This window comes from Streptopelia decaocto (assembly GCF_964273445.1).
Source record: "Streptopelia decaocto genome assembly, chromosome: 6".
Classification (NCBI taxonomy): Eukaryota; Metazoa; Chordata; class Aves; order Columbiformes; family Columbidae; genus Streptopelia; species Streptopelia decaocto.
Genome location: NC_138660.1, coordinates 53,323,367 through 53,467,545, shown reverse-complemented (window position 1 = coordinate 53,467,545; position 144,179 = coordinate 53,323,367). Strand labels below are relative to the sequence as shown.

The following is a 144,179-nucleotide window of genomic DNA, read 5'->3' as shown; positions in this document are numbered from 1 at the left end:
CAGAAGTCCCTGTCTTGTAGAGGAAGATGCAGCTGGAAGCTGGGGCTTGCACATAGCAGAGCATGGCTTCTTCCGACAGTGAGAGTCCCTCGAGGAAAGCCTGAGCTCAGCAGCCAAATTCCAGAGCAGGAAATTGCACCCTAGTACAATACAAGAAATATAAAGTCAAAAAATGCTTTATGATACAAAAAAGAGTACTAAGAATAGAGAATCATTAAAATCATTATTATTTTAACTTAAGGGCAAGACATCTAATAGCCAGAAGTACTACTTTCCTCTTGAAATTACTGAGCTCCAGGAACATGGGGAAATCCACATGCTCTCTCTCTTCCATGAAGTTCCACAGGTCCATCATATCCAACATATCCTTTTGGTTTCTTTGTGAAGATCCCTGAGCTCTCTTCCAAAGATAATGAAGAACCCTTTGATGGTTTTGGAGCTGCTGAAGACCATTCACAACCCCAAAGCAAAGGTGATGTAAGAGTTAATGTGTCTTGAGTGCTGGAAAAGGCGCCGCTTAAAACATTCAGCAGATGATGAAGCTGGGTGAGTCTGTGCATGCCTGTTCAGAGACATCAGGAATTAAGCCTGCAGTGCTCATTAATAATAATGGGAGCTAAATGTTGTATTGCATGTGTCACGATGGGAAGAGACTCCTTCTGCTTCAGCATGGGGCTGTCCTAAACAGATGATTTAATTAGTATATTACAAGTATTGATTCTGGGAATAAATATGAATTCAGCAAATACTGCTAATGAGCTTCTTAACCCAGCGGTATGTCCTCCACACAAACCAGAAGCACTTGTTAATTTAATACATGCCATATTCCAATACTGACAGGAAACCTTAAAAACACTGTTAATGGCAAGAGCAAAAATAATGGTTGCCTCCTTCAAATCTCTGTTTAAAGTTAACACTTATAACTGGCATTTCCATATTCTCATTTTAATGGATACGTTTCTCTTTTAAAAGATGTTGTTTTCATAGCAAGCAGGAGGTAGCTGTGAGGACTGGGAACAGGCTTGCTGAGAGGGGTCCAGGAGGTAGGTCTCTGATAGTCCCTGAACTAAACCCAAAGATCTACACAAAACTCAGTTTTCTCCGGGTACAAGGCTTTTCCCTGGGTAGAGATGACTCTTAGCCAGCATAGGCATCTGTCCAAAATATCACGACCAGCTTATGCCCTGCATTAAAATAATGTGTTCAGAGTAGTCCTTCTGTACCTCCTCCTGTTCATGCTTGCAACTCCCTCTCTTTCTGTGCTGCATCTAGTTCTGCACCACATTTAAATTTGGGGGTCTAAACTCTACTGGCTGCTCACTCCTACTAGGTGCAGCAATAAGGAGATCAGCATGATTTTAACCATCTTTCACCAACCTGGCAATGCACCAGAGTGCTCAATAGGATTCCCAGTTGGTCCACAGAATATGTGCAGTACCAAGTCCAACAGTTTGCTCTCCTCTGCTATCTATCAGCAAACCAGACCTTTCTCAGATAATCCTACATCTCTTGATTCAAATTTCTTCCTCTTGATGACCCATTGCACTACCAGATGTTGCATCTATCTTGCCCTATATGTTGAAGTAGTTCCAAATTGGGAAGGAGGGAGAGTTTCTTCCTACAGCAGTGAAGTAACCCTATGCAGTAAATAGAAGAGGCTTTGCAAGGATTCTGTCCAGTGAATTTGACTTTCACTTAATAGTTACACAAAAACACGAATAAAAACTTTTATCTGGAGTATCTGCCTTTCTGCAAAGGAGAGATTCCCAAGCTTAGACATATGGTCATTAGCCAGTGTTTTCCCATCTGCTCTTTGTATGGATATGCAGGCTTGTTGATAGTATTAGATGTGGTAGTCAAGGGAAAAATCTCTGATCATTGTGCATTAGCTCAGCTTTCCTCTGCACTGGCAGGTTTGACTTATCATTAAACATCCCAGAAATGCCAGCTCTAAAAATCATTTCAACTTTGATGTTATTTTCCACCTCTGAGAAATTGCTGTTCTCTTTCTGGGATTTGATTTTTATTAGAAACTTTTTTTAAAGGCCAGAAAGCTAGAAATGCATCAACGAAATCAAACCGCTCCATCCCTAATTCAAGAACAGGGCCAAAACCCTTCCACATTTCAGCTATTTTTTGTGCACATTTTCCAATCCATCTCATTCACCTCCTTCTTTACTACACAAATGTATGAAAGGAAAAAAGATTTTCTAGTCAAAGTTATTAGCTATTATGTTATATGAGAACCCAAGAACAGTCAGTCTGGGTCTAAACAACTGTCTATCCCAGTATCCTTCTACAGCACATAAGCAATGCCCATTGGAGGTCAAGTGAGCATATACAATACTTCTCCCCAAGCACTCCTCTCATCCGTGCGCTCATTGCCATTTTCTTCGTGTTCAGTAGCACTTAAGCATAACAACTAATTACATGTATTTCATGCAGCTCAAACTCAGTGTTAATTTATGATTACTATCTGGTGCTAATCTATACTGGTGCTATGTGAGCCAAGTGCTCATTTCCTTTTTCCTGTTTGTCTAAATGCCAGTTCACATGCACCTATACAGAGATGGTGAGCAGAAGACATTTCTCACTATTTCAAATTTCCCCTGAGAAGAGTTTTCACTGCGAATGTTCCCAACATTGTTTACTGATTAGTAGTTCTTGTTCAGTCATGTCTCCAGAGTGATCTGCTTGCTATCAACTGTATGGATCTGTAGGCCAGAATCCCTCCTATGAATAAATACAAAGGCACGGTCTGTTATCAGGAGCATCAACCTGCTGGAGAAGAAAGCTCACTAGGGGAAAAAAAAATCTTGTTATTACTTTTAGGTGCCCTTTTGGTCTTATCAGAAAGGAAACTATAGGACTAGAAAGTGAAGGGAGATAAGGCAGGGCTGGCACAGGTTGATTTGATTTTTTTTTTTTTTTAAACCAGGCAATACATTCTCAAGTTCCTGTTCCCACCTGGGAAATCCCGTGTGGCCTTTAAGCCCTGCTAACACAGAGTGTAGTGTCAATGCAGCAGCACCAGTTCCAGGAGGGGCACAGGAAGGCCCTCCCAGTCTGGGTTTGTTAAGGACCAGGAACACCACCAAGCCTGTATTTCGGTCCCAGAGGTGCATCCAGTTCACCTCCTTACAGACAGTTCATTATGGGACTGCTTCCTCTTCTCCTTCCTAAGCACCAGCTTATTTCATTGCACTCAGCTGGACTCTGGTCAGAGCAACCTACTAACTGAGAAGAAGCGAGGCATGCAGAATCTGGCCTTGCGTGTGTTTGTTATTCCTACCCACAAGCTGGAACAAGCCTTTATTTTTTCCTATTGATTCAGGTATTCTAATGCAAGAACTTCAGAGCTTGATTGTTCTCTGCAGACCTTTCCTATACACTTAAATAAAGAACTATAAAAAAATCGTAGCATGGAGGCTCTGCAGAGACCAATCTTGGATCATTGCTAGGAACACTTAATGACCCTTGAATTCATGAGGAGGAGAGAGGGCTGTACTTCTCCCATGAGTCCATTTTCATTATGTAGAATCAGGCCCAAAGAAAAAAGATGTCAACTTTCTTTGAGGGAAATTTCTGCAGGTTTGATTCTGCAAAGAAAACACTGAGATGAAAGGTAATCAAAATGAGCTGTTTGGTTGGCTGTGTCTTTGGCTGGATTTTCTGATGTCTCACAGTCTGAGCTCTGAAGCTTTTTCCCAAGCTTGGACTATAATAACAGTGCACTCTTGTGCAGACTCTCTACTGTGCAGCAAAGCCTATGATCATACACTGACAATAGAGATAAATTCTCCTTAGCCTCTTTTTACAAAATGTATAAGAGATGTATTTGAGATGTCTGCTTACCCTGACAAATTTGGTGATAATTCAACCCACTAAAAAAAATCCATGCAGGCAGAGGATGGACACACAAGCCTAAGCGCACAGAATCAAGAATGTTAGGGACTGGAAGGGACCTTGAAAGATCATCTAGTTCAATCCCCCTGCCGGAGCAGGAACACCTAGATGAGGTTACACAGGAAGGCATCCAGGCAGGTTTTGAATGTCTCCAGAGTAGGAGACTCCATAACCTCCCTGGGCAGCCTGTTCCAGTGTCTGTCACCCTCACTGAGAAGAAGTTTCTTCTCAAATTTAAGTGGAACCTCTTGTGTTCCAGCTTGATCCCATTACCCCTTGTCCTATCACTGGTTATCTCCAAGAAGAGCCTGGCTCCATCCTCGTGACACTCACCCTTTATATATTTGTAAACATTAATAAGGTCACCCCTCAGTCTTCTCCACACTCAAGAGATCCAGCTCCCTCAGCCTTTCCTCATAAGGGAGATGCTCCACTCCCTTAATCATCTTTGTTGCCCTGCACTGGACTCTCTCCAGCAGTTCCCTGTCCTTCTTGAACTGAGGGGCCCAGAACTAGACACAATATTCCAGATGTGGTCTCACCAGGACAGAGGAGAAGGGGAGGAGAACCTCTCTCGACCTACTAACCACCCCCCTTCTAATACACCCGAGGATGCCATTGGCCTTCCTGGCCACAAGGGCACAGTGCTGGCTCATGGTCATCCTGCTCTCCACCAGGACCCCCAGCTACCTTTCCCCTGCACAGCTCTCTAGTAGGTCATTCCCCAACTTATACTGGAACCTGGAGTTGTTCCTACCCAGATGTAAGACTCTACACTTTCCCATGTTATATTTCATTAAATTTTTCCCCGCCCAACTCTCCAGCCTGTCCAGGTCTCGCTGGATGGTGGCACTGCCTTCTGCCCCATCCCCTTCAGATGATCTTTTCACACACAGGAAGCGTGGTCATGTAAGCCAAAGAGAGCAGGACAGAGGATTAGCTGATTCAGGATCTTTCTTCCAGTGCTGCTCAACACCAGCTATTTTAGGAAACTTACTATAACAGGACAAGGATCCAGTGATGCTTCCCCAAGTATTTTTCCGGCCTCCAGGCAATCCTGTTAAAGGTTTCCCCGAGCCAAAGAGGACACCCATCAAGGGGGGCTTTTTTCCTATGAATTTATCCACTTATGTTTTACATCCGTGTAAATTTCCAGCAACTACAGCATCTGCAGCAAGGAACTCCACAGCCTAAGGGTATGTATTGTAAAGATGACTTCCTTTTGTTTCCTCTAAGAATGCATCATGACAGTTTCATGCCCCCATGCTGAAAAAAAAGATATGGGGCTATATTTCATTAGACAAAAAAACCCACCACACCACACCACACATCTGAGTCAGTACAAGAGTACAAGAAAGTATCTGGCCTGCAGGATGCTCCAGAGACCAACATCAGAGCCTCACTAGGCATGTTAGATGTTCAAATACACATAAATCTGAAGGTTGATGCTACTTGGTTTACCCATGCCCCATGTCAAGAGCTCCGAAAAAGTTCTGAGATCCAAACAAGGAAAAGTAAGGGAATGGAAGTCTTCAATCTGAACTCCTTTTCTTTCTGCAAGTTATCCATCATATTTTGAAACATCAGATAGTTGATTCTGGCTTTGGAGGCTTTCATAAGCTCTTTTACTACATAAATAGCTGGACCATCTTTTCTATGTGTGATATATTAATTATCATCCAGTGACTACTGGAATCAATGAAAACCCTCCAGGTCAGCTAAAAATACTTAATCAGTCTCCAAAAACTGATCTTTACTAATCTGCTTCAAAAATCTAAAAATCAAGAGGGTTTTTTCTTTCTGTTGAGGCTTCTCTACATCTTGAAGAACTACTCAATCAGACCCTCACAGTAGATTATTTATTAAACTGCTCTGAAAACCTAAAATAGAGAAAAAAATAAGATTATCAATGTCTTGAAGATTGATGAAGGTGATTTTCACTGACTCTATGGAGGAAAACTCAGGGTTGCTAATACTGAATATGAGTCAATAAATCATTCTAGTAAGAGTGACCTAATTAACACTCGAGCCCTGATTTGAATGCATGAAGCTCATTATCTTGACACTCTTACAGAAAAAAAAAAAATCCTGGAAAACTTCGAGGGAGGAAAGTTTCTGGACAAGATGGAAAGCAACTGTCTCCTGTGCAAATGTTGCTGCTGGTTTCCCAGTCCTAGATTCTTCCTGAACAAGGGGACATAGTAAGAAGCACTTTCAAATAGTCTGATACAGCAGAGAGGTGGAAAGAGTCATCATTAAATGCACAGGTGGTTGTTATACTCCAGCACCAGAGACATGTTGGTATTATCCAGGAGGAACTACAACCTTCTTTGGTTTGCCACTCGGTGATGACTGCCTTTGTAAAAGCACCCACTGCCTGGTGGAAAGGATCCCCAGAGTGCACAGAACACGAGTGCACACAGAGGTTGTTGCAGTACCAGATAGCATCTCTGCAGTGACCTATGGACATGGAATGCAGAAGCACACGCCTGACAAGCAGTCCTACAGACCTCAGGGACTTTGTCTGGAGGAATCAAATCTGTTGTTTTGCTCCCTCTGAGAGGCTGAGGGTGAAAGTCATGATCACCCAGGTACCTAAGCACAAAAATTGTTCCCTAAATCACCATAATGGCACAAGGCTAAATTTACATAGTTTCCTTTTACAAACCCTTCCTTCCCAACACCAATCAGTTGAAATAAATATTTTCTCCTTGATTTTGTACTAGAAGATGAAGAGTGAACAAGGGAATATACTATGGCAGATAAACAGAGTTGTATTTTTTCTTGAATATCACAAGTAAATTCAGAGTTATACCAGATCGTGACCAGAGCCTGCTCTTTGAGAGACAAGGTGGATTGTCTCAGTGATACAAATGCCCACCATTGTATCCCCAAGTAAGCATCAGATATAAGGGAAGATACCTCAACTACAGACACTCAGCATTTGAAAGAATGAAATACAAGGTAGTTTAGCCATAGTTAATCTACAAATGAGGAAATTATTTCTAGAACAAGAAAAGTAGAGATTAGTGGTTTTAAAGCTGAAGCTTGATTATATGACGGAGATTACATAGTGTAAGGCATACGTTTCTGCAGTGGAGTAGAGCTCTTCTGTGTGCTGTAGCTCTGCCTTTACAAAATACAGCTGCGAGGCCATACACAAATACAAACTCATGTACATGGTTCTTTTACAGTCTTTGGGGAAGGTGTATGAAATGGGAAATTGAATCCATTTATCTCATTAACTGAAAAAACCCAAAGTGGAATCTTGTTCCATACAGCTCACTTGACTTAATTAAATAACAGCTGAATCAGTGTTCATTTGCAAAGTCTGCCATTCTAAACCAGAAGCCATAACCAGCAATTGTTCTTTTTCTGTTACAGTAATTGAGGAGGGTGCCATTTGATTAGCCCATGGCTTTATTGATTAATTTATCATTTCTTTGTATGCATTTGATTTTGATTGATTTTCTCTGCTCTTTGCAAATGAGCAGGTTGTCATGAATGCAAAAGCACTTCACACACCCAACCACTACCACAGTTCATTTGTCTGTTGTTTACCTGATGTCGTCTTCACTGAAACTGCCTCCTTTTGCTGTCCACCAGCTTCCACTCACAGCAGTTGTGGGCTGAACTAATAAGTGCACCTGGGCTGCAGCTTGCAAAAAAAAGCACAGTGTCCTTACTAGTAACACAACAGGACAGAACAGCATGGAGTCACAGTGCTCCTTTGGTGTGAAATTAGAGTCTATTTAGTCACAAGTCTCAGTGCAGCATGACACCAGATTTCTACAGATCTATCACATTTGTAGAAATCTCTGCTGATACACAGTAGTAAATATTTTAGAAAGGAAACAGAGATATGGTGGTATTTTAAGGCAATACCATACATATGTGGTGGCATCAGCTTGTCCTGTTAGGTTTTGCAATGAGCAGAAACACACACTATTGCTAAAGAAATCTTATTCCATTTTAACATATCTAGATGATACCATGATCTCCTTGGGAAGGTTGCAACACAGTATTTCAAAGTGGACTTCTCATGGCTGGATTAGCAAGGTGTATCAGCAAACTCTGAGATGATCTTAGAGGATTGGGAAGTCTACTGTTCAAGCTCTGAGGGAGTCTTGGACAGCATTTCTTGATCAACTTTCTTAAGCCTTTCTGTTACTCATGATATGACTGGTTCCTGGGAATATGGCGAAGTGAACTAGAACTTAGGACTTAGCCCTGATTTTTATAAGGGCTTATCCAAACATCTCATTTAAGCCTTTCCCATAAGGCACAGAGTGCACAAAGTGAGCATGCTGTGCCCCAAAAGCAGTGGCAGGCAGATGTACTCCACCTAGTGATTAGCTAGTTTTGCAGAGGAGCCTTCCCTGGTGAGGAGGTTGCCTGAGACTGTGTTACAGCCCCTCCATGCATTCCTACCTCTCCTCCTGGTCACCATCCCTGACCCTGGACCCATTCATAAGCTTCTTGTGCTGACATAGCTAAATGTGTTAATAACCAACCCAACCAGTAGGATGGCTTGCAGTTGTACTGAGCTTGGGGCTCACAGACCTTTACTGCAGATCAGCCGTTCCATTAAAACTCATTGAGCTGTGGTGGGTCCAGCACTGCTGTCACCTGGGCCTGATCTTCTTCGATCAAGACAGACCAAACACACCTTGCTTGTGCACTGCCACTTTCTTATAAAGCCAGAGGAAGAAAGTATACATGTTCTTCCAGAAAACTGTCAGAAAGCTCAGCATTGGCTGTGAAGGGTAGTAATTTGTAATACAAAATAGAAATCAAGCAAAAAGGGAAGGAAGTGCTCCAGATTGTCAGTTCACCACAGAGTTTGGGTTTGTTTGTTTTCCAGTAAGACAGTGATGCATTACAGCTTAGACTAATGAAGGAAAAGGGGTCTTTGGGACCTGAAACCAGCAGCCCTGAAATTTTTTGGTGTTCAATGAACAGAATAGGTCGAAATTTAACGCAGCATAGAAACAATATCAAAATATCGGTGTTTTGTATCCTGCTTGAGAACTGAGATTTGTAGGCAGAGCTGTTCGCTTTTCCACTTGGCTTTTTAAATCTCTAGGAAACCATTTAGTTTCTTTGTGCTGAAATTTCTCCTGTAAAATAGGTTATCTCATTGCCTGATTTTAGCTGGGCTTGTGAGGAAGAAGCATCCAATACGCTCAATGACCGAGCTTGGATGAGTGGACGGATAAGGAGAGAGTAGAACAGAGTAGTAACAATCACATTACATTAGGTAGAACTTAATTTATATTTGTTACTTTGGTTAGGTTTGATCCTGCCAGCTCATTGTAGAAAGTCACAGCCACAAGCTGATCAGAGCTATATGAATGGTTTTATTAAAAAAAAAAAAAAAAAAGTCTAATAAAGCAGAAAGCCTGTGTGCAGTTTGTTAGTCTCTTCATATTCACAGCCTTCTTAGGCTAGCAGGCTAGCTGTTGTTATTTTTAAAATCTCATACGAAAGAAAAAAACCACACATCACATGTGCCCTTTTAGAACATACACTAATTTCCATATAGCACAAGTTCATTATATATGTATATGAAGGTTCTTCATGCAGTCATTAAAAATTAATCTACATTAACAGCACTTCTATAATTTTTAGTATCATTAAGGTCACAATACTTTGAAAAATGTTTTCCCAAACCTTTTATAGCTATTTGGTCTATTCACATCTTATCAAAACCTCGAATGTTTGAATACCTAGACTCCTGATCATCTTATCAAGATTTTCTGATTACTTGATATGAAGGCAGCCTTTCCATCCTCTAAACCCATTCCATTTGAACAAATTAACAGAAATTAACAGCATACATGAATCTAAAGCCTTGGATATGGAAGAAAACATGTGTTGAGAAAAGTAATTGGCTAAAAGTTGCTGATTCCTATTTCTGTAAAGCCAAACACCAAAGTTCCTAACCAGATAGAACCTTGAATTTCCTCCTGATTACTGTTACCAAAAGATATTACCCCAGAATTATAGGCAACAGTACCAGCTGGGCATACAAACAGAAAGACGGAGGATCTGTTAAAATCAAATATACAATAGATGAGTTACTTAAAGGAATTTGGTCTCATGGTTAGAAGTTCAGCAGTCAAGAGACCTAGGTTTGACTTGTGACTCTTTCTTATCTGTCATTAGGAAGTCAATTAATAGTTCTGTGCATTCATTTGTCATGAGCAAAACCAGATATACTCTCACCTCTTGGGAGAAGTTGTCTCGAAGATAAATATCTTAATGCTATGAAGTGTTCAGACACTGCATGGACCTATTGTCTGGCAGTTTATGCAGATATCAGTACTTTGTGCTCAGTTTCCTAACAAGCAAGTGTTCTTTAATTACCATTCCTTCCACAACATTGCAAGAAATTAAATCCCGAGTGAGAATAGCTATTCTTTTGTTATCTCATGCTGCACTATTGGAAAAATCAGAGAGGCTGTGCTAAAAGAAAATGAAGTGACTGTTAACAAGAAACAAACTTGAACTGTGAAGACCAATTAGGAAAAAAGATTTAAAAAATCAGGAAAAGGGGGGAAAACTGCAGAAAGAACCACTCAACCACTGTGTGTTCAACCCTGTGGCAGAAGCAGTGTCCTTTAGAGCAGTGCCATTAGGAACAGAAGATGGGAATCATGATTTTGTGTATATGTGCCTTTGTCTATGTACTTACATATATATGGTTATGTGTTTATTCACATTTGTACATTAGTATCTTTTCAACTGGCAGGTGTGGGTTCTTTATCTATCTCTCGAACATAGTTCACTGAAACTGGATGTATCATAATACGGTTTCTTAGTAGTAATGGGTTTAAAACACAGAACAACTGCCAGCTTGAGGCAGTCCCTCAATACACCTGCGATGGAAAGCAGAACAAAGACAATAGGGTTCAGGCTAGAGAGAGGAAAGGCATAAATGTGGAGCAGATCAAGAGTCTGAGCCTTTTTCCATTTACCTCAATAGAAGTTCCATATTAAACCAAAAGGATTACACTGAATTTTTAACAGCATGACATAGCGCTATTCTAATGTCGCTTCACTCAAACCTAAGAGTAAACAAGCCAGGGAGATACAGGGAGGCTGAACCCAGGTCTTCAGGGAATTAGAATGTCATCCATTAAGTTAATGAGGTAATTATCAAAAGCCTTTGGAGTGTCATAAAAAGCACAAAAGCTACTGAGAAGTTAGGTATACAGATACCATCTTGTAAAGTTTGTTGCTTGATAAGTTGCTGATGTACCCAGGATGATTCTTAAAATCCAGATAAGTAACCCTACTAGCTTTTTCAATAGAAGTCTATACAGCAATTAATGAAGCTAAACTAATTTTCATTAAATTGAAGGTTGGTGGAAAAATCGAGAAAGTGTGATACTCTCCTTTTCATCTTATGAAAGAAACTATAACAATCCTGCAATATCTATCTGTGCTGCCTGGCATTAGGGAAACCTCACCAAAAAGTAATTAAAGAGCCAAATACCATGCTTCCCTTTTTGCCTGTTGCTTCCAGCTTTAGATCAGATGCACAACAGAAAATGTCAGAATGTTGGCAAATCTAATTAGATCCAAACCACAGGCAAGCAGATCTTCACTTCAGCCCACATCTCCAAACAGCAGCCAGATGTGAGACCAGATGATCTTTGTTGTCCCTTCTAACCTGGTGTTCGCTGATTCGATGATTGCTCCCCACCTCCACCCGAACTGCAACCTCACATCCCAGCCATTAACACCCTCCAGGCTGGAGAGAGGGCAGCAGCTGCCTCTGCCCTGTTGCTTGACTGTTAATAGCAAAAGGCGTTGGATTGGAAGTCTGCAGATGTCCTGGTGCTAAAAGGAAAAATAGCTGGAGAACCCCGGACTTGTGATCTTAACCAGTTATATTTCCTGCAGGAGATGCTGAGGGAACAAGGCTGGTTTAACCCCTCCCAGCAGGTAGCACTCCCTGAAGCATGAATGACCCCTTGGAAGCACCTCTCTCCCCACCCACCACTAAGGGAGTCCATGTGGACAGTTCGGTGTAGGTGTCTGCACTGCAGGTGGCTAAATTAGCCAGATGAGTGCAAGAACTGCAACATGAAGAAAGAATTAAAAAATAATTTTTAAAAAGCAGCCACAGCAACAAAACCAAACAAAAGCCTCAAACAAACAAAAAAAACACACAAACTGTTTGGGATTAATCTCTGGAGACCATTATAGTGCTGATTCCACTGTTCTTTACTGCAAGGCTTTATCATAAGACATTTTAAAAAGAGGAGGAGGGAGTAAAAGGAGTATTTTTGCTTTAATTAACTTACCCAGGTGATCAGCTATTTGAGATTAAATGGAGCAAATGTCAAGGGGAGGGAGTGTCTAGATGCAGAAGGGAATCTTCTGCCTTGAGAATTAATCAAACCTACATAGAAGTTCAGAAACTTTCCAAAAGCTTTTTCCAGTTTTTTGACACTGCAGAGATCCTGTTTACAGAAATACACTAGAAGTCTGATCTTTAGGGTGGATTGGTATGCAGCCTTTTCAGTCCCTCAAAACAAAAATACAAACCTATAACAGTCTGCAATGTACTCAATGCAAAATAGCTGAGTGTTAGCAGAAGAACTTGCTCTGCAAATGCAGATCCTTTCGGGAACTCATGGAACCACCTGAACCATTAGTAAACTGGAGCAGTCTGACAAAACACAAATTCACATATATTACTAAGACGTTTTATCACAGTTTTCTTTTGAATGTTTTATAAGCTCAACACACCCGTTAGCATGGAAATTGAAGTCATTCACATCTGCCCAAAAGTAAGCTGGGGCCAAATTCAAAAGTCATCCTGTGCATAACATCTCCGCTTGGAAACCATGGCTTATTGGTAGTGGAAAAGTCCATTTTGCAGAAGGCAAAAACTGTGAAAAGAAAAATTCTCTGCAGCATTTACTAACCTCAGAGTCCCTGCAGAGCCTCTGCCAGTTGCACACACAGGAACCCCTTCAAAGGTCAAAGAAGAAGTTCATACCTTCTCCCACAAATCATCTGCAATGCCCAAGAAAGGTAGAGGTTAGTTCATGTTCGCTTCTCTCTCCTACAACTTTTTTACAATTACTATAATAAAATCAGAATTGGAAATTTAACAAGTATTTCTTCTCAACCAGAGCAGAGATTTGAGAATGCTGTCAAAGTCTGCTCATACATTCAATAAATCCCTTAACTTTTAGTAGGATTATTGATGTGCTGCAGGTACATATGCATCAGCACACTTGAGACATGGGGCCTCACACTTGAATATAACAGCTTTAAAGTGATTTGCCATATGACCTGGCAGCAAAAAGCTTTATTGCTATGGCAATTTAGACACTCGGTCCTTATTCTTACAAGGTCTTAATTCCTTACTTGCTCCTAAGAAGACAACAGAGCACACAAATGTTAGTCTGATGCCCAGGACATGGGAGTTTCCAATGCCTCTGAAATGCCCATGGCCCCAGCAAGGTGGGGAAAGGACTTGAGGGAAAGAGAACAGAGACTCATTCTGCTATCTTTAAATTGCAGCCTTGCACACAGCATGCTCAGATCCTCTGAGATGGGATGTAGTGCTACCTGGGCATTAGAGGAAGGCTGTATGTTTGTGGGGAGGGCTTTCAAATATGGGATAGAAGCCCCACTGCATTACCAGTGTCAAGTCAAGCACTCTTTTCAGCATGCAGGTAATGAGATCACACCACATTGAAAGTCAATTAAGACTTGAAGCTCTGAATTCACAAGGACCATACTAAGTCTTACATTTTTTGCCTTCTCTGAGCTAGCATTTCTGGCAGGCACCTGAAAAGAAATGCTAACTAGACGTAGAGTAAATACAAACAATTACTGTGTTTTACCCATGTGTTATCCCAGCGGTACTTGGCATTTTAAGAGTTTAAAGTTTAATTACATTTTTGCTTTTGGTACATTGGATAGCCATTCACCTATGAAGAAAAGCGTCTGAGAGGGTTTCAAGCTCATTTAAAACACTCAGAAGCAAAAATTGCTGAAGCGTGGGAGGCTGGCTCTGAATTTTGTTGTGCTATAGAATAATGTATGGAATTATTTATACATTCGCTAAGTGGTGCATTTTCATTGTGCTTTCACCTAACTTGCAAACTCCACTGGCCCCATTTCAGGAAACCTTTCTCCCCACACTTGCTAACGTTTCCAGTAGTTCACTGAATTTTTCCTTGCCCTATTGCACTGTTGTGTGCAAGGAGATATTTGAAAGTCTGCCCAGGCTGCAGATGTAACCAAGAAAGGGGCAAAGAGATGATCGAGAACATTTCAGTCACTCCACTGCTCACAGAATTGCTTATTCCAATTTTCAACTCCCAGCTTTCTCTGATCACTTCTGTTTCTGATGCCTTTCCTGCCGCTCCCCCAAGAGACAGGAGCTGGAGACCCTTCATATCAAATGTCTCTGAATGTGTTCATTAGCAAAGAACCCTCATTACATTAGGCACCAAAGGTCATGTCCACAAGGTTATAGTATGCTCCCTACAAGCAGTCTGTCATGGCAGGCTGTGTTGAGGGGACATCCTGAGCCCTCTGCCCACATTTCACTTGCCTCCTCCATCTCTCTCTCCATCCTGAGCATTCACCAGCTGCCACGGGCACGAAGCCCCCGCTGTGCTCAGCCTCCACCAGCCTGCACTCCAGAGTGGGTGAATTGATTTCACTAACGTGTATCTACAAACACAGTTTTTTCTGCTGTGGTAAATCAACACAGCTCCACAGGATCAGACCAATAAAACACGAAGCAAGCAGGGGGTCTATTTCCTCTGCCTGAAGGGTGCTCCATCACGCCAACCTATGATTACTACAGCCCAACGCCAGCAATCTCTTCTATTTCTCAGGTCCGGTCTCAGTAGTGGGGTGTAGGAGCACATGGATGTTTGTTTTAATCTGATCACCATTTATTTTCAGTTATCCAGGGAAAAGAGAAAATCATTCACACACAAAAAGCCTTCATTTCTTTTCTTCTGGCTGTGAGTGGGTTGGTTACAGAAAGACAGGGTCTGGCCACAACAGCTTCTGATTTGGGGAAAAGACGGGCATGAAAAGTATAAAGAAGAAGGGGAAAGGATATGATCAGAGGGAAATGGTTAAAAAAAAAAAAAAGTCTAAGATTTCTTACACACGCATAGCTGTATGACTACATTTCTATATGTAAAGTCGCTATGGACCTATGTATAAAGGTATGCATGTATGTATAGAAAATGCCTCACTCACCACATGCAGGGCTCATTAGGAAAGCCGTTATTTTCTTTCTTATCTGTGAGGGAAATACACAACCTGGTGTGATTTTTCAAAAAGAAAGCAGGGCAAGTATTTGAAGATGCTGTCTCCTGCATTGCCTTCTCCCACTTTGAGCGAGGCTTTTTTCCTCACTCAGAGCTGTCCAAAGGATTCACATCTGCACACACACAGATGCTTATTGCTTTGCTCAGATGCTTGAAAGGCTGTCCTGGCCAGCAGCTCTATCTTCTAAGTCACCTGGAAGGCTTGTCTTATAGCAGCAGACTTTGTGAGAGACCTCTGGACTTCCTCACTGTTGTTTCAGGTTTTGTTACTTGTTCTTATTTACCTGCAGAAAATGCTTAAAGATAAGAACTGCACCTCCTCAAGGTGCCTTTCAGAAGCATTTCAAATGTACCCCACTGGGATGGGAAAGCTGCTTTTCACTTCTTAAGGGGCGGGGGGCTGGGCGGGGAGAACAATCCTTTTTTCCCACCCCTATAGACTCTCCTTTAAAAAGCCACATTTCCACTTCTGACCAAAGCTTCATGGCAGAAAGGCAGCATCTCCCCCATCACCGGCTGTTTGAAAGTCCCACTGTTACACAGAGAAAGGCTGCGGAGCTCAAGGTGTTACTTTTGTTTCTCTCTGTAATACCTGGGGCAAATCCCAATGTAGCATCACACCACGTTACTTCTTGGCACTGGAAAAAGAGATTATGAGTTCTCTTTCATTTCAAGGTCACAAGGTCAAAAGTATCATGCATTATGACCAGGTACAATTGATTATTTGACAACCTATCTGAAAAAAGCATGGTGGGCTCCTAATCCAGACATCCTAATCTATACCATGACTACATGTGCTTTTGCAAAAATGCTCCAGAGAAACACCCAGGTGTGAGTAAGCACAGTGACTGTTTGCAGTCCTGAGATGGACAGTCCTACCAGTCCTGCCTGAGGGACCCACCAAGTATTAACATGAAGTTTGTCACAGATTTGCAGAAGAAATGAGGTTGTTTGCAAGACCAAGTCATGTGCAGGCCACTGGATCCTGGGCAGGACTGGATTTGACTGTGGAAACTTCTCAGGCTGCAGAATCCAAAACCATATACAGAACCAGAAATCCATCAGTTTACACAGGGCTGTCAGGCTGCTGAGCAGCCTGTCTTGCTGTTATCCAGCTTTATTCTTTGCGAACTCACTTCTCATCACTGGCATGGGATGTCCCCAGTTCACACCAGAGAAACTCTCACTAATTATGTCCTAATGGGGCTGCTCTTGACATCAAGAAAAGGGATAAGGGGTGTTGTGGAATCAGCTCTTTCTAAACCAAGGGCCATATGAGTGAAATTTTAAGGCATTGAAAAGTTATATCAAAAATGATTTATAATCATAGCTGTTACAAAGCAGCTCCAATTAAAATAAATAAATAAATAAATAAATAAATAAACAAACAAACAAACAACCACAGGGAAAAAAAAAAAAAAACAAACTTATTTGACAGAAGTAAAGGCAACTACAAAATAACCTTTCTGAGGCACTAGCATTCCCATGTAAGAGCCTAAAACCAAATCTAGACTGCAAAGAAATAGTTTTCTGAAAAACCATGCCACAGTCCATTGGCTGGGTCATGCATGTGAACTGAACTGTGACTCTTGGCTCTAAAGGCATCAGTCACTCCTGTCAGAGCAGCTTTAGTCATTGTGAAGCAGGAACCAGGATCTGATCCCTGCAAGGGGACATAAGCAAGTTTGGTCAATACATTATTTGCTGTGTCTACACTGACAGGTGGATTGGATCCAAGGCCCCTGGCCACCCTCTGACTTACCAAAGCCTTTTAACAATCACATCTCTGCTTTAGCACGGTGGTGCACCAGAATCACCAAGCCCTGCTGAGATCCCCAAAGAAGGGTTGGAGCAGGTCAGGGCAGCAGTAGCCATGGGGAGAAAATGGCAGATTTCTGTCAGCGTCTAGTTAGAGGGATTATGGCAGCTCTGTGGGAACCTTTTCCTAAGACAAGCCAGGTAAAGATGTCATGCCTCTAAGGCTGATTGAGCGCCTGTCTGAGAATGCTGTCACTTGCAATTGGATGTAAATAGTTACAAAGACAAGTTTTGTAGCTGAATTAAGATCCTTTCCTCTTGCCAGCAGTGGCTGCTGGCTTTCTCATCTTCTCAGAGTAACTCCTGGATTTCCAAAGGACCAACATTGTGTTCAGCTACAGTGTCAGTGCAGAGACCTATCATGATTCATTATGTCAAAGTCACCCTGGCCCTGCTGCAGGCTCTCACATCCCACAATCTGAAAAAGGACAGCACAGAGTCATGGCAGCAAGAAGAAAGATGCTTCATGGAAAGCCCCCACAAGCTTAACTAAAATATTGCAAGCTGTGAGCCCACCCAAAGCACACTCAAACTGAATCACATTCAAAGCTCAGGCTCAAAATCAGGTTGGAGTGGATCAAGTTGCTGATCAGTACATTATTACACAGCAGCTGAGCTACAGTAATTGCCCTCCTCCTTAGCCCATGGTAGCATCCCAGGTAATACAACATGGCGTATCCCCAGGGAGAAAAAAGTTACATCATGGTGCACCAGTTGCAGAGTAAAAGCATTTGAACAGAGGGTTAGTCACCAGTACCCTACTGCTTCCCAATAACACATTGAGCTGCTTTAATTTGGAAAACTGTCTAAGCCTTGTATTTCGTAGTGTCTCTTTTAATATGCATGCCGGAGGCTGTTTCTGATGTTAGGCTGTGTAGCTTAGGGCTCTTCTGTGGTATCCTATGGACCACAGTTTATTAAGTTTCCTGACAGCACACTGTGCAGGTGCTGGGGAGGATCACAGGCATTACCTCCACGCCAGCAAGACATGCACCACTCCTCTCAGGCCATCTTGCCAGCCTCTCCAATTGTACAGGAGTGATCCCTGTGCTGTTTTATCCATTTTAAAGTCCCATTAAGGCTGACACTTATGCAAATCTAAGTGTCTCATCCTTATTAAAAAGGATGTTTAACTCTAAGCTCCTAAAAGAAGAAGACGTGTGCTGTAGCCACCAGGGAGCTTCTCACTTACCTTCTGCCTGCTGAGACAAATGGGTCATTTCCACCAGCCACCCATCTTCTTCCCTGTGAGACCACAGGCTGCCTGTGCAAGGGGCTGAGGGAAGCCAGAGACATATTGACACCGACTGACTTGTTCTGTGCCTGCATCGAGGAAGGATGGACAGACATTTTAATCTTCATTAGCATCTGAAAGGGAAAAATTGAACACTAGGAAAGGGTAGGAGAAGCCTGAAAAATGAACACAGGGCAACCTTCCCACCCCTTTCTTGTTGTATGAGGAAAGGATACTCTAATCAGGACTGTAAAGGGAGCGTCGCTTTTTTGAGAGTCATTGAGATGAGCATTTTTTCCCTGTGCTTTGTCTCTCACAGATGCCACTAAGTGACAGTAATGGAGAGCTAAGCTACCATCCCTTTCGTGAAGTGATTTCCAGTTACATGCTTTGTTAAGTGAGCTCAAAAACCTTTCTGAAAGGTGACTCCTAGCACTGATACAGAGAGGGGGAACTGAGGCATGCCATGGTGAGGGACCTTCCCTGTGGTCTCAGGGATTAGGAATAACTGGAACTGGTTTTGCAGCCACAGAGTAATTCAGGCTACATAGTCCAGGCTAGTGCTGGGTAGCTGCTGACACTGTCAGCTTTTGTTCCTGCAAAGAAACAATTCTTTGATCAAGATATTTCTCATACACATAGATCTGGCATGTACACATGGAATTAATTACAATTGCCTCCAATCTAAGCCACATGAAGTCATTAAAATTCATTCCAATTAATGGCAATGAGCCGTAAACAAATGCAACACCTGCAAACCAGAAAGAAATCAGCAGTTATGATACTTTACATATACCACCCCACCTTGGAAATTTTGCTGGAGCTTTAGTGTGTAGGATGTGAACTGAAAATGAGGATTTCTCGGTTCAGACAGATATTTACAGCTAAGCAGTCAAGGAGCTCAGAGGAACCAGCACCCAGTTGACCTCATTGTGGTACACTGCATGAGCTGGTCCAGAAGAACCTGCCTGGGGGAGTTTGGAAACATTTCCCTCATCTTACAGCTGAGGAGAGCGAAGTGCAGAAGGAAAGGCACAATGGCACTAGAAGTGGTCTCTTCTGAGTCCCACCTCAAGGAAGGTCATGCACACTGTTGTTTACCTGATAAGGCTGGACAAGCAGACAGAGTCTGCAGTCCAACTAGATCACGCTGCTTCGTCAGGGAGCTGGGAGAGAGGAATAACCAAGAAACCTGGCTGCCACAAGCAGACACATGCTGGTAGTGAGAACAGCCCAACAAGCTGCTGAGGTCCAGCTGCAGCTGCAAACCTCTGCTCAAGACATCTATCCATCAACTACGACCCTCTGGGTAGGGAAGAGACCCTGAAAGCAGGAGCGCAAACAGGTTATTTGCAACAGCCTGCAAAGCAGTAGCCTCTCCCAGCTCTGCACCAGCCCCTGATCTAGAGGGGGTAGAGCTGAGTCCCTTTCACACAACCATCACCCTACCCAGGGTGCTCCCCAGCTCTGGAGAGGTTAACTCCCGAGGACTCCACCTTGTTCTCACCCACTGAAATATGTAAACTGCAATAAAAATACCATTGCTTTGTGTCGCTCCATCATTCATAATCTGGGCTGATGGGGCTTTTGAGGAGGGAGGCAGGAAAAAAAAGATAGAAACTTCTGAAATTCATGTGAACTATTTCCCGTGCTTTTGTAACACACTAGTGCTTCAGAGTGTACATTGTGTTCATTCCCTCTCCTATCTGCAGCACCGATATTTGCTTTAATGATCTCTTTTCATTTCTTTCCTGGGCATTCAGTAGGAATCATCACATCTCTGTTTCCCTACCAGGAGTGAATGAACCACAAGTGCGTTTTGTATTCAACTTAACAGACTGATTGACTTTAGACTAAGTTTCACTATTTTCCATCTGACTTTCATTACCTAGAATAAGATGGTAAGTCAACCTGAACTGAAAGTAATTAAGGCAGCTTTGGAAGCGGGGAGGGGCGTGGGGGGGTGAGAAGAAAAGAAGAAAAAAGCATTCTCTCTTCAAACACATAATGGTACGAAAATAACACAAAATGCAAATGGCTTATAGATGCACTGATCTGGCTCTCTTATTGTCAATTTGACAGCAGTAACTACAAAGGGCTAATATTTGTATTCTGCTAACACAGTAGTACTGCTAAAGTATGTTATTTAGCATCTTCCAGAAAGACCTCCTGGGTTTGTCTAAAAGTATCTGAAGGAAGCTTAGAAACCCTTTCCGATTCAGATGTTCCCCCAAAACAAAGAATCAGGCAGGGTGCAGAACAAAGCCCTCCGCACCCCATCTTGGATTTCACACAAAGCCAAGTACGACCCCTTTGTCAGAGTGACTGGCTGCAAGATCAAAGGGATGTGGATTTAAGGGCTGTGTTGAAGGTTAAAATATCTTAAATGTACCATCTCCAAACTTAGGGAGGTTTATGGGTTGGTAGGCATCACCTAGATGTTAAAGACTGCTTAAGTAATGGGTAGATGGATGGACAGACAGATGTCTCTTCCTGTTTTACTTTTTTACTACTAGTGATGGGGAATACTATAGAATAGACACCTTCTAATCTTAAAGACAAGATGTCACAGACATTTGGTACCATCACAGCAAGATCTACTTCTAGACCTACACTTGGCAGCCAGGGTTTGTTATGTAGCTACGATCAGCAGCAGAAGCTGCCAGCACTATGAGACGACAAAGATGAAAGCCCAGAGAGATGTAAGGGACATCACAGAATCATGTTGGGAATTATTTAAGCATATTCCAGTTTGGTTTGGAAAAAAAGTCAGACTTGTGGGGTAACGTGCTGAGGAGTCTGGTGATGTCACCCTGCAGCACTACCTGCTTCATCCCACACTTGTAAAAGCTGTTTATAAGCAGGTTCCATTAAAACTCTGGTATTCAAGGATAAATCAGGAATCATTTTGCTTCAGGAGCAGTTCTACCCAGCAGGGAGAGGCAGAAGGCAAGGAACAGTACACTCTGCCTCCACTCCAATATAAATTGCGCTCCTTCAAAAAATCGCCTAATGACAATTTCAACCTAGACATCATGTTGCTTGAACCACAAGATCTTCAGGAAGAGATAGTGTGCTCTGTACATGGCCCATCATTCACATTAACAATGAGAGATTAAGCAGAAAAGACAAGGAATAGTGAGAGCAAATCTCCAGGAACGGGTCAAGGACCAGCATTGCAGGAGGAAGAATACATGACACCAGCTTCTTTGAATCCTTACCTCAAACAGCTGATAGACTCTTGCCATTGAATCAGCTTTTGTCACTCATCTAAACATCACTTCCACTAAAGCAAAAGGCTTCAGCAAGACAGGAAGAGCTAAGCTCTGAAGTCAAAGCCTTCCCCCATCTCAGCAGTGTGGCAAAATGGACTAAAGCTAAAATTTGGTCAGGGCTTTACTTCAGGTCAAGACAAAAACACAAAGCACACAGGTTGTCCTTCCTCCAAAACGCATGGAGTAAACAGCTGCGTGGCTTCTGTAGCTGCTGTGAGATGTCCATGAAAGCAATTGATTTCTGGCCACTATGTTTTGCTCACAATGCATGAACTGGAACCACACACTGGATGTGCATCCATAGCCTTTGGGGGCCTGCTTTTGGATAACATGAAAAAATATTTTCTCTCTTGTTTCCAGACAAGTGTGCACTGCTAGAGATTTATCCTTTAAACAATCTGCTCTGTCACATTAAAAACAGTCAAACCTCTTATATCTTATTACAAAGAAGAATGCATCTTCAGACAGCGTCTTTAAGCATCTAGCATAATGAGAGAGGATAATTTATACATCAGATAAGAAGCTGCCACTTCACTCTGTGATGGTGAACAGTGTGAAATTAATCTCTTGTGATACCTCCCAGCAGGAACTGTAGGGTACATGGATGGGAGCAGAGTGCCCTGGGTAGCAGGAGCCTGCAAACCAGCATCCCCACCAGGCTGAGACTTCAGCATGTACTTTGGAGATTTACAGGCAAAAATTTACATATATGAGAAACAGGCAGGGGATACAAGTATAGGATTGTCTGCTCACCTGGTTTGTTTGTAGGCTCTTAGTCTATGTTTGTTGCTGATACCTACATGGCTTCCTGTCAGGTGATAAACTGCATGAACCTCTCTCATGTTGCACCTTTCATCTGTGCTTAAGAAGGAAATATATTCAACATCTTGCTTGGTCAGGAACGTGTTTTCTTCTGAGTTTTATCAGGAGAGCAAGATCGAGTTTATCAAAGGTGCTGCAAGGCACCATGGTGGTAAGAACACATCATCCTCATAGTGCATCTGGCTTACAGTGGTAAAAAGCCATTTCTGGAAATTGAGTCTCTCACAATTACATGGAGAGCCATTATTCTTCAAATCTAACAAAGCAAATAGTAACAGTCCATTCTAAACCATATCCGTAGATACCAAATATACTTGTTTCTCTACCACCCACCATGAAATGTCCTCCAGTCTTCAGGGTCTCTCCCTCTTCATGTCATATCTTGGGCTCTATCTTCTATGACAGTCTTTGGACAGTATGCCCTCGGTACAACACTGTTTGTCCTGTGTGGCATAGCAGTTGCCAGCCAGTCCTTTCCCACTTTCTGCTAGATTCTAGTGATGCCAGATGCAGAATGGACATCAGCTATTCAGAGCATCAGTTCTGGAAGCAGTGGAGCCATGGGTTTAATTTTTTAGCAGTGACTGCCCTTTCCTCTTACCCGTACAGTAACCCTGTGACCTAATACAAAAAGCGTAAAGGAGAATTTTTTTTCATGACTTTTTTCTGAATTCACTCAGTTGCCTGACCCTGCTCATAGCACCTTTGCACAAGCAGTGGTTGGCTGTGCAGCGAAGATGAGACCAGGAACAAACAGCAATGGGAGGGGAGGGACTGAATATCTGACTCAGTATCATCATGAAAGTTTGTCTTGGGAAATCAAACCTGAATGTTCCCACCTGCTTCTGAGATTTTAACAACCCTTTCCTCTCTAATTGTTTAGCTGATTCATGTAATTAAATCAAAGTAGAACAATTGTCCCTAATGTTTATTTACCTGGAAGTTTAGTGCTTCTGTTTCAGACCCAAAGAAAGGCTATTGTGCCCACAAGATCCTTCAATTTTTCTTTTTCTAACTATGTCTCTTGATCTAAGAATAAAAGATATTATCCCTGTCTGTCAATCTTGTCTTGAGTATTTACAGCAATTATGCTACTACGGGCTGTGGAGTTACTTTTTTGTCAATATCTGCTCACTAATTTATTTGTTCATGATTTTGTTCTTAATTTACCTGCATGGCTGTTTTTTTCCTCCTTCTTTATTTCTATTAAGCAATAGATCTTCCTTTATGACAATGATCAAAACCCCTAGAAGCAGGAAAGATGGCTCACATCATGAAAGCCCCTGGTTTTGGCTGCCTTCATGATGCAGGGCCAGAAGATGAACGAGATGCCCCTTTTGGCTGTTCTAGTATGGTAGTTCTTTTGGTTTTGTGCTCTGCTTTCCATTGCATCCCTGTGCCTATGGTGTTCACTGACTGCTGCACCTACCCATAGCTTTCACTGGGCACTCCCCTATCAGGAAATTTGACTTCTTTGGGATTTCAACTTCAAACACTGAGCAAAGGCTGGTTAAACTTGAACTAGATCTAGAGAAGCCAGGTTTGGTGCAGAAACACAGATACCTCCTCCCTCACACACACACACACACACACACACACACACACACACACACACACGCCCCGAATTGTGTGTAATTACAAGCACACAACAGCTACAGAACTACATTTATACAGCTGGTCTCACATCCCATTTGATGCCTTTAGATGTCTAAATACCTTCAGAAAGCTGTTCCCAAGTCCAGCAGCTGGGAAAAACCCACTGCAGATCATCCGGCGGAAAGACAGACACAGCCGGCAACAACAGTGGTTTCCTCATAGAGAAGTTATCTTCATAAAGAACAACTTCAAAGCAATTTCAGGCTAAATAATAGGAAAAAATCATGCCGAAAGCACAGCTGAGTTTGAAGGCAAAGGTAAGATGAGAATCCTACAGGAATCTGGTGGAGATAAACACAAAGCTTTTGGGATGACTTTGGAGGCTTTGTTAGATCTTTTCCCAGATTTGCCAGGAACCTCCCATTTGACAATAGGTATATCTTGAACAGTAAAATCCTAAAAAAATCAGGTCTATGAAGGTTTAGTCAAAAGGCCTTTCTTCTCTTTCATACCTTAGTGCTGTGTCATACAAGGAGCTGATAGGACATTCATAGGCCCTATTCAGGCTTGAGCAGACCCTCTGGGTGAAGTCTCATTGACAAGAAAATGTGGGAGGGAGGAGGGTATCATCCTTTCGGTTTGCCTCAGTTGTATTCAGTGCAGGCAAACTCCTCTCAGCTCCAGGGAGTTTCATCTTCCATTCAGCTCCTTCACATTCCTACCGAGGTCATCACTGTTCCTCCACTCATCCTGTTTTCAGCCTGATGATCACTTTGGTCATTTGGGGGATTTTTCAGCACCTTTCCAGGTCCTTCCAGCTGAGGCAAGAGAGAGAGAGAGACTTCTAGACAAAACCGGCTCAGTGGAAACACTAACCTCTTTATCTTTTCAAGCACAAAAGCCCTCAAAACCTTTAATTTGTATTCACTTTCAGAGGACATTTGCTTGTTTGCAAATCGCTGCGTGAATGCCAGGGCTGAGAATGAATCAGTTGGGCAATTACCCAACTGCTAATTTTGAAAAACAGAGCAGCGTCTGGTCTGAAACACGCTAGAAGAACAGAAGCCACCAACCACTTCTGGCAAGCGTCGGAGCTGTTGTTCCTTTAACGCGAGAGGAGCCGTTTTATCTCCGCACCCCAGCGGCAAGCGAAGCGGAGGAGCCATGTCAAATGCAAAATAAAAATGAGCAATGCCTATAAAAGAGAGATATCAAGAGAATCTGCCACTTGGGAATAATGAAAGGCTCAAGCAGGTTGCGCTGATTGTGCAACCTACCAGCAGCCTGTCAGCTTTGATAACAATGGCAGCCATCAATTCCTGTAAAAATGGCAACAGCGTGAATTAGAAATTGTGAAGCACCATTTGGGGTTGAAATGAGATTTTCTTCAGAATGCATTTGTCAGTGTGTTCCCACTCACTTGAAAAGCTCTGGACAGATCAGAAGGAACATGAAGTAGCCAGGGTTGGGAGCTGCTTTTTTTTTTTTCATTCCTCCTCCTTTTCCTTCTTACAAAGCAGTTTTAAATGCCAAGAGCTTTTACGAAACAACAGTGGTTTCAAATCTGCCAAAGGGCAATTTGAAAGTGAAAGGTATTCTTTTCAAATTACCTTGGAAAATGATACATATTATGAAAAGGGTTTACTTTTTGGAGTGTTAAAGAGATACCAAAAATCGAATTTTATTGTCAGATTACAGAGGCAGGCAGTAGGGGGGGGAAAGAGCTGTGTAAAATTGCCTGAGCTCCTCCTTAGTCTCCACAGATGTCTACTTGCCTTTCACAGACACTTAAAACAAGGTATCAGACGGGACTGAAAGAGACAAAAACGTTGTGACTGTTTGGAAAATCTTTTTTGTTAGAATATTTAAAAAAAAAAAAAAAAAAAAGTCAAAACTTCCACACATAGTACATGTTAATAGTAGGGAAAGCACACAGCTGGAGACAATGCTGGTCAAACTTCCTGGAGAGACAGCAATTACAAGGCATTTTTGTATTGGCTAAAGGCAGGGTGAGCCACAAGAAAAAAAAACAAGTCTATGACCACTTTTGTCAGCTCTAGATTACAGTGTTTAGGATGTGGATTTTTAAAGTGGTTTTCTCCCCACACTCTTTGGTGCATGGAAAGGTTTGGGGTTTGTCTGATTTTTCTAAACACCATGACATCTGTTATTCCAAGGGAAAGAGCAAATCAAGTCAGCCTCTCAAATGTACATTTTCTAACTGTAAGAGTGACCGGATAGAAAATAACAGCACAGGCCTTAGAAAAAGGATCAAAAATTGAGTCTGGAATCTGAATAGGATGAACATAATTGCTGTGTTCAGTGCAGAGAAGGCAGCAAACCTCAGGACTGAATTTTCTCCGAAGATGGACAGTGAAATGTAAACCAGGGGATGGGTTCAGACTTGATACACAATAGAGTTTTTTTGCTTATAAGTTCCAGTTCTATTTTCCCTCTTTTCTGTGTTCTTGAATTGCTTTTGATCTTTCAGAAAAACTGGCAAAAAAGAGGCTACTTTTTGAACAGCCCAGCATGCTAAGTGACCAGCTAGTAGATGTTTCTCTCTCTGAAAATGCAGATTTCTCCTGTCTCTTCCAGGCCAGACTGGCCAGTGACAGCATTGTGCCTGTGGCCAGATATGACACCCACCCATCCAAATATGACAGTAATGGGTGATGCCCTTAAACAGTTTCAAGCTGAAGCCTGTGACTGCATAAAATGTGTTTCAAGAAGCACTAGTACTTGCTTTGTGTAACAAGCAGGGAGCCACAACCTTAGGTAGTGTTCACAATGAGCCCTGTGCAAGGAGAGACTGAAAGCGTACTTACTTCTAACATTTCCCTCCACCTGTGACCCCTGAAAGCACATCTGCCAGAAGGGAGAAAAGTTGGCTTTGTGATTTCTTTGAGCTCCAAGACCTGCCTTTGAGGGAGAGAGCCTGCAGTGTGACCCTGTGTGAAACACCCTGTATTCGTACAATCCAGTATATTGCAAATAATCATTTTGAATGAAACAAGCTTCAGACACCAGCTCACTGCATTGCTTCTAACTTGTCCTTTCCTTGCCAGCCTAGGTTTATACAAATGCACTTGGATTGACTGGAGAATTTCTTTATGAATTGGAAAGGCTAAAAGAAAAAAAAAAAAAAGGAAAAAAAATACACTTCCCGTTGTTGCTTGCTTTGTTCTTTGAGCTGCAAACTTCTTTCATCAAGCAGGCTGCAGATCTGTGTTTTCTGAAGATGAAGTGTACATAGGCACATATACACACACACTCACAAAGCAGCAATCCATTGCATCTTGTCAGCTGCAGTGGGCTCGTTCCTCCTGTAGGTTTTGGAGGAGGTTTGGGACTGTGCTCTCCAGCCCACACTAAAGTAAACAGTGATGTCTCTGAGATGACAGATGCAGACTGAGAGGGACTGAAAACTTCTTTGTTAATTTGTCACATTAGAAAGATACATTAAGAGAAAGTTTACAAAGTCTATCGTCCAAATCAGGCCTTTTGGAAAACAAAACGTAATTTGTTTGAAAGTAACATCTGTGCATATATGTATGCACAGGAATATCCTCCCACCACCAGAAGCTCTGATCCTACCTGCTCATCGAAAGCCAGAGTTCGTTGCTTCACAACTGCAAGGGAAGTTTCCAAGGAGAAATGCAGCTCACTGCAGGAAAATGGCATTTATGATTCACATTACTGGCAAAATTGTTTCAGCTTGAGGAGGTGAGGGCATGGAGTGCTCATTTCATCAGGATATTAAAAAGCAAGATATTCGACTATTTGTGGCAAGCATAGTTTGCCAGGGACATCACCCAGCGAGGCACTGGGAGCTGTTGTTCCTCAGGCCAGCTCTCAGCCTCCCTCATTACAGACACTCCCTGCCAGCACCTGCCACTGAAGCAAATTTTTTCCCTTCATAGTTTATCCTCAGACGCTGGCTTTTCAGTCCTACCATGTGTAGGCAACAGATGCTTCTCTTTGCAGTGAAGAACATGTTTGGCAGGTAGAGAGGGCAGCCTGAGGGAACAAGCAGCTCCTTTTCCAACCAGAGCCCTTGGGGAGCATTTGAGGCAGGCTGGAGCCTTGGGTACCCACCTTATGGGAAAGCCCGAAGAGACCCAAATGCAGAGCTGGATCTTGGTGATATACACAAGTAAATAGCACTGAGCTGTCAGTGTAGCAGATGTGGTGAGACATTTGCAAGAGCCAGGGGTGCGTGCTCATGGCTCTCTGGTAGCAGCTGCACACCACAGTCCTCTCCCAACACATCTCTATATATCCAGGGTAACCTGTACTGCGCTTTGGTTGTCTCTTTCACATCATGGAGTGATGCAGATTCAACTCCTTTTCTCTGCCAGGGGATTTCTCTTCATTTTCATCAACTCCACAAACCACATTTTGGTGATTCATTCCCACTGGAACCAGAGGGTTTAAGCCTCCCTCCTGCCTTTGCTTCCTCATCCATCACCCTGTGGTGGCACGGTGATCATGAATGCATTAGAGACTGGGAGATGTTCATACACCAGTAGGATGCAGGAGAAGGCTGGCACAGGCTTATTTTGGCCAGCTGGGAAAGAAAAACCTTGCAAACAGCTTGAGGCTCAGTCTGCGCTTCCAGAACAGCAAGGACATGTGGTACAATATTCACCCATCTTTGATTTTCCACTTTCATCATTGTCACAAAGAAGTAATCAATTAAATTTAATACCCCAGCTCTGAGGTAGCAGTATTATCTCCTAATAAGTTTCTTGCCAGCCACTACAGGGCAGTAAATCTGACCTGATATAGTCATAAGAGGAAAAATATCGAATTTCTCCCTTTTTTTTTTTTTTTAATGTCTATTCAAAATTCACTTCCATGCTTGCAGAAGTTTCCAGGTGTAGGGAACCTTGCTCTTTTAATCAATGTAAGGAGCAGTAGCAAATAACAGCTAATTGTAATATTTGACTTGTTGAAGCCTTTTGCAATGTTTGGCAACACCCTCATCACTAGAGACCCGTCTTTTGCTTAGGGTGCCTAAGCCTATTCACCACATCACCATCTACCCACTGCCTGGCAATTACTTTTGCATTAACTCCTGGCAGCCTTAAAAGTTAAAAAAGGTCTCATATCTTGAGTTACCAGTAGGACCTCCAAACATCCATTCTTTTTTAAAATTTCTTGCCCAGAACATTGGTAGCACATAACACAGAATTACATTCCCTGATTTCTCCTCCCTAAGGTCTCATCCTTTCCACAGCAAAAGGGATGCTGGGAACGGATATGTTCTTGCCCCAAAAACCTGGTGTTAACAACTAGAGGAGGATGTTTCTCTCTTACTAAGCCCGTACATCCCCAAATCTAGCTGCCATAGCACTCAGACTGAATTACTTACCTGTTGTGGCCCCAGTGCCTCAGTGCTGAGCATCCTTAGGCCATTTGCTAGGCACAAGCAGAGTCTGTTCGAAGTAGGGCATTTCTAGGCAGAGAGGGGATTTAACAATCAAAGGAAAAAGGAGCAGCAGTCAAAAGAAAAAAATATTAAACTTGTTCTTTGTGAGCTGAAAACTCTAATAATAGCCAATAAAGTCCTTCTACTCCCCAGCCTAAAAATCTCTGCTTTTCAGATTAACTCATAGCTACACAGGTTCCTTGCCTTATCCCTTTACTCTTTAACACAAAATATTAAAGCAGAAAACAATGCCCTCGGCTCTTTTTCAGGAAGCAGTATGAAGTAAAGTATATAATAATCTGCCTCTTTATCTTTTCTCCAAGGGAAGCTTTGCTCTCCTTCCTTCATAAACCTTCCTGGTAAAGTGGTACTGTTTATTATCTCCTGCTCTCTGTTGCACCAGCTGTGCCATTTGCTTCCATTTAATTATCTTCTCAACACGGACTTTTTGCTCTGAGGGTCAGTCCCCAAATTCACAGCAACTCAGCTGCAGAGCACTTTGGTTTTGGACTGGGCACATTGTGTGCAACCTCTTTCTGAAGACAAGTGCTGGAGACCTTCACTCAGCTCCAGCCTCTGGACAGAGATGGGAGAGGGGGAACCACAAGAGGGGAGAGATCTGACCCTTGCACAAGTGTGTACACACACATGTGGTGAACTCCTTCATCTAACAGCCTGAGCTCTTCCTGGTGTTGCTGGCCTCTGACTGTGCCTGACAACCCCAGAAGAAACCAGTTCTCTTTTTACACTGGAAAGTGGCAAAGGCAGCCAAGGACAGAGCGAGCATCCAGCCTGGCAGGCGACAGCCGGGCTGCGGCACGGCAGCACGCAGAGCCCGGAGCCCCTGTCTCTCAGCCCTCTGCCTAAACCACAGGGCTATTAAGCTAATAGGCATTAGTGTATGATTTTTCCCACAGGAGCATTTATTTCCTTGTGTGGTTAACAGCTATGTCTTGTATTTCTCACTGCCATTGCTGTGTTGGCGTTCTGCAAACCCCCTGATTTGCTCTTCTTTGCCCTTCTCTCTTGGGTTTCTGTCTGCAGTGGGATTGAGGCATATTTCATCTTGCCTGCTCTAGTAATGATGTTTGCTATGAGAGAAAAGGTTTGATTAGGGAAAAGGAGGGAGGGAATTTAGAAGGAGAAAAGCAGTGAAAAAAACATGAAGGGAAAGCAACTCAGGCAGAGAGAAGAGATTGAAAATGTTGATTTGACATCTGATGCTTCTGAGAAATTCTTGGCCATGTCTACTAAACAGGAGTCTTTGTGCTCCCTTTCTAGCAGGAGCAGCACAGCAGCAGAGACTAATGCTGCAGAGAGTCAACAGAATCTCTCATCCTCCAAAAAAGCAAATGCTAGAAAACTGTGTTTGGCTCCATTTTGCACATTGCTACTTCTCTTGATTCTTTGTGTTTCACCTGACTTTTTATTCCAAGCCAAAGAAACTACAAAGCCTTGGCAAAATAACCCTGCTCTTTTATGCTTAGGGGAAGAGGGTGCAGGAACAGAAAGTGAATCTTCTCTCTGATAGAACCATTTCCCCTTGGGCAACACCAGGTTTGACTCCACATAGCCATAGGGTTGTACAAATCTGGAAATAAGTGTAGATGGTCATCCACCACCACAACCAGATCTGCCTAAGCACTGCTGACTTTCTGCTTTATAAGCACAATAATTAACCCCCTTATGGCTCAGAGTTATTACTTCACTGCACAAAGAACAGATCCAAAGCACAGCCCGGGGAAAGGAGCTGGCGACAGAAGCCTCTGGCTGGGTGAGGAGCAGAAGCCATGATTGAAAAGGCAGGTAAACGCCCTGGGCATTACCAAAGCTCAGGGGAAACCCATCACAATGCTGCCTAGAAGAAGTGGAGATGCTTTTCTACACAAATCAACAAAGCTACAAGGCTGTGTCAGTCCTTAAATCTGCCACTGTGCCAGAATGAGATGTTACCTCTGAGGCTGAAATAATCCTGAGTGATACAGAGAGGACACAGTTGTATATACGTACTTGCTTATACACCATGTCCCAGAGCAGGGTGCCTGCAACAGAACACCTTCCTACCAGGGCTCCTGAAATTCCCCACCACAAAATTGACAGTCACTGTAAATGGGGGGTGTTTAAATTTATGATTCATATATAGATACAAAATATATTTCTATATCTCTTTATACATCTTAGGGGGGCTTTATTTCCGTCTAGGAGCCCCTGGACAAATATACATGCTTTTGAGCACATGGGCCACAGTTTCCACATTAACAGCACAGAGCATCCACAAAACAGGTCTGTTCTGTTGTTCGGGGTAAAGTAACTGTGCAGCATAGGTACCTTAAGTCAGACTACACCAGAAATCCAGGAGAAGAGAGGGGGAAAAAACAAAAACAAACAAACAAACCAACCAAAAAAAAAAAATCTTAGAATCAACTTGAAAACCTGAATTCTTAGAATCAATGTTTTGAGTGGATAAAGTAGACATGCCTAGGAAAAAAAGTTATACCCTATTGCCTTCATCTCTATTTATACAACTGTATCTAATGAGGTAGAGAGATAATATTAGATAAATAGATTTTGTGGATAATATATTGCACAGGAAAATAAATGAAACATATTTAGTAGGCAGATTTTACAATGGTATATCAGCTGCTTGAAATTTTTGAAACACACGAAACACGAAACGGTTGTCCCCAGGAGACAGATCAATACCAAGAGCATAAGCAGAAGAGCAACCAGTGCAGCACAAGGCTGTGTCCATAGCAGACACCTGTGCCACTGCTACCTCCCAGCCAAGCGATGTTCAGACAAAGTGCTCTCCTTCAAAGGCTGCACTTTCCTTTAGGACCAGACAGCGCTAATGATCAGTGGTGTGGCATTTTACATTGCTCCTTTCTGACACTTCCTACAGCAGTTACACGTTTTTTTTCTTTCTACTAGTTGTAGCAGAAATGTGTGTTTGGCACATGTAGTCACTTGAAACGCAGAAAATAGGAATAACCTTCTCTTCCTACAGGGCAGTGATTCAATATTGCCAGATGTGAGCCCAAACTCACAGTTTTCCCATAAAGCCACTTGAATTCCAAGACAGCATGGTTGCAGAGAGGTGTTACCGAACAGAAACCTTTCCAGCGTGCCCTTAATTAAACCCAGCATGGTGGGACACAGATTTCTGCAGTTTGCATCTGTGTTTTTTTCATATGAAACCCCTGATGCTCACTCTGGGGATAGGACTCCCTCTGTGTGTCAGCAAGATACAGAAATCAACCCAGGGAACGGTTCAAACCACAAGGCAGCACTGCCACCCTGAGCTGTTCCTGTGGATATGCAGACCAGCAAGGCAGAGCAAGTTTAGCTGCATAAGGCAACAGGATTTTTGTGTTGCCTGGTTCAGGCAGCAGTTTCAGCAGCTGTAAAGGAAGCTGTCAAACTTCTGGCTTCAGGAAGTCCCTTTCCTCTCTGCATCACCTTTGGGTTACACCACACAAGTCACAGATGGTGTGGGACCCTGGGAATGACACTCCAGTCCCCCCGTACTTGCAGTGGTATAGGTATATTCAATGGTCCCAGCCTGGCTACTTAAAATTTGCAGATTCTCAGACACCTGTGTCTGCAGACTGGATTGGTTCAGAGGCCTGATCAGGGATCATGCCCCTCTACATATACCCCACTTGTTCAAAGTCATCGCAATGCCACACATTCAGCCTCCACGTGGCTGATCTGCCCTCGGAGGGTACTTGTGTGTGACTGACTACTCACACATGGGGACTTAGATTAGATTTCGGCTCAGTATCAACAAGTGTTGGTCTTACATCAGGTGGCTGAGCTGGAGTGTGAACAGGATTATTACAAGTCACCTTTCTCCAATGATAACCACAGGGCTGAAGGGAAAACAGATCTAAATTGGTTTAGATCTGAATAAACTTGACATGCCTGACTTCTGCTTTGGTCATATGTCCACAAAGGTAGTATGACTGCTTTCCTGCTCTGTGGGAGTACCTGTTCTTAAGGAAGATGTGGAGATGGTGGCTGAACATGGGAAACTTCAGTCCTCCTTTATGCTCATGGAACAACTCAAACTATTTCTGTCCACACGTGGTGCAATTCAACTCCCCACCCCTAACCCAGGCCACCTTGCTGGTGTGATCTGTATCTGAGCTAGCTGGTGCAACTCCTGTTTAGCCAACTGGGACAACTTTTCTCTGTGTTAGGCTCTGTAACCTTTCCTTTCCCCTCCTGGACACTGGACTGCTAGCTTAGCTCTAGACATCTTCTGTAATAAGTTTCCAATGTGGATTAGATGTACCTCATTCCTAAAGTCCAAGTAATATGTCAACAAGACATTGCACTCGTATTTGTGCTGTCTAGGTAAAAGCCTGTCAGGTGTCAGCTGTAACATTAGTCCATCAATTGAGAATCCCTGGTTGTTCTGCATAGAGAGAAAGATGAAATTTAATAGAGATATTGTTGAACCTCCTGGTCTTCCTCAAGGGGAGAAATTCTGTAGCTCCAAAACAGATGAAACATGAAGTGTTTAAGGGAAAGAGGCTTTGTTTGAGACCACGACTTAAAAGTCCTTGCCCACACCTTGGCATTTAACTATAAGCTGTGGCTGTGTCTCAGCCTTGACTCGGAGACCTCCTCTCCCTCCCCACAGCATTTGGTTCCCATTCTGCCAGGGCCACCCTTCGTGCATCCTTCTACCACTCGCAACCTGCCTCCCACAGCTTTCCCATGCTGCTCGCAGGGGACCTGGCCACTGCCCATCGACTGTTCTGACTCCTTTTTAAGGAAGAAATATGCCCTTGCATGAGTGTGTCAGTAGCAGACACAGGTTCCCTGAAGGGTGGTTCATGTAGATACCCTGTTTGCAATGTCCTGTGCGACACTCAGCACACTGCTCTTTAACATTAAGCTGAATTCAGGAGCAAAAGGAATTCTGTTCTTTAAATCGTACAGGTCAGTGCTATAAATCTGTCCTTCTCTAAGTGCCTGGTGTGATCAGATCTTTTGCTACCTTTCAGCATGACCATAACCAGACCTGTGGCTTTCACTCACCACAGGTTGTTGCAAATGGTCTACTTTAGTCCAGCAGCCCAGGCACTTTTACACCACCGAAATTTGTTTTGTCACAGAGTCCATTAACGGTAAACAGCACAACACTGAAAAGTAACTCTTTTGTACCCCTGTAAAATCATATAAATCTACCAGTCTCCCTGCTGGGAGCAACCGCAAACGGGCTGAGGAACTTCTGCGGGAAGCCAGAGCTATTAAGTGCTACCAACTGGACTTCAAAACACAGGGCGCTTGCAGTTCTTTTAAACTCAGTGCTAATGACTGTAACACATGCTCCCCAGTTCCTCATCTCCCTGCTTTTCACTGGAAAATGGGACCTCATCTTTTGGGTTTTTTTGGGGGTTTTTTTGTTTTCTTCTGAAAAACCCACCCAGCTGTCATTATCCTCTGCACTTCTCCATTTGATAGCCAAACCACACTCCTGGGTGTGAGCTGGCCTCAGAAAACAAAACTTCTACCCTCTCAGGAGTGGGCAACACGACTCCCCTCCCCATAGTACGAAAGCAGAAAAGAAATTACAAAACTGGCAGCTGTAAGGCTTTATCCTAATTACCGAGTTCTTTTCCCCAGCTGAGATAAGGCCTGTTAGCTTTCCTCCATCCCATGCCCTGGGCCAGTGACACCTGCAAGACAATTTCCAGCCACAGCATGAGGCTGGATGTGGGGAGCGTGCCTCTTGCTGGGGCTCTACAGCCTCCCTCCTGCTCCGATTTTCCCCCTCCAAACACAGAGCCAAGCTGAGACACTGCAGAGCTGACATCTAAATGAAAAGTTTCTGCTGAATGAAGGCAACTGCAACATGGTGGCAGCAGCAGGATCATAGCAAAAGCCCCAAATGCCATAGCAGCAAGTCCTGCAAGAGCTGTCAAAGCCCAGCTCCTGAGCCAGCCACAACCCTGCTTGTAGCAAGAGGAGAGCAAGATCTTAATGTCCTAAGGAAGAATCAAGTGTGAAAGAAGCCAGGAGGGCACCACTTGTTCTCTGTGTCTGACAGCTGAAGATGACCTGCTCCCTGTAACCTCATGTCTGAAGAAGCAAAGTCATACAGTGCTGTCTCTGGTAACGCTGAAAGACATTTTATCCCTTCTGCAATGGCATTTACAAGATAAATATGTTTCTTCCAGCCTGTCCCAAAAGGAAGATGAACCCCTAGGAGACACACATCTCCTAGGATGATACTGGGCTTTTTATGACAGGTTTCCTGATGAGAAAACACGAACAGTATCGCTTCTGGAGATGTGAAGAAGCCCAGCTCATCCCACAATGCCAGCAAGCACAGAGTAATCATCATCCTCAGCCCACACCCACAGCAGAAGGTGCCAGCATAGGGAACACCAAGAAACAGAAAACTCCATTTTACCCAAATATCTGAAGACCAATGTGTTAGTAACTCTTGATGGAAATTGGATAGACTTGCCATCAAAAACCTGTTCAGGGACTAAACAGGACTTGAGGTGGGAAACCTCTAAACCAGCCTCAGCTGCTATGTTCTCAAGAGTCTGGGCCTCCAGGACCTCCTGTGATGACACAGCAGGTCTGGGGCTGGGCAAAGACCAGAGCCAGCTCTCCTGAAGTTCAGCTCCAGCTGAACTTTTTCCTGACCCATCTGCTCTTCCTTGTAGATGATCTCTAATATTTCAGATCCTTTCAAATTCCTGATCCAAATCCATTTTCAAAGACAAGGGCATATGATTATGCATTTATCTTGTTTATTCTGTCTTGGCATTGGGTGTTTTTGTAGCTGCCACGTCTCTATAACACAAAGTATGTTACCAACATTTCCACAGGACTTTCCAAAAGCATCTCAGCAGCTCTGATACCAAAACACACGTGATTTCAGTAAGATTTAAGCAAAGAGGTTTCTCAGGCATTGTTGATCCCCACAGGCACTTATCTGAGTCTTCCAGCACCTAAACACCTTCGAAAATTCAGCCCAAACATCACGCTGTAGCCTCCCACTAGGATGTCTGAATCATTGCATAATTGGCACAAAAACCCAGCACCCTCCATGCAATTATCCAGCTGACAGCTGCTTCCACTACAGCAGTGCTAACATTTGTATGAATGAGTGTCAAAGTGGGACAGCTTTTGTACATCAGCATAGGAGTATTTGGCCAGAAGACAATTAAGCAGCCTATCAAAGCTGATGTGTGTAACAACACAGGTAACAGAAGATGGTTTCCAAGTACAACACAAGGTATTAATTCACCCTTTTTTCCTGCAATGGCCTAGTGACTGTCTCACACCTGCAGGCAAGCAAAGCAGAGGTGCTCTAGGACTGTCATTGCTGTGAGACATCCCATGGCTGTTTGCAGCAGTGGTGTGTTGCAAAGGCTTGCCCTGACTGTCTGTCCTGCTGAAAAATCGCTCTCTTTGCTACTATTGTGCCAATGTGTCCTTTCACCTGTAGCCATGGAGAACACAATTTCATTTTCTGCAGCTCAAGATCTTTCTGCACAGCAAGTGGGATGGTTGGTACCAGCCCTGACCATAAAGCCAACCTCTCAGTTTTAAAAACTAGGCTGAGGTTAGTCCTTTCTCTAAGGCCGTCACTGGTTTGTTGAAACATCCATGTTCCTGGACATACAGGACAGATGTGAAAAGTGCTGGGTTGTAAAATAAACAGTAATATGCACAGGCCTAGGGAGGGAAGAGGCAGGAATTACTTTAGTGCTGTAAGTGTATAATGTATTACACATACACACACACACACACACACACACAGAAAGCATTTCAGTTGCTACAGGCTCCATACAGAATGATGCAGCCATGAAAACTAACACCTTAAGAGGTTGTGTCTTCTTCAGGTTACGCTCAATCCTTTCAGTGGCAGCATCATTTGTACACCCATGCATTAATAAAAAGGGAGTACTGGAAGAACCATTCCTCTCCTTGTGTAAGTGCTTTGATGGAACCTAAATGAGGCCTTGCAGGAGTTAAAGAGCACCAGGACAGTAGAAAGTTCAAGTGGAAATGAAGAAAAGTCATTACAGATTTAACCAGCTGTGTAAAACCCCCAAAGCTTAGAATTAAAAGCTTTTAAAAAGCTTTGGCTAGACTCACTGAGTCATCAAAATTTAAAGGCAGAATTATTCCAAAGGAGATGTTAACCAGACCTTTAACTCAATGATGGAGAAGGAAGTGGGGCAGGAGAGGATTTTAAAAAATAAAGAAGAAAAAAATCCTTTCAAAGCCACTGATAGACTCGGGGCAGTCAAGCTACTGATAGCAGTACTTCTGAGTGGCTGTAAATCCCATGCTTAATCTGTAGTGTGGAGTATGAGATAAATAGCACAACTGTACAGGAAGTTGTTGCAAAAGGCTTGAGTGTGCTGGGTCACTCACACAGTCCAAGCAAATCACCTCCCGAGGGCCTGCAGCCAGCACGCCTGAGGTGGCAGCGGTCCTGTGGGGTCTTTAATTCAAAGACCAACGGCAGCAGTGGACATTCAAGGATGAGAAGGTCTGCCTGGGATTCATGCTTCCTATGCTGTATCCACAGCGACCAACAGGATTGGTGCTGCTTGTGACTCTGAACATTGGCTTTCATCGGTTTTCCCCTGCTCTTTCATGCTCTTTAGACTAATAAAGACTGTTGCGTTTCAGAGCTGGGTACATGCTTCTTGAGATGCAGAAACAGGTCTCAGAGAGAAACAGAGGTACAGACAGCACCAATTTTAATACCTGGAAGGTCTCCATAGGAAACTATCTTTTGGGCATCCCAATTCATATTGAAAAGCTTGGGGTTTAGCCCTTTCTTTTTCTGGCTATTTTAATATGATCACATATTATGGAGCAGACAATCACACTTTCTTTCCCCTTGAGTTTCTTAAAACACACTAAGCCCTGTGGGATTCCCTCCTGCTGATGGAGGTGAAAATGGTACAAGCCTGGGGCTGTTCTCCTGAGAAGTGCTCCTTCTAGAAGCCAAAAAAAAAAAAAAAGCTGGTCAGCATTCCTCCAGCTGCATCACCTTATGTCAAAAAATGTTGATTTAACAGAATCATAATGTTAGGCAGAACTTCACTACCTTGCTGAGAATATTCATAGTAAAAATGGTCTAATGTTTGGGGGTTGATAGTATAGTTTTCACTTCCACAACAGCATCATGTAATTAAAATCAGGAAACAGATGTTTCTAATAAAATGGAAAACTTGAAACAGGAAAATACAGAAAATAGGAGTTCTTTGTTTGACAGAATTACATTTTGCATCAGCTCATTGAAACTGAATTTTAACTTTTCCTCTCAATTTGCTTTTTAAGGCAAATTTGGAAGTCTCAGGCTTGCCCACAAGTAGCAGATCAAACTTTTGTGTCAACTCCAATCTACATTCACCCCTGCACCACCTTAATCATCCAGAATTTGTTTGATCAGGAAAATAATGGCAGAGGAAGACCCCATTTCTGGCTTTGCCCAAATTTCCAGCATTCCCTGCGGACTGAGAAAGCTGCAATTCCTGCAAAGGGACTTGGAAAATGCACAAAGAGCTCTTGGAGTCTGCTGCTATGGCCTCTTCATGCAGTTCAAGTTCTTTGGATTGCAGCTAACCCTGTTGCAGATCCCATTAAAAGCCCATGTAAGATAACACTACCTATAAAAAAAGCTTGAGCATCAAAATGAATTCCGATCAAGTAAGAGGCCACAGGAATGGCACCCGAAGGGAGGAACCCAACAATGCAGTCTAGTTTCAGGCAGAGAAGACCTTCCTGGCTGTCTCACACACATGAGGAAACCATTTGTTTATACATTATGATTATTTATGATAAATGGAGTGTGCCATAAAGCCAAGGCCAGAAGAAGCTGTGCAGCTGGAATAAGATGCTCCTCAGATGGCTGCGCTGGGGAGACTGAAATGTTTTTGCAGAGCTAATTGCCTCATAAATTGGTTTTATTCTCCTAGCTGAGGCTAATGTCTTCTTTTAAAGTTAATAAAAAGAACTCAATTTGCTGATTGTTCTGGACTGGTAGTAGCACAAAGAGCTGCTCAGGGACTCTGGAGGGGCCCAGACAATTCCTCAAAGCCATTGCAGCTTGGATACTAAGTGGTGACAAGCAAGGTGTTCCCAGCCTGTTATTTAATCTGGTTTCCAGTGATGCTGTCATGCTGGGTGCCTCGGGTACCCCATAAATGTCTGAGGGAGAGAGATTGCAATTGACAGCCTCCTGTAGCAGACCCAAGGGCTTGGGGATTGAGAGAACAGAGCGCACATTTATGCCAAAAAAAAAAAGCACATTATCAGCAGGCATGTACAGCATGACAACAGCACTCAAAACCCAGCCTAGCCTCATGCAGTTTGGTGCATGGTATCATGGGCTTCTCGTACCTGCCCATGTCATGGATCAGTGCTATCAGCTAATTAGCACAACACTTCAGTCAAAAGTGCATCCCTCTGGTGACCCAAACCTGAGCAACTCTGCAAAGGTTTGTCAAGTGGGGTCCATAAAATTACATATAAAACTGATGCTCATTGACTAAACCCCATGCCTGGGCAGGTATTATGGTCTGTCCCACCAGTCCCAGTTCTCACCCATGGCCAGAGCCTGGGCACAGATGGAAGAGCGCTAGCATGCACTTCTTTGCCCTGGTCAGGTAAGATACAAACTATTCCCAGCTGCTAATCCTTACATCGCCATCCAGAATGAAGTGTGAGCCCCACACAACAGGAATTCCCTGCCTTTCTAGTCAGGAAGAAAATAAACTCCTTACCCAACACATACCTGAAACTCCCAGTGAGATGACATGATACAGGTTTAAAGATCTGTGAACCTCTTTTTCACTTATTTTCAGTATTCTTCTTTTCTGGTGAAAAAATAACTTGTCTTCACTGGGGGAAACACAGTGCTAAAACCCTCTGCATACTGGTGCTCTGAGCATGATCATGAACTGGTTCAGAGTGAGCTTGACTTCTGAGGGGACACCAGGTCAATCACCAGTACTACCATGGCTTTCACTCCTGCTTTAGGTGCAAACAATTTACCCAAATGCTAGTGTGGATAGTAGGGAACGGTGGTTAACTGTTAAGGTAAAGTGGTTAAGATAAGACATTAACAGCAGGTTAGATCAGTTCAGCAATAGGATATGAGAGCTTTCAACAGGTATCTGTGTGACTCCTACCACTGGAAACCCTCAGTGTCTTTACCCAAGGATGCCATGCAGAGAGTCATCTGTATGACACTAAATTTGCCAGTGACCTTGTAGCAGAATATCTGTGGAGCCAGAAAGACTTGGAGGCAAAGGCGAGAGCAGCAGACCCACCATGTCTTCTTGCCGGAGTGGTGGCTGCATGGTCCACACAATCACTGCAGCACTCTTACACCAGCTGCAGCCACCATGCATAGGGGAGCTCTTTGATAATCTGAGACAATATCAGGAAGATGTCAAAACTACAGCTTCCTACATGGACACAAATTTCTCTGGAGTTAAGCAGGAACTGACTCACAGAAGGAAACCTTAACAGAAATCCAAGGAGACTGCATAATATTTGAGCCTCTTTCTCTTCCCTCTGAGCACCGAAAGGATAAAGTCCTCTTCTAGCGCTGAGTACAGGGAATTCAGCTCTGATGCTGAGCTTAATTAAATAGAAATATGAAGTAAGAAAGAAAGGCTAATTAGATAGAAATGCAGAGTTACAGGATGTGAATGCTGATTAACCTAATAATAGACAATAATGCTGTTGAGGGAAGTTAAATGGTTTGTTTAATGGATGGAATGATCTATAGTATATAATATATAAAGTACTTAACAGTAAACATTTAATTACCAGCTTGAGTTGCATTTTTCTTCGCTGTGCAGAGGAATAGTGTTTCATAAAAGACTTACTGGTTGGGAGTAATTTACACTCTTGCAAAAACATCTGTATCATATGGGAAAGAGCAACAATGCTTCGCAGAACAGCAGAAAGCCTGAACCACAGTGAGCAATGCTGGAAGCTTCCAGATAGGGGAAAGAAAAGCAAAGTAAAATACCTGTCCTCCTGCTCTGGCATGTCACTACTGCTGTGGCGCACAACATTCAGCCTGCCCTGACGTGCCTGCCCATGGGAAGGAAAGCTGGGAAGGCAGAAAATGAGCAGGACGCTTCACAAGACAGCGCCAGGAGCAACTTGCTGAAGATTTATCAAGGTGGTTGCTTGTCACAGAGGGGCAAAGCCAGCCTCTGGAGCAGCTTACAGGGAAGGCTCTTAGAGGGCTGAACGCATCTGTGGCTAATGTGACCCTTCACATGAGCAGCTCACCGTGGCCCAGCCACTAAAAACCCCACCTGCTCCAGCATGACACTCTCAGCATGAGCTTTCCTCAGATTTCCTCAGAGAGGCCAGAAGTCCGGCACATGCAGGGAGTTCATCAGATGTTTGAGATGTTTTGCACTGAGGTAAGGCACTCACAGATTTCACGAGTGCTGCCGTATGGCTGGATCGCTGCACACCTAACCACAGCATCGCCTCCAATAGCAAATACAGCCCATTCTGCAAAAATCAATAGCCAGGTCTCTCCTGGCAGCCTCAGAGATGCACAGTGGAAATCCTGGACAATGGAGATGAGAAGTCACTCCAGGAGGCTCTCACAGGTCTCTGGACTGGAGAGACAAGAAATTACAGTCTGCAGCACAGGGCTGTCCAAACATGCTTGACTTCTGCCATAATAGCCAATATTGTGGTAGTCACTGAAGGTGCCCTAAGGGGGAACACGATCCCCCTTAGGACACAGGACAACAGGCCTGCACAGGCCTCTTACTTCCACAGCAGCCACCCGAGTCCCATCACATTCGTTTCACACATTGGGCTGCGTCACGCTGACCAAATGAGTAAATGTGGGCAACTTAATTTTAATACCTTGCACTCCTGCTAGTTTTCTTCTCTCTCTTACCTTATTGCAAAGCAGCTGGGATAGAGGCTGTGGAGCAGCTCATTTCATCCCACTTAGATTTCAAAAAACAGCCTTGCTGCGTGTCCTCCGTACTGCACTGCTCTGCCAACCCTCCATGCCTGATGCAGCATTGTGGTACCTGAAATTCATATTTTAATTCACAAGAAAGTGCTGAGGCAAGCAGAGTAAATGTGAAGAACACGTTCAGCCTCAGTAAGGAGCACTCCCAAATGCAGGCAAGACATGAGATAACACCACTGCTAGGAAAAGCAAAGCTGACTGATATTAGATTGGGCCCCTGCCAGAGACTTTGGTACCTGGCTCTGATAACTAGCAAATCCCCTTACAGATCTATCCCCCCAGCATCTCAGGAAACAGTTTCACCAAATACCTATCAGCTGTGTGTCAAAACAGCTTCAAATTCTGTCCATCGCTCCTGGCAGAGGGCTGCACCTTGCCCAGTGAGAAGTGATGCGTACTTCATTACCTGCGCCACGGGGCCAAGGAGAGCAGGCTGGCCATTAACTGCCCTTGATGGGCTAATTAATCATGGGCACTTGCTGGATTCCTGTTCCGGCACTGTTATTAATGGCTTTGTGGATTGGGCCATGCAGCAGACGCTCCTCCACCTGCTGAAGCAGCAATCCCACTCTGCAAAGGGCACTGGATTCACCCAGCCAGCAAACAGGAGAAATTGCTGAGAGCTGCCCCAAACTCCCATCTTCTCCTTGGGCTTGCAGAGTGACTCCCAGCTCTGCTTTGGCGTTCAAACTCCCTGCCACAGGGCCTTCTCAGGCAGTGAGCACTCCCATTGAAGGACAGCCCTGGTACCAACTTCTCTCTTCATGTGGGGATGCCATGGAGCGACTGGCACCAACCAACACCAGTCCTCTGCAGTATGTAATGCCCTGGCCTCCGCCCTGCCCACTCCCAGGCACCCTGATGCTCTCCTGGAGCCATGTGTGCCTCCTCCATCTGTAGGGGCTTCCTTCTGCATCTGTGCTCCCGAAGCTGTGAAGCTCAGCTCTCCCTGCATCATGGTGAGGGCTCTCAGGGCTGGACCCAGGGGACTGCCAGCCTGTTCCTGCTCCAAATGCACTGCCAGGGCTCACATAGCCACAGCCCACGTGTGGCCAATGAGCCCAAGCACCACTTGTCTGGAGCAAGAAGACATCACTGGAAATGAATAATGCAGCTGAGCAGAGGTGGCTGACAATGAATTATGCACACTTCTTCCCCTCGGCTGTCTTCTCCCCTCCCCCGTTTTCTTTATATTTCTGGGGCATGGAAATGAAAAAGCATGAGGAGGGGCAAACAGAAGCCTTGCACAGAGCCCCCATGCCTTACGGTTTCGCTCCTGCCCTGCAAGCTCCCAGCCCCAACAGAGCTGACCTGGCTCAGCCTGGCAGGAGACACAACACCAAGCTGAGCCCCAGTCATCAAGTGCAGCCATAGTTTCAGGGATACAGCCTTCCTGTTCCTCTCTCTCCACCACAGGATTTGATTCAGGTCCATCCAAGCACCACGGAGGCACTAAACTCTCTAAGCCGTCTGAAAATCAAGGAACTGTGCAAGCACAGCCTGGCCGGCTCCCCGCACTGGCTCTGAGGCTTGCACACCCGCATGCTGAAGCGGAGGACTCTGGCAGTCCATTCATCAAAGTGCTAATTGGCACTGATTTGCATCAGATCATACTCCAACCTTTGGCCAGCACTTGCTATTCACACACTGTGTCCCATGTGCAGCGGCGCCGAGCCTGTCTGGAATGAGACATCTGAAGGAGTGGCCCCAAAAGTCAGCTGTGAACTGTGAATCCCTCTAACCCCTTCCCTCCAGGATCCCAAAGCATGCTGGCAGAGGGTGGAAACACCCCTTTTCTACAGGTGAAGGAAACACGCCATTAAAGAGACCTCAAAGCCAGCCTGGAAACTAAGACCTCACCCAGGTGTGCCAATAGGCTGAAGGGAGATGTTTGCCCAGATGGGGTAGGGTGCCCATGCAGTGTCATGCTTCCATCAACAAGCTTGCCTTAGGGGATGAAGATCACATCACCCTGGGGTTAGTAGCTGTTAAAAGGCAAAGGTCTCAAATCCCTACATACATTGCATTTGTTTGGTGTCAGGTTCTCACAACAGACCAGAACTGAGATGGCTGCTGGAAGAGTTTATTTGGCTGTTGTACTCGTTTAGGGAAGGACCAGCACCGCCCTCTCCAGCTCATGTGTTTGCAAGAACCCCCAGTGTTAATGGTGCCTGGGCACACCAAGCTGCTTTGAAGCTACTCACCTGTTTGAAGAGAAAGAAGTCCAGAATTGTTTCAGCTTCTTAACATAAAGGGAGGAAAAAATAAGAGAGACACAGAAAAACTGACGCGGGACTTATGATGACACAAATTATATTTCTGAACATTGCCAAGAAACAAAATGGGACAAATCCATCTAGTACTTGTCACTGGAACTGGGCATCACAGCTCTGAATACAATGGGAATTGTTCAGCTTTGTTAAAACAAAAATTAAAATAATTAAAAAAAAACACTCAAACCCCAAACATTTCTCAGGTCATTGTGGTTAAACTCAGAGACTGAATTAACAGAAGGAATAGAGATTGCCAATATATTGCCGAAGTCATTGCCACTTGATTCAGTTAAAGAGAAGCAATAAGCCCAGGACTGCATCTGGCAAGTTTCAACAGGGACCATCTACGTGAAATGCAGACTAGGGGCAGGATTAGCAGAATACACTGTAAAAGCAGGTGAAGGAATTATAGCCACAAGACACATCAAAATACAAGGGAATTTCTGAAATGGCTTTCTAACTCTCAGCTCCTGTGCACCAGCGACAGACCCCATGCTTTGCAAGGGCTGGTGCACAGTCCAGCTCTAGCCACCACACAGGTCCTCTTTCCGTCTGGAGTTTGCTACTCAGAAATGCCTAAACCAAAGAGGTGTCTGCACCAGTGCCGGGTGTGATGGTACCTGTGCGGCAAGGAATATCTCCCCTTTGGCAGCGCAGAGAAGAAAAGCTGCTGCTTGTTTTCCTGATATCAGTATTAGCAAGCTGCACCGTGGGGGATTTCCTGATGGATACAAGTTAGCGCATCTTATAGCTTGGCACTTCAGGCTGGTAGGAAGTGTCCTGTGCTACCATCATCCTCAAAGAGCATGAGAGAGCTTGGGAAGCAGGAGGAGCTGTAGAGCTGGGCCAGATGCTGAAAGACACAGAGGCGACTGAAATCAGAGGCTACTGTGTTAGAAGCACACAGGTCTTGTCTGTGGAAGATCAGTAGCTCTTCCCAGAAGGGGCTGAGACACCTCTGCATCCTCCAGCAAAGGACTGCACAGCATCCAAAACATCTACAGTAGTGGCAGAGAGCATTCAATCCATCTGGCATAGATGAAACATGAAGTGTTTAAGGGAAAGAGACACTTATGATCATATTGATCATGCTCATCCTGACCACTCACATTTTGTTGTCAGCCTTAAATAAAGAGGTTCTGGATTTTCTGGAACCCAGAAGTGAGGCAGTTAGTGCATCATCCCAAAAAGAAAAAGATAATGTATCATCCCTCCATCCTCCCCCAGCATCTCCTTAGCCTTGGGCCTTTTCCCTTCAAGACTGTTGCAAAACTTAACTGATCTGACACCCCAATTCCAGGCAGAATAAGGAGCCCTTACACCTGTTTCAGGTCACAAAAGAGAGACCCACTTCGACCTGGTGGTGTTTGCCTTGGCCATGGTCTTTGGATAGTGGGACAAAAAAGGGTTCTGCAACTGTGAAAAAGGCTTCAAGGATTGTGGCAAACAGATTGCAAAGTAAAACTAGCTCTGAGCAGCTGGAATGAAGCCCGCATAACCCCTTCTACTGCACCTCCTTCACAGCCAAGAAACACAAAGGTAGGAAAAGCAGACAGCTGAGGAATGCCCATGGAAAGCGGCACAGAGCATGCAGGATTCTGCCTGGAACAACACATTCATGTTTGCCAGGGGACCTTTCCCTAATTCTACTTAATAAAGATATATTACTGACATTGCTAAGATAGAAAAAGGGAGAAAAAGCAATGTCTTATTTCTTACTTATCAGTTGGGCAAATGATAATTCCCACTGCACGATGGGATTAGGCTCAAAGTGGAGTAGCATCATAAATCTGTAGTCATAAATCTGAGACCAAGCTGAGACCAACAGAGTGAGAATGTCTAAGCCAGGCTACAAAACCAGTCCATGGCATGGGATGAGAGATGCTTTTATTATTCACCCAGTAAAATAATCAAGTGGAAGATTATTAAATGGGAAACAGCAGCTTTGCTGGGCCAGATACCAGGTAATCCCTGAAATGTGACCAGTGCACCTGTCAGTGGAGCAGAACTGGGCAACAGGCTTCTCCGGGTTCTCTTCAGTGGATAATATATTCACAAAAAAATGCAGTTTAGGGTTAACTGAAACCAGTCATCAGATTAAGAAAAAAAGGCAAAGGCAAAAAAGACCATGAACATTAAAACATCTTCTTTCAGCATTTTCAAAACAGAAGGTTTCACATTTTTGCTTCAAAACAACTTGTTATAGCGCAAGTCATAATGTTTTTAAAAAAGTGAAAAAGCAACCCTACAAATTAAATGCTTTGTTTTGGTTTGAAATACTTTCTTTTTTTTCATGTTTTGATTTTTCCCTTTTCCATTTCACTGAGAAAATGAAAAAAAAACATTGTCTCAGGTCACCCTTACAACTTCAGGTCACCCTTACAACTTTTTTCCCCAGATTTTTCAGTTCAGCCTGCAAACTGAAAAACCACCGTGGGCACAGCCTACTTGGGAGTTTACTGTCCTTTCTAGTTCAATCAGTCCTAAGCCAAAGAAAATGGGAAATTCATTTCACCAGGTAATACCAACCAGAATCAAGGTTATTTAGCAGATGCAAAAATACTGAAAATGCACAGAGTTGTGGCTGTTTACAACGGGCTGAACGCGACCCAGGAGAGAAGATCTCCTAGCTCCAAACAACATCGCCATCCACAGGTTTCCTGCTGTGCCACCCTCCTGTCACATAAGGCAATTTATAAAGTGTGGGCCCGCTCCCGCGTTTGAGATGTGCTGACACCACTTATTTGTGATCAACGCAGGATCTGGGTAACCCACCCTACCTGCTCTAAGCAAGGGGGTCTGGGGACTGGGATATTTGGGCTGGAGGGAAGCAAATGCAGAGAGACGCGACATCCTCCCCACTAGCAATATTAGAGCATCACTCATGTGACCTGAAAACAACATCCCTATTTTGCAGAGTGCTACCACTTCTGCAGGGACAATACAGTACTGGATAGTTGCTTTGCAAGCTCAATAAAATGAAAAGGCCTTACCAGGATTTTTGTTGGGACAGTCATCTGGTTCAAACACAGCAGAAGACAACAGGAAAAACAGCAAAAACCCCACAATAAATTAGATATCAGCACAGTTTTCTAAATGGTCTAGAACAATTACTTGCAAGACAAAAAAATCACAGGTCTGGTACTTAGAATCTTGTCTTTTAAAAAAAAACCCAACAATAATCCACAGGTTTTGCATAAAAATAAACATTTTAAGCTGAGAGCATTATGTTAATTGGATCAACCCGCTTTTTAATATATATATATATATATTTCTATGTATATTTAAAGGTATATTTTTTCTATGAATATTCTTTAAAGGAGTAATGGGATTCACGAATGCATAAAAATAGATATTTTGGAAAAAATGAGTAATAGTAAAGACAACCCTGGTGAAAAAAGAAAAAAATATATCAAACCAGGCAGTATTCTAAAGCAATGGCTCACCATACTATAACTTGTGGAGTCCAGTCCTTCTGTATTGTGAGCAGTTACTCCTAAATACTATTGGATTTTGTAACAGTGATGAAAAATCTAAATTCCTGCATGTTTATTTAAAAAAAAAAAAAAAAGGAGAGAGAAGGGATTTATAGAACAGAGTTTGATGTCTGTTACATTGCTGTAAATAACTAGCACGGATCATCTCCCAAGCTGTAAGCAGGAGGAACTCCAGCAATTCTTGCATTTTTGAGAATACATTTCCTAATCTTTTCTGTCCCTCTGAACTAAAATTTAAGAAAAAAAAAAAAAAATCCACTTTTGCCCTACAATGTTTTTTTTCTGTTGTCCTACAAATAATCAGAACAGATTGGAAAAGGTGGGATTTTCAGTAGTGTGTGTCAGCATTCGGTGCATCTTTGACAAAAGCCAGCTCCTAACAGTTCGGAAGATTATTTCAGAGAGTGATCTTGTCCCTTTACAGCAGGAAATAACCTCACTGTTAAAAATCCCTTCAAGGCAGCAACATCAGGGGTATGTGAAGCCATACAAAAATGATAATAGCCTGACCTGCTTGCCAGCTGCATCAGTATTCAAGTAAAGCTTAAAGTACCTTTGTGGGACTTTAGAGTCTTGGAGGGTCAGACCGGCTTATTTTAACAAGTGTAAAATGCACTTTGAAACAGCCTTGTCATCTGCTTATTTAAACTAAAGAAACAAAGTTCAAAAACAAACAGGAGCAAAGGAAAGGTCTCAGCATCAGTATTAGACTGCAGAATGTCTTCTTGACACTGACACTTTGATATTCTTGCCTTCCTTTCTAATGCATTAAAATACCATGAAGTCATGCAGCCATTTTAAATGAGTATTTCAAGAGTCCAGTTTTCGTAGAGGTTAACTTGATCACCAGCACAGCACTGGAGAAGGCTGATCTAACAATATTTCACTTACAGAATTCTCCAAAGGAAAATAAGAAATACGATTCCACAAATAACAATGCCAATTAAAGACACAGAAAGCAATATTTTTTTTTCTTAGACATTCTTTCAGAAGAAAATTTTTCTTCTCTTATCTCTTTCTTTAAAAGCAAATCTTCTAACCAGCCAGATCTGAGAGCTATCTTCTACCCACATGAATCTAAGCTTTCCTGAAACCACCTAGGGGGTCTTGGGGGATCTCTCCTAAATTTCAGAGCTATCTAAATGGCATCTGCTTGTTTTATCTGGCTTCCCCTCTTCCATTTGTCCATTCCTCTTAGCATTTCACAGGCCAATACTACTGCAAGAATTTAGGTATCTGCATTTGAAAGAACTTCGGACTGAGCACAGCTTCACACGTTTCATCTTCTCCATGCCCCTTCCATGTAGTTTCTTCTGTCTTTACATGTACAAAGTCACAGTTTGTGTAACATTGTTTTAAAGGAAGAAAATAAAATACATACACACACACATACATTGTATTGGTGAACACTATACACTAAGTATTTTTTTTCAACAGCATAACAGAAAGTTTGGCCTACTGAAGGCTGAACATGTAGGGAAGGCTGAATTTTTACGGTTGCCATGCAAGCCACCTTCAAGACAAAACAGATGAGCCCACCCAAGAGCAAACACAGCTGCTGCTCTCAAGCCACTAGACAAATACTGCCTCTCCGGGGGTCAGACCGACATCTCGCCAATTCAGTCAATGCAGTATTTAAAGAACCACACTGATTTGCTTCTGCATCAGTCCTCTGAATCCAAATGCTGTTAAAATCAAAGGGGGAAAGGGTATTTGACTTGCCTTATTATAATTAATATGTATATATTTTGATAACACTTTGAATTTCAATTTACTTCTGAAACCTTGCCCTTTGAGAAGAACACACCCTTAAAGTTGACATTTTTTTCAGGCTTCTGTTCCTTTAAAATTCTCTTCTTTTCTTTCCACCGTTCTTTATCAATTTTGAGAACACTTGCTTTCTTCCAGCAGAAATGCAGCTGGTGGGCTGGGCTTTCACTGCACCCGTTCGGTGAAATTCTCTGGGAAAACTCCTCGGCATTGGTCAAGTTCCTTATGCTGGATCCAGTCAGACTCCTTCACACCCATCAGCCATCCTTCATCCTGGAGGAGAAGACAGAGATCAGGTGCTGGGGGACAGATGTGAGTGGGGATTTTTCTTACCAAGTGCAGGCCAAGGAAGGAGGTGTCAAGGCATATCAAAGCCATGCTTGTAGTTGGCTTGGAGACAATCCAGGAGGAAGACAAGGGAGAAGGTAAAAAAATGCTTTCACTCCCTTTTAAACGCTGAAAAGGCTCCATCCCAAAAGGGTCAGTACGAAAACTCCGATCTGACCCAGAGTGTTCTGAGACAGTGAAATTGTAAGCCATTAGCAAGTGTAAAAATCGTAATTTACACCCACTGAAGCAGGAGATATTATACCAAAGAAGGTCTCTAGAACTACAAGATGGAAACCACCAACCCCACCTTTCATTATCTAAATATGAGGGGTCTAGTGTTCTCCATAGTCAGAGAAGAAACAGACATCTCCACAGTGTAATTCACTCATTCATCCGGGGTGCTGGCCTTTGGAAAGGATGAATCATTCCTTGGGGGTTCTTATCCCCTGGGTTGGTCACAGCACCTGAGTGATTAGTATTTTAGAGAGCTTACAGAGGCAAAATGAGGCTTGCTTGCTATGCTGAAAATCCAGACCATGAGAACTGAGAGCTGAGGAGTTCAAGCCATCTTCCCAAAATGCAACAGGCTGTTGTGCTTGATGCAAGATGTGATTGACAAAACTCCCCAACCTGTGTTACACAAGATTTAAGACTCAAGGTCTCTCACAAGGGTCCTCCCTAGCCACCAAACCTATAGATATACAAACAGTGATGCAAATAGAATCCTGCCTGGTAGAACCTGTTCAGGAGGAGAACCAGACTCCCTACCCTCTCCCTGCTCTATGCAGGCTGTCCAGCACCAAGATTTCTGTTCCATCTGAAGCACATGAAGGAGACAAGATATTCAAGGTAGGAAAGCTGCACTTCTTGCCGCTCAGATGTGCAGCTACTCTAATCACTGCATGCCTTGGAGTTGCCACCATAGCAGCACGCCTCAACATGCAAATGTGCCCACTCATTTACAGTGGGGAAGCCTATGCGTTAAGATTGCAGCATGAGGCAATGGAACTGCACAGGGTACCACCACCTCCAAACTTGACAGCTTGCTCTGCATCCACCCTCTGGATGAGCATGTGTCAGGCTCGTCTAGAGATACATCATCACATCCAGCTATGTAACTTGCCAGGCAAAAATGCTCAGGCAATCAGATGCTCTAAGCCGTGGGAAACTGAGGTATGTGTATGTGTAGTTCACATAGTTGTTTTGACACTTCTCCCTTCCTGGAACTTGCAGGAGTTACCTGGGTTTTTACCCAAGGTCCAGCAATCCCTCACTTGAAACTCATTCTTTAAAAACAAATGGGTAATGTGGCCCTTGCCCAGGGTGATACATGGGGCACATATTGCTTTCGACTGACATTTTGCAGCTTCTGCCCTCTTGTCCTGTTTTCTGCACATTTCATATGGCAGCAACTCAGATGAGGCACTGTACCTGAGTCCCCTGCTCCTTGCAGGCTGTACTGGGTGCCTGCAGGCCATCAGCCCTTGCTGCTGCCTTAGATTCTTAGATTTGAGCATTCAGGAGATGTCATGGGAATAGCATGAGACGGGAGCCCATCTGCAGCAGCCATCTGCAGGAGCTGAGGAAGGACTGACATGCCATAAATCAGGAAGACAAACGACTAAGTGGAAGACACCGGGCCCAAGTGTCTGGAAAGCAGCTTCCAGCTCACAGCACGGCAAGCACAAAAGCTCATCAATTTGCACACAGCGTCTGTGCAACACAGCATGCATCACTCCCATGGCATCCTGCTCTGAAGGGTCTCCTCAGCTGTAGGAATTAGACACCAGGACCCACTGGACTGACTCTTCCCAGTTTTGAACCACATCACCTGAAGTGCCAGCTTAGAAGTGCTGCTGCCCTCAACCCCTTCTTCTGTCTAAGAGAGATGAATCCAAGCCTGGCTGATGTACCCACAAACTGACACCTAAGCTGCAAGATGGGGACATGGATCACAGGCTGTGATCCTCCACTCACGTGCACAGTTCATGCCCATGTTAACAGCCAGCGTTTTCTGGCTGGGTGTGGTCAGGGTTAGGGAAATGAGCTGTAACACACCATACACTGCAGGAGGGTTAGAGGGCTTCAGTGCAGCTACAGCATCATGTTAGCAACACTCAGAGCTCACCCTCTGCAGCTTGGAGAGTCTTGAGTTCATGGCTGTTGCACCCATATCCAGCTAGAGTGCAAACATACGGCATTGAAAAACTCTGCTCCACAAATGCCATCTCCTACCACAGAAACTAGGGGAACTGCCAAACTGCCACTCATTTCTCATGCAGAAAGCTTTCTGAGAAAGAAACGGTCACAAGTGCTTGTGCAGGGCAGTTCCACCCAGAGTCCTGTCTCCAGAAGGAATCGCTGCCCTCTTCCCCATACAACCCTTCCCTCCAGAGCACCTAGCTCTGTGCGAACTGCCAGCACATTATAGCTGCCATTTCACAACCAGCAGCAAGATCTGCCTCGCCAACAACTGAGACGTAAAGGAGATCCACATCTTCTGTAGCCAGTGAACTACAGCACCTTCCCTTTACCCCTTGTGGAATCCAGATCTTGTCTGGGCTTGGCCAACCCCAAATTCAGTGACTACTGAATCAAGCTAGAGAATTCCCTTTTCCAAACTAAAACCTGGAGACGTGAGCATGAGTTTTATAAAATCATCACCTCCCTCAGCAAAAGTAGTAAAACTGCTGCAGACTTTATCAGCTGGAAGCCCTCAAAAACAGCAAGCAAGTAAGATTTACTCAAAGCTTCTAGAAATAGCTCAGATTAAAGAAAAACACTGCCAGTTAAATTCAGGTTGGAGAGGGGCAGTAAGACTGTTCTCTGGGGCTGAGCATCCTGCTCCAGCCTTTGGTTCTGCTGCCATCTCCTGACCAAACACTGTCTTTTGGAAATAGGCATTGCTATGTTGAAGTGCAAGACATCATCCATGGCAAGCTGCTTTCCCAGAGCTCCAGTGTTTCTCAAAAGGGGAGAAAACATTGTAAGCTGTGAGTCACTCCCGCCAGTGCCACAGTCTGCATTGCAGTGGTCACAGGGAATGTGCATCAAGTTTAGGAGCAGTGAGGAGGCAAAGTATAGGCTCTGTTGGGCTCCCTGATCAAGGAAGCCACTGCATTGGCTCAGATGCCCTGATAGGGACAGAAGCCACAGCTAGTTCACATGCTTTATGAGGGGTAATTTCTCTACCTTCCAAACACAAGCAGAGTCCTTCTCTGTTGCAGGAAGCCAACCTCAAGCTCAAGGACAACTGGCTCTCCCACCAGTTCCCAGCCACAAACTGATGGCTCTGCACCCAGCCAGCCAACTGTTAGTGGAAGAAGCAGCAGCTCTGGAAGTCCTCTTGGCTCCTCCCAGCCCAGGTTCACACCCTGTCTTCCCCACTCACCTGCTCCTCAGGGTTCTCAAATGGAATCACAAGCACCACATCCCCAGCCTTCAGTTGCAGCTCATCACTGTCAGTGGCTGTGTAATCATGCATGGCCTGGACCTGTGGAGACAGGAGAGGAGAGCTTGGATGAGTCCAGCCTTCTCTCACACAGCTTTGTAGCAGGTAACAAGTCTTTCCACTGCATTGATTCACTGGATGATTCAGGCTGGGAGGCACCTTTGGAGGCCATCTGATCCAACCTGCTGCTCAAAGCAGCACAAGCTTGGGTCAAAAATGCCACATGCACAGGAATAACCACTTCCCTTCATCTAATGGCTACATGCTTGTTCACACAGCCTGGCACGCAGCTCACCTTTGCCACAAGGGCATCCTGGTGAGTCTCACTCAACTTGTTATGCACCAACACCTCCCCAACCCTTCCTTAGGAGGGCTGAATTCCCACAGTATGGGCCTAAAAACTTCCCAAGGTAGAAAGCCTGTATTCACTCAGATGGTGTCCTGTATTATTTTTGCAGCTGAACTGCAAGATCATTAGAGATTATAGCCTCCAGTCTCTGTCACAGCAAGAAGAGAGGAGAAACATAGAGAAGAGTATCAGTTTGGATCTTCAAATGATTGTATCCTGCCATGTTTTCTCTTTGGTATTCATCCTGATTCCTATCAACATCTGCATTACAACTCTTTTATTTCATACCACAGCTCTCCACTTCAAGCACCACAGTCTATAATGCTGCTTGTAACAAGTCAAAACATGATGAGTCTCCTATTGTTCTTCAGAGTTTTGTCATTCTTCAGCTTTCGGTAGGTCTCCCAGGGGAAAACAACAACAACAACAAAAAAGGATGCATGGACATGACTGAAGCAGAAGAAAAGCATTCCTATAGCAGGTTAAACAAATAAAAAAGGAGACTGTCATTTCTCACTTTCAGGGCATGATGCATCTGTGCTGTCTTGCTACCATATTGCATTATGTGTGTTAAATTTGTGGCCTCTCCTCACCCAGAATCACTCCTTCCTCCACACCTTCAAAACAAGTTGCAAATTATCTTTGGCATATTCAGGATACCCACCATTACTTCCCTGTCTAATCCTGTATTTTTCCGTTCATCCTGGCTTTCTAATTTCCCCAAACACAAAGTCATCTGACCGTAGTGGTGTTTCCAACTCTTCTTCATTTGCCACTTGCATCAAACCTTTCCAGTTTGGAGCACAACTTCTTACCTACTACCCAGAGTCTGTGGCTGAGCAGCAGAGAGAAGGAGGGGTTTTGCTATACAGCACAGCCAGACATTTAGACACCAATGTTCCTACATGGTCCTTTGAAGCATCTGGAACTGCATGAAGCTGGGCTGCTGGAGAGGAAGGTGTCTCTCTCCTTCAATTGCCTTTCTACCTTTCTCTGAGGCATAGCCCACGGCCAGTTAATTCATTACAGGAAAAAAATCACCAGGACCTCAGTGCCCCACCAGCAAGCACTCACCTTGAACAGAAATCCTGGGGGCATGTCAGGTCTTTCGGATGAAGCGCCTCCTTCCACAGTGCCATTGACAGTAGCAGGGAAAGTTTCCACAACAACAGCAGGCAGAGAGCTCTGGGAGGCAGCAGCCAGGGAAGGAAAAAAGCCACTGAGATAAGAGAATCCAAAACTACAGCTCCAAGTCCACCCTGGAGGATCCACATCCCAACCCTACCCATGGCTGCAGTGGGTTTTCCCAGCACACAAGTCAGTGACAAAAACACCACAAAGGACAGCAGAGGCAGCAGTGATAAGGCAGGAGAGGTGACCACTGTCTTCCTTCACTTAAGGCTGCAGAAGGGTAGAGAGGATTTAATGTTTTTCTGGGACCATAACGCCCAGAATTTCCCATTCATTGCAGTAATGACAGTCCTCATAGAGCCCTCATGGAACAGACAGCTCACATGTGACAGCCAAGTGGCCATGAGATAGGATCTACTCCAGCCCCCTAAAAATGTGGCAGTGTCAGGAATATTAGAGGAACCCTGAATATTCAGAGGACATGGGCAGAGCCCAGAGGACAGGGTAGGTAAAAGTAAATGATGAGCAAGGAAGAGGCCAGCAGACAACACAAGCTTAGTACAGCATGGGCTGTGCGCTGGCTTGACAACGTGGGTGTGTTAGTAACCGAACCAGTGCTAACAGGTGAAGGGACTGTCCTTTGTGCAGATCTTCCAGCTGAGCTTCTCCCTAAGCATTATACAGATAAAAGGCAACAGCCAAGTCCGGCCTCTGAATTAGAGCACTGTAACTGCTGGGGTGGTAGGGCTGTGTTTTTCCAAGCAGTCACACATCTCTCTTCCCAGCCCAGCCTCCCACATCTGCTGTATGACAAAGGGATCTGCTGGAAAGGAGGGACTGCTGTCCCTCGAGGGGCTTACCGATCCTGAATCAGCTTCAGTTTTAGATGCATCAGCTCCAGCTGCTGCTTCTGATCCAGCTGCTTCAGCTCCTGCATGGGCTGCTTCTGCAGGCTGCAATACAAAACCCACCCAGGTGGAAAGTTATGCTCATTACAGATACATGTGTGTGCAGAAAGTGCAGTTCAGTCTGTCCAAGTGCTCTGTGCTGTTGACTGCTGCCATCTGCTGACAAATAGGTGGGGTACCTCAGGGTCTTGCTACGTTTGTGTCTCACTCCCTCCCTGCAAGCCAGTGAAATCACAGTAAAGTCTCCATTCCCTCACTCCGGCCACACAGCAGGCAATTCTCCAGAGGAAATCAATGCAACATAAAAAAAAATCCTGTGCACCTCTTTCTTTTCATTATCTAAATCACAGACCTACTTTAGACATGCACAGTATCTGTGATTATGCATGGATTGCCTACCTGTGTGTGAATACAAGTCTGCTTGCATGCCAAGGGACAAGGGTCTCCCAATAGGTTGCTCCCAAGGATCAACAATTACGGAATATTTAAGCCTTTGCATACTCCCAGAAACAGAAGAGCGTGGTCATGTGTCCAGATATGGAACTGGGCTCAGCATCTACATGACACTAGCAATGAATGAAGCTGAACTGAAAACTGCAAACATTCACACAAATTCTATTTTGGACAGTCCCTTGGGAGACTGGCCAGGCAGCATTTGGGAAGACTCCTGACAAGAATCTCAGGGGTTTGATTTGCAGCCCTAATGTCTTCATGGCCAGTCTATACCCATTTGTTCTCTATACTAGATTGCACATGCACCTCTTTGCAGAATCTAACCAGGTACCCACTCTACACTTGCACAATAGAGACTGCTATACAGATATTTCCCATTTTTAATACAGGTGAATAAGCCAGCTTTAACAGGCCTCCATGCCTCATACATTCAGTAAACACAAGTGCCCCTGAATACAACCACATTCAAAACAAGGCATTGTCCAGACCTCTTGACATTGCAATTCTCATAGTCCCAACCCTACAAAAGCCCTGTGTAAATCAACCAGCCATGGTAACCCTCAACTCTGCACCCATCTGGCTACTAGCCATGCACTGGCACAATACTCCAAGCAGTTTTCTAATAACAGCAGCAATAACAAAGAAATAAATCCTTGATTTAACAAAGAGCCATTACTTTACCTTCAGCTGCTCCAATGCTGCCATTTAACACATGCTTTCCTCTCCTATGGCATCCTTTCTCCCATCACCATGTCCACAGGCCTACGTTGCCAAAGGATATCATAAAACAGCAGAGCTGTTCCCAACCTGCAGAGGATTCCCACAGCAGCTTTGGCAGTGCTAAGGTAAATGTATGCATATGAAATGCTACAAAGGCTTCTCCCATTTAATTAGATTCACTCCCAGGTTGCTTTTTATTTGAATTCAGTGAAACTGGAACTGGGACATATGCCAACCCAGCTCTATCGGGCCAAGCAAGGGTTTTATGTGGATAAGTTAAAAGGAGCTCAACGTGAGCTCCTTTTTTAAAAGCAGCTAATTTGCAAGAACAGTATTTAATAACCAGAGAAACTGAATCTAAATTAATCCTCTGGATTTCAACAAAGGGCATTCTCACGTCAGCTACCTATTTTTCTATTTTATGTACCTATGGAAAACCCAAGGCAAAGAAAAGCATTTACAGTCATGGAAAGATACTACAGGGAGTAGAGGAAGAATTCCTCACTGCTGTTGCCCGGTTTGAAAGCTTTGCTTATTCCAACAGCAGCATCATACACACCAAATGCAAGTTTCCTGGTCTGCAGAACTAAGAAAGTTCTGCTGCATCAAATTTCCTATACAGTTGTTAAACCCATGGCACATGGGACTATGTAACCACTCAACAAGTCTCCTCTGATCAACACCTAAGAATAATGTTAGAGCAAAAACACTTCAAAAGACTTGAAGAGCAAGGGGAGGATTCCCCAGCTACTGTGAGTTCTGCTCTTTAGCCGTGTATGGTATACCAAGACAAGAAATGGCATGGTGAGAACATCTTGTCTAATAGCACTCCGTGGTTGATTAAATTGTCCTTTGGGTGAAATCAGTTTCCAGGAGGGGAGAAATGGCCCAAAGTATTTTTTACACCCCAGACTGTATGTACAGCTCATATACAGTCATACCTCACCCCTGCTCATCCGCTTGAAAGGCACAAGATCTTTTCTTGTGAAAACACAAACTTCTTTTCTTTCTTGCCAAGACAGACTGACAATGCACATACAAGGGGATGACAGATGTTTAGCACTGATGGCTGATAAAACACACAGGGGAAATTAATTTCTCGACATGATCCAAGCCCATGTGAAGGAGAACACTGGCCACAATGAGTCCTTGGGCCAGGCTCTCATCAAGGGTTAAGCTGTGTCCTCCCAAGTACTGATTCTAGGTGGTGATGTGGCCCTTGAGAATGGAAAGGTTGACAGGACTCCCCAGCATAAGCCAAGGACATGTCCTTACATCTACACCATGGGATACAGCCAGCTCAAGCAGCAGGCTGGAGTACTCAGACCAAGCATCTTCTGTCTACACTGCTGGCTGTTGTCCAGGGGGGCTCAAAAGTAGTTGTGCTTGAAATATCCCCTAGTGGGCTAATCTGCAGCAGCCTAAGGTTGAGGCAGATGATGGGTAAGCCTTGGGCTGAGCTATGTCACATCAGCCTTTCTGGCAACAATGGTCAATGAACAGCAAACACCACAGATAATTCCAAATATGTATGTATACCCAGTGGTACAGGCACTAAGGACGAGGGGCAGCTGCAACATTTGGCATCACAGAAAAGACCAACAGGATGTATACAGAGTTTAGAAAACAGCAGGGAGTAGAGGGTGAGGATGATGCCAGAGTGGAATTAAGTTTGAGGAGAATGTCACAGCATCATGCCGAAGGAAAAATGAGTTAGCAGGGAAAGGCAATGGGGTTGTGCTCTGGTGGAGATATAAGTTTTGGAGTGCCAGATGTGACTTGCAAACATGTGTCTGCCCCTGGGGCTTCACAGAAAGCGCAGAAGTGGGTTCAGCAGCACATGGAACAACCTTGGTTTGGGGAGTGCAGAAATGAAAAGCAGATGGGGAAAAGAGACAGGTATGCACATAGAGATGGAACTGGTACATGCACAGTACATGATGAGAGATGAAAGCCATATGAAGTTCTTACCTCCCATAAATCCCAAGGTAAAGACTAAGCATGTCGAAGAGCAACAAAAATAAGAGACGTTTATACATGATAATTTCAGTGAGTACAAACATTACAGATGCTGATCAGACTGAAGCAGACATACACATTCAACAGCACTTCTCTCTGCTTATTTTTTTAGTACCTGAATTCATACACCCCTCCCTACTGCATATTCAAATTTAAGTACCAAGGCATTTGAGTGATGGTTTTTTGTACCTCTGGTATGGAGACAGCCAAGCCACTTTCAGTTAGCAGTGGCAGACCACAAAGCCAGAAAACAACTCAGGAGTTTGTGGTCCATCAGGGTTAAATACGCTCCCCAGGTATCCACACCCAAGAGAGTTATTATGATTTCAGAACAAAACTTCAGCTGGTGTCTTTGGATCAGTAGTGAAATATCTTAACCTCTTTGCCATAGTGCCTACCCTTATAGGAAATAAATTCAACTGCTTTGAAAACTAGGTGGTTTTTGCTAGGTTTTACACTGTGGATACCATTAGAAAGTATTGATTTCAGACTCTTTCTTCTAATTCCTTCTGAAGCTAATAATAAATACATTAGAACACCAAATATGCTATTGCTGAGCAGTTTTGAAAAACCCACTCAGTGCAACATTTGTTGCTTGCTGGAAGGGTAACAAATCATTCCATTTTAAGTCAAACTTGTAGCCTACACCAGTACACCAAATTATCCAAGTTATAACTGGTGATTGAGAAAAAAAAATGCCAGTAAGTAAATAAATAACTTATCCTGGCATGCAGCTTATTCTGTCAGGCAAGCAGACACAAAATGCCAATCTGCCCACTTAAAGATCCACAAAGTGGTACCTCGCCATATTGGTGTGCATCAAATTATGACAATAACTAGTATTTTGCAGATACAGTATTTTGTTTTAGAAGACTCAAACATATAATGTTTGATCTCTCTAATAAGAGAGGTCTTATCACAGCCCTACTTGACATGATGAAGCTGGAGAAATACTATAAATATCCCAATGATGTTTATTACAAATTTTAATGGCAACCACAGACAGAAAACCATTTCGTACAGATGAAATGGGAAGTCTCTGTGAGGCCAACAGCCAAACACAGGATGCACTTCAAAGCCTCCAGCCATTTAGACATAAATTGATACGTAGTCCACCTGCCTCTGACAGTGGACACAACCAGGTCCAGGCCAGACCAGATTTAGACATGTTCCTTTTCGATCCTGCACTGTGCAACACTGCACTCAGGGATGAAGCTAGTCCTTAACTACGAAGAGAGGCTACATTATACCCAGAAAAAGAAGGGCTTCATATCACCTGAATATATGTCTACAGATTTATTCACCTTAAGTGACTGCAGATTATCAGAGTGTCCTGTTTGTTATTAAAAATCCCTTTGAGAGAGATGTGTAACAGGAGCACAGAACTGAGGCCGAATTCCCATCCACAGAGTAATAGTTTAAATCCACATAGCATACTGAGGATGCTCACCTAAGGAGGGACATACATTAAGCTGAACAAGTTGTGAATCAGTAGATCATCAGAGCAAAACACAAGCATCCCACAAACACCTCGTGCCATACTGTGGCCAGGCTAATAGTCACCTGATTCCCACTGGACTTACACATCCAGCAGAGAAGACCAAGGTGCTCATCTGCAAGGCACAGGTCTGGCACCCAGCTCAGGTCCACATCATCATTCACATGGGTGCAGGTGGTGCCACACTTGGCAACAAGTCAGTTATGAAGGAAGAAGGAATGGTGATAAGAACCAACCTGGGAGGCGGGTGTGGGGGTCTTCCCTACAGTGGCATCTGGTTTAATGGGATCAAAATCCAGATCCAACAGGCTTGCTCCCTCCTGGAAGGGCCCAGGGGCATCAAACTTGGCAGCAGTGAGGAAGAAAAGCAGTATGAGCATTAGACACACACACGCACGGTAGAGGGAGGGTATGTGACAGCCAGGAGCTAAGGCTGCAAGCACAGAAGACATGGTGGCAATGCAAATACCTGATGTGACTCCTGACTGCGTGGTGCCTCTAATCACAGGCAGTTTGCATGGGTGGCACTGTAAACCAAACCTGAGGCTGTTCCACGGGACTTATTCATCTTCCCACCTGGCCAAATGAGCTGATGTGGTGTAAGAACCCAACCTGCTGTGGTCAAAAGGATTACTGCCACTGATGCCTCAGAAGGGCTTATCTTCTATCTATGTCTATTCCTCATAGTTCCTGCCTTTGTACGGAAGGCCCAGGACATTCTCCCTCAGCCACATACAGAAGAATGGCCATCCAAACAACTTATCTCGGGAACATGGATCCAGGCAGAAAAGCACTCAAGCTGCTGGAAGGCATGTCTGAGAGACCTCAGATTTAACTCACAAAGGTCTTCATTCCCTCCTGCGTTCTGAGGCAGAAACACAGAATATGGCTGCTCACCTTAGCTAATGGATTTGAATCATTCCCCAGTCCAAAAATGTTTTCCAATTCTGGACATCCCAGAAACATGCACACACAAGCCTTCTAACAAAGCATACATTTGAGAAGCTTTGCTACTCTCTTCAAAGTCAGCAGAATTTGACTCCCTTTGACTGACTAACACTCTAGCTAAAGACAATGATGGCATATTCACTGATTAACGTGAATAAAACAGCCACTACAAAGGATATGAGTGATTAGTATGCAAAATTGAACTATCACTTTTGGGTTTTAGATTTAACCTAACCACTACAAGACACTCATTTCTGCTCAGCTTCAGAGGAAGCTGCTCTCTCCAGGACATGCAGGAAGATTTGCCCCTGTTTCCACTGACCTCCCAGCTCACTGGCCCTACTGCTTCAGCAGTCTTTCCAACAACACACAAAGCTTGGCAGGTTAATATCCACTGTTACATCATAGTCCCACAATTGAAAAACTCCTGCAAAGTAGCAAGAGACACCATTTCAGATGTAGTCCTCTGAATAAAACCCACACCACCATCATTTTGACCTCCTCTCGTTTCATGTTACTCCAATTCTGTTCCAGATTTTTCTCTCACTTATTAACATCTTTTTTTGAGATTCACAGAGAACAAGGAACCAACCTCTCACACTTTGCAATAATAAACCCCAACCAGCATGCAAAAAACAACTGGTATTCTACTATGCTCCTCCAGCACATCCAGGCCACCCATCAGAGAGGCTCCAACCCCAATCTTTAGTATTATTTGGTAGTGAAACCCAAAGGTTCCAGTCATGGAATAATCTTACCTGCCACTCAAGACTTTCATGCGAGGGCTAGCACCCCTTGCCTCTACCCAGATCTCCCACAAACCAGCTCACTGGAGCTAAGACATCTTACAGGAATGGCAACACACTGAACACCAGGAGCTGTTGGGTGCTTCAGTGAAGATTGTTCTGGCAACCAGAGTCCTTCCTCAGAACTCACATCTGATTGAAAGTCACAGCAGATCCCATCCTGGGTCAGAGAACTGATCAGGTGCAGAGCACAATGTCTGCCTAAAGCCTGGCATTCACATGGAAATACATGATACAAACCATGGGGCAGACAGAGCCACCCATTATGATACAGGAGAAGCAAGCAGAGAAAATGACAGAGTTGCTCAGCTGCCTGTGGTCTCTGCCTTCCAAGACTCCTGTCAAATCATCTCTCTGCTCTGCAAGATTTATCTATTGCAATGCAAAATCTGACATGGACATCCTTCCTTCCCTCCCCACTCCACCTCTGCTCCTCAGCAGCTGAGTGGAAGGTGGCAAACCAGAGGCAATGGAGCAGCATGATGCAAGGAAAAGATACGGAATGAGTCACAGATGAGCACTGATAGAGACATTACTTGTGCTTTAACAAGCATTTAGGGGAAAAAAGTATATATACATATATATGTGTGTGTGTGTATATATATACACACATATATATATATCGAAAAAAAAGTATATGCAGGTATCTCATGGTACAACCAGAAATCTGGTCAGGCTTCTATGTACATAAGGACTGCCATTCTCCTAGATCTAACACAAAATTCCCCACCTGGGCATCCTCTCTTGCAATGATGTAAATCAAAAGAAAAGTGAAGAGAAAAATACATAATTTGAAGCAGACACAGTCCTGCCCATGTAAACTGGAGGCACCTATCCTCTGCAAAAGAGAACTTCATGCAATTCCTGTTGGCCTTTCTTGTGCAGGTGTGGGCTTTAAACCACAAAGCCTGTGTGTGAACACACAGAGTGCACAAAATTGCCTTCTCCCAGAACGGGCACAGGTCAGCACTTGGGGATGTACAAGAGCAGAAAATACATGCTTCATCCACACCCAGAACCAGCAGGCCTGGAGAGAGCACACCATGGGCTATGAGGGGAGCCGTAACCCATGTGCATTGCTGCTGAGCAAATGCAGCCATTACTTTGTGGCATCTTCACCAGTTGCATTTCTTCTGTTTCTGCCACGACTGACAGCCCTCAAAGGGTTAGTCAAAGCTGCCTTCTAGCCACCCTTCTAAGTTAGCCTCCTATCTAACCCTTTGCCTTCTGAGGTCCAATGCTGAGCTTGCTTTTCTCCTTCACCTGACCAGATTTCATGGCTTGACACCTCTAGAGAGAAGAAAAGTCAGAAGGAAAAGTTCAGAGGCAGACAAATATAAGGCAGGGCATAGCAGCTAACCTGCGAAGGGGTTGTCACACTTATCTCAGGGACAAAATTGTCATCAAACAGACTGATGATGTTTTCCTGCTTGATCTCCTTGGAGGGGGTGACTTTTGGAGGCGGAGGCACCGGAGGCCCTTTCCTCAACTGCATGCAAGTGAGCACACGGCCACAGCACAGACGGCGACACCCAAAAAAACCAGAGACAGGAACCAGGTTAGCCACAAAAACTGAAGGCAGGGGAAATCACAATCACAGGAACAGAGCAGGGTCCAGTCAACTCCATCTGAAGAGAGAGCAAGGGAAGGTGAAGGGCTGAATTGAAACAAACCAAAAAAAAAAAAAAAAAAAAAATTAAAAACCACACACGCCTCCAGAGAAGGTTTGGCATCATTAGTTACACTTCAGCCGTGGGCAAGGTTCCCTCTGCAGAGGAGAAGCGTAACACAATTAATATGCATTGACAGGACATGCATACATAATTAAAGCATGTGCAACCTTCAAAAGAACCACCGGGAAGGAAGCATATCAATTACTGAGAATACAATTCAATAGACCAAGGCAGCACTGCCTCCCTTTGCCATACTTACCACACCTAAGGGAATGTGAGATAAGACTCAATTTGTCCTATTATGGGCAGGTGACCATGAGGACAAACTCTGATCTGCTCCATACTGGTTCCCTGGTGCACTCACTGGTTATCAGTGTACAATGAGAAAGGTCTGAAGGAGCTCTTGATGGTGTCCTACCACTTCTCAGCTTCAGGCAAGAACAATTCAAACTCCTGAGAAGCCACGACTGCTGTGGGCCCACCTCTGCTCTCAGTTTCACCAATGAGCATTGACACTAATGAAGTCTTGTTTCCCAAACGGATATGCCAGAGAACACATAACAAAGTCTGACCCTGTAACTCTAACCCATTTTAATATCCACAATCATGTTAAAAGATTCAGCCTGACACTGCATCCACAACCCCATGGGAAGCTGTGGTAGACCCCCCGATAGATCAACCCATGCACATCCTTTTCACGTTTTCCTGTACCCAAGGCTCAGGGATCATTTCTAGATGAAATCAAACTTTGAGGAGCTGCAGCTGTGCTGGAACAAAGCGGCCATACACATTCCCAGCACCACAGTAATGCTGAGCAATGACAGTGCTTTCCATTTACTGTGATATTTTACAGTTACTTGATCTTGTCATCACACCTAGGATCCCAAGGCAGCAAGACTCAGAGACCTGACAACGAGCACCCAGTATATCAGTGTCAGGTCCAGATCTGAGACACAGCAGTTCCCGACTCCTCGTCCTGTGTTCACACTCCTCCAGTGTGCAGCTGAGCTCTACAAGGCATTTATTCAGATTGCTAAAGATATGCCCAGTTTTCTACTGGGTTAACCTACTTTAGAGAGTGTGAGTATGCAAACACACATTTTCCACTGAGTAGCTGGCTAGAGGAAATGAAAATAGAGTGTTCACTTCTATTTTTTACTGTTTGCAGAAGGTGGTGTGCCCATATTCCCTGAGAACAATGCCTTCCTGAAAATTCCCTGCTTGCCAGTTGCACAAATTTCAGGGAAAAGCTATTCTCAGAACAGAGCCATCACCTGCAGAAATGGGAGGCTCCAATTACAAACTCTGAAGCCAAAAATATCTAAACTCTTCAGCTATTTATTTCTCTAAAATAGTCAGTCTCCTTCCTTCTAGTGCATTAGTGTCTCAGAGACCATCACTTCCACAGTGTCCAGCATTACCTCCAACAGCAGTCTAAAATCAAATTTCAAAGACAACAGGGTTGCATATTCATGTTGAGTTATACCTGGAAATTGATCAAGCGTGAACAACTTTGCTGCTTAGAATAAAACAAACCCTCTAAAATTTTTCTGCTGACTTGGATCCCAAAGAGCTTTACCTGTCTAAGTTCAACCTAGTTGCACTGATTTCAAAAGTGTCATTACAGTGTTTCAGCGGTGTAACTGAGAGCAGAAGTCTGACCTTTGAAATTTCACAGACAACTGAAGTCCTATGTCACCATCTAATTACTTAGTGCAGAGAGCTGATCGCAGTCGTTTCTTTCAAAAGAAAGAAATAAGCTGGTTTTGAGAATTAAAATATGTAAAAGAGCTTTATTTTTTAGCATGGCAAACAGTTCAAAATTTAGTTAGTATTTATTTGGTCTCTCGTGTTTCACTGTCTTTCTCTCCACAGCCTTTGCTTATAGTTTCCATTAGTATTTCAGAGAGGAAGAGGCCAGAGAACTGGACTTGCTTGTTGCTTTTTGCTCCATCCTTCCCCAGAAGACAAGGCCCCCAGCATCCCTAGGAGGAACCTAGAACAAATCACCTACCCACATATCAAAGTAATTACACCTGTGAAGCTTTCACTATTAAAGTTGAGCACTGTTGAGAGAGCAGACACTTTTGTTTTCCAGCAGGCTGTCAAGCTGACACACAGTTTCTAGACTTTATCCCTACAGGTGTCAGGCTTGGCTCCAAGTATGAAACCCCCGTCCTTGTCTTCCCTCCCTCTGGAGCCAGCTCCATCTCTTAGCACCTAGTACAAATACAGAGCGGAGCTCTTGCTCTTCACTGTAGTGAGGCCCAGAATGCATCAAATATAGATTGGAACAAGCTGCCAGGTGGCGGCAGCATTGGCTGCAAGCACAGTTTCAGTCTCGCCTGCAGCCCAATCTGAGGTTCCAGCCAGGGAATATTCCAGCTGGAATATTCTGCTGGATCAACAAGGGGTGCCTCCAGCCCCATTCCTGTGGGCAGGAAGGCAGCAAGTGAATGAGCAAGCACTTGGAGCCTGGCGAAAACAAGGCTGATGTGTGCTGTTTAAAGGAAAGGGAAGAAGCCAAACTCAGCAAGACAAGTCCATAGGCAGGGTGAGTGAAATCTAACAGCTCAATAAATCTGTACAATTACTTGTTCCAAGTTTAAACCAAGTTATGGCAATCTCTGAAAAAACAGGATAGCAATTCTAGAGAGATACGAACTATCCTCTCTGCCCCATACACATACCCTACTCCAAGGTCCTAGCCTAGGTGCTGGCAAAGCTGCTCTAAGCTGTGCAACACTGAGTGGTGCAGAGACCCTGGAGAAGTCTTGAAAAGACGCTGGCAGGTATCCACATATCTCACAGGGCTGGAAGAGACCCTCTCGCTGATGTGCAATTGTCCCTTTCTGTCCCTAGACAATCCTGGAAATCAAAAATGCAATGGAGGGAAAAATATTCTGAAAGGCTATCCAAAAACAGGAGACAGCCTACACCACAGGCCTGGATTTGAAATGACACTGCTACATGTGACAAGGAAGTTCTGGGTTGCATCCATCTCTTTTTAGAAGTGATAGGTGTTCTCTTACCAGTTTGGCCCTCTCAGCTTTAATTCTTCCTGGAAGACTCCTCCCTGGTGTCCCACTTACTGAAATACAAGGATTGGTACCAGCCATAAATTTGGCCTAATTACTAGTTTTCCCTATTAAGCTTTTCTGCCACTCAGCAATGGAGGGATGAGAAGAGGAAGCACATGTTTTGTTGTCCTTAAATCCCAAAGTAAAACATATGATTTGATCTGCTGAGAAGCAGGAGTTACATCTGCTATTTTAAACGTGCTGCTGACTGTCTCATGTAAAGAAAGGAGTAACAAAGGCCACATGGAAGGTATCAGACTCCATATAATGGACAGTCTTCTTCCTGGTACTCATCTAGTTTCTTCATAGCATAAGAATATAATGCCTTTATTTAAAGCATCATATTTTATCTTGCAATTAAAGTAAAACGTTATGTAAATGTACAGACGTTCTCCTTATCAATATTAAACTTTTTCATTAAACCTTCCTCAGTGACGGAAGTTCTTGGGAAGAAACCAGACCATTGAATTCCACAGGTTAATTCAAATGTAAAGAACAGAGTTCCCCGCTTAGCTACAACTCCATCATCCCTGGATCTCCTTGGCCATCCTACTGGACGGTAAAACATATTACTGGCCTTCCCCTGTAGAGGCATTCAGAGACAGCTTAGTTCTTCCCTATATGATATAGAGACGACCAATGAGCAACTTGCATTCTCAGGAACCAGTGGAGAAAAACAACTGTCATGTCATATTCTCTGTGCTCAGTAGCAGGAAGAGGTCCAAAAAAAGAAACTCATGGATTTCTTTGATTCATGGACATGGTGCCATCAACGGTCATACTGCAAAGACATGGTCAATGTCACGGGGACGCTACCTGAGATGGTGACTTTGGGATGCTTGCCCCAGGTGCTTCCAAAGTGGATGGTTCCAGCTCATGGTTGACAGTCTTGGTCTCAGGGCTGGTGATGGGAGATCCATCTGGTGGAGGCGAGGGGCTTTTATTTGCTTTCGCTGGGGTGCTGTCACTAAAGGAAGGGGAGAAAGAAAGAGAGAGAGGGGGAAGAGAGAAAGAAAAAGAAGTCTGAGCTAGGCCTAGGAGGAGTTATGCTAAGCAGCACAGATCAGTGGCCTCCATTATCTCTTTGCTTCACTGCCCAGACATGTGATAAAGACATCTGAAGCCTCTACAAGCTTCTAAGAAGCATCTTTGCTGAGTCACTTGCAGTGAGCATTACGGTGTAGCAGGCTATTAAACTCCTACTGCATTGATAAACTTCACCTTAGATCCAGAAAAACAAAAACAACAACAAAAATACCAACCAGGCATCCTTAATTCTGCTAGATTATAATTTAAGTGCCCAACATTAAGTCATAGTCTTTTAATACTGGGGTTTGTGGGGAGGAGTTTTGTCCAGCTCATTTAGTTTTCAGTTCTACAAATACGAATTTTTCTGTGTGGTAATGTACTGATACCTGCATGTGTTATGACTAATAAATTCACAACACCTGAACTAAGGCTGTAATCGTAGAATATCATATTCCTCTGTGTGGTACAACCAGTTAAGCTGGGAGAAGGGCAAAGTAGCCAGAGGTTTCACAGATCATTCCAGACATCATTCCAGACCACAAAGAAACAGTGAGATTCCAGCTACTAATAAAGATTTCTCTATTATGGAAACACTCCCCAGCCTTGTTTTCAATGATAAACTCCTTCTGCCCTTGCCTTTCAAGTTGGTCCTCATTCCAGGACTGCTTCTGACACACAGTCAAGAGGGATTCTTCTGGCAATTAAGATGCAAGGAGCATATGCCAATGGCATTTACTGGTTCATAACTTGGCCAGATTTGGACAGATTTTTCAAAGGAATGGCAAGAGGCACACGCCTTTCCCCAAAGGCATGCCCTGGCCAAGTGTTAAGTCTGTGCTTCAAAGTACAGAACCATGAAAGAAATAGGAAAAAATTTGGTTACCAGAGAATTTCAAGTGGGATAAAGGTAAAACCATTCTCCCAGCCTAAATCTCCGGAAAAGCTGAATCATCTTGGCTGAAACTCAGGTCCCCAAAAAGTAACTGATCAATTATCTCAAGTCACGCACAAGCACAGACACTGGTAGGGGATATTTTAGCACAAGTTGTTACAGATTGGCAAAACTATACACAGTTGAAAACAAAATATTGCAAAAGGGCTGTGCAACCTCATCTACAGGGAGTGATGTTTGTCTCCACTTATAAAGTTACAGTTCTTGCGAAGTTAGAGGCCTTGGGAGAAGGCTAAAAGGAATAGATCCTTTCCTACAACTTGGGACAATAAATCCTGGTGCAGAGCGAGGACCAGCGCACTGTGGACCTCATTCAGCTGGGACATCAAGTAGTTTATTTCTTTGCTCTGTCTCAAGAGAGCCTGGAGCTCTGGACACATACATCCACTCACACTGGGGTACCCGAGGTGTGGTGGTCACTGATAACATGCATGATGGCTTCATTCCTAAGTACTCACAAGTAGGGGGACAGAAAGAGGAGGAAGGTACAGCAAGGCATTTCAACAAACCTCCCCTTCCAAGCAAGCACCTCCCCCCTGCTCAGCATTCCAGCTTTCAAGCTCCCCACCCCATTCCCTCTTCATTCATTTCACTCTCACCCATTCCCCCCCAGCCATTTCCAAACCCCACACACACATTTCCCCACAAAGCGCTTGCTCTCAGGTCCACATGCAGGTCAGATGTTTCTGATGACACTGATGCCAGCAGCACACCAACACGATGCAACAAACCCAGTGAAGTTCTCTGCCAACAGCCCTCACCCAGGGGCACACACGCCAAGGGGAAAAAGGAAGAAAGGAAGAGGAAAAAGGCAAGAGGAGGAACTAAAGAACATGTATGCCAACCCTGCAGCTCTTCAGTCTGACTGGATATGCCTACATTGTCCTTCTTCAGAGGTCCCCAAATATCACTTCAGTGCCTTGGGTTGTAGGAAGGATTCTGCAACATTGCCATGGGTGTGCTACAGATTAAAAGAAGTAGTGGTCGGAGGGTGAAAGTAAGGAAGTCCTGCTCTAAATGGGAGTCACCAGGGAACAGCAGGCTACACACAACTCATTCACAGCGTGGAAACCCAGAAATTATTTCAGGAGAAGCACATCTTACTACCATTCCCATGGCAAGACTCTTCTGGCATCATCTGAGGCTCCACCTACGACCTTGTTGAGCCCAGCCCCACTGAAGACCCAGGCCTGAACCTCAGTAACCACCTCTGGGATCTAGAGCAGGTCCTACAACACCACCTTATCCCAATGAGGGCTGCTGCAGAACGATGAGAATGGTAGAGATGGATCATCCAAGACTCCCTGTGATCAGTGCCGGGAGGTGTCTCAAGAAAGCTGGGAGTGCATGTACAAGGACTGAAATATGGGGGAGAAAAATCAAGGCCTTAAAGCTAGGAAAACACAGGGAGGAACGAGGCAAGATTTTGCTTACAAAGATGTAAAGAAAATGCCTCCAGGTGCCAGTGTCAGGGAGAAAATACATTACTTTCCCTAGAGCTGAAAGTACTATGGGGAAGATGGGGGACACAGTGACCCACAGCTGGACTGGCAGGACTTCTCAAATGCCCAGACTACAATTGGGGTATTGGGAGTACTGGCTAACAGCTGTCCCAACAAAACAGTTGACTTCTTCTAGGGACCTGAAGAGGCCATTTCTCCTGGTAAGAAAGGAGGTCAGGCTTATTTTCTAAAGGCCATGAAACAGCTTTTCAGTGCCTTGTTTCTGGTGCCTGCCAGAGACTTGATTTGGAGATATGTTGGTAAAAGGCTCCCATATGAGATGCAGCCCCACTTCTTCTCATCCTACAAGGGCTGAGAGGGCCCCACACTAAAGCCCTCATAAAGTCACTGCTATTTACAGCTTGTTTGATGTGTTGGCTGATCCCCCTAGGAAAATGCCAGGGCTAATTTTGGCTGAGCCTTTTCCAGCCCCCCAAAGCAGCACCTTCATTCCTGCGCTTGCTGTTTTGCACGCATTTAGCCAGGGCAACCAGCATCAAGTGAGCCAGTCACCAGCATCCTCTGGCTTTTACGGGTCCCCAGAGAGCACACAAGGAGCAAAGTCCTGTCTCCAAAGCGACTGCTTGCTCCGGGAAGCACAGGGAAAAGCAAGAACGTGGGGACTGTGCCCACTGACCAAACATGAGTACCACAGTAAAAGCAAGTCAAAACAACAAGGTCATTGCTCTCTTTTTTTTCCTTCCCATAAGCAGTTGGGAAGCGACATTAAATCCAGGAATATCAGGCAGGGAAGGGGGTGTCACCTTTCTTCTGCAAATAGAGAGCTGGGAGCAGGGTCTGATGCAGTTACTGCAGCTGAAGGAAAAGCCAAAATCCCCCAGCTTGTTTTAGTACTGCTGAGCTCCCAGACTCCTCTCCTCATGGGGTTGCCTCATCTGTTCTGGAAAAACTAAGTAACACCTGCAGATGGGGATCCTGTGTGCTTGTAACAATCCTGCGTGAGGGGATGAAACCTACTTTCCAACACAGTAAAAACAGACCAGTCACCTCCTGCCAGGTTCTCAAAAAGAAAAAAAGGTTGGCATCTGAGCTAAGGCTCTAAGAGGACCTTTTAACCAAAAGCAATTTTTTTTTAGGACCCTATGTGTTCAACACAAAGACAAAAATTAGAAGAAGTTTCCATGCCATTATGCAGCAATTTCCACTTTGCTCCAGAGCATGTTCTTATAAAAGTCTTCGACCTTGGCTATGGTAACTTGAGGCATTGTAGCAATCCAGTTATTCGATGCCATCACTGTCTTGAAAGGCAAGCTGCTGACATTAGTCTTTATACAAGATAACAGGCTTCCATTTTCTTCAGCCCTGCACAACATTTTAACTAGATGAAGCCAGACAGGGAGGACCCTCAAGAACAGAGCAAGTAAGGAGCAAAGCTGCAAGTGTCCTTCTCCCACCTCATCATCCTCCCACTGCAACAGGTAGACAGGACAGGACTTTTGAGTGTGATAGACCTGCCTCATGGTCCTCCCTGGCCAGGCAGGGAATGAAAATGCAGCATTTTAGACATGTTGAAAAGGGCAAGCCCCACTAGGTAAAACTAGAACTTGTTAATGACCAAAATTGCTCATATTTCCCATGGAAAACCCAGCACCGCACTTTAGTCACACAAAAACAAGTCAACAGACAATGCCTGAGCTTTCAGTGATGCCTTCTTAGATAGGAAAAGCAGCAAAGATTCAAATCAGGCACACAAGCAGTTAATGGGATTATCCAGACACAGATAGATCACAGCAGGACCCAGCAGGCCATGAACACGTCGTATCATGCAAAGGACCCCTCTCCCATCACAGGATTAACACGTGCCAGGCTGTTAGAGTCCAGCAACAGCCCCTCCAGTTTTAGGAACTAAATCAAACACGTATTGAAATGCTGCTCTCCGTACCGGTACCTGCTCATCTTTTTCCTCAGCCTGGCGAACAGTTTATTTTTCTTTCTGTTGAAGATGGCATGTAAATCATTTCCGTTACAGGATGGCACAAACCAGGGAATAAAAGTTATGCTCCCAAATACCCATTCACTTGATGCCACAAAACTCACCGTAATCAAGATGACAAGCTCTTCTCTCTCTCTCATACACATACAAACACACAGATGTACAGAAACACATACACGCTTCCCTTGGTTCCTAGAAAGCTATGGCCTGGTTTGGAAAGGATGGGAGAGGACTTTTTGTGCCTGTCAAAATTTGCATACATGTGAGCAAACTAATGTTTTCCCTGCTTTTTGGTATATAGTGCCAGGGTGCACATGGATAAGAAAAAAAAGAAAGGAAAATGTGTATACCAGTAGAGAACTGTAAATGTCCTTTTCAGGTAATCACAGTTCCTCACTCTCCCCTGTAAATATCAATTCACAGGAAACAAGCTCCCCATTCTCCTTTATTTACATGATCTATGTGCAGTCTTATATGTGGAATCTAATCAGCAGCTTTCCTACTATGTCTGTTTCCAGTCTGTCTGATTATGCTAGGAAAATGCTACAGATTTCCTAGGTCTAAATGTTCAAACTCTTTCAGAAACAAATCCCAAACATACGTCAGAGGTTCCCAGAAATACATCAGCTTCTCTGTGCCACTGTGCTACATAGCCAGCACAGATTTGTCAGCCACAGTAATATTTTTGTAGGGCCTTGCATGAATGCCATAATGATGTACACGGATAATTGCCTGTCTTCTCACACCTCCTCTTTCATTTCCTGCAATTGTATCCACCTCCAATCCCCTTCCCAGTAGAGAAGGGCTAGGGAAGCATCTGCTCCTACTGCAGACCACAATGGGCAATCAGATCAGTGAGGGCTGTTTCCTCCTGCACACTCTCACTCTCGTCCTGTGCCACAATGATAGGCCAGATGTGGAGGACAGACAGAAGTGCCTCACAGCATTTCCTCGCCACTGCAAAACATATTCATGAACCTGGCAAACCTGTGCTCCATCCTCCCACAACACCCTGCTCCGCTGTGTTCAGAGAGTCGTACTGTGGCAGGTCTGGCACCTCAGCTGGGACACAGGGAGCAAGTGATGAAGCAGCAGCACCCAGACTGCTGCCTGCACAGAGACCTCTGTGTGTATGCTCCTTTTTGGTTTTTAAGGCCATGCGGTCTCCTAGCCAAAGAGCACAGAACTGCAGCTGAGATACTCATTATAACCCCAGATGAAGCTAGCGCTTTATGAGAGTGGGGATTATAAGGACAGGTAATTTATTCATTGCAAGCTCTTTCAGGCCAGAAACTTCATGACACAGCACAGCAAACATGTCTGGGCCTGGCTGTCACTACAGTCTGCAATCACTTCCTTGAAGAAGAAAGGAAGGAGGAGGAAGGAGCTCGACAAAGAAATGGCTACAGCCTTCATCTGTCCTGTTACCTCATCCGCTTCCGAGGGCTCAAGCTGCTTCTATCAGAGACAACACAGCACACGGCGGCAAGAGGATTTGCACCACAACCCCCTCACAAGGCTTCAGTCTTGTTGGGTTCTGATGATCAACAGACCCCACATCCTAACTTGGGAAGAAGGTATTTTCACAAGAAGCATTTCTATAAGCATCTTGGAAATTTGGTGTTAACAATCCAAAATTCAGGGACCAAATTTGGCTCAAATGTCCTCTTTCCTTAAAGTTGGCAAACACCACGTACATCGCTGCAACAAGACACACAAGTCATCTGTGCATGACTGCAACAGGAGGTTAAACTGGGAGGAGCAACAAGGGAGCACAGAGGTCTCAACAGCTGATGTAGCCTTTCCGATTTGATGCGCTCAGACCGCAGCTTGCCCTTACTTCATGCTGACTTCACCTCCTCCCTCCATCAATACACCAACTGAGGATGTGGGCTGTGCTCCTGCTCGCCCGGCACGTGGGAGTAGTGGCAGCTGGAAGCCAGAGCCTGACACAGTTTCATCACTCACACATTTGGACGGGAGCCAGACACAGCCTCATCCAGAGGCCGACCTCTCCCTCCCCACTCAGTGCTAGAGAATGTGCAGACTTGCACTTAACCAAACAGGACTGGACCCAGCTGAGGAAAGAAAACTAAAGACCTGGGGGACACTCACTCCTTGCATACGTGCAGATTGGAAATGGTCTGAGATCAGGAGGCCTCATATTAATGAGGTTGCAGCTACTTCCACAACACACATGCAGGAAACACATCCCAGCTGGGTACACAGGAGGGACACAAAGCTCTGGCAAACAGGTGGTTCCAAGTTTGGAGGGCCAAAGAGGAGGCTGAGGGAAAAATGGGATCTTGGCGCTCAAGCTCACAAGCTGCAGGTACGTGGTGGAAGCTTTTGAGGGAAAGAACAGGATGGGTGCTGGGCAACTGGACCCAGAAGGAAGGGCAGCTTGGTATTACACATTGGTACATGGAATCTGATTCTAAAAAGGCAGAGCTGAGAGTCAGTTGCCTAAATATCAGCACCCAGTGAAAGTTTGTGCCTCCAGATGCTATGCTAGAAAGGTAAGAACTATTCCATTGTATCTCCTAGGCCCAAGTGCAATCATGGACATGCTCTAGAGAGTCTCAGGAGGGCACTGGCTGGCTATGTGCAGGTAGTCAAATCGTTCCCTAACAGACAATGTGGAGGTTTCAATACCCCTGGTAGAGACATCCCTATCCCTCCTCCCCTGCTGAGGCACAGACACTACCCAACAGTTACTGACCTGGGCTGTGCTTTCACGGGCAAGGCATTGCCGGAGTACTGCTTGTCTAGACCCAGCAGGACATCATGGAGGTTTTGATTCAACTGCAAAATACAAAAACAAAAGACAGAAAAAGAATGAGAAAAGAGCCGCCAGTGCCAGAAGAGAGTCTGGGCTGGCCTGCAGCAGCTGACCAAACACAGGCTTGTGCTGGGACATGTACACATAGTCAGCTATCCCGAGAGAGGACAGCCCTACATCTGTTTCCACTCCTCCGTGGGTATGAAATGCTAGAGCACTCAAACTGTTGAAAAGCTGACGGTGTCCCATGAGAATGCTCTGTCTCCCCTACACATCAACCTCTTTGCTTCCCTATCACCTGTCCCCACTGCTATGCTGCCAGGTACCATTGCAGAAGCAGGCAGTGTTTACCTGAGGGTTTATGTGCTGGAACTGAAGCCTCTCTCTGGATTTGTAGCCAAAGCTGTTCCTCAGATCTGCTCATAAAATTTGGGATACATCCATGTGAACTGCAGAGCTAAAGGAAGCTGGACTTCCAGTCAACAGCAAGCATTGCCTTCACAGGCTGCCTGGGCCATCTAGGTTTGGGCAGGACCTGGATATCTTTGCGGAAATGCAATATTAGGGGTTAAACTCTCCCTGGCACCAAAGGCTGCAACAGTCACTCCTATTCTGAAACAGCTGTTTCACAAACAAGATGAGATGCCAGATTTATCACTGGGAGGAGAAAGGATCCAGCATAATCAGTGCTGGAGGCATTGTGCCGGCAACACCAGCAGTTAATTGGATGCTATAGCAGTAATAAGAAACAGATGGTTCTTATGGAATAAAGCAAAAACCATGTTCTCATACACAAGTCCTCCAGAAAGAAAAATCCTAGACATGATACAAAAGGAGAATTCCTGTCTAACAAGCATCTTTCCCATGTTTCGCTGACTGTAAGTTAAGAGCAACAAACTGATAATTATAACAATCCTCTCTACTACTAACAATCAGTTCATCCCTCAGTGGAGAAGTACAGGCTATTAACTGGAAAGGTCCCCATGAAATGTCAGCAGGGCTCAAAATTGATGCATTACACTGAGGCAGAGGGCCCCTGACTGCTGGGAATTGAAGGCCTATAATGTTCCTTGTTGCTTAGCGGCTGTCTTGTTGTCAAGATGACATTGGAAAGGGGAGGGAATGCAAGAGCTTTCCAGCTGCGCTCTCAGTTGCTTGTCAAAATTAGTGCAACATTTACAGAGAACGTGCAACTCTTAGCAGCAGCATACAGACCTAAGGAATTACAAGACTTTGCAAGCTTTTACGTGAATGAACAACAAAAACATACTCGTAAATGGAAGTGGCAATGGGGGGGCTTTCCCACAGACTGTTCCTGAGGTCTCTGCTGGCTGCAGGCACAGAGCACCAGGATCCAGGCTGCCACCACCAGGCTACAACATTGTTTGCTGCTGTGGCACCCAACTTGTGGCCAACTGGTAGTCCATGCAAGGCCCATGCGAAGCACTCAAATGCCTCAAATGTCACAGGGCAGGAAAGAAGCCAAAGCAGGAAGGTACTGCTGAGAAGTACCGTGAGGTATCAGTGAGGCCAGTCTCAGTCAGCTGACTTGCAGACTGGCAGATTCACTGCTGGTTTCATCCCCTCAGCCAGGTAGATGAGAGTTCACAACAGTTTGCTGCCAGGTAGCAGAGGGCGCAAACAGATAACAGGCTGAGAGTGCCCACCTTATAGGTTACAGATCCACAGTGTAGATGAACTAAAACAAGACAGCAAGAGGTTGGCCTGGAAGTGGCTTCCCTTCCCTCTGCAGCTCTGCAAATGAGCCCTGCCAAGTGCCACAAACTCCCCACTGCTGCATGGCCTTGAGGTCTCTTCCCTGTGCTCCATCCCTTTACATTACTGTCTCAGACAGACTTTCCCCTAAGCAGCCCAGAAAAAACTAAGAGTTAACATTTTCATCTGACATAGGGCAAATGCTCTGTTTTCTCCAGCCATTTTTTTCAGGGTTTTTTGTTTGTTTTGGGGTTTTTTTAGCAACAATGAGGAGAAGTTGTATTCATAGGATAAGCTGTTAGTTGCCTTACCTTGCTCATTTCTTTATGGAAGTTCTCTTCTAGGCCTGCTATACTCTGGAATGTGTTGACGTAGAAACCAACACGACTGCCAAATGAAAAATGAGACAGAATAACTTAATGGATACAATGCTCTCCCAAAAACTTTCAGTTCTGTCCCTTCTACTACCTCTCACTCACCATTCCCATTCAAACTCAACTCTGTCAGGTCTGGTACATGCTGGAAGACAAGAGCAGCAGAGAAGCACAAAGCGGGTGATGGAGCAAAGGTCAGGCATGGGGCAAACATGAGGAGGAGGAGAAGGAGGCCGGGTGGGTTAGAATCTGAATTTGTGCTGGCTAAGGGGAGAAGGAGGTTGCAGGGCAAGGTGGGGAAGAAAGAAAAAAAAAATAAAATTAAATAAAAAAAAAAGGAGAGACAGTGGTAGGGTGACAGAAAGGAAGAAGATGGAGACAGTGATGCAGATGGAGTGGGGGGAAAGCTCAGAGAATTGGAAGAAGGACAGACATTAATTCACTCTGAAGTCCCTCAGCACCAGGGGAAGTGAAAAGGCATGAACCATTTGCTTCAGGGGCAGAAGAGTAAGAAAGCACAGGATAGGCACAGAGAAAAACATGAAAACAGAAGGATCAGCTGGATAGCAGGAGCTTGTCAACAACCTGTGACACCTTAAAATCCCAGCAGCTGCCAGCCACCTTCCTTCCTCTAGCCAGCCTGCCAGCTGCCAAAGGTGAGTGCTGCACCAGCACCCAGCTGAAGGAGCACAGGAGGGAGATGCTCTTTAAGGCCAGTGGCATCACCATTCTGCACATGGAACCATTCAGATGCCTGTATCCCTCCCAGCTCCTTCCTCCACCAGGCCTGCATGCTGCTGTGAGCAAAGAGCCCTGATCCAGCCTGGAAAGGGGAATGGGGGCAGACATCTGCACTTTGCTCTCCCACCCTGCTGCCGCCCACCCTCCATCCCCCACAGACCAGCATTGCCAACCCAGATGTCATCACTGCATTTAAAAATAAGAAACTGGGACACTCCTAGGAGGATTTTGCCTGCTTTCCACTGTGCTGTCCCCATGCATCAGCTTCTGCTGCCCTCCAGTTCATCCACCAAACTAGATGTTGTTCTGTTTCTTTCTCCTCCCTTTTCATCACCATAATCACGGGTATGACAAATCCATGGCTTCTCAAGTCTTCCTATTCTCCTATTTTCCTCTGCCCAGGCTATGTTTTGTTAAATAGAGCACAACAGACAGTTATAATCACTAGTTTCTCAGTGGGTCCTGTGTCACATATCCAGGAGCACATAGAGGGGCAAGAGAAGGCAGCCACACCTTGTCTTTGTTCACCCAACTGCCCAAACCTGAAAGTGGCATTCAAAGCAAAGCAACCTGTCCTCTCAGTCTCTCTTTTTTGTTAAACCTGCTGCTTTAGTGGGTGCTCATTAGCTTGCATGCCGAGACACAGTGATCAAGGCATCCCCTCTTGGCTCTCTCCAATCCCAGTGACTGTAACATCTCATCTTCCCTTGGTCAGGTAGCTGACATACCCATTCAGCTGCAGATGCTCCTTCCAACCAGCTGACTCCACACCCAGAATCTTAGTGACCCTGTCTGCTCTGTCTGCTGTCCATGGCAGAAGCTGGACCATTGCCCAGGAAAGCTGGGCAGAGTTGGTGGGGCAAAGGGATTAATCAGATAAAGCATAGAAACAGTTTCTCATTGTGGTAAATTTGAGATTTTCATTAGGATCATGAAGCAAAGCACAGAAAGCCCAGGAGGAACCTGGCTGGGGAGAATCCTCAGATAGACTCTGAGATGACCCAGAAAACAAGAGCAGACACCCAACCCAAGCTAAAGAGAACAGTGATACAAGAGCTTGGGTCTTCGCTTCATTCCAACCAGCCCTTGGGAAAACTTCCAGCACTCACCTATTCCATAGTGAAGGCAGCTCCTCCTGAAGATCAACATTCATCTCTTCAAACACCTTCTGAGCCTTTACTAACTCTTCTTCAGCCTTAACAGTAGAGAAGAAAGATTGTCAACTCCAGTGCAGACAAGTACCCTTCAGGGTTGTGACAACTGTGACTCTTTCAACTTCCTTGGGAGACCAGGCAAAATTCTGGCATGGGGTAATCCTCATCCCAAATGAGTCCCCAGGAAGACCTGATGCCCCTTCAGGCTTTCTCTCAATTGATTTCCCTGTTTGGATATTCAGAAAGCAATTCAAACATCCACTAACGTGTTTTATGTTCTATACGTTTCTCCGCCTTCAAAAACTGAACGGAGCTGGTCAGGCAGTTCAGCCTCCAGCTTGGTACAGATGAAGATAATAGTGGCCCCCACCCCTTGCCAGGTCTCTGAAAAAGTTGAAATCCATTGTAAATGGCATTGAAGAAGAGTCCTCCCTCGTGGGGACTCTCTGTTCAAGTAACATCATGCCAAAGCCCCAGCTCTTCTGAGGAAGGGAGGAGGTCTGCATGGCTGGCTGATCCAGCTCTCACAAAGCTGGCTGGAGAAGCAAGGAAGGGTATGCAAAGCATGAGCTGTGCCAGCAGGAGGCCAGGCTGGAGCGCTTGAGCAACAGATCTTGGTTTCAGTGGTCTCACATACGCTCATCGGTGAGGATCCAATACAAGAGCAATCCCTGGCTGGCTGTTGGCCCCCAAAACCAAAGGAAATCTGCTTTGTACAGGACCTCTTTCTCCTGGTTGAGAGTTTAAATTTGATCTGTTCATTTGACCTAGACACTGACAGACCCCAGCATTGATACATTAATTTTGCTGGATTTCAGTAAGAAAAAGGATGATCCTGGTTTCTGCTGCTGACAGCAAACACCAGGAACCAGCACATTCCCCTTCCTATATTTGTCAGGACATCTTCCTCTTTCCAGTGCCCTGACTTAAAACTCAAAGCTTGCCAATTAAAACATTTCTATTCTGTAATTTGCAACAGCACAGCATTCTCCCATAACCCTGTGCAGTGGGATTCAGGATGGCCAATTCCTGCATGAGCAACTTGTCAACACATCTTCACATGAAGGTCAGTACCTACTTATATGTGTGACAACAGCAGGAATGTCATGACACCACAGGGCTCTGCAAAGAGCCTGCAAGCCACTGGGGAACTGGATCTCTCTACAAGCCCACAGTCAGATTCCTACCCCTTCTATGAAATGGAAGTTTTATCCTCTTTGTGCCAGCTCAATTAAAGAAATTCAGCTTACTGCTCCTTAGTGATGGGTATATGGCAAAGACAGGATTCATGGGAGAAAGGACTTTAAAATATTTTGAAGTTCAGAGTCCTGTTCTTCACAGTGTTGGGTACGATCCTCACACTTTCCATTTCTCTCCTGACTGATGCCGCAGAAGCTCCTACTTTCCAGCTAGCTCTGCCTTACAGAGGGTTGCTCATTGCTGCGAAAGGCAAGGATAAGACTTTGTACTCAAGATCAGCAGAGAACATTTCCCCCAGAAAAAGACACAACTGAGAGGTATTCAAAAGTTAAGCAGACCTTGTGAGGAACAGGCAGGGGGAGAAGTGTATATGATGCTTCTACCCAGAAACCCCTATATTTCACTGATACACTCACTGAAAAACCTAGCATTTCAAGACAGTTTGTACAAAACAAAGAGCCCATTTTAACAGAGACATAGGTTATGCTGGATCAGAAATTATCATCACAAAGATTCATTCTGCCTTAAAAATTCCTTTACAAATGAATGTTTCTAATGTAAGCCTTTTAAAGGAAGAAAAAAAAATTACATTCCATCCCTTGGCTTTATCTTAATCTAATTTCCAAACTAGACTGGAACCAAAATCAAGCCAGGTGATGAGGAATCATCGAATGCTGTTAGTTTTTTAGATACACTGAATATTAATAAGTCTTTCCCTCTCTCATTTACCTGTTCAGAAGGTCAGAGAACCTAGAAAGCAATGTGTGAATATTGTGACATCCTGAGGCAAAGGCAAAATCAGCAACAGGCAACGTTCACTCTAGAGTAGCTGTAGGAATCAGGGATCCAACCAGTGCTCTCATTCCCAGGTACAGCACTGGATTAATTCTTCACTCCTTTTTCAGCCCAGGGATCTTCTCACCAGTGGGATTTATTTTGCTTGGAAGCAGGGGTCCTGACACTGGATAGCCCTGACTGCTTCCATCCAGAGCCAAAGACAGACAAGAACTTGGTCATGAGCCCTGCTAGAGGGAAATCTAGCTCATGCAATAAGGTGGGGAAAGGAAGAAAGACACAGCTTTCAGGGGCAGAGGTTCATAAAATGTGATCTCAGAAATTTCTTCTTCTCCCTGCCTGAAAGATGGAAGGTTTGAGCAGGAGGTGAACAACACAAATGCTTTCCTGACCTCCTGTAGAGTCAAGGCGCAGAGTGACAAGCACAACCAGTTCAGGTGTGACAGAGGAGCAATTATTCCACATTATGTTTCCTACCATCCTGCATCCCAGCATTCATGAGTGTCTGGCAACATTCAGCATGGTGCTTTCAGGTAATCTGGTGAAAATTTATCTTCAAACATTGTGCTGTGAAGTGTGGTAATTATGCACAGCTCAGAAAACAGTTTCGAAATCCATAAGGCAGGGGCAAAGAGGAGAGCTGGGCAGCCCAGCCCAGGCCAGAGCTCTCAGCAGTGCCAGCCAGACCTGCCTCTCAGAGGGCAGCACTGCCCACGGCTCCACTTGCTGGTTTTCTCTTAGAGACAGAGACACTGTTCTGCCATTATTCCAGCACCAAGGATGTGGCTTTTTCACTCTGTATTCAGCATTTCAGTGGAGCTTAGCAAAAATGCAAGAATTTGCTGTTCTAAGGCATTTTCCCCTTTGTTTCAAAAAGCACAGTCACTAAGATTTGTAACTGAGAATGTGCAATAGCAACCCCCCCAGGAGACTTTACAGAAAACACCCACTGTATTGGTTTTGTTAGTATCTGCTAAAGGCCTAAAAAGCCAGTTGTTTGTACACTGGAGGGAGGGCCTAAAAAGCCAGTTTTTTGTACACCGCTGTCTGTACACAGCAGAAATAATAGGTATCACTGACCCCATTTTTGCTTGGAGGTTGTAAAATTATCAGGCAAGAAGAGACAGCAACACAGCTGCTGGTAAGAGGAAAGATTTTTTTTTTAGGCTTATCATTCTGAAGCTCTTCAATAAATGCAATATCATCATCAGCTTTCTGACTTTTATCAAAAGCTTAATGAGATTTAGGTTTGTCATTAACACCTTCAGTCTGAGAGCCACACAAACATAAAAATTGAAGCCATTTTATTTCCTGCCTGCTCATGTTTGTGGAGAAAAGCTGGTAAACCCACAGGTTCAGAATACAAACTAATCTTTATTGAGATTATTTTTGCTTGTCGTCATTCAAAATAAAAATTAACCAAACAACCATTCAAAACTTGCACAATTGGAAACAAAATATTTAGGTTGGCAATAGTATTATTTAGTTCAAGAATTAAAGGAAAAGCTTAAAGGAGGACTTGATTTGAATATATCTGGGGAGACTGCAAATGTTAGTGCCACTTAGCAGGTAAACACCCCTGCAACAGAGCGAGTGGGAAGTTACATAACCCTTGTGACATGCTTTAGGACAAAGTCACTCTGTGAGTGAAATGATGGAAAGACTCTGGGATGCCTCTCCGAGTACTCCCAGTGCAATGGAAGAGGGAGCACGCCCAGGCACCATTTCCACAGGCAATCTGTGTGGACTGGGAGTCTCCTCAGCCAGTCTGAGAAGATGAAAAGTGCCCAAGAGCTGATTTATTTATTTGTGGCTTCAGAAACTTCCCAGACCTGCTTTCTAGTCCTCTAGAAATACCACCAACCAAACAGACTAGTCAAGAAGCACAGCCCTGCAGATCATTCCCAGCAGGGCTGAGGCGTGGGGGCTCGGGTAGCCTACCAAATATGCTTCTCCCCACAATCAGGAATGAATACATATTTCCTCCCTTTGCTATGCATCTTAAGGAGGACTGCTAACAGCTGTTCTTTCCCCAGGCTTTACTGATGTGGTAATCTAGTATCTTCCTGGATCTGTAGCCATAAACTGACTGTGAAAAATCCAGGTGCTTTATAAAGGTGAGTGCCTTAGTGTTTCTAAACTCCAGTTCATTCACTGACAAAGAATGTGACAGTAGGAACATTTGAATGAGAACAGATGAGCTCACCAGGAACTTGTGAGCAGGTAGCTGGTGCTGACAGTCTGGGTAATGATTTACTATCCCTTGCCTATTGAAAGCATTTTCTTCTCACTGGCTGTTTTCCGCCAGCTCCCTCTCATCCCTCCAGGAGCTCCAAGGTAAATACTAAGGGAGATTTCAGCAGGAAGCCACGCTTCTCCTATGCAAGTAGGACAGAAATACTTAGTCCCTGCAGTTTCTCTGAGTTGCTCTTATGTCCCTCAGGACACTGTAACCTTAATGTTTGGCCAAGTTCTGCCAAATGACGCAACCATGACTTCAACCTGGAGCCGTTCAAATATATTTGGGGTGGAAATTCCCTAGTCTGGGCATACTGCTTCTCCTACACAGACTGAACCTCTGTATACCTGGAAACAGCTCATTTAGACCACAAGAGCCAGGACAGTGCCTGTTTTGAAAATTTGGATTTTACCACGGGAGAATGTTGAGACTTAAATCAGCAGCCACAGAAATTGCTTTTGAAGCAATGTTCTGGTTTTACTCACCAACAGAAACACAGAAGCAATTTTTTCCAATGTTTTCCTTTTTTTTTTATTTTTAACAGCAATAATATAAATTGTCTGCTTCTCTCAGAAGAAAAAGGAATAATTGGAGGTGCTACACTACATTACCCCTTGCCTCAGTGCTATTCGATGGGCTTCTTTCCTCCTCATTTCATCTTAGGGGAAGAAAACAATAGTCCAGTATTAGCACACCTGATTAGAAATCAATAGGACACGCGGACATTCATTCATTGGTCAGTAACTTCCACGTATCCGCTCTGGCTCAGGGCACTGTGTCCCAAGGACACGCTTAACAGAGGGGACTAGAGTGAACGTTACCTAGAGATTAGTTGCATGGTACAATCTAGAGCCCAAAATAGCGCATGCAGGGTTAGAGCCAGGTAAATCAGCAGTCACCTGATTTCGGAGCAGATTAGTTTGCGCAACGAGGTGAGCTTGTAGCTTCCCTTGACACCATTGAGGCGCGGCTTTCTCAAGCAGCGAAACAGGCTGGGGGGAGGGAGCATGTTTGAGTAAAAAGAGAAAAAAATAAACAGAGAACAAGAGAGACAGAAACATCTATCTTTTAGGATTAAAAAAAAATAAATAAATAAAAAATAAAATCACAACAGAGTGTATTTAGAGGCTGGGCCAAACCAGTATCACCAAGGTGAAAGAAAAAACAAACATCCCAGGACCGATTGGTTGCGAATCCTTTGAAGCATGCCAAGTTTAGCAGTAATTAATGCTCCAGTGTGGGCTGGGACACTGCAGACCAGCCAGGCAGCTGCAAAGAGCAACAGATACAGTTGTTAGTGACCCAGCACACAGACAACCCTACTCCGCGTCATGGCTGTGAAGTGGGAGCTCCTTAAAGAGAGGTCAGGATTAATTAACCACGGTAATTATTCACATGCAACAGCTGAAAGTTCACAGTGCTTTATTTTAATGGCAGGCTGTGAGTTTAGCAATAAGTGGCAGGAGTCCTGAGCGGGAAAAGAACACTGATATATTAGAGAAGAAAAAAAGAGACCATATAGCTCCAAAAAGTATTCTCATTGCTGTTTCTGTTATTATACCATGAAACATCAATCAAGTCAGTTCCCATTTTGTATGCTGTATCACAAACATGATTTCTCTTTCCTAGGAGCCTGTTATATTCCAAAGTACCTCACACCAGAAAAACCCTACTTCAGAGGTCGCATGAGCAAAATTGCAGTCACAGGAACAGAGAGGTGAACATCCTACCCCAGCCTAGTGCACACTGAGCCCTGGCTGCTGCCCACAGCCCTGCAGAGCTGCGTGACTGCAAGTGTGGGATCACTGGCTGGGCTGTGAAACCTGCCCCTTTGGGAAGAGCATATGGACAGAACTTTCGGGGACTCACTGCTCCCATCTTCACAGGATCAGGACGGTGCGATGTGTCACGTATTATCCTGTGCATGAACTTATGGCCTAAAGCACAGAGGGTGGAAAGACCTGATTCAGTGCACATTTTGGCTAATGAGAAGAGTCTGATTGAGTACTAAGAGACACACACACACAGGCTGAATCAGAAACAGAGCACCAACTCCTAAATCTCAACATTTCACTCTTCAAACTACACTGTTCTTCATACTTTAACAAAAGAGCAAACAATGATCCCTTGCTATTAACATCTTAGGTGAGCATTTGGGGCAACATGAGCGAGTGCAGAAATGACGAAGGTGGCCAGCCTCTGGGGCAGATCACCAGGTACCAACCTGAGTAGATGAATTCCTATAAAAAACATTTCCACTGCAGCAAAGATCCTGCAGGCACGTACCATGAGTAATACCATGCCCCAGGAAACTCTGCTCCCCAAACAAAATGAAGTACTGCTTTGAACAGAAGGCACAACCAGCTGGACCTCATGCCTTGCATACAGAACCAAGACCTGCTTTGCCACACAAATGATGCAAAGACACCTGAGCCATCAATCTCTCTTCCCTTTGTCTGTCAAGGTTAATCACAGTGCATGCACTGAGTGAGCAGATGACTTGCAGATTAAAAATAAAAGTGCTGTCAGTTGGCCATTAAATGCAGATCTTTCACTTGGGGGATAGATGTATCTTTATTTCTTCCATGTAGGAGAAACACTAGTCTCTCTCACATAGCCCATATTTCCCCCTACCAAAAATAACTCCAAGCAAAGGACAACTCCTCTCAGCCTGGTTAAAAGATACAGATCCAGGCTCTTTCTTTCCTGCACTGCTTCTAGCCTGAAGAGTCCTGACATGCCATGGCCCCCATTCAAGAAAATTAGAGATGTTTCCCCAGCCCTGGACTATTCTGTTCTGTCAAGACTTATCCTGTGGAGTGGGGCACGCAGGTTCCAGTCCACTCAGGGTACAGGAGTAATCCACAGCTCATTTTCTGGGCAGGTATTTGAACCACGTGCCTCCTCTAGAACAAGGTTAGCACTATCACCTTTCGTCAGCTACTTTTAACAGAAAATCTAAATTTTATTTTTAATGACATTTATTTTAATTAAAAATTAAATCCTTCACTTGCATGTTGGGCATGCTCTGCAGTTAATCCTGGATCAAGCTGTTCACAGGCATGAAAAAAGCCATACCCTGACAAGAGAAAACTCTTCTTTTAATGCCTTGAGCCATATTTATGATCCAGTTATTGTTACCAATAGACAACAGAACACAGCCATCAAGTGTGTATTGGGTGCCTTTCCACCAATGAACTTTTAACTCACGCTCCTAAGCGTCTCTGCCCTAGAATATCAGAGGACTTCACAAACATAATCAGCTTCAAGCAACACTCAAACACTCTTACTGCTGTTCTAGGATGGGGAGACAGAGGCCCAAGAAGCAGACAAACTGGAAATTTTTTCTGGGGCACTGCAAGGTTTTGCTTCTCTCAGAGGCACACAGGCTTTTCTGACAGACATTACTGGTACTGCAGCATCTGAGGAAATGCATGCCTAGGCTATGGCCACTGAGAGATGCAGACTGATGATTGTGCATCTGAACCAACACAGAGACCATCCTGCCTTCTAGGAGAACTAAACAGGTGAGAAGGAAATGTCTGGCAAAACCTTACCAGTTCACAACACCTCGATGATCTTAAAGGTCCTTTCCAACCTAAATGATTCTATGAAAACAGACCCAGTAAAGAGGTAAAAGTGCAGGTAAAACCTGCTCAGTAGACAAAGGCAGACCTCCCAAAACAAAAGGATGGCTGCACATCCTTCTGCTTGCTTTACCTTTGCAATTTTGGTTTCGTCCTTCTTCTTTGCAGTTTGCAGGGCTTCAAAGTGGTGCCTGGCACTGTCGTAATCCACAAGCTTCCTTCCTCGCTTTGCTATACGAGACTAAGAAAGATGGAGAAAAGAGTTGTGACAATCTTCCCCAGCAGCAAAAAGCACAAAGCCTCTCAGAAAATGCTCCTCACCCAACTTCCAGAGCACCCCATGCTCTGCCCACTCAAGGACACTCACCGGATACTCCACACAGGCTACCCAGAGAGGTGGCCCTGGGAGCCACCTGAGAAAACCACCATTCCAGAGGGAGCAACTCGGGAGAGCAGACTGAGCCAGGGAAAGCAAATGGATCCAACCAACAACAGGGCCCACCTCTGAATGACATTAATGTTTTCAGAATTGTAGCTCTGGTGATTCCTAAGCCTCCCCATGCGCCTGCATCCTTCAGGCACCTGATTTATAATTTCCGGGGCCTCCCAAGGGCTGCAGCCAGACTCTAACTAACCAGCTCACAGCTCTAGTTCCTGTGAAAGGTCATAGATTAAGTTCAACAAAAGAAAGCATTTCTGTTGCCAGCACAGCAAAAGCACTCATCCACATGCTCAGGATACGCCTAGGACAGCATTTTGGACCCCACAATAGGAGCTCCAGACAGAAGCAACCACAGCCACAGGCAGTGGTCCATTGTAACCAGCTATTAAGCAAGAGAAGCAAGAGGGAAAAACTGTAGCCCTGTGTCATTGACAGGCAAGACACACTGAGGCTGCAGCCAACGCAAGGGGGGAGCCAACTGCGTACCAGACTCGTGTTCAGGAACGGAGTCCTGACAAGTCCATGAGTGAGAATCCAGAATAGACAACTCAGGCCCATGGCCTGACCCTCCGTTACTCTTCTTTATTTGAGGTGCCTCAGGCTCTGTCCCCCAGCAGAGTTTCACCTTGGTGAGGCCCAGGCCCACTGGGCTGCCCTGTTTTAAGAACCAACCAGCCATCCCCCTTGGACTCTACAAACTTCCCAGACTATTTGGGCTGGAACACAGATATTCCCAGCCTGATGCCAGCACCCGCAGCTCAGAGAGCCTGGTCCAGCATCAGTGATCAGCAGTCTAGAGACAGGCTGCAGAACTGGAGTGAAAAGGCATGGCAAGGAGTCAGAAGCATTTATAATTAACAACAGCACCCAGGGAAATTGAAAGTGCAAGATGAAGAATCGGCATTGGGATTTACTTGCAACAGCAAAATCCCCCCCCTGCACTGCACTTGGCAGCGAGATGTGGTCTCCTCTCCCCAGGCTCCTGCAGATAAGCTGCAAAACCGCACGCAGGGCTGATCTTTCTGCCAGACCAGCTGGGACCAGTTCGCACGTCTCCCACACATTCTCCTCTGCGCTTTCAGCAAACGCTGGTGCAGCTCTGAGTGAGTCACGGCTGATCTGCAGGATCTCAGCCACACACACGTGCAAAGTGATTTCAAAGCACTCAGCTCACTCCTAGAGAGGAATCACAACTAAGCTTAGCCACCTCAGTCACATCTCCCTGACATCACACCGCCAGTCACAGATGGAGAAAGGATGTCAGGGGGGGCTTCCAGCAGTGTGACAATCTCTGAGATGCTAGCTAATGCATCTTACACACACACCAGATAAAACATGCGGTCAGATTATGGATTTATGAGATAAAATTTCTCCCCCATGTCAGACTGGTAGAGATAGCTGGAGTTTTGCCCACATCTGTGATGTGGCAAACATCTAGGTTTCTCCACCACCCCCACCAAGGAGTTTGATTCAATGTCACTCATTTAGTTTGATTCAAAGTCACCCATGTCCCATCAAGGTCACTTCTGCCATTTTTTGCAGCCCCCAATCTTCTGCCACCCTCATGTTTCTAATAGAGTACAGGGAAATACCACAGGGTGCAGACACACAGCGAGTACTCCTGGAGTAGCCACTGAGCACAACCACGATAACAGTAACGGGACTCAGCCCAGGCTCAGAAGGCTGCAGGGCAGCTTCCCTGTATGACTCCAGGATAGCTGCAGCTGCCCACCACTATCTCCAATAGAGCCTACTGCTCTGCAATAAATCCATCTTAATTTAAGTCTCCCTTAAAAACAAACAAACAAAAAAAAACTTTCTCCCCTTTACCCTCACTGATACCAGTTTCAGGGAAAGACAGAAAATCACCAATTCCACAGCTATGCAGAACATGGGTTATGGCTTATCTTCTCTGCAGAGACCTGTACTCTTGTGTATTCTGCAACCTCAATCAAAAACTCACTCAGAAGTAATATAGGTTATGCAAGAATCCTACTCCAAGAAGCTATAAATACTGACCTGCAAAGAAAGGATAAAGTATTTTTTGCATTCCCATTTTTCAAGTTAGAGAACACAGAGAGGTTTTGCCCATCCCTCCCCATACAACATTTAAAAACTATTCCCTTTAATTTAGAAAAAATCCTTACTAAAGGAAACTGTTTTCACATTCCTGCTGTGGATCCCATTGGAAGCCCAAAAAAATTCAAGGGAATTTTTCCAGCCCCTCAAGTGAAGGAAATTTCAGAATATGTTAGAATTTAACAAAAAATAATGCATGTATGGTCTAACTCATCACACATTACTGGGCCATTAATGAAAAACAGGCCTTCGTATAACTCAATTAAAATCATCTTCTCTTCATAAATCATCATTCATTATCACAGTAATGCCAGAATCCCAGGAAAGGCAGAAAATTTGCTTTTGTGGAAAACACAAAACAGAAAACTATTACCACAACAACCAAAACCTACTGAAATATTCTGTAAATTATGTAAGGCTGGGAGGGGTTTGCCTGCCGCCCTCATGAACTCTAATTCCTCATGTGAAGCCAAACTACACTTTTGTACAACTGTCGCAACCTTCAACAATGGTAGTTATAAGAGTTTCTATCAGGCAAACAAACCAGCCTTGATTTTAGCACTTCTCACTGCTCTGGGGTAAGGACAATGATGCATTCAGCTGAACTACCAATAAAAACTTATCATTCTTTTTAAATTCACACCACTGAAAGTCCATTTTAAACAAATAGCCAACTCTGTGAAATATATCCATATCTTATTGTAGGAATCAACAGAAATCCAAATTCTCACTCATTTTAGGAAGCAAACTACAAACAAGTAGTGCTCTCTTTAATGCTTTACTTAAATCATGCATAAAATTGCTTTAATGTCCTATTTTCTAGAGCATCATCTGAAGACTGAGAAAGGGACATTAGTAATAAACACCTTTGTGGCCCATTTGAAAGACAGAAAAGATGTGTGGGAACTCAGTAACTAACACCTTGAGTTTTGGTGGAATTTGGTCAGTCCCAACCTTGTGCTCCTCTTAAAATCTCACCGTAAAACCTCAGCAGGACCTCAGCAGAATTAGGATACTAAGCACGGAAGAAACATGATATGCCGAGGTGACTCAGCACACGGCCCACAAGGCTGGTAAAATGTGATCTGGACTGAAGCAGTGCAGAAGTGCAAGTCTACAGGAGCCTAAAATAGCAGGGACAGAAGAGGCTAGAAAAATTAAGCAAAACCAAGAAGCCCCAGGAAGCAAGGATACCGCTGTTGTTCATACCACGAGCCTGTGACCAGCCCCTCTCTGATAAAGCATGATCCTCTTGAAGCAACAAATATTGACAAACTTTTTAGAAGGCATGTGGTGGGGAAAGGGTTGTTTTCATTGGGAGGAAGCCAAGCTGATATTTCCCATATGGCAATATCATTACTAGCACTTCCATATGGTGAAGACATTTCCTGCATAACCTTCTGAAAACGAGCAGAGAGAAGATAACTGTGGGGGAAGCGACAGGACATCATTCAAACCTAGGTCCCAGGATATAATCTCCCCAAAAAGACACTTACCCAGCATTCCCTCTTCTCTGCAAAAAGCTGGCTATATGCACAGCACAATTTTAGTGAACACACAGATCTGTCTTTCATACCAGCCTCTACCTATAAAGCACATTTGCCACTTATTACTTCCCAAATGCTTTGTACTTACAAGGAAGTTAAAAAAAAAAAAAAAAAAAAAAAAAAAAAAAAAATCGAAGAACTTAAGACTGAGAGCTTGTGAGCTACTGCCGACCCTGCCCTCCTGCGCTGTGATACAATAGATAGTTTTATGGATCCTTCCGTTTCACACTTATGTTTTCTCTTCAGCATCTTTCCCCTGGATTTTTCACCCTCATTTCAAGCCCCAAAAGAGAACATCACATTTTCACATGACCCAGAGCTGCAAAGATCTTGGCTGCTCTAAAAGGAGAGCTTGCAGAGCACCACACACACATCCTCCTAAAGAAGACAGGGATGCAAGAAATGGATTCTTATGGGGTTTCATCTGCTGTGATTCTCTCAAAAGGTTTAAAGAGAATCTTACTTTAATGTCTGGAAATTGGCCAAGGTATGTATCCATGGTCAGCAGTGCCTGATCCACCAGCTTCTGATGGAAATCCGTCCAGAGGAGATCATTGTTCTGAAAAACAAAAGCGGTGAGCTAACTACTAAGAACACAGAGTTCTGCATTTCTCCGTGATCCTACAGTCAACAATTTCCATCCCCCAGAGCACTTAAGAAACAGTAATTTCTTTGAAAAAACTAAGGAGCAGAGAAATTAGTTGAAAACAGGTGGTTATGCCAGAAATGTAGAGACAGAGGAGAAAGCTTGATGCTGCTAATTCAGGTGACCTCTCTAAGGACCTTCCTCTGAGGGCCCATCTTTTCCCCCACAGTGGCAGCCCAAGTCCATACCAGGGAAGGGGAGATGAAGGTCAAGTTGGCTTTACCTCCTTTTCCCAGCAGCCACAAAAATGAGACACCTGACAACACTAGGCACCATTTTCTGCTTTTCATTACAACACCACTTTCTGGAGGACAATAAACAATAAGAGAAAGCTATTCTGGATGTCTTCAGCCCTCACCCTGCCTGTCTCCACAGCCCAGTGGAGGTCCCATCCAGGGTGTGCACCCTCACCTTTGCACACTGTACCCTTGACCTTATCTCAGGTACAGTAAACTCATATCAACACCTTGAATTAGGTGGAAATTGCCACTCTCTCCTGGTTTTCCACTTGAACAAAGGGTTTTGCCTAAAATATTCAGAAAAAATGCCCACTTTATGTTGGATTTTTTTTTTTTTTTGGCAGGTATAGCACTGTTCTCCTGCCCATCTTTTCCTGAAAGACAGAAACACAAACAAAGAAATGAAAGGGGGAGGTGGAGAGCTGGAACTATTCCTGCAGACCCTCAGCATAGCTACAGGTAGTCCTCTGTACTCTCGCTCCCCTTTGACCTCTCTGGCTCTAATTCTCTGAAGGGACAGTCTCCCAGGAGGCACTGCAGCAGCTCCAGAGGAACAAGGCCAACAGAGAATGTGAAGCCAAACAGTTGAATTACAATTCCATTATTTACTGCAACAGCACTTCCTAATGGAAAGTTTCCATGTTAATGCAAGAACTGACCTGGAAACGTTCAGCTTTTGTTTGATTTATCTGCTTTGAAGTCAGTATTTCCTGGGCATGATGCAGATGTTATTTCAGGTGAGATTTTCTGCAGGGGAAAGCAAAGGGAAGAACCCCTCTCCTGCTCTCCTCTCTATTCCTTCCCCACTGCTCCAACGCCACAAACAGCTGCAGATAAAAGCCCAGTCCTGCAGCCCCATGGCAGATGGATCCTCAGAGCTGAACTGCCACAGCTGCTGCCCAGCAGAACAGCTGAGCGAGAGAGCAGAGGGCACCTGCCCTCAGCTGGACCCCCCGCACACACGTGCCAAGGGGAGCCAAGCTGCCAAATGACAGGCTGTGCCCTGAGCTCCACAGAAAACACCTGGGCAAGCCGGACAGGCATCACCTCACCAAGGGATGAGAAGAACAGCAGCCTGGGGTGACACATGGCTCAGCCAAACAAGGTGGCAACCAAAATATGGCAGCTGGTGGTACTGCTGCAAGTGGGAGGTTGTTGCAGCTACATAATGGTTGCTCTGACAGTGCTTTGGGCGTAGATTTAGCCTCCCCTTTCTATTGCACAGAGCTTAAGAAATACACCCAGTTAACCCTATTGGCTTTCTTTCGGCATTCTCTGTTCCTGTTTAGCCGCTGTTGGGGGAACAAATTGCTTGTGGGCATAAGCACACTGCTCTGTGTAGCATTCAAGCATCTGGGGACACTGTTCTACACAGACAAAGATACAGGCCACTTCCCTTCATTTTTCCCTTCTTCCCAATGCTGAGTTTGTCTCTCCAGTTCTTCTCCAGAGTCATATGCCTGAAGAAAGGCAGTACACAGACACAGCTTCAAAGCTCATCTCCACTGACCAACCAAGCCTGGTGACCCCACATCCTGGACAGTCTTACCTCTGCTATTTTATTTGTGTCATCCCTCCCAGGCCAATCCGGCTCGTATACTTCCTGCAAACACTCCGTCAGCTTCTTGGAGGCCTCGTGCATGGCTAGGAAAGAAGAGGGAACTGCTTCAGGGAGAAGAAAATAGTGTGTTCCTCACAGTTTAACCCTCATCCTGAGGAATAGGGACACAGGAGGGTTATGACAAATGCTAAGCTCCTCATTGCAGAATATCTGACTCTTGATAACACAAAGATGGAAGGTAACCAGAGGGAGAAAAGAAACTGAGGATGTAGTCACATCAAAGCCTTTGTCTTTGTCCTACCTTAGCAGAAGACATGAGAGTCTATCTCCTAAGACAGCACCACCTGTTTGGCATCAAAGCACAACCCTATTCTATCCCAGCTGGTCCTGAAGGATTCTGAAAGATCCCCCACCCAATCAATGCTGACCTTCCCTACAACTCACATATGAGGAAACACCAGGAAGGGGTGGCTGCAGAAACCTCACTGCATAGGTAAGCACTAGAGGAAAAATGATCCTCTCCTTATGCAGACCTTACCTTTGACAGAAGCCAAGTAGGTTCGGAGGTCCTTCTGCAGCCTCGTGCCTTCAGACTGTGAATGTAGAGAAGAATGTCAGTTATTCTCTTACATAAAGAGCATAAGAAGGAGTTATCAAGCATTTCTAAATAAAGAAAAATGGTCTTGCAGATGGGCTACACACCCGCTTGATGACAACACGAAACACAAATAACAGTGAGACCACACAGTCCTCTGACTTGGTAAGCCCACAGCCAGTGACTGGCAGGCATGTTTGGCCAACAATACTACCAAGGTACCAAGTAACTTGATGTGGGTAAAGCTGTAATTTGCTCTTACCAGCAGAGCCAGCTTTAGTGTTTTGATTTCATACAAGTAACTAGAGAGGGTTCTAAGGGCAACAATTAGTTATAAGCCAAGGTCTAGTGGATCTGTGCAACATACGTAACTTAACGAGTCTGTAGGGCATAGAAGACAGATGGAATTGATGGATTTTGTACTGGTTTGGAAGCAGTTCAGCTCACCACCATTTCCTGCCACATTGCAAACTAAAACCCCTGTGCAAAGTAGGTACAAGGGACCTCTGACCCGCCCAAACATCCTGTCTAAATTGTCCTGTGCAGCAAATATGGAGTTAATCATCTTTTTCTTTAGCTTCACTGTGGAGGTGGCCTGTCAGAGCAGATCTCACTCACTAGGAAACAAAGGATTAATACCAGAAGCTGGGCTAAATTTTGGCAGTTTAAGCATTCCGATGACACAGCTGAGTGCAGTACAACAATCCAGATTAGAAAGGGTCACAGAGACTTTCACAGCAAAGTTGTTTCAGTCATGCACATGTCCATGCACTCCCCATGAGACTGCTCTCCTGCACTTGGATAAGCACCTCCCCTTCACCCTGCCATGTGTCTCTGACAGTGCTGCAAGGCTGACAGGGAAACACTCCCAAATCCATACAGTGACATTTTACAAACAGAAACAAAAGGAAAAGGAAGGCTTGAGAAGTTGACCAACACCACCACAGAGCATGTCAAAGCAAGGGAAGGAGCAGACACTGAGGATAACTGTGCAGACAACCTCAGTTATAAAAGTGGTTTTATCCCTTACCCTGAGGGATCCTCACTATTCCCCAAAGTAGCTGCAAGAACAAGAATGGAGGAAAGCAACAACTACACCTCACACCTTCCTCATAGCCTGCTGCCACTCCTCCTCTTCTTCCCCTGGTTGTGTCCCATTTAGGGGGGGGGCGGGGGATCAGCATAATGAATTTTGACAGCTGAAGACAACTCCAGAGACAGGGAGCTCCCAGGACATCTCTGACAGCTGCTTCAGAGCTACTAGCTTCAAAAGCAGATGTTTCCCAACAGCGCTCCCCAGCACTCAGGCATCTCTTGGCCCAACTGAGCTCATGCTGTGATCCCTTGTGCTCTCAATGCAGCTGTGCTCTCTAAGCAGAGGCTAAATCTGCCCAGCTGTTGGAGTGGCAGTGTTAGCATAGCTTTGTGGAGAAATCCATCTGCTTCTAACACCACGGCTCAATTTGTTTTCCTTGCCTCAAAAGTTCTGGATAAGTTCACACTTATGCTTTCCCTACTGCCCTCAACAAAGGAAATGTGGGATGGGAAAGAGCTTGTATAAAAGAAATTCAGACTCCTAGTCTGGAGAAGGATTGGGAACTGACCCAAAGAGAGTACAGGAGGAAAGGAATAAAGACCACATCTGCTGCAAAACTCCTAGGAGTTCTTAAAACACAGAGCAAACAAATGTAGAGCTTTTTGCTGGCTTAAGGTGAGTGTGGAAACCTGGGCAATGAGACCTTCCTAGCAGTGCAATCAGAAAGCACCAGGGAAGAGGTGCCAGAATAATCAAACAGCACACACACACAGAGGACCATCAGGGAGGCTGAGCTGACAAGCAGCAGTTCAGTCACTCTGTAATATGTGTTTGGTTGTGCCGGACACAGGAAGCAAGAAAGGCTTAGAGGAAAGCAGCTCTGCCTCCTGGAACTGGTCCGTGCTAGAAATCACAGACTGAAACTGGCAAAATCAGATGTCAGAACACAAGAAGAAATGGCACTGAAGAAATTATCATGCAAAATCCCTCACATGGATACTCTGTCATCCTGCAGCTGTATAATTTTTAAAAATTACTAAATTTGAACACATATCTTTGAGGTTATCAGAAACTAATCAGCAGGGAAGGTCCTCTGCAGAACTTGCCTAACACATACTTGTGCACTGCAATGTCTAGAACTGTAACTCTCAGAATTATAGCATCTAAAATCAGAAACTACCTCTAAAATTGAGCCCATACTTGCCTGAGTCCTGCTAAAGCAGCACATGACAGAACCCAGACTCTTCAAGTTTTGATACCCAGTCCCAAATTCATGAGGACAAGAGGATCCTCTGAGGTACTTTGGCATCATAATTAAGCATCAAATCAAGATTCTTAGGCAGAACACCAGAAAAACCTGCAAGTTATGGCCCAAATATTGGAGTGTGCAATTGCAGCAATGCACAACTAGCTGCTGCATCCTCCAGGCATCCTTGACACCACTTGTCTCGCTGTGATGTGCAGTCACCATTATGCAGTGCTGCATCCTGCAACTGGAGTGGTCTTTCCTAGTCACCCCTTGCTGATGTTCAAAGTCAGAGTTACAGCTGATCCCCATGACTATGCAGCTGCTTAAGCCTCTTAAAAGTACCAAGCCTGCCAGGGAGAGTGAACAGACTTTACAGCCTGTAAGATCTGTAGGAAGAAGGATTTCCCAAGAGTGGCTCAGTTTTGCCATGAATCTCATTTCCCCAGCTCCCCTAAGCACCTGGAGTTCCTACCCAAGTCCCTCTTTGGTATTTCCATTGCGCTATTTCCTGTGCACGAGTAAAGCAGCTCCCTCACTTGCTACAACGGTTTCTTTTTATTATTTTAAGCATTAATGCTTTCCCAAGAAACTCTGGCAATTGCTTCCTCTCTGTGCATGCAGCACTTGCTTTCTTCAAGCAGGCTACAGCAAGCTGTCAAGTACAGACACGATTCTGCATAAACACCTCTCACAATGCAGTTAGACACTGTCAAGTACTGTATAGAACAGAAGCTTTCAACACCCTTGAGTGCACATTTAAAAGATGCTTTCTATACTCAGAGGTAAAAAAAGGTAGGGAAAAGGGTTACACTGGAATCTGGAAAATTAATCTATTCCCCAGTTATCAAAGAGCAATAGGTTTAAAGGTGTGCAGAAGGAAGTTATAGAGGTGTGGTTAAATCTAAAGATGTTCAAAAACCTAATAGTATAGTATTTTTTAAATCACAAGAATGTTAAAAAACAAACACACACACACACACACACAAACACACACACACAAACACACAAACAAAAAGGAGAAATAGTGTGCATATGTGTGTGTGTATATATATATGTGTGTATAGATATATATATATATATATCTCAGAGTTACAAACTCTACAAAAGGAAAGTAAAACTAGGACAAAAATTGAAGATCAGTGCTGATCCTGAACCCCATATTCATTTCTCATTGCTGCAGTAACAAACTGACTTAAAACCTTAATGCAGGGACAATGACACTGTGTCTTGATGTAAAAGTGACCAAAACAAGTGGTTCTACTCAAACACACAAGTGTTGTGTTGAGCAGATTTTGCCATGCTTGTAATCACGGTGTAATTCAACCCTGTGAGCCTATAACACAACCAGGCATAATATGCAGGACAGTATGTACAAGAAGATGCATATTTAAAAATAGAAGTGCTATGCTTGGGAGGCTGGAAGAGCTTTCACTCCAAAGGCCTAAGGAACCGCCTATTACATATAGCTTTTCTCAATTAAAAAACAAGAGAGGTTTGGTTTCCTTTTCTGCTTTCTTGCTTTGCTGAGGGGTTGTTATTTACGATACCTTTCACTGAGCACTAGCTAAGCATGTGATTTTCCATAGAGCTGTTTCTTCATGGAAGACAGGTTTCCTAAAACCCTTTTTTCCCCAATCTTCAAAAGAAATTATTTCATCCTAACATTAAACTCCAACCCCTTCTTTGTATAACCTCCCTTGTTTTGAAGTTCCCACGGGAAGGATTTTTATTATCAACAGGAATGTTCTACACTCGAAACAGACAGGTAATGTCCTGTTCCAGAACTACGCTGCAAGAGCAAAGGTTAAGTCCCCGCTGCCTACCCTGCAGGCTGAGGCTGTGCCGAACACCACAGAGTATGGACAGAGATGGATGCAGCCCACGTCAGCAGCAGCTTGTCTCTTGTGTTTGCTGTGAAACACCGTAAACCAACCCAGAACTTCCACACAAGCAACAGCTCACAAAGGGTCTCACAATGCAGCTGCTCTGCCAGGCGAAACACGATGTGGTGCCAGGTGTAAGGGCTGCCACCAGCCTCCCACTCTCTCTCCAGCGAGTATTTCAAATGCAGGGGAAGAGAAGCCAGAGCCTGGCACACCTCGGGATGTGGCTGTGTGGTACCTTTGCAGCCAGCCTCTTGCTCCCAGGTCTGCAAGGACAATTTCCAGGACAGACCTTGTGCCTGTGCCTGAACACAAGTGACACTGGGAAAGGGAAGGAGAGGGGAGCCTTCAAATGAACTTTTTGGGAGGTTAATTGCCGAAGATAACCTGTCATGAGGGAGTAATATAATAGCAAGTTGTGCTGCTTGTCAAGCCTTCAAGAGACACAGACAAGATCTCTAGAAGTGTAGTTATGTCCAGTTCATTTGTCATGCAGCAATTCCACCTGTCTGAGCTAAAAAGCTCCTGCCATTTAGAGATCTCAGAGCAATGTTCTTATATGAACCTGAATGGACAAGGAGCTGGGAAGTGCAATGCTTTCCTCTTTATCCACTCAACCACCATTTGAGAGAACCACAAGACCCCTTGGTTGAAAATGAACAAGTCATTATTAGACCTGCTCTCCATTCATCAACAGCCCACATATGGAACGTGTTATAATGTTATAGTCATTAGAGTCAGAGGAGCCTCTAATCAAGCAGCAAACAAGGCCACTGCCTGGTCACAGCCCCACCAGTTCCACAGGACAGCTGTTCTGTCACAAGCCTGCAGCACACTCAGCTTCCCTCCAGCCTCCATTCCCCTCTGGAGCAGACTTGGTAAGGGAAGGGCATAGAAATCTCACACATACCTATACTACACACACATATCATACATGTAAAAATAAAAATGAGTGTGTACACATGCACATATAGCTGAAGTTTTTCTCCCCAGTCTGCTTGGCATCATAATAACCTCTCAGACCTGGATATCCTAACAATCCAGCTAACTCTTATTTACGGTTTGCCCTGTAAAACAGGCATTGTTATTTTAGTAATAGGGAAACTGAGGGTCAAAGCAAAACCAACAGACCCCAAACAGCAAAGGCAGAGCAGCCTCCAGCTACTTTGATAAATTATTTGGAGAATTCAGTTAATGGCCTGCCCCTACAAAATGAGAAAAGGAATTCAGCTGTAAAAAGGCAGTGGTTCTTTAACAGGCTTCTCAGTGCACCACTGGAACTTGTGGCTCTGGAAGTTGAAAAGCCATTCCAGACAGTCTGATCAAGATGTCTGGATTTGAGTTTTTCAGTATTTCTCCTTTTAAAAGGCTATTTCCTGATTGCTGATACTTAAAAGTGATACAGAAAAGTCACTCCTGGTAATGTCATGTCATCAGAAAGAAGCCAAATTGGATTCCTCTTTGTACAAGACAATATCATTGGTCAACATGCTATAGAGATGTTACATGAACTCCTGTAGCAACTGCTACTATTGCTGCCAAGAAAATGGGCATCAGTTTCCAGGAATCTCCAGGCAGCTCCAGTCAGACATAAGTCAGTCAGACTGAAAGATCGTAATTATATTCTGCTGTGGCGAATCCCTTCTCAGCTGGTTTTGCGACACATAAGCACATCTGCTGAGTCTTAACAGACACGACACAGCTGCTGCTAACAGCTACAGAAAAAGGTCCTAAATATGTCAGGGCACAAAGGAGCTAGAAGATTTCTTCAGCACCACCTGAGCTCTGGTGTGGCATGCATTTCCTGACCTGAAACATAAACACCACTTTCCTCAACACCAAGCACTCCAGTGCAAATCCCCTGGGGTAACTGACGTTTTCCTCTCCTCTGAGTGGCTGAAAGCTCCAGATTAAAAAAAAAAAAAAAAAAACAACACACACAAAAAAACCACACACGCCCAGTTCAAGATATAAACTGACTGTTGTTTAAGCACGAGGGTGGGGGAAAATTGCTCCACTGTTAAAATATTTTTGTGTGCTAAAACATAGGGCTGAAGCTGACACGCGAAAGAACAGTGACTCAGGCCTGACACAGTGAGTAAGCGAGGATGGGGAGGCAGTCAGATTTAGGTCTTAGCCACAGAAGGATGTTCCCTTTTCACTATTTGCTTTCTTTGTCTCTTTTGCTCTCTGCTGCCCTTGGGAAACTGAATCTGCCTTGTTCCATTTGATTTCTGATTTCTAATCTGTTTCTTATCCTATCCAACTTTCAGAGATAGAACGTTCTTATGTCTCTGCTTCCAGCCCAGCATTGAAAAATTACATTACAAAGCAGCTTCTAGCTGAAGTGTTCTGGTTGAGCTATTTCTTTTCCTAAACTTTGGTCTAGACAACTACTATTTTTCAGCATATACTCTCACTGACTCCATGATAGGGACACTGAAAGACAGCGTAATTTCTCATAAGTAAACAGCTATGAGTTGTGGGTCACTTCAATAGGTCTATGGCATCATTTAATTTAATAGGCTTTAATTGCATATTGCAGCAGATGACTGGAAGCTAATACTGAAACCCAGGATGTAATTACATATCACAAATTATCTTACCAGCTGTTTGTTGAAGTTCTGCACGCACTGTTCGAACTGCTCATCTTTTGTTTCATCTGCTTTCCCAAGCTTCTGAAGGACCTGCAGAAAGGAGAAATACAGGAGACTTCAAACAGAGAAAGCAAAGCAGAGACAAAGAAACAGTTGCAAGTTTTTGCTCGCTAGGCTGAAAGAACAGAAGTTTAGAAGTCTCCGTTATTCTTGTACTCAGAATTTTCAAAATATTTCATAGTCATAGTTTAAAAAACAACTTACAGATGAATCCGGATAAACTCAGACCTTTTATACTTTGCTGTACTCAAGAGCATGACTGAGGTTTGTCCTTCACTGGCCTGATGCTTTTTGCAGACAAAGCAATAGCAACCCAGTTGTTTATCTCCTGGATCAGCAAGAAACAAACCACATCCCTAATATGCCTGGTGCTGTGTGGTTACACTAATCCTGATTTAACACTAGTCTCTGGTCCACACAGGGTTTTTGCTCCCAGAACAGCTAGACTGCCCTCACAGAGAGCCATGCAGAGACCTCCTTAGAGAGAGAAGGTGGCCAGAACAGTGAACGTCCCACCTCCTTTCCACCTTTCCTCACTATGCTCATGCTTGGCAGGAGCTGGCTGTTGAGACCAGCCGGGGACCTCACACCATAAGTCTATGTGGCACTCAGTCTGTGTGTCACGTCTGAGAGTGCCAGCAGCCAGCCCTGTTCCTCTCACCCCCTGCCTGCTCAGCACAGCTCTCAACAGCCTGTATAAAAATCCTTATCAGACTACTTCCCTTATCACACTTCTCTCTTAATGATCTCTCCATGCAGCTAAGTGGACTGTTCCCAAGCTTTGATCAAAGCATTCCATTTTCTGGGTAGGAAAGTAGGTCCATCAGAAGCAGGCTGAGCAAACTGCAGCTGTGGAGGAGGGCAGCAGTTACTTCATGCCCCAAGCAACTCCAGCAGCAGGGAGATGAGGATGTAAAGCTGTAGCTGGTTAAGCTCTATTACAACATCTTGGTTAATGGAAAATAAAACCTAACCACACACACAAAAAAAAAAAAAAAAGAAAAAAAAAAAAAACAAAAACAAAAAAAACACACACCACTTGTCTCGCAGGGCCAGTAAAACAGAGAAAGGCCCACCCCATCCTCAGTCACAGGAGGTTTTGGAGAGCCAGAGGTGGGCTACAAAGGGTGCCGAGGAAACATCTTTAAAAGCAAGGGATTCTTGAGTGGCAAGAGCATGACTGCCCAAGAGGCAGAAAGCACTGGAAAGCTGAAGTCTCTCTTGCTCTGCTGAGCACATCAGTCCTTAAGCCACAGGTCTTGGCCATCATGTTCAGCCTGTCTTAGAGAGAAGAGGGTCAAGAAGCAAAAGCAGGTGCATGTTACTGCTATCAGGTTTACAGGAAGGCCACTAGTAAGTGTCTCCAGACCAGATGCTCTGAGGGACTGTCCGGTAGCCTTAACAACCACCTGAACCAGCTTCCTCCAGCTCCCTTCGCTACTCACAGATCTTCTCAGAGGATTTTTCCCCTGCAGGGCAGGGATCAGCCTTTCACGCTCGGACCCCAAAATGGTATTGAGAAGGTCCATGCAACATGATGTAAAATAGAATATTTTCAGTTGGAAGGGACCTACAATGATCATCTAGCCCAGCTGCCAATGCACCTACTGGCCCACTCTCATCTTTTTACACAGCCAAGGTAGGGGACACTTATGTCTATTTGGCTCATCTCTGTTCCCCTCTCCCCCATATACACACAGACATTCCCAGTTCACTCCTGACCACAAAAACTGACTCTAGCCCTAGACATGATAAATTAGTGCCATCGTTCAGCAACCAGCTCATAAATCCCCTTATTTAGACTGGGACTGAATGTCTAGGAGGGAATCACTGTTTTTCATTCTCCCTCTGTTCAACGGTCTCTCTTCACTGCCAGTAATCGCTGAGGTATCCAAGTGTCAGCAAAAGCAGGGGAAAGGACACATACAGATAAAGACTGATCTCTTTGTGACCAAGGGCTGAACCAAAAACCTCCAGAGTCAGAAGCATAACTTTCTACATCACAAGCAACAGCAGCAAACAGTGCAGCTACAAGCACCCAAAGTGCTTCGTAAACCTGTCTATGTAGCAGGATGTAGAGAACATGAATATTCTCTTCTTCCTCTCAAAGCCTTGGCACAGAAGAGCTTGTTGGAGAGCAGAAGAAGCAACATTGGTTGGACAGGCAGAGTCCTGTACACCAGCCACTGGTGCCTCCTTTGCTCATCTGCTCCAGTAAAGGGGAGCACACACCACAGCAATGCTGCTGCCAAGGCTGCACATTTCTCTGCCACGGCAGCAGGGGAGAAGGATTCAGTATGGCCTCATCTTTCTCATCAGGTGGAAACGTGATCCTCTTCCAGAAAGGATGCTGCTCAAAGGCCCTGTGTTCTGCTGTACTCCCCTAGGCTACTCAGCCCATGGAGCACAGATTTCCCACTTGCTGGGTGACTTCCCAGATGTCCAAAGAGCCGTAAGGCCAATAGCACCCATCACAATAAATAACAATCAAGTATGCAAGCTGCAAATTCCAAAGCAGAATGATGCTCCCAATGTGCAGATCAATAGAATTGTTGGGGACACAAAGCAGTTTTTTATGGGGCAATGCATCTGTCTGGCTAGTCAGAAGATGAAATGCTTTCAGGCCTGGAGGGGAGGGAAGGAGACTGTTTAACTGGGAGGAATCTGGAGTATGTCGACAGGGTCAAAGGTTTAGAACAGCCTCAGAGCTTCCTGGTGTAAAACACTGAGCAGCACCCACAGACTGTTCATTGTGGTGGCTGCACTCCTGCTTCCCACATGTCCAAGAACCTTATCTGCAGTTCCACCGCTCCTTTGGGGACAAGCATACAGAGTCTGGGGTCATCCATCCAGCTGGAAAGATCTTTGTTCCGCTGTGGTGAGGTGCTCTGCACAAGTCCTGCAAAACGCTGGGCACTGGAAAGGGCTCTAACTCACAGCCTGCCTCTAAGGAAAAAACTCCTGCTGCAACAGCGATGCCCAGCTGAGGAGCAGCTCTGAGTGATGGGGAGAAGTAACAAGAAACCCTGCACTTTTCCACGGGAGTGACATGGGGTGGGTGAAACAGGATTTGAGGATACCAGCAGAGGAACAAGACAAAGAAAACAAAACTATTTATGAGAGGCTGAGAGAAGTGAATCCCTGGCTACAACAAAAGACCTGCTCTTGCTTCGTACACTCTTCCCCCATCTGGTAGATGATGGCTTGTGCCCCACATCTGCTGGCCCTATAGGCGAGTCCCCCAGCCATACAGCCCACTCTGATCCCTTCATTACTCAATGTAACACAGCAGAGAGACAACAGCCCTGGGCTGCAGCTGGGCAGGGCTTATCTTCTCATACCACTCTCCCTCAAAAAGAGATCTGCCCCATGCACACAGCCCAGCAGTCAAACCCTAAGGTCATATGAACAGCATTAAATGATGGCTTCACAAGGCTGGCCCTCAAGCCCACTCCCATCAAACAGCCATGTAGGCAAGTTGTACTAACAAATCCCTCTGGAGCCCTAAGTCAGCCAGGGATGGAGCAGACGGCCCTGGGTGTGCTGCTGACCGCAGGCATGTCTGTGCTCACTGCTAATAGCCCGTGAGCTCACAGAACCAGTCCCCTCCCCGGGCTGGTACGTGCCGTCATAGGTCAGGCTATTCCGGGTGAGCCACGGCTGCTCCCTCCCTTCCCCTGTGATGGTCTTTAATCCTCCAGCTTGCTGCAAAGCCAGATAAAGTTCGGATGGAAACTTCAGGCTCTTTGATAGCTATTAATGGAGCAGATTTACCAGGGTAAGAGTCAGGACTCCACTGCAGCTCTCAAATCTCAGGGCAGATCAGAGATGGTGTGATCTGTCAGCTGCTGTCTGCAGGCAAACCACACCAGGCAGAGGGCATGGATCTGGCATTTAAAAGATTAAGAAGCAACTATGGCTAGGCTCCTTGATCTGCCCTTGACCTGAGAAGTCCTGGCCCTGCATAAGGAGAGGGACAATTTCAAGAGGGTGCAAGCTAGCGTGAAGAAGGGAACAATTTTGTAGGAATCCCACAAACCACTTTGTGGGATGGATTTCAGAGTGGGCTTCAATGGGTTTCAGTCTTGGCTTTCTATGGATTCACTATGACAAGATGGGGATCTCTTCATAGCCAATGTTTTTGGCCTCAGGCACCAGACACATTTGGACACTTAAACACCATTTTCCAGTGTTGCTCAGAAACAAGGTCTCTTCCAACAATTAGCTAGATCCGCAGGTACTCTGTGTTTCTCATAAACTAGAATCACAGGCACCTGACCAACTACTGCAGCATCTCCAAACAGAGCCAAATTCCACCCATGGAGCCTCGGTTTTACTTGCATTTGAATAAAAGCAACAAGAAACAAGGAGATACAGACTGAAGTTTTAAAAGCACTTTAAGATGCCAGGAGGCAAGATGCTATTAACAAATAAGTAAATGATCACATTCCTTTCATATCATGGATGCATTTGTCATCTGCTGTTGCAGGCAGAACTATTTGCAGGAAGTTCTGAAATTATATGCTTTGAGAAGTGAGATAACACAGAATAAGTAACAGAGAAATCTGGAAATCCTCTGTATCAGAGATATGGCATTCTGCTAGCACTTGTCAGGCAAGTAAAGGCATGAAATAGCCTTTAAAACCAACATATTTTCCCATCAGCGGGGGAAGGTTGCTTAGGAAAATCCAAGTTGCAGGTTTTTCTCAATAGCAAGACAAGATAACTGGGCGTTTAGGTAACCACCACCGTTTTGTAGGACTCAAAAGGAAGCATCTCATCTGGCCCACAGGGCAAACCCCTGCACTGCTTAGCATAGCATCTCCCATGCTCTTCTCCTTTGAGCACCAGACATAAAGGAAATGAAGATCTGGAGATCAGCCCTGTGACCACCAAACTCTGATGTGGAACAGAAATCACCATTAAGGACAAATACTTGCCAGCAGAGCAGCAACAGTGGGCATCAAGAAGCAGTATCAGACCAACTAAAACACGGTTCTCCTTCGCTCTAAAAAGCAACTGTAACAGATTCACATTTATGCTTTCTAATAGAGAAATATACCCCAGATGCTTAATGTAGCCACAGTTCCCACTCAGCACCTTCCTTTGCTATCTTCTGAAGTATTGATGACACAACAAAAGCCCTGAAAACCCGAATTTTCATAGCAAACACCATGAAAATCCATTATGTGAACCAGCAACCTAATAAAACTCTACTTTTCGTGGCATGGGTCACCCATGCCAAAGACCAGTTTAGAGCATGCAAGTGATGAATAGGAAGGCAAAAAATAAATGCAGCTGTGGATCCCAAAGAGAGCTAAATCTGCATATGAAACACTGAATTTAGGGTGGTTCAGCCCTGATGAATGGAACATCATTAAGCCCACAGCCAGAGCACAGACAGCTTGAGCCCTGCAGGTCCACTTCTTACTCCCCACTCTATCAGAGAAGGGGTTGGAGTTACATCTTACTGATATGGGCCTCATGCTCCTGAATCACTCCATATCCTGGCCCCTCCACCCGTCAAAAACAATGCCTCTGACTTTCACTGTATCTGCCAAATCCAGTGCATTATCTCCAACTACCAACTGGGCACAAAGCCAGTAAATACTGTGACTAATTTTGAATTGCAACAAATTGGCATATGCCAACGGGTCAACTAGCAACAGAACAAATAGATCTTTGATCTCAGGTCGCTGCCTATTTGTCCATGGAGGACGTTATAATGGGAAGAGGGAGAGAGAAAAGTGTCCAAGTCAGATGGAAAGCACAAAGCCACATAACTTAATGAGGTACAAGCAAAGAAAGTTTCATAGGCTTTTTTAAGCCTGGTTTATTTTCTACCCAAATGAAATGTGACTTGCTCAGTGAAGTAGATTTGTACTCATGAAATAATTTGGTTTTTGCACTCAGACTCAGAGAGAAAAGCAAGACCAGAAGTGGGAGTCCTGCTCCCAGAAGCAGGGCATGTCCTCCTGCCCTCCACCCCTGCCTCTAGGCTGGTTTTGGGGACAGCCTGGCTTTTCTCATGCAAGCTTGGCACAATTAAGTCTTTATTTGAAACAATTAGACAAAGGAGGATGGGGGTGGAGAGGAATAAACACCAAACATGTTAACGCTTCATTTCAAGTTGAGAAAATTATTCCCGTGGCTGAGCAATCAGCAAGACCAAGACCACTGGAATATGGGAAAGGGCAATTTCACACTTGGCGCAGACAGAGTGGCTCTTGTTTGCTTCTTACTTGCTGACAAGGTTCAATAGATTCTGCAAAAACAGGGCTAATTGCCGAGCTAAGAGTTGGGAAATCAGGGTTCAATACTGCATTTTACTAGAGACTTCCTGAATGACCCAGAAAATCCATGTCCATTGTCACATCCATCCAACTGTGAAGAGGAGTGTTTGTTCAGCATGTTGCAGAGTCACCAAAGTTATCCCTGGCATCCCCAGCTGGCAAACAGGAAAAAGAGGTGCAGGGAGGTGAGGTGACCAGTTTTGAGTACTCAGCTCAAGACACACTGAGTTTGATTTTCACAGGTGCCCCTCTAATTAAAGTCTGTGAGAGTTTGCATGCTTAGCCATATTCTAAAACCCAATCTGACTAGCGAAAAAAACCCAAACAACTAAAAATACAAATTTTCTCGTCATATTGTGGTGTTGAAGTTTTAGAACATCCCCTAACAATATGCTAACAATGAAGAATCTAAATCATTAGAATAGATTGCGTAGAGATCCTTTGCTAATTAAAGACTTTTAAATAAGTTAAATAAGCATCTCAAGTGTGATTTAAGCTGGACTGATCCCACTCCACATAGGGGATGGACCTTGTAAGGCCCTTCCAAAGCCAATCTTCCCAAGTTCTGAAGATGACAGCAATAGGTCAATCATTTTGTCTCTGAACAAATACTCTCCCTCCTTCCTCCATATCAGTCTGAAGTGTAACATGTATCCAAGTGTGACTAGATAATAATGGCATATAGAGCCTATAATCAAAGAAGCAGGCCACCTTCCCTAACTTGCATTATATGGCAAAATTTCTGTAGAAGCAAGAGTTACAATGCAGCCTTGAAGGCTCAAATAAAATATCTGCCTCTGGCAACTACTAAAGAGCAGCCTCACCGAGACCTGCACTTTCAGGACAAGTGTTGAGCTTATTGTGACTTCGTGTGGTCACATTGGTTCAGCCTTCTTCCTTACTCTGTAGTCAATAGGGAAAGAAACAGGAGCTCCACTTTCACATTCTGAATTATTTTCTGGAGAAAACTGCTTCCCCATAATTGGCTCAGAGGGAGTTCAAGGCAACAAGTTTCACCAGGCTGTAATTAGCATCTTAAGAATACACCCCTGTTTCTGACCATGCCAGGTATAAGGCAAGATGTAGAAACAAGCACAGCAAGTGCAGGACATTTCTCAAGTCTGGAGGCTTGGAGTGATGGTCACCTTATTCACTACTTATGACTCAGCCTTAAGGATAATATCCCCAAGAAGGGGGTACACAAAGGACCTGTCACACTTTTGAAGGTCCATGTTGCACCATGTCCATCTAAGAATGCCTGCTTTATTTCAGCATTTTCCTTTGAGGACACTGCTGAAGACTCCTGTTTTTCTGTGAAGCATAAAAGGAGGATTGTTTGGCTGCAGCAGATTTGTCTATAGCAGTTGCCATCCTCAATCCAAACTCAGAGGCCTTTCTTGAAGCAACTGCAGGGTACAAGCCTATAGCGATGGCCCTATGGGGACAAGCTATTTGTAACTGTACCACGTGCTTCACATCCAAGACCTCAAGCAAATCAAAGTTACTTTGCTCAGTTTCTCCCCATGGGGTCAGGCAGCAAGTATCCACCAGAAATAGATACAAACACACAGCTTCTGCACTGAAACATCTCGAAAACATTTAGAAACTTGTTAATCAATGCTATTACAGGGAGAATAACTCTTCCGTATTTGTATTCTCTGTTCTGTAAAGGTACTTATATTATTTCAGGATATTAATTATGAAGACTAATTGTAGAAAGGTTGTGAAATCTTTCACTCTGAAGACTTTCTCCTGCGCTCGGCTCCCTTCAGGGAAACTTTTCTCAAGCTACAGACTATCGAACAAGGGATTCACATCAGTCATAGTACTGGTTATCAAACAGCACATCATTTTACATAGTACATAATTAGCAGGTGTTCTAATACTACAGGTAAATGCAATGAGAAGAATTGAGGATAACCTTCAGACTTGTTCAGCCCAGGACAGCCAGCAAGGGATGGGAGAAAGCTATTGGCACTTCAGCCCTGCATGTCGGCTGGTCTCCCGTGTCCACCCCACAGCCTAAAGGAATATAAGGAATATAAGGAATATAAGGAGTGGAGCTGTAGTGCAACAGAGGAGTGACAAAATTGCAAAAGTGCGCCCAACGTCCAGAGACTCACATTTCTCTCACACTATGAGTCTTGCAGGTCTCAAGGCTGTTCCTGCACCTGGAGCTCCAGAAGCTGGTTCCCATACTCTGCTAGAACTTGCTTTGCAAGTCAGAATTGCGATGCCCATGGGCAGAGCCCTGTCCTCAAGGTAAAGAGCCTCTTGAACACACAGCCGGAACCCAAATTAATCTTCTGCAGTAGGAAAAAGGCCAGGGTGATTGTCATTACCAAGGTTACCTCTTCCTCTGTTTCCACTACTCTCAGCATCTGCAATAATATCTGCTGACTCCACTCCCTGTCTCAGCAAGACACTCCCTGTCTCTGAGGACCAGGATAAATAGCCTTTTGTTTCTAGAGTAGAACCTGCAGCAGGTTCCCCCTCAGCCCCTTCCCACCCTACTGACAGTACTCACTCCTTTCTGAGGGAGTCATGAAGCACTTTGCTTTCAATTTTCACCCTGTGATCAAATTACCTTTCTAAATTGGGCTTTGACATTTCCCTCCCTTAATGCCACTAACTCTGGGAAGCCTTCACTACCAGGATCTGCTAACACTGTCTCTAACTATAGTATATTGTCAACAAGTAAACTTTAGGAAGAAAGTAGGGAGGAAAGAAAAGGAGCAGCACGATGGGACAGGCTACAAAGCTCCGTACCTGGCTGGCACAAATTTCTCTGCAAAAGCCCTCCCTCTTAGAGGAAGGAGCCTGTTGAGGACCACCACCTCCTGAGCAGAGCATTTTCCTCCAAAAATTGAAATTTCCTTGTTCAAAGAGGTCAAGTATGAGGACTTCAGAGGATGGAAAGAGTAACTTTGCCAGCTTCATTCTGCTTCCTACTCCTCCCCCAAGTCAGGAGAGTAATTCCAGAAACCTCATTTTTGGATACTTATCCAAGTCAGAGGTTTCTCCTCCACCACCAAAAACTATGATATTCTGCCTACATAGCCTTCCCACATGTTGCCTGCGGGACAGATGAAATGCTTTTTTGCAAGCTCAAGTCACATTGTTAAGACAATAAAGTGTAACTGCTCCAAACGTCAAAGATGGGAGCCAAGGTTCTGTGTGTATTCTCCTCTCCTGTCTGAAGGCAAAAACCTGTGTGCTACAAGGACTGGTTACTGTGTGGGTGCCCATGTAACTCAAGTCTTCTAAACACACCTATATTAGCTATAAAATATTCACATCTACAATTCTTGTGTATTTCTATATGACACATCAAGACTTTAGGGCCAATCTGAGTGACTGTAGATGACGGCCTACAGAAGATGCTGAAGAAATGGTCTAGAGACCTGGAGTAACTCACTCACATACCTACTATCATATTAATTTAGTCTGTCCACAGGCTATACCGGCTGCATCAAAGAAGGCTTGTCAGCATTCATTAACACGCTGATGAACCCATGAAAGGTTATGCAAACTGTTATCGAAGGCGAAGCCATAATATTCCAGCACATTATACAGAATAATTCTGATTTAATGTCCAAAGTGTTTCTACTTGTGTATTTTATTCAGCCAGTTTACAGATTTCAGAAAGATAAATCCTCCAAAAGAAGGCAGAACCTGGCAAACCCTTATGATCTAGAAATAAGCAGTTGTATATTTAAAATAGTAAATTAAAAACCCACTGAGAAGCCTGAAGTCTCCAGTCTCCAAATGTCTTAACATTACTTGTTTCTTCTCTTTGCATGTAACTATGGGTTGCTACTTAAGGAAAGCCTGGGAGCCCACTTATCTACAGCTCTCAGTACTGGGAATCAACTGTCCAAGGCCCGTGCATTGAAAAATCAAACCCAAGACATGGCTGCAATTTGTATTTTAGTTAGTACCCACCAGAGAACTGGGTTTCTGTCAGTAATTAGGGTGGTTCCAAAACAGCTGTCTGCTGACCAGTTTCCATGATTCTCTTCTCTCCTGGGTATAGGCTTGAGTATTCCTTTGTTTCTTTAATCTACCACAGTGCCTGGAGCACTCAAGCAACAAGCCAGCAGGTTCTATCTCGCTTTTATCCAAAAACTTCATGCATACAGCAGGAGTATCCCTCAGGCTACTACAAGACAGTTGTTTTTAGCCTCCCATCTTAGACCATACAAGTACCTCACACCCAATGCCGTCTGGCGAGCGTCACCCAAGGAGGCAGGAAACCCAGGTGAAACCTCTCGCCCACCCGTCCTGCCTCCAGTGGCCTCTGCTCCCTGCAACACCCTGCAGCTCCCTGCTACTACTTCATGAGCAGTTCTGTATTCGACATGAGAAGTACCCGATCTGTGAAAACATGCATAATGCACAGAGCCTTCTGAAATTTGCCTTTACAATAAACACGGGTTAAAGGAACATTCTAGCGTTTGGTATTTTGGGGGTATTTTTTTGTTTTGATGCAGAAAGGTCCTCTTCAGTACATTCTCCTAGTTCGCAGGATATCACCAGGGACCCAATCTAACAGATAACTTATTCTGTACCTCTTATATAGGCTTCACAGCATGCTGGCATCCAGATAGTTTAATGAGTGCAGTACAGATACCCAGCAAGTATAGAGATGCTTTAAAAAATGTACATAGTTCTTTCCCTTCTCCCAAAGGCTCACTGCTACTTCCCACACAACTGGGCTACAATATCTGAATCTCAGCAAGTTTGATGGGTTGATTCTTGGCTTTCCACAAAACAGCAGTAGGACTTGTTCTGCAAATCAGGGCTCTGAAACCAAAGGGCACAGGAAGTGCCATGCAGCTACTCTGGGCTAATTCCAGCCTCAAACAAACTCATTAAGGAAAGAGATGAAGATGACATTCAAGCATACACAAAGCCCAGGAGCTCCGTCAATTTTTTGTGGCATCACTTTTGGCAAAGAGCCTAGAATAAACAAGATCTTTGAAGAAACAGGCAAGCTCTATATGCACTCCCTTGCTTTTACTCCAGATGGCACTTTAGGTGAAAAAAAAAACTTGTTCATAATACTTTTGAATGGATCCAGCTGAGTTTTAAAGAGAAAAATTAAAAAAACACTAAACCACACCAATCCAAAACCCTCAAAACCCCAAACTCAGTTCTTCCTAATATCACCAGGATGTATATATATAAAAGCTACACCACATGCACAATGTTCCACCTAAAATGTTACATAAAGTAATTTTAAAAAAATTAATCACAAATAGAATTGCTCCCCTAACAGTAGTAAGCCCAGTACTTTTATTAGCTGTCCTAGGAAAAGTCCAAAATGTGCTTGCAAGGACTGTTAAAACTGATAATCTGGAAGCCTTCACTTATGAGAGACCCTACAGTAACATCCTCTCTGTGATCAACAATGAAGACACACTTCTGAAGAAATCAGCGGCTTAAGTCATACAACCAGTCCCAAGGTTTTCTTAAGAGCTTAAGAACAGGTCGCCAAGCACAAGTCCTCTCCTTCCAACAACTGCCATGAACACATCCACATCAGGCACGTTTGCTCTATTAGCTACCAGCAAGGTGAACAATGAACTTGGAGATCTTTAGAGGGGAGGTACCATGGAAAGACTAAGCTGGCTGGCCTGGCAGCAGATACTTCCATCGCTCCAAAGGTCAGATCCAGAATGCTTCACACTGTTCACCCAAAAACACAAATCAAAGGTGAAGGGCACAAGAACACCTGACATACCTGTATCAGGTATGCTACAATAACACCATCGCTTGATATGGCCATTTGTGGAGAGCAGGACCTTTTCACACTTGGCCACCTGCCTGCATCAGGCACAGGCTCACTGGCAGTGTGAAAGGGGCTGCGATCCACGTGTTACCAGTCACTTCTGTGTGCCCACAGCAGGCAGTGACATGAGCTCAGCTGCCCCTTCTTCCCAGCTGATCACAACTGTGTCCTCTACACAGCGCTGTGCAGACCTCTCAAGCGTCTTTTTCTTATGTGGCAAAAGATGCAAAGGCCGACTCAGAGAGCCCAGTGCAGCTGAGAACATCTCCACAGGGCAGAGAGGGTGCCGTGCTGCAGCTCTGGCACACTTGCATCGGACAACAGGGTTTTATGAGCATTGGGATCTGTGGGTTTGACATATGAAGCCAGAGAGTGGGAGAGGCATCTCAGGGTGCTTTTCTTTTTTTCTTTTTTTCTTAAGGCAAAAGGAACAGAAGAGAGAGGGTTCCTTCATTTGCTAGAGCAGCGGCACTAAGTTTGCTGATTCCTTAAACTGGGTACAGGACACAGCAAGTCAAGGAAAGTAGGTTTTCAAACTTATCCTCTCTTAAACCTTCATATGAAGATCTCCCAACCAAGGCAAAACATTAAGTGCTCCTAATTATCAATTCAGTCACTTCTGTCCTTCATTCAGTTTCCAGTTCTCAGATAACAAGACCTGATTCAAGCTCAGCAGCTTTTATTTTTGACAGCAGTTTCAGAGCTCAGTTACCAGCTTTGGACAAGAAGGTTGGGTCTCTGCTTAATTCCAGGCTGGAAGAGTGTTGACAGATGCTGAATATATTACAAACAAGTGGACATGAGCTGTCACTCCCAAAGGAGAAGGAAAAGGCACACTGAGGAAATTTTGTTACTGTAAATCAATTGGAGAGGGATCCATTAAAAGACCTTCAGACTGCTTTTATTCCTGCTATGGACCATACATTCAACAACATTAAAAACAGGGCCATGAAACAATACACAGGCAATTGTTTAGAACTGCTGCAAAAGATTTCAAGGAGAGCATCAGGGAGGTACATAGCTACTATGAAATAGCTCAAAAAATCTCTTTAATCTGATGAGGTGAGAAAAGTAAAAAAAAAAATTCCCATTCCACCTTCTTCCAAGAAAGGCAGTATCAATCTACCACTCATATCTTTATAGATGTCACATGGAACACCTAGAAATCTTGGTACTATCCCATAATTAGTTACTGAAATAATAAGATTTGTCAGATCAGGAGAGCTCTGCACCTTTAATTCACAGGAGTGCTGACGGACCAACTGCTCCCTGTCACCCACACCTCTATGTCACGCCGCAGAAAATCCCAAACGCGGGCAGCCAGGATTGCTGATAACAGCACCAATGCAACCACAAGCTTGGTCTGCTCTGCATCAACCCCACTGTGTGCAACCTCAAGGCAAGAGGACTTTCTTGTTCCACATTGGTTTGATTACAGTGGGATCCTGACCCTGGAGTTTTCCCCTTCAGAACTGCTGCAGTACTAATGCATTATCACACTAAAAAGAATGAATCTGGACCACGTGTCTGGCTTAGCAAAGGGCAGAAAGGTTGCAAAGCACTTGCAACTGAAAATCCCCAAGTCTCCTGCAGACAAAAGACGCAGCTCACTGAACAAATACCAAGTGACAGTGTAAATACTGCTAGCACTGCTTATATAAGTGTGCTTTTGCAAACTTTAGGAGCAGGGAGTAAGGGAAGAGGAAACAGAGAAGAAAAGAAATAGTAAAATAAAAGCTTTCCACCAAATCTTTTCCCACCCAACCCAGGTAGCCAATTGTTCAAGGAAAGGTGGATGCAAAGACATGTGGACTGCTGACATCATGGAGCAGTTCTGAAGGGGTTGATGCAATCAAGTTCTCTGCCCTGATCATACATTTGCACCTTCATTTTAGACAAAAAAGGATAAACATGTGGCAAATAAGTTGCACATGATGTTCATGAATGGTCAAGTTCCACCAGTTTTCATAGCCCACTTTTCATTGTAATGCCAGGGGAACATAGCTGCAAATCCTCCATGCATCTAGGGGAAGATACAGAGTGTCTATGTTCAGCCCTCAGCACCAACTCTAAAAGGCAGTTCTTTCTATTTGGCTTGTATGACCTGCTGCCAGACCAGGTCTTGGAGAAGACAGTATCAGAAGTCATGTTTCAGAAAGAGTGAAGGCTTAGCAAAGGTCTGTAATAGGAGACAAACCCATTCCCCTTTAGGTCATTCACCTGAAATAGGCTTCCAAGTGATAGTGACCAAAAGCTGTTCCCACTCAACAAACACTGAACAGCGTAAAGTTATGCAGAAGCTCAGGACACCTCATGCTCAGCCTGCACTGGAAAGGATCTGCTCTCTCACTTGCACTGTGCTCCAGCACCGTGGGCTTGAGGATCCAATGGGGCAGCAATGGGCTTCCCCAACACTGTTCAGCAGGGCTGAGAAGGATATTGCCAGCTCTCTTCTCCTGGGCTTGTCTGCTGTGGGAAGGAGGAGGATTTTTCTCTTGCGGGGGGCATTCATTAACAGGAGAACCTTTCGAAAGAGTAACATGGACGCACAGCAAGAAATTAAGTCTCAGCAGGCAGCTAAGATCACATGCTATTTCCAGATGGCTTATGGACATACATACGCCCACCACAGGACGTGTCATTAGCTGTACACAGGTGGGGCTCAGGTTACCAGCCAATTCCAAGTGCAGCTTGCCCCAAAAAAAACCCCAAAACACCCCGTCAAACAGACAGCCTCATAGTATGAATATTTACCACATATTTCATGACAGCAAACCTAAAGTGCCAAAGTAGGTAATAACCCTCCAACATTCAGATATCTTGAACAAGGAACCACAGCAACTAGACCATGAAAATCCATGCAGGTTGAATGCCTCCCTCATTCATTCAGCCATGGTTTGAAATTCCTGTTCCATTTGTACTGGCAGAAGCCTTCTCCTCCTTTTTTATCTTATTAAGCATATACATGCAGACAAACACCAAAGTCACCATCTAAACTTAGACTGGAGAAGTAGCTCTGCTGTAAATGTCACCAGGTTTAAGCCATGGCTGGGAGGAGAGCGAGTTTGTGTCACTGTCAGTCAAAAGTCAGGCAGAGACATATTGCTGTATTAAACACCATTGTCAGCTGTCTCTAAAGCAAATGCAGAGTCTATTCTCAGAACCTACAAGCCCTTGCTGCGGCCATTAATAAACCAGAGAAACTGTCAGCAACCTGCAGCTCTCCCAAAGCCCTGCTCCATACCCCACCACCTCGTGCTACAGTCTCACTCTGAAAAGCTTGAAATTGTAAGCAGATCTGCATCACTCATGGAAAACAAAAATGTTTTATATATGAATCAATGCGCCTGCCTCTGGTCTGCAGAACAGCACACATGAGTAGATGAAGCTGGGCACAGGCTCAGCTGAGCTGCATCATCACTCAGGTGTGTGCTACAAAGAACCAGCATTTGCTTTTCACTGTCCTGTCCCCCCAGTCACATCCCATCACAGAGTGAGAGGATGGCAGCCTTTCATCTCTCAAAGGGAGTCTCTGAGAATAAGATTCTATGGGAAATAGATGGATTCTCAGTGATCTGAGAGCAAACCCTGTTGCTTTTGGCTGAATGATTTGAGGTTTGTGGCAGTGCTTGAGGACAACACTGAGCCCACCCACTTCCATTTGCACCTCAGGCATGAAATGGTGCAGAGAAAGGGAGGTCTTGATATATGTTATGAACTTCGTATTTCCAATGCAGACCCTTTAAGGCAGAGCAGAAACAATCCTTAGAGTAAAAGCAGAGTAACTGAAAAGCAGACATGATTTTTGGCTTTCTTCATGGAGCAGTTGGGCAGTAGCTAAAGGAGGGGAGGTATAACCCACATCCTGGTCCCTACTCATGCATATCTCTGGAAACACAGCCGCCAGCACCTGAGCGCTCCTTGCCCACCACATTACCAATCACCTTTCTGTTTATCCAGTATTTGAAGTTCATCCACTACAAAGCACCTGCATGTCTACAGACATCAAAGTCATTCCTTTGATCCTTCTCTGTCATTGTAAGACTGATACAAGTGTCAGCTGGAATCATAAAGGTTGATAAGTTACCCAAATGCTTAAGCAATGTAACCAAGTTCCTCCCTCTTGGCCTCCCTCTGCCTCGGTGACCTCACGCTTTTATTACACACCTGGTGCACTGCAGCAGTGCCACAGTTGTACATGGTCTCATCTACAATAAGTCCAGCACACAGCTCTGACCATTCCTGCACAGCTGACTTTGCCCTCAGCACACTTTCAGAAGTGGTTCAAGGGGCCTCCTGGAAATCCAGGGATCAGAGTCTGGGCTTCTCTGTTCCCTTCTGCAAAAGTTGTGTAAATCAAAGTCCTTTTTAAACCTCTTGAGCTGTTATAACACGGAACAATAAACTTATCGCAGCCAGATAATAAATAAGAAGGGAGAAATCTAAAGTCACAAGGAGAATAGGTTACCTTGCCAGAAATTATTAACTCCAGTCACATTTTCATTAACAAGCCAGGATCTCCACTTTTAACATAATCTCCTTTTCCCATCCCATCGCACCACTTGATAAGTTAAAGCCATCTGGTATTTACATAGGTTAATGTTTCTCATTAATAAAAAAAACGGGATTAGCTTCATTTCAACATAAGAAAAACTCCAGAACATTTTCAAGATGACATATAAACTGATATTTGCAGGGTGGCTCTGATGGTATTCCTTTGACTGTGCCATATGCATTGTCTACGGGAAGCTTGAAATGAAGACAAAATAAATGTATTTTAGTCTGAATCCTAACCTGCTCCTACAATGGGAGCAAACTCTGCTGCGCCTTCTGTACTTGTGGCATAAAGGCCAGCCATGAGCACAGAAGCAGTTAAGAGAAAGGGGAATGTCTGTTGTAACGCACACTCTTTGTTTAGCATAGATTTCATTTACTATGGAGATTCACCTACTTATTAATACCATGAACACTAAGTCCTCATGCTGCAGCAATTGTTATCAGCTTGCAAGATGCAAGTACGTGAGTGAGGGCAGAGCAGGAGTCAGAAAGGAACTTGCCCCCTGAACAAAATTTGGTATCACGTAGAGCTTCAGCTGTCATGTCCATTTGAGAAGTTCAGGACTGTCTCCGGGTTCACCACGGAGCTCAGAAGAAAGCATTGCTTTTTCTCTCACCAAAAGCTTCAATACCAAAATCTTTTTCCTGTTTTTTGGGGGGAATGTTCATCTTCTTGGGGGGAAGGTTTGTTTTAAAAACAAAACAAACACAAAATAAAAAACAAACAACAAACCACAACCACACCCTTTCAATGTTTAGTTTTGATTAAAGTTGAGAGTCCATAAATAATTAACGCTTGTCACTGAAGACCTGATTTTGTCAATGTTTTCCGCCATATTCCATCACGATAATGAAAATACCTTCATTCCAACCCAGTTACAGAAGATTAAAGACCACCTGACTTGTTCTGTGAGTCATTTGGTGCTAATCTTGTTATACAGGCTAACAATAAAATCAGACGTCTGTCCGGAGCCTAAAGGCCTTGCTGACCTTCTGTGGTCAAAGCACGCTTGTTTCTATAGCTGGCGGCACTCGGGAAAAGGCCAGAACTGCAGCTAGTTGCTTCTATCTCCTCTTGCCCAAGAGCTTCTTTGAAAATGGCAACCAAGAGTAAGTCCAGGTAAAACTCAAGCTCATCTCTGTTTTAGAGCAATGCTCTTTAACCACATCACTGCTGTTCAATAGGTGTCATGCCCATTCACTGTTGCCCACCCTTAGTTAAATCAGCACCAACTGATTATTACTCTATGACCAACATGGGCTGTGAAAGCACCACCAGAATAATATCTCCGGTGACTAAATCTGTCTTTGATGCCCAGACTTCAGTATTTGACAAACTTCTTCTAGATTCCCTTTGCAGTAGCAAGAACTAATGCCTTGAAATTCCACCTTACATAGCTTAAGTCACATACGTTTTAATTGGGCTTGTGTATACTAGGGCAAATAAAGAGATGCAAGGTGGACCTGAGTGCTTCTATCGAACTGTTTGATGTTACATAGCAAGAGTGTCAAACGTTTATACAGTCCTAAAATTACATTTGGCCCTTTGAAGGCAACTGCGAGGCTGACGTGGCCCCCAGTGAAAATGAGTTTGACACCCCTGCTATATAGGCTGTAAACCCTCTTTGCTCTGCATTACAGGGGAAAAGGATGTTTTCATGATTACAGACCTTCATGCCAAAGAGGTCACTGTACATTTTCATCTGGCTCAACAGCTGCAATAAAGCTGTCCCACTGCAGATGAACCAACTTGTTGGACTACCTGAGAGCTGGTGTACAAGCATGTTCCTGCCTAGGACGCAGACCACAGGAGCTGCCAGCCATAAAACATCATCCAAAACTCTCAAGCACACAAACAGTGCTCAAACCAAAGAAGCCCTCCCCATACCTAAGAGCATTCACAGCTTTTTACATTTCATTTCATATTCAACATGTTGAAACTAATGTGCAATAGACACCTAGCACTACACTGGATGACCAAGAAGGATTCAAGTACACAATCTAAGAAGTCAGACTAAAGAACCTGCTAATACGTCTCTAGTCCTGGGCTCACTTTGTAGCGATACAGACACTCATGTCCCAGCCACTCATGGAGTCTTGCAGCTCATATGCCCTAAGAGGAAGGTTCAGTGCTGGCTGTGCAAGACATGATGGCACTGCAGGGAGAACTCAAAGACCTGACTGTGTGCATTTGAATAAGAGCAAACTTAGTGCAGTATACTTTGTCTCATATTTGATACATTACAACCACGTCCACTAACCAGTCAGGCTGTGCTCTGATATCAGCTCATCTTCCGTACCACAAAACAGTTCACCACCACAGTGACAAAAGCACCAAGCTGTGACCTTGAGGTAGATTCACCAGCAGAGCTCTTAAAATGCCAGCACTCCACTCAACTCACTCTGCTGCACGATCATCGGCACAAAGTTTAACGTGAAATCCAAACAGCAAGAAAGGAATAGACAAGCTTTTGTGCCGCTATCCAACAGGATGAAATAAACGTTTTGTTACAACTAACAGGGGAAGTTATCTATTTTAAAACCTGCCTCATTTAAACATTAACTGTCTCCAGACAGTCACGTACAACTTTGGTTAATAATCAGTCTCCTGAACAGCTTTTTGGAAAGCTTCTGCTTCAGGAGTACCATGTTTAAATCCTTACTATGAAGTCAACACTTCAAGCATTTGTTATTCCAGATAACTACATGCAAGTCAGTTTGTCCTCCCTTGTCCCACATATGAAATACAGCAGAGGCCTTTTCCACTTGCCCAGCTCCTTGCAGTTGATTTGCTCCATTGTTAATCTGAGACTGACTTTTGATAGTCACCCTTATCCTGGTTGTTCCCCATTCTGTTCCTGTTCTTGTTGCCTGAAGTCAGGGAAGAAGTAGAACCAGCAAAAGAAAAGAACAAAGATTTAAATTACTAGAGTGATTTAAGGTTTTGCTCACCTATTTAAAAAACTAAATTCCCAGAGAATGAACCCCACAGAGCAGAGTCCAGATCTGTGCTGATGGGGAACAGGGGGGCAGTGGTCAAGCACATGAAATAAGGCAGAAACAGCATTAGATAATCTGGCACTGTAGGAAGCAAAAGAAAGTTGCCACAGTTGACACATGGGAGTTCCTGTAGAAGTTAATTACTGCTTCTCTGATTGCCTCTGAAAGCAATTATCAGTCAGGAGGCGAGATGAACCCAGACAACCTGGAAGGCATAGGCATCCACCAAGCAACCTCTACCATGCATTGCCAAAAAGCATCCTTCTCAGAGGACACAAGAGGATCAACAACGGGGTGTTTGGTGCAAAGCCACCTCACCACTCTGGCAGCCAGGTCTGAGCAGGCAATTTAGCTTCACTCGTGTTTGGATGGGCACAGTGACAAGCTCTCATCACCATACTGTGCTTTTCGTGGTTCAACATGGCCTGCATGGAGTCATCAGGTTTTAACAAAGCAAGTACCTCCAAGAAAGTACCTCCAACAAAGCACAAACCTCCCACTGCTGTCCCCAGCTTGATAACGTTTAAGAATCGCTTGTAACACTAACCAAAGAGGGGTAAGGTACCGCTTCCACTGAGTCCTAATCTCAAGGTGACAGGTCACCTGTAACAAAGGGAGGTGGGAGAGGAGCAGGGTGAAGGGAAGGAAAAGCTCGTATCTACCAGCCAACCTGCATGAATCGGAAGAACAGTTTTGTGCACCAAGAGCTGATCTCAAGGTGCAGGCTTGGAGTAGGGAGGGAAGAGAACTCAAGTGGAGACAGAATCAGAGCCATATGCACAGACTTAAGCTTTTAAATTAAATTCCCTTTCAAAAAAGGGAAGCTGAAAAATCTTTGCAGGCTGAAGACAACTCAAGCACATGTGGAGGGCCTATAGGTGCCTGCCTATGTATTACTATTTGCTTAGAACCTTAAAGCAAAAATAGCACAGGGAGCTAAACCACACAGCAAGGCCAGAAGACACTGGGTTGAATTTACAGATCTGGCAATAAGCAGGAGACAACACTGTGATTTTCAGCATGCAGTCTGCAGACTTCAAGGACCATGAAGAACTATGAAAAGCAAGCTATTTGTTTGGCATTTACAGACAAGGCCAAACCCCTGGAAGATAAAGTTAAGGCCCCATGATTCAATAAAAGGTTTTAAGCCATTCTCTAGTTCAGCTAGAGCACGGATGAGACTGTACTCATGAGGTATAGTCCTCATCATGGTTTGAAGGAAGCCTCCTTTAATGCCACTGACACATTTGCAGACCACTCAGCTAAGGGGATGGAAGAAAAGACTTCACCTTAGACACAGCTCAGTCTGTCAGGTCTAACCCCTCCAACATCAGCCAGTACCCGGTGTGTCTGACAAAAGAACAAGCACCTCATTAGACTAACACAAGATAAGCTACTCCCATTATGAATCAAGACTTAAACCTGGAGTGACTGGGGTAAAAGAACCATAGTGACAAGTAGTTTTCTTTCCAAAAACCTTACGAAAGTTTCTCTGTTTTCTCTAATTCCCAGGCAAGAGTCAGGGGAATTGAGCAACATCCCTTTCTTGATCCCCAAACACAGAACCATGCCAGGTATGCCAATACAGCTGTTCAAACATGGCACATCCATGTTCTGCATCCAGTAAGGCTCCTAACCCAGCCACTGACCTCCACGTTCAGTAACACACGTGTTGTGACTGCAGCAAACTGCTGCAAGCAGGTGAAGACCTATCTCCCTCCTCAGTACGGAAGGCACCAGCGTGACGCATGCTCACCCACACAGATGTCCTTCCAGTACAGTCACATCAGCCTCCTGGGCAGCTTCTACATGCTAATTTTGGCTCGGCATGATTTTAGTAAAAATTAATCATGACAGCAACCAGCAAGTGTTCCACAACTGCTGCTATTCACACTAATACTTCAGGAAAATGAACACGACGTGCACACCACTCTGTGCCTTCAAGCGCCATCACCTAAATACTCCTACTATCACCTGCCAGAAAGCGGTGTAGGCATTGAGGCTGCCATCAACAGTTGCTGCAGCAGCTGCCCAATTCATCACCACACTGGATAATGCTGCAGCACCTGCTGGGCACGGGAGACAGTGTTTTGAAGATTGAACATAGTCTTTTGAGATCTTATTGGCAAGAGACATAGTCTGCTACCTCCATTCCCCACCAGTCATGGACAGAATAAAATCCTCCTGCTGGGTACAATCCTGCCACAGGTTTCGCTTCTTCCTCAAACAGTTCTGTGACCACAGCCAAGCAAGGACAGGAACTGGAGGGCCTCCCACCAAAGGGAACAGAAACCTGAGGAGGGAGGAGAACTTCTGGTACCAGCTGGGAGTTTCCCAGCTCACGCCTCCCATCCCAACCTGCTCCTCCAACTCCTCTCCCCAGCAACTGCTGCACTTCAGTATCAGTGCTGTGCAGCCTGCACAGCTTCCGAAGTATCAAATGGTGGTACTGCCTGAACAAAGACAGGTTTTAGAGGAAAAAAAAAAAAAAAAAAACCACACACAACTGAGATTTAGCTGCACAAAATATCTTTAAGAGTGAAGACATAGAGAAGAGGGAACAAAGTCTATTTGTCCCTGTTGATTCAGTGTTTGCTATCTGCACTTGGCAATAAAGTGTCACGTTCACCCAATATTTAGCTTCCTCTTGTGCAAACCTCAACGACCACTTGACTCATGCTTTTTCTCTCCTACATATCCCAGAACGTGACAACGTGAAACAGTCCCTGGTCAGTGATTCAACACCACGCTGAGCAACACGCATCCCAGGAGGCAGCAAAATCCCTGCGTGATACTCTGGGAAGAGGCAAGTGCCGGGAAGCACGTCCATGTGCACGGCTGCAGCTCCCAACAAAAGGAGCCTTTGTCCCCCGTGGCTTCCAGCACAGAATGAGCGCCAGAATCAACAGGGATCGTTTCCAGCAGCACTGGCAAAACAGGATGGGGCAGGAAAGAATGGTCTGGGTTGTTCCTACCTTCTGTGCACCTCAGACTTGTATGAGGGGGGCTCCCTGTCAAAGGGACCTGCACTCTTAAGAAGGGTACCATCCTAAAAACCTTTGAGCACCAGCAAGGTAATGTGGAAGCCATCATCTGTAGACAGCTTATATATACAAAGCATTCAAAAGTACTGACACCTAATCACTTCCAGGTGAGAGATCTGACAGTCGCAGTTTCCAGGGTGAAAGCTCTGCTCTAATTCATCTCCTGCAAGAAGCAGTTCGACCTTCCTTTGAAGTATATTCTCCAGCACATATAGAGCATCTGCTCCACCTCATTTCTAGAACAGAACCATCCTGCTGGGGGGATGAAAAGAAAATTTGCCTTGGACTTAAGAATTCTCCAAAGCACATCACAGTCTTTGGAGACACCATAGGTTTGTGAATACTTAAAGTTTTCCCAACAAGGACACTGAAAAGTCTAATTCCCCACTCTCTCTCCTGATTCTGCATCGCTGTGTCCCCTTTGTGCCAACCCAAGCATTTGGGTGGCCATGTGCTAAAAAGGATTGAGAAACTAATGTCAACCAAAACCAGCAATGCAGATCCATGTTAAAAGTAACCAATGGTTTCTGATGTCCCAGCTTGGCTCACAAAGGGTGGAAATTATTTTCTCAGCAGCAGTGCCTACTTATGTCCTCTTACAAAGTGCGGAGCCATTGTTTTCATTAAGTCACACTGACTGTGAGGGTAGACCTTTGTCTGAAGGATTAGATTCAGGGGCTGGGCAGCTTGAAGAGACAGTGTCTTGTTTCTATCCATGAACTCCCAAGAAAACATCAAGGTTTAGATTTGCCACACTTATATTTTGACAGAACTAACAAATTCACTGCTACTTTTAAAGAAGGAGAATCACAGCCAAGATGTTTTCTATTTCAAGATAAGCTGGTGAATTCTGGTCTTGGCATTTCAATGTTTTTAGAAAAAAATCTCTTAATTATACAAGAGAGATAGAGACAAGTCAGCCACATTTTCAGGCTCAAACTCATTTAAATTCAAAGTTTTTTACAAACTAGTTTATTTACTGAAAACTTTGGCTTCACTCACCAAGAGTTACTTCCAAACCTCAGTTTTCACACACTTCCTGCAATACTTCAGGGTTGCACTGAGATTCAAATGCTAAAAAAATAAATAAAGTGGGAATCTCCTGTTCTAAGCCACATACAGTAGGATGCAAATTGCGAAGATAAGTTTGTAATGGCAAAACTCCAAAGCACTTCTGTGTGGCCAGCTTCCATTTAACTGCTCCACAGAAAAAACATCCAACTCTGGGGGAGACAAAACTCATTGGATTTCCTACCAAAAGGCATCAAATGCTCCCAGGAAAGTGGGAAAACTTACAGGAAGGCAAAATTCAGAACACCATGGATCCTGAGAAAGAAATCTTAGCTTGAAAGAGAAAGGGTTGCCTGTGTTTTGGATAGTCTAGAATTAGAGGACAGAAAAATCCAAAGAGTTGTTGGATGTGATAGCTTAAGTTTTTCCAAAAGCAAGAAAATATAGTCATAGTAGGGGCACTTTTCCTACAACAAAAAGGAGCTGGGAGCACAGGGGGATCAAGCTCCTAGGGCTTCCCCCGGATCTCGCTGGGGAAAGCCCTTCTCTCGGTAGCTGGCTGACGAGGGCATCTGGGCCTTGAAGCACTTGGTTTCCTGCCAAGTACGGTGATGGCTGAAGATTACTGTGTGGGGATTGAAAGGAAGAGGTGATTGGAAGGGGAAAATTTAGTGATGTGCAGCTGATGCTACCAAGAAGTAAGGTGCTTCACTCAGCAGAAGAAAGGAGAGAAATGTATGCAGAATCAGAGCTGATCATGAATATCTTGTGAAGCACAAGTTGCAGCTATTTTTCCACATGCATCTTCATGTGAAATGCTCAGACATCTTCCAAAACAAACACAGAACTTTCTTCTGTATCAAAAGAAGCAAATGCATCACACAAAAGCACTCGTACTGCCCAGGGCACTGCCAGCACAGCACACTTTCTTTCTCATCTCAAACTCCAGAGCAGAGACATAAATAAGCCAAGGATGCTTGCTGAAAGCAGGCAGTCTGCGAGCATCTTCACCACCACAGATAACACAAGCATAATAAAGCTCTGCGACAGAGAGCAGGGCAGCATTAGCCACATTTTAAGAGCAGTGTCAGGAGGAGAGCAGGCAATGTGCAATGGTTTGTTGCACATCTGCATGTACTCAAGGATTTTTTTTTTTTCATCTCAACACAGAATCACTTCCTTGTTATCATTTGCAGATGGCACAATAGGACCTCTAGAGAACAAGTAACTTTCTCATTGCCATACAAAGACTCTGGAAGAGCGCTAGAAAGCAACCCTAAATTACATGTACCTCAATACTAATCATTAACCTTTATTACAGAAGGAATGGAGAAACTGCCATAGTTCCCTTCAAAACCAGGAAAAGCCGCACTGAAAAACTGCCTTTGTCATAGATGCTCTGTTTGGTTTTGTACAAATCATGATGCCTTTCCATATTAATACCTTTTCTATCGTAGTGGGGCTAGTATTTTCACATGATAAAAATCAAGTACATAAGTTCACAACTCCTGAACATTGTTCCTTACCATTGCAGAGACTATTGTGTTATCAGTACACACTGCAAGATAAGATTTCTGACACACAGGCAAGCCCAGGTATTGCCAGAGGAGACAAAGACATTGATTTGGTTTCTGGCTCTTTTTCAGTCTTCCAGGGGTCATGGTGAAGGCAGGATAAAAAACTGCTTATATTTGCAACCTTGAGTCAGCTTTGCACAGGCTGAATCTCAGCTACAGGGGGTCTTTTCCTTCCAAAAAGCAAGGACACAAATTGCACAGTGAAACCCAGTCTAAAGGGTTCAAAAGAACATTCCCACACAGTAATTCTCTGACAGAGGCAGAGTTACGGCTTGTGAGAGGCGGGATTGAAGCATATAGGATGCATAGATATTAGTCCCAAGATATACTAACACAGGTAACTACACAACAGTTTCTCTAAGCCTTTTTTTTTTTTTTTGCAATCCACATGTTACTAGCTATAACTATTTCTGAAGCCCAAATAAATGAGCTGCATCATTCCAGCACGCCCCACCGACAAAGCAAAGCACAGGGAACTGACTGATCTCGCATCACCTCCTCTCCTCCCCCTGCAGACTCTCCCAGAGCAGCCCCAGCTGACTCCAGCAGAGGATATCCCGACTTGCACCTTTTTTTTTCTTTACACAAATGGCAAAATCAATCCAAGCCATCCCTGATTGACAGCTAGAAGAAACACCAGAGAGAATGACAGCAACAAACAGAAAGCAGATCAAGGGATTTTAGTAAGGAAGCAGTAGAGCCAGACAGCAGAGGCAGCAGAAAGCATTAAACATGAATTTTTATCTCAGCCTGCCACCATGAAAACAGATTCTGTTTTCATACATCTTCTCCATGTTTCCAGCCACTTGTTAACAGCACTGCTTATCCTGGCCACAGCTGCAGGATAACACACTAAAAATCTACCCAGGTTGATACTTCCACATGAGGTTAATAGAAGAGCTACCATTACCACTGAGAACAATATTCTATGATTAAAAATATCTTCAGAAGTTTACTACAGTCAGATAATTAATGAAGGTCACAGCGGGGGAAAGAAATGAAGGAAGAATTTGTTCTCTCACCACAAACACCCTTTTCCATTTTTTAATCTTCATCATCCAGAGACTTTACCAGTGAGTGCTTAAGAACGGCCCAAGAGTCCACACATTTTTTAGAGCCCAGGTTTCCCCTTCCCACATCTTTCCCAGCTGCTTCACCAGAGACAAGATCTTATCTTGGAGGGGGAAGAAGAAACAGGAAGGGCTTAGATAAATACTCACTCACAGCCCAGCTCTCATAAGCAACCCTACAATAACAAACCAGAACAATTGAATGATACACTTTGCCTGAACAGTGTTTCCCCCACACCTCACCTCTAACATTTTCTTTTTAATAGAAAGAGGTATTAGTCAAGTCTTTGATTTTACAATGTGCGAGGGAGATGAGGTTTACGTTAAAAAGATACGTCTTAGTGCCACAGATCCACTAACAACTCAAGCGGGAACACAAAAGGAAGCTCCGAAGGCAGCAGATTCTGAGCATGACAAATTCACCTCCAAACACAGGTACTTGTTTCATCTGATGAGGAAAAAAAGTACTTTCCTTGCTCTTCTCCACTCCATGAAACAAGGAATTAGTCATCCCTAGAAGAGGACACCTAATTCCTCAGCATCACGAGGCTGAAAATGCAAGAATAGCTGCTTTTTTTTTTTTTTTCTGGCACCTTCAACCCTTGCCCCTACTCATTTGGCTAAGAATATCCATCAATGCTTTTCATACCCTTCCACATCTACAGCATGACTCGCTTCGGACCTGTGCCATCCCCAAGCCTGAAGAATGTGCTGCAGAGTGCGTCCCCACCACAGTGGCAGCTGTCCCCCTGCCTCCCGCTGCCTATCAGAGGAGGTTGGCAAGAAGCTACCGCAGGCTCTCAAGGTCTTTATTTCCTAGGCCTGCCACTCCACTGTCCCATCCTGGTTTTCATTCACAGCCCCATTCATGATGGTGAACTTAATCTCACCCAGGAAATCAACTTGTGTTACTGTTACTTTGTTGGACGAGGGGCACACAGATCTGTGTCTCCAGGGCTCTAAGGACAGACAGTCACCACTGCACATGCCACCCCCTGCCAAGGTCAGCAACGGTGTTAAGACTGTCCAAGGGCAGAACCTGGTCCCTGCAAACACATGTTCCAGGAAGGCACGGCAGAACATCACTCTCTAGCTATTTCTTTGGTAATCCCTTTCTTTCCTGTCCCTAGAGGAGCATGTTTTTAGGGAAGAACTGGCACTAGTGTCACCTTCCTTGCAGACAGTCTTGTTTCCTCCTCTGGAAGCCCCTCACTTCCACCTCCACCCTCAGACTCTACCCCGTTCTTCATTGCCCAGAGTGCAGCTGAATCCTGTTCCTGTTCAGTTCTCTGAAACATATTTGTTCCTTCTACACTACCAGATGTTCTCTGGTGACCTGGAGACCATTTCCATTCCCTTCCTCATTAAACAGCTCGTACATCTCCCAATACACTGCTCTTCTCAGCCACTGGACATCAAAAGGTTTCTGATGGCCAGGTCATTCCTGCATTCCCTTCTACCATAAGGCCTCTGTTCACCACATAGAGGGGCAACTCCCCACCAACCCTGCTCACTTGTGGCTAGTATATCAGACTGCTGTGCGACATCTCACTGTCTCCCATTTGTGACCCCAGCGTCCCGCAGGGTAGGGCTCTGCTCCCCTTACACCATGGCAGAGGGCTGGAGATTGAAAACACAGAGGCTTTAGAACAATTCCAACTTAGCTGCCACAATTCCAATTTATTTTTTCCACATTTTATTCCAGAAGACTTTACTGAGTTCCTCAAAGACAGCCACAACTCACTAGTGACAATTTTAACAACTCAAATTCCCACGCAAGCACCTTGCCATCCTTCCCTTCAAGCTCTTCAAGGCAGGACAGTTCCCTCAGACCTGTTTCTTTGGTTGACTTTCTCCACAAGCAGACTGCACTGTTCTGCATAACAAGTCTGTCAACTCAAATTCACCTTCTGAGCACCTCTCCCTTGTTCCAATTATCCATCAACTCCCATTAATCCGCCCTCCTGGATAATCAGAGTAATGCTCTTTAAGCACATAACTATGACAGGGCAAAGCCACTCTGGTTGCAAGCTGCGTTAGAGGGCACGGTGACCCTGCAGGTAAAGTAATTGGGAATACTATGCTCTGGAGCCTCCACATAGTCCATTTGGAGTCAGCTCCCTAGAAAAGGACACCAACGCTGCAGAAAGGGCACTTTTGCTGAAAGAGCTTCCTGGCATACTGAGGGACAGCTGGCTGGATAGCAACTTACTGCAGTCCTGAGCTGAAGCATTCCCTCCCCCAACCAACCTGGGCATCTTCTCACCAATTTAAGAGTGACTTTGGATGAATCATTTATCCCTGTGTAGAAAAAAATAATCTTGAGAAGTGCTAGCAGCATCATTTTCCCTTCATTCCCTGATAAGCTGTTCAGGTAATTGGCATTCATACTATACTGCAGTTGTCAAAGTCGATACATTGGGATACTGAAGGGGAAGCCACTCAGACTCTTCACCATCACAACAGACTGATTTTCTGAACATCAACCACTCCCTGGCAGCACTCACCTTTGAGCAGGAGCTGAAAAACAGGCTTTGGCACCCATTGCAGAAGAAAGCACAGTAGTGCAACGTGAACCAGCAGAAAAGGAAAGCTGCTGTTAGCATCCATCAAATACAATTAAATTAAGATGGCAAGGAACTGCAACATCATTTTGCTTTCTCTTTTGTCTCAGAAAGAGAATCAGTTAAGATTTCATTAATCGGTACAGTCGTAGCCTCACTCCTCTTTCCCATTTATGTGCAGTAAGTCACAGCCAGCTTACCATGCACATGAATGGGCTGGGAATGAGGGGAGCTTCTTCACCCATGCCTGCAAGCCTGAGCTCTGAGATATACCACTAATTCATCCAGGAGTCTGACAATCAAGGGTAAAGACAAAGCTTTTCATTTGATAGGAACAACTGATTTTTGCTGCCACTTACATTAAAAATAAAATGAAACAAAATTAAATGGTAGTGATGGGAGAACCTTACGTGTCAAGACATAGCACTAAAATTAAGGATGTGGTTACTTAAATACACATAAAAATCCCTCCAGTGAGTTTCAGAAATGACCAAGATACAGCACAAACCTCTTTGAAACTCCTCTCACAACAACAAAAAGGCCGGTACAAGCAGGAGACTGGCCCAATGCCACAGCAACAAAAAGCCAGCTATGGAAATAGGTGAATATCAGTTGTTTGATCTAAACTGAAATGTTTGGAAAGAGAGATCTGTCTTAAAAATCTGCATTTCTTGTTGCAAGAGAAAATAAATGCACCTTCTGTATGTATAATATCAGCCTTCAGAGGAACTGCTTTTGACAAGAAAACAGCTATCAGTTTAGGAAAATCCAGTATATCTCCAGGATGCAAGGGCTATTTTCCTCAAGGTAATTTTACAGCATGTTTACAAAAACACACAAATAAAACCTTGGTTCTCCGGATGTTTTGCAAGCATTGTCTCTCACTACTTTGCACATGGCAAACTAGATAGGCAGAAAGGTTCTCTTATATAAGTAACCACGGGCTCAAACCAACCATCTCCTTTCCACAGAGGGTACTTGAAAGAGGGACAAGTCTTGAGCTAGTGAACTGGCTGGGGCCTCTTGTGTACCCTAGCATAAATTCAAGGGTCAGTTCTTGGCTGTAACCAACAATATGAAACTGAAACAAGAATTATTTCCTTAGATATATCCATGTTCCCACCCCCTCACCCACCTCCAGACATTTGACTGATACATCATCTTCCTTCTAAGTCTAACTCACTATGTTGTTAAGTGGGCTTGTTTTCCCCCCTTATATAAATGCATGAGCTTGCCTTGCTTTAGGAAAGTTTATTAGGAAAACATATTGCTTTTTATTTATTTATCTTTTCCTTTGCTTAATAGATTTCAGCAGTTAAAAAGAAAGCACAGATATCTCCCTCTCCTACCGTTTAGTCTTCAGTCTCCTATTTATCTTGAAGAAGAACATGGAAATGTCCTGCTTTTTCACCACACAAACTTCTGAGAAAACAAACCCTGGAAAATGTCATTTAGACTTAACACTCACTTTTTGTCCTCATATTTTGTGCCCTTCAGTCAGGGGTTTCAGACAGGCAGAATATAAAGGAAACAGAATGTAAATTTAAGTCAGGTGCTAGCTCTAAGCCTAGTCAAGCTGAGCTGGGGAAGAGGCCAGTGCCCCAGCTCAGGCACCACCCCACTGCCCCATGGTCCTGCTAATTCAGCCACACTTGCACTGGGTAGAACTTGGGCTTAATTCCACTTTATCTGTACCTCAGGGTAGATCCTCTCTTGATCACCCTGGATTGCTGGTCTTTCTCCTGTCCCTGCACTTGTTGCGCAGAACTTACTATCAAATGCACCTATTTGTGAGGAGAGGCTTGAAACAGAAACAGGCAAAACAGCACAATCAGAGTGATGCTAATGGGGTAGTGGCATCAGAAAGAAGGAGCAAAGAAGCAGCCGCAGATGAGACATCTCAGTGGTAGATGTGGTTTAAGAGTGATGTGAAACTGCTGCCCCAGTGGGAGTAGCTGGGTTGGGTCAAACTGTTGGTCTGACAAAGACAGGATTTTATCTACAGGCAAGCGGATGGAGACTCGCACCAAGTGCTCCAGCAGCAGCGCACAGAGCAGGAAACAGGGCAGCACAATGACCATTCAGAAGTGGTGACTTCTTCCACCAGACCAAACCCAGACCCAGCAGCAGGCACCTACCTTGAGAAGTGGGGGAGATTAAGAATCTTAAGAGCTTAAACTAGAGTTTTCAGACTTCTATTGCTTAAACTCTGACACCTTAAGCAGGTGGTATCACCTGATACCAGAGGTGCTGAAAATTCACAGCTTCACCAGAAGACACAAACTCTATTGGGGTCATCTTGACCATTCATCCTTGGTTTGTTGAGTCAGGGGTGCACAAGCTGCCCATGTCTACCACTCCACCACATAACTGCCCAAGAGACAGACAACTGAACACACAGCTGTTAGATGTGCTTGTGCAACCAAGCCATATGTGGTTGTATGCCTAATTCACAACTTTCTGGGCATTTTTTTCCACTTGGTTTGCTCTTATTCAAAGCAGAAAGGTTAAAACACTGAATTCGCCAGAGTTCTTGCTTTTCAGCAAACCAGAGACTGGGGAGAATATGTATCTATCAATACCCTGAAAATAAAGAAGCAGGAAATGCCAAACAGTCTGCAAGAAAGCAGGTAAATTTCCACTCTACTTTCTGTCTGGCCCAGCCTCACGCAGATCCAAAAAAACACAGGCACAACTGGATAGTAACTACATCGTAGTTCTGTAGTTAATAAGGCCAAATGGCATCACCTAATTCAGCTGGCATCAATGTGACATTCCAGGCAAAAGGACTTCAGCAACATCAATGTCTGTTACGTGGGCAGGCATCTAACATAGCTTAATTAAACCCTATCTATAGCCAATGGTAATACTAGTAAGAGGAATAGATAGTATAAATAGTGCTGTTTGCACAAATCCCCCTTCTCAAGTCCTCCGTCTCTGCAACACTCATTTTAAATGCTGATACATTTCCAATAAGTATTTTTATTTTTACACAGGCCCTAATGCAAAATGAAGCAACCAAATCAGGACAGAACAAAAAAAGGCATCTGGGGCCATGCCTGAGCTGGAGAAAGAGATAAAGGAGCAGGTGTGTGCTAGGAGGGAGTGAGGCAGAGGCGCTCTTACAAGGCAGAACGATGTGATAGAGGGACTTCCAGAAGGGACAGGCTGGACACTGAGCCCTTAAGAGGCCAGGAAAGCTCCTGTACATGTTCGCGACCACCTTGCTGAACAGGATGGGAGTTTCTTAAATGCAGGACAGATCTGGAACACGTAATATTCACGACGGGGCAAAGGAAAAAGACACGGACATTTGAATCAGCTGTTGGGATGCACCGAGCCAGAGGGCAATAGCTGCAAAGGATCAAACATGGGGGAAAGATTAGGAACGGTGCCCTCCACAGCCAGGTTGGGTTACAAGGAGTGGCTTGTCCCATCGAAGTGGGAACATATGGTGCAACACAGCTCTTGTTGGTTCTTCTCAAGTGGCTTTTGAACAGCTCTTCTTCCTTTCTACCCAAGAGGACTGCTTCTACTTCAGAAGAGCTGCAGGATAAGTAACAGAAAATTTGAGAACTGGGCTTGATAGGCCAAGTTCTCCTGCTGTGAATGGGTGTAAGCCCTACGGCTTCTTTGCCAAAGTACCTGGTGAGAATCTGGGCCACATTGCCTTTGGAGAGGAAAAGCACCATAATGTGCTCCCCAAAGAGCCTCCTCAAAAATTAAGGCCTCAACTAGAGACTTGGGACTGGCAGCTTAGAAGATATTCCAGTTAAAACCACCCTTGCTCTCAGTCGATCACCTTCATCCAGCACAGCAATACAGCTCTTTTCAAGTACTGTACCCACAGACTCGTCCTGAGGGCATAAGGACATCCATCCCCAGTAACACAAACTTCCTCCCGTAAGTAATTATGTTCACCAAGGGTCAGGGAATAGGGAGAATAGACGCCTCCAGCTCGGCAAAAAGTTCTGGTCTAATCACTGATTCCGACACCCATTCACAGACAAGTCCCAGTCCATGAGCAGTTGGATGAAACGTATCATTACAGGGTTCTACCATTGACTGATAAGTTAGCCCTGGACTTCCTCCACCACACCAGTCAGTCTCTAAACGCTCCCCTCCCAGCCCTGCACATAGAGGAAGCTGCTCTTCCTCTCCAAAGAAACCAATCTCTTTTTCAATTTCTTCACCTTATGTATTTTCATTAAAAATTTGCTGTTCAAAAATAGAAAATAGCATTGTACCCTTGTCTACAAAACCATTCTTACTAAACCTCTGCAAAAATATCTGAAAACCCTTTTAAGTCTTCTGGAATACAGAATTTTACTGAAACAAACCAGAATCTTAATCATCTGAGACTGTCCAATATTTATGTTGGAATTGTTTCAAGACAAGGAATGGCCTTTTTTTGGCAATATATAATACAAACACACTGCAGACACTAACAAATAATCATACTGTCTGTATGCATGATGAGGGAAACATGATCAGAGTGGCTACATTCTTTCAATGGCTCAAGTTTATTAACACACAGCTAGGCTTGGCCTTTCACAGTGACTTAGTCTGAACAGACAGAAAATGGAGAAATCCCTAGTATCCTCCTACTGTAGAAATCAGTTCAATACACAGAAGAATAGTCATTTCACTCCTCCACTGAGGAACCTCGACCTTAAGGAGTGTTTTAATGCAGAACCCAAGCATATTTCTCCATCTGAATGAATGCTTTTCCTGAGCGCTGTTCCGCTCATAGAACCTGCCATCCCTCTCACCAGAAGTTTTACAAAATATATTTTCAAAGCAACCTTTGAAACATGCCTCCCCCTGCCACAATAACTCAATCCTCTTTTTGGTCTCTTGTGTCAGAATCAACATTTGGACCAGAGGGGTCATGTTCCAGCCACAGACGGAGGGCAGAAGAAAGTATCTCCCCAAGACACCTCTCAACTGCCTGAAAATTCAAAATTAATGAGCTGAACATATCAATTCCAGGAAAGGAATTCCTTGTGTTTTTAAAATATACTAATTTTTCCCCTGATTTTTTTTTTCCTCTTTTTCCCCCACAATGGTTGAGGAAATAGGAATAGAAATAAGGTTGGTCCTTCCACACTCAGAATCCTGGAGCTGCTATGATCAAAAGACTTACTACAACTTACAGGACTGGGTAACATTACCTACAATGGTTGGTACTAGAGAGGGACAGGACCAGCATTTCTGTTAAGGAAAAAGACATGGAGATCTACATTTTTTTTTCAAATGTCAGTCTTTATACCTTATTCAGTATTTGTTCACATCTGTTACTAGCAACTTTCCAAATAAATCCAATGGGAGATAATTGTTTATTCGTTCTGCAACTACGTTCAAATTCAGCTCTGAGTTGGTTAAATCATGCATTATTGCTTCTGGCCTGATAAAATGTGCAATCAAGCCAAGTAACATGAAGTAAAAAAAAAAAAAAACAACAACAACAACAAAAAAAAACCACAACAAACCCAAAAACAAAAAAAACAAAAACAAAAAAAAAAAAAACCCAACACACAACCAAACACACCACACAGCATTAACACTTTTAGCTGTGTTTTCAAACACTGTGGTTACTGTACCATTGAAGTTCCCTTTCCGTCCCTGCTGCCAAACAAGCACTGCAGTTCTGTCTAACAGTTTCAAAGCAGAGTGTCAGCAATTGCCCAGTGAAAAATGTCTGTACTTCAGCTACATCAACCCCTAATCTCCCTCCTGAAAAGATAACGTTGAAAAGAACCAAGTTTTTTGTTTTACAAAAAGTTCTAAATCTACCTAAAATACACAAACCAAAGATGATCAATGAAGAATTACCAAAAAATAAATCATTACAGAACAGGTTACCAGCTTTCTGAATCTGTATGTTAAATCCTTGCAGAGAGGCCAGTACTTCAGATTTCAATATCTGTGTATCATTAAAAGATTAAACTTGAACCATGGTTTTCAGAGAGGGATTAGTTGCTGTTACATACTGCTTTCCTCCTTATTGGTAAAGTTTGCACTCTCCATCCTGCCTGGCAGCCTATATTAAGAATGAACTGCCACCCAGACTTCTCCTTTCTTCTAAAGAAAGAGACAAAAATAAAAGTGACACTGTCCAACTTCTATGATTCTCCTAACTGTACCCTCCAGAAATGCTGGCTTTCAAAAACTTCAACCTTCCAGCTACAGCTCTGAGCAAAGTTTACTTCAGAACAGCATAAATAGTAGACAAATCTGTGTTATACATGTGTACTTGCAGAGCTCTGAGCAAACACATTACCTATTTCCCATTTCATAAAGCTGCTTCACAGTGATTCTGTGAGACCTCTGCCTAGGCCTGTGTAATGCCCCAAGCATGAGCTTCCACGTCTTCCTCAAATATAAATAGTGTCCAAACTCTTCCCGAATGCAAGCTCCCACCATAATCAAGGAGAAACTTTAAAAAATAAAAAGGGGGGGAATAATTAAACTGTACAATGTACCCAGGTTGGACAGTTTCTATTCTCATTTACCAGGACTGTTCCTTCCAACCACAGAACTACAGATCTGAAGAGAGGTGCTTTCTGAGTAGCAGCTAAGAAACAAAACTATGTAAGCAAGTTGGCATAATAGAAATGTAACCTAAAACACAACAAAAGATTCATTAATCCTATTTTCTGCTAATATTAATAACTGTATTATCATTTTTTCTAGGAACGAGGGACAGCAGTACTTGCAGCACTTGCCAGCTTCGTGACAATCAGGCAGCTTCAGAGGCTACCAAAGCCAGGAGATGCTCCAAGGGAAACCTGAACTGTCTGAGATCCATCAGTCACTCGTGTGCACCTGCTGAAAAACCACCTGCCAAGATTTGTTCATGCCTTGCACTGCTGCCAACGGTTCAGGAGATTCTGCAGAGGTTCCTCACTCCTGTTCTGACAGTATTAAATAGTCAACTAATACCATATTGAAAATGGATTTTAACTGGCAAGACAAGGTAAATGACTTTCTCCCTTCTTTCAACACCTTCCTGCGAGAGATGCCCCCTTTTAGCTCAGCAGTATGAATGGTACAGGTTTGCTGGCATTCATGCATTAAATATTGCAGGTGTTGGAGAAAAGCAAATATACAGTCCCTCAAGAGAAGGCTAAAAAACACAGTCTGAAGTCACAAGGGACCTTGATGCACTATTCCACATGCCAGCAGCTCTCAGAGGAAGCTTTATTCATATTTTAATATTTGTTCCCATCTCACTATTCTGAGGCGTAAAATGCAGGGTCTCCTGGCCACTATTAATCCAGCCTTATCCCACAGACGGAGCAGCTGGTCTGCACACCCTGGCTTTGTCAGCCTACTCAGAGAGCCCAGCACACTGAGCTGTGGGCAGCTGAAGAAGACAGGCCTATGAGTCTGTTCTGCTCAGGCAAATCCAGCCTATATTCATGATAATGTCAAGTTGCCAGTACAGCACTTCTGGGAAGAAAGTCTGACCCTTGCGTCTACAGGTAGAAAACCAGGACTGTAAGATGATCCTCGGGAAGCTGCAGAGCTCATACAGCAGACAGCTCAGGTGTCTGGTCACCATCACAACAGCAGGAAAAAATAGCCACTCTAATACCTGTCAAACTAAGCTACTCTCCTGTCACTCCAAAACTTTCTAGAACCAGAGCTTTATGCTTTTGGTCTCAAGCAACAATGTCTCATCTCTCTGTCCAAAGAGTCAGGAACAAAAGAAAACTTGCATTATTCCCAAAGACCCCAGCCTGGCTAGGTGCTGAACACCTCAGGCTGCACCCAGCTTTCCTGTATGGCTGGGTGAGCCACGTCATTTGCTGGTCACATGCCAAGAGCATTTGTAATGTTGCAAAGAACATTTGCAAACACAAAACCCCACTTAACAACCAGCATGCAAGATGGAGAGGACAGATAGGTTTGATGGCAGACCCCTGACAGGTGAGTTCTGTAACACCAATTCTATCCTGCCTAGAGACTCAAAGGTCTTCACTGAAAAGGTATCTCACAGATCCTACGGTATGAATCTGGTCTCTCAAGAACTGCATCGAAGGGGACTGGTGGTAAGACACAAACTTACAGGGAAGATAAAGTCACCAAGAACAGGTCTAGGCCTTTTCCAGTCAGAAAATGCAAGCACCATGAGATTCTGATTCTTCAAAGAAATCTCTTGTCAACACCCAGACAGAGGGGCACATTCAGCAAGGCACTGTAAGAGCCCTGCCAGTCAAACCATTCCATGGGCAAGGAAACATGTGGAGCCTGGTTTCCTATTTCACCTCCTCCCTGCCCCATGCAGTTTATCCAATACCCAGTAATACACTCTGAGCTCATACTGGAATCATCTGTATGTTAGGGGCATTAATTCAGCCTCCCTCCTCTATCCAATACCTGATTTCCAGCAACCTTTAGGCTCAGAGTACCTTTGAGACTTTACCCATGGCCTAAGCTCTGCATTCTTAAGAAAGCAAGCTAACAGATAGAAAGTAAGAAGCCCTTTCCTCATCTTCTGGGGAGTTTTCCAGGAAAAAAAAGAAAAAAAAAAAAAAGCCACCATAAAGTTCCATGCCAGACCAGCAAGAGAAGAACTCTTGTAGCTGTTCAGGCTTTTTGTAATTCACTAGCACAACAAGGCAGATTGCTTATGGTGGGATGGTTTTGTGGCAAAGTCAAACAAAAACCACGGAAGCTTTGAAGAGACAGAAGGATCCTGAAGGAAAACCAATAAGGAAATTCCATCCTCTCAAGTAGGTAGATGTGGTACTTCCCTCTCAATAAGAGAGATTTCTGCATCTACCGTTTTTTACATAAAGCCTCCATCCTCATCCATAGACATTCTACAGATCAAGCAGCATCCAACAGGTGAACTCTGAAGACAGCTGCATTTAAAATTGGTTTAAAGTTCTTGGGTACTACTTATTGGTATAGACTCCCACCTGCTTCAACAGGGCTGAGATTTCATTCTAGGTGTTCTCACCTGCCATGCTCCACCTCTTGGAGCATGTTTTATCAGGGGAAAAAGTTTTATCATGGCAAACTCAAAATGCAAGCCACACCTTCCGTAAAACCTGTTCCACCCAAATCACAATCTCCTCATGTCCAACAAGGGATAACATGGGGAAAGAAACAAAGCCTAAGGTTCCGGGAAAGGAAAAGATCCTTTCTGGACACAGCCTGTGCTACTACAATTGTTACATGACACAGATTAACTGGAAAAAGCATTGGCACACGAGGCTACAGTGGCCTGACAAAAGCAGTCCTCTACTTTTCTTTTCAGGGCCCGTGTCCTTGGTTATCTCTCCTTGCTAGGCTGCGAATTCTTTAGTGAAGACTCTGGTTTACTGGCATATAAATCTTTCTTTGCACTGTAGCGGGCAGAGAATAAGTATCAGCAAGCCTGGCTACCAACACCTATGGTCAGACTAGCCCTGCAAGACCAGGAATACAGCCCAGCGTCCTTGTAGTGTGCAGCCAGAGGGGAGCAGAACTTTGCTCTGACAAAAGCTTATCAGGGAAAGCTTACCAAGAAGGACATGGGTGAACGTCGGTGGGACAGATGAGGTAAGCCAAGAACAGAAAGCAAAAGTGACATCTCATGGCAACATGGCAAGTCAGTGGCAAAGCCAACAACCTAAATGACACCCCTTAGTGTTTGGACGTCCAAACTAAACTTTGTCAGTTTCTGGGAAAAAGCTTTCCCCTTTGGTTAGGGACTGAGAGGAAAAAATGGGGATGCCTTCGTTCGTTGGTACATCAGAGTAAACACATGAAAAAATATGACAGCCTATTCATGGCACAGACGCAGACTTGTCATTTTGCCTAGCTTTGTAATGAACAGAAAGCACCACTCCGACAGGATAGGAACTTCCCACATTCAGTATAAGTTTAGAAAGGGAAAAATAAGTTCATCGCTTTCTACTCCTCTACACACAAATAAGCTTGCAAGAAAAACTTTTCTATCCATTGTCAACTTTATAATTTATGTCCCCAGATGTGCCTGTTAATCTGGATGCAAATTACATCATCAGTCAAGGCCTGCAAAACCAATACCCACTTTTCACTCTGAATCTCTGTCTCACCTGCGGGAGGAGAGAAAAGAGCTTGATCTTGCGATGAGGACCCTCACAGCAACCCAACCAACAAAACCCCAACCCATGTGCTCCCCGAACTCAACCCCCTCCAGGAACCTCACAGAGGAGTTACCCTCACACCCATCACGTCACTGAGACACTGGTTTAATTTGTTCAAAGCAAGAAGTGTTTGTCCAGAAACAGGACACCCTTGAGAACTCAGGAAATTGGGGAGACTTAAAAATTTCGAAAGTATAAGTTAAAAATTTATCACATAGCAGAAACAAAATTTTTAATCAAGATGATGAATCACAGACAAAGATAAAACTTCAAATCCTTACTGGCAAAGTTTAAAAGACCTTGCAAACACTAGGCTCTCTCCAAGACACCATGACATTGAAGGCATTACAATTTTACTCTATTTTAAGAAGTTTAGAATTATGAAAGGTTCAGAGCTCAATGTCTCAATCTGAAAATCTTTCAGCTAACTACAGAATGAACAAAGTGCAACTTTCAGCCTAAATCTCCTACCTGTTAGTTCTAAGTATGATACATGAGCTAGCAACAGTTGAAAGGGTTCTTTCTGCTTGGTGGGTTCCTATGGATGGAGGCATCAGCTTATTTGATACATTTCCCTGGACAATTGGCAAATTATTGCCAAGTGCTGTACTTGAGGCTACCTTTGAATAGAGAAAGAGGTTAAAAGGGTGCACAGCCCATTTGCAGACAGCATAGTCAACCATTCTGCCCCATATTTCCTGCGGAACTGAGAAATGTTCTTCCAAAAATAGCCAATAGTTTTACTGAAAGGCTCAAAACAAACAGTATTTCTGAAGGAATATCTTACATACTTTACATAATAGCCGTCTCAGAGGGAAAAAAGGATGTGTACAGTGTTTCACTGCAAATTCTGCATTGCACAACAAGACATCATTCTTCGCTTAACACAAGGCTTAAATTCACCATGAAGGAAATCGCTGAAGTCAAAGCCTCAGGGCTCAAGTTGGGAGGGAGATATCACTCTGAAGGAAAGAATTTTTATCCTACATTCAAATCAAATGAGGATACATAAGAGGAACACTGTCAGCTTGTTTAAGCCTCAAGTTATCCTTGCCTCTAAAAGGAAAGTTCAACTCCATTCAGCATTTCTTCACAAAAATCTGATACATTTTTAAGTTCTTGCTCTGTTGCGTGCCCAGATCTACCACTGCCCACTTCTGCTTACCTTTTTTTTAAAAAACTTTTTTTAAACACCTGGCCTGTATCTCCAAATACATGGTTTACCCTTCCTGCTAAACATAGCATCGTGCATCGCAGTTTAAAACACAATACCACAAGGCTAACACCAGTATAATGCCATAACCACTCGTGCCTTTATCTTCCCTTGCATATTCAGCTGTATCCTTCCTCAGGAGCTTAAAGTTCACATTCACATGCCTGCCTCAGTGAAAGTCTGTCCCTTGGAGACAAGGTAAAACACCTAACACCCCATGAAAGAGGAATTGTTAGAGATGAAGCTGTACCAGTATGAAGGGGCCAGTAAGGGATGAAGCAAGCAATGCCATTTTTTTATATTTTGTGACCCCAGAAAGCAAAGTTTTTTCATTTGCATTAGGAAAATAACAGCCAAACAGCCTAGAACTTGTGTTAACTTTTTAAGTGCGTGCTTTGGGTTTTGTTTTCCTTTTCTCATTAGAGGGAAAAGGAGCTGTGCTTTTTCCCTGTGTAAAGGGACAAACAACTGATCTCGGTGCAAATTACCTGCAATGCACAGCTAAACTATCAACTATTGTTGTTGTTGTTATTCCTATATCCCAAATCACCATCAGGTAATAAGCAAGGAAGTGAACTGGATCTCCAGTTGAGAGGAATTTGTGGAAAACTCTCTCCCTAGGAAAAGAACCTGTGTGTTCAGATAAGAAACCGGGGAAGGACCTGGCAGGCCACACTTGGCTCCAAGCTGCAGCAATAAATACAATAACTTCATCAGCAGGCCAGGAACTCGGCCGTTATCAACTACCTTAATATTAACTAAAAATATGGTTGCCATCTGGTGGCTAATTCAGAATGACTTTAGCATCTATGATAAGTTCAGAGTGGACCAGATACCAGCAGACAGATTCCCTGTCCCGTCCCCTCCTGCAACCACAGGAAAGGGCAAAAACACAGATGTGGCCACAGTCGCCCTCAGGTAGGGAGCAAAGCCAGGTCCCTGCTGCTGCAGCCAGTTCCACACTGGGTGTGCTACTCACTTGGGTTTTCTCCCAAGCTGCCAGGTGAGTTCAAAGTACACTTCTAGTCTCCGTAATTGAGCTTAAACCTCTGGAAGCTGCAGGTGCAAAACTGAGCCCAACAGGTTTGGGTTGCCATTCTGACCCAGCAGCATTTTGTAACAGCGTCAGCAATTGGTACAAGGCTCAGGCCAGCGCTGCAGCCAATCCCAAACCTCCTAGATTAAATCTAGCTGCTAAAGATAACTCCCAGGGAACCAGAGCAGCAGTGGGCAGATCTGTTCACCCTCCCTCCCTCGAAGATGCACGAGTCCTTATTCAGTCAATGTCATCTCACAGCAAATCATTGAAAACCAAGATGAGCATGCCCGAGATAAAAGCAGCTGATCAATGTCCCTGCATAAAGCGTCCAATAATCCCTACGCAGAGCAGGCAGCTGGCATCAGATGCAGCGTGCCAGAGAGATGAACATGACAAGTATCCATTGCATATTCCTGGCACCTTTCACTGGCACAGGCGTGGGTGGAGAAGAGCGAAAGGGCTCCCGGGATTCAAAAAACACCTCTCCCTCACCAGACATAGGCACAGTCTTCAAAGCCAGTATGTTTTTTTTCCCTTACCACCATTCCAAAATCTGGAGCTCAAGGTCAGTAAACCAAGTAGCAAATATCATGCTGTGCTGTTAGAACGTAAGGAAGCGTTATCTCCTTTTCCTCACCGCCTTTGAGGCTGCGTGTTTAGCGCTATTGCAAAATACAGTACTGCTCTTGAAACTGCCGCATGAAGCACGATCTAAATACCATAGAAAGAAGGTCTCCTCCTGCTGAAACAATAAGCATCTACATGTTTAAAACAAACGTGCGGCACTCCGTCCTCCCCGCCTCTCCCCGCCGAAGCCGATGCCATGTTTCTGGTTATCCTGAGCGTGCAGACGGAGGGCAAACCCGCACGGCTCACAGCTGCGGAACTGTGCGTTCTCGGGATGCAAAAGGGCCCTAAATCCGCAGGCAGAGAAGGCAGCTGCCGGCTCCTCGGAGGCATCCCAGCTTTGGGGTAGGGTGTCATCCCCGGTACCCGCATCGCCGCATCCCGGGGAGGGGGCGGCCGCGCACCCCCCACACACTCTCCCCTACCTTCTCCTGCGCCCGGGTCAGCTTCTTTTGCACGTTGCTGGCGATCTTCCCGGCGGTGACCCCCTTGCTGCCCAGCTCGGCCATCTTGCCTTCTCTTTTTAACGGGCGGCTGCGAACGACGGGCCGGCAGGAAAGGGGGGGAAAACCCGGCGGGCAGGCGACGGCCCCGGTCACCGCCGCCTCCCGCCCGCCGCCTTTTAAAGGGACAGTGCGCTCCGCGCCGCCTTAAAGGGACCGCGCCTCGCTCCGGGAGGTGGCAGCAGCGGCACGGCTGGGCATCCCCTCTGTGCTGCTGCTGGAAGGCGGGAGGGAGAAGTGGGGGCAGGTGTTTGCTAGATTTTCCCCACCCTGCCTGCCTCCTCTGGGTCAACCGCAGCTTGGCCCAGAGGAGACAGGTAGGGTGGAAAGAGCTGGGAAGCATCGCAAGGAAGGATTTGGGATGGAGGGAGAGATGCCGAGTGGCCTCCTGGTGAAGAGGAGATGTGCCTCCCACAAGCCACTAATACTTAAAAACAGCTGAGGAATATTACTTAGAGATGCCGGCTAATGGCT

General features: G+C 44.4%; 1 protein-coding gene across 10 annotated transcripts; it reads right to left on the bottom strand.

Moving 5' to 3' along the window:
- Positions 1-44,720: 44,720 nt before the first annotated feature.
- On the bottom strand, positions 44,721-143,776 carry BIN1 (bridging integrator 1). Of its 10 annotated transcripts, none has more exons than XM_082055363.1 (18): positions 143,628-143,776; positions 101,239-101,319; positions 94,408-94,462; positions 93,858-93,952; positions 91,887-91,982; positions 87,489-87,596; positions 79,490-79,575; positions 77,577-77,652; positions 75,490-75,572; positions 72,717-72,767; positions 68,147-68,297; positions 63,938-64,066; positions 61,060-61,167; positions 56,086-56,178; positions 55,169-55,279; positions 53,686-53,787; positions 52,423-52,473; positions 44,721-50,237 (listed from the first exon to the last, which is right to left on the bottom strand). In XM_082055363.1, the coding sequence occupies exons 1-18, from the start codon at positions 143,709-143,711 to the stop codon at positions 50,130-50,132; spliced, it is 1,668 nt and encodes a 555-aa protein (XP_081911489.1). In that variant the 5' UTR covers positions 143,712-143,776; the 3' UTR covers positions 44,721-50,129. The 10 variants fall into 10 exon arrangements, with proteins under 10 accessions (XP_081911489.1, XP_081911491.1, XP_081911495.1 ...); XM_082055365.1 differs by having other exon boundaries at positions 72,723-72,767; XM_082055369.1 differs by lacking the exon at positions 143,628-143,776 and adding an exon at positions 101,494-101,589.
- Between the last annotated feature and the right edge of the window lie 403 nt (positions 143,777-144,179).

Coding starts and splice junctions, on each gene's coding strand:
- BIN1 (XM_082055363.1), bottom strand. CDS start 143,711: ATGGCCGAGCTGGGCAGCAAGGGGGTCACCGCCGGGAAGATCGCCAGC. Junction 72,768..75,489: donor CCCGTGAAAGCACAGCCCAG/GTCAGTAACTGT, acceptor CATCTTCAACAG/AAAGAAAAATAAACTGTTCG. Junction 64,067..68,146: donor TCCCAAAGTCACCATCTCAG/GTAGCGTCCCCG, acceptor ACTTGCATGCAG/TTGAGGAAAGGGCCTCCGGT.